The 144,179-nt window shown below is 39.8% G+C and overlaps 1 protein-coding gene across 1 annotated transcript; it reads right to left on the bottom strand.

Moving 5' to 3' along the window:
* Positions 1-33,256: 33,256 nt before the first annotated feature.
* ino80c (INO80 complex subunit C) lies at positions 33,257-83,187 on the bottom strand. The gene is made up of 5 exons (XM_039737097.1): positions 82,793-83,187; positions 68,824-68,934; positions 59,592-59,703; positions 43,690-43,757; positions 33,257-34,492 (listed from the first exon to the last, which is right to left on the bottom strand). Exons 1-5 carry the CDS (start codon positions 83,060-83,062, stop codon positions 34,361-34,363), a joined length of 693 nt encoding a protein of 230 aa, XP_039593031.1. The 5' UTR covers positions 83,063-83,187; the 3' UTR covers positions 33,257-34,360.
* Positions 83,188-144,179: the final 60,992 nt, after the last annotated feature.

The raw sequence follows: 144,179 nt of genomic DNA, 5'->3' as shown, positions 1-144,179 counted from the left end.
CCATCACTGCAGCCCTCCACCAGTCAGGACTTTATGGCAGAGTGGCCTGTCGGAAGCCTCTCCTCAGTGCAAGACACAGGACAGCCCACGTGGAGTTTGCTGAAAGACACCTGAAGGACTCTGAGATGGTGAGAAATAAGATTGTCTGATAGAACTTTTTGGCCTTAATTCTAAGCGGTATGTGTGGAGACAACCAGGCACTGCTCATCACTTGTCCAATACAGTCCCCACAGTGAAGCATGGCGGTGGCAGCATCATGCTGTGGGGGTGTTTTTCAGTTGCAGGGACAGGACGACTGGTTGCAATCGAGGGAAAGATGAATGCGCCAAGTACAGGGATATCCTGGACAAAAACCTTCTCCAGAGTGCTAATGACCTCAGACTGGGCCGAAGGTTTACCTTCCAATAAGACAATGACCCTAAACACAAAGCTAAAATAACGAAGGAGTGGCTTCACAACAACTCTGTGACTGTTCTTGAATGGCCCAGCCAGAGCCCTGACTTAAACCCAACTGAGCTTCTCTGGAGAGACCTAAAAATGGCTGTCCACCAACGTTTACCATCCAACCTGACAGAACTGGAGAGGATCTGCAAGGAGGAATGGCAGAGGATCCCCAAATCCATTTGTGAAAAAATGGTTGCATCTTTCCCAAGAAGACTCATGGCTGTATTAGCTCAAAAGGGTGCTTCTACTAAATACTGAGCAAAGGGTCTGAATACTTAGGACCATGTGATATTTCAGTTTTTCTTTTTTAATAAATCTGCAACAATTTCAAAAATTCTTTTTTGTCTGTCAATATGGGGTGCTGTGTGTACATTAATGAGGAAAAATTAATTTAAATGATTTTAGCAAATGGCTGCAATATAACAAAGAGTGAAAAATTGAAGGGGGTCTGAATACTTTCCGTACCCACTGTATAACCATTGTGGAGACCAGACCAGACACAGACAGGTGGACACATCAATGTCACCCAACACACGTTTATGTAAGTCCATTATTTACAGTGCAGCAACCCCAAAAGTCCCCCAAAGTCCTGACCACAGCACACTGCCTTCCTTTCTTCAGGCCGCCTCTTTGCCTCCTCCTAAGACCTCATCCTCTACACTCCCGACTCCAGCCATCAGGGAAGGCGGCCCCTTTTATAAGTACTGTACCCAGATGTGCTCCAGGTGTGTTTCCGCAATCTCCCACCAACACGCCCCAGTGTGGCAGGTGTTCTTGCTCCTCCAGGGCTCCATAGGCACAGAGGTGCCCCCTGGCAGTGACCACGGGCCCCTACAGGGTAGAGCTTCAAAGCTCTGTACCTGTGATCCCCAAAGGAACCAGGGCAGCCGCCCCCACATGGTCTGGGGAAGGCATAAGCCCTCCTCTGGTCCTCCTGGGTGTCCCAGCCGGGTCGTCACCCCAGCCATCTCCAACACCATATATGCTAATATCCTCCCGGTCAAAAAAGAAATTAAATAGATGCAAGTATACATATAAATTACTGCTCTGTTTCCAACCATGTGTCACAAATGGTGACTGTGAAACCAGCGTGTAGGTGAACTAACCGATTACACTGCCGGTCAAAATTTGCATCACATATTGCATCAAACAGGGAAAACCATAAAGTGGCCTCACGAAGTACAACATTCTCCTAAAAGCAAAAACGGAGCTTCACCGCGTGCTCATGTCAGTGGGGGTGTAGCTTAAGCACAAGCAGGCAGACACAGAAACAGTTCTGAATACAAATAAATGGCAAAAAACTTGTACGAAATGAAAGCGAGAGAGCTGATACAGGGTATTGCTGCCCCCACCACACGACAAACCAACTCAGAATCCCAGATTAGGACCCTAGTGCAGCCATGCAACGGGTGACACCTCAGCACCACACTAGTTCAGATGGAATGGAACAGTGTGACGTTTTTTATAGTGGCCAGAGGGCTGGATGCAGATTAACGTCATAGAGTCGGACAGAGCCGAGCAGAGATTGCAGGTTAAAGGCCTTGCTCAAGAGCCCAACGAAGTAGAGTCACTTTTGGCATTTATGGGATTTAAACCAGCAACTTTCTGATTACCAGTGCAGATCCCTAACCTCAGGGCCACTACTCCGCCCCAAATAAATATTCATAAAAATCCACTGTTTGTGCTTATCTGAATACTGTATTTGGATTTGGCTCCACCCCTACATTACAGAGTAAGGCAAAACATTTAATGTGGACCTAAACCAGATCCAGAATGTCACATAAAACTGAACTAGCTCATGTTCAACTTCTTCACTTGCAAATACGTGAAGGATCTCTTTGCATACCACATTTTGAGTTCGGCCCTCCGGTTGTAATATGTCCAAGCTGTGTGCTGAGCTTACTCTTAAGCATGCAACGTACATTTGGCCATGTGAACAGTAATCTTGTTTTAAATCTCACAGCTTGGATTGCTGCTGTCATAATCGGTTTGAGTTTCATGGTTTGTTTCAATTACGACAGTATTTGCAGGACTGTTTCATCGATAACTTCACATCCAGCTTTTGAGAGTTTAAACATTTCAAAACATCAAAGTGTCCACTACTAAAATCATCACCTGTGAATCTAAGATGTTTAAGAGGCATTGGCGGTTGTCCAAAGGTGTAAAATATTTAGCCATTTCGGTCCACTTGAAAGCGACAACCGAACAATTCAGCGGCAGCCATCAACTCACATGCAGATGCATAGGTGAAGGGCTTAAGCATTTCACTCTTCTAGTGCTCCTGTGTAGTATAATTATCTCCTGTACTGTCATCAGTCCACACCTTGAACCTGTCCCAGTCATTCAATACATAAGACAAAATGTTCCTCCGGATATCAACAGTGAGCCTGATATGGCCGTGCAATATGTAACAAAAGAGAATGGAAAAGGTAGGTGCCATCTCCGGACATGGAAACCACTCGGTAAATGACAGTTGTTTGATCGATGGTGATCACCTCGATAGACATGTTAATGCGGGTACGGTTGGAATGATAAAGGAAATGGGTATCTGAACAATGTACAGTAAGTCTAAAATACCTACACAATAACTATAATCGTAATAAATGAACAATAAAACAGCGGAGAAGCCGTGGATTAAATAAAAAGGCTGTAGTTATCAGCAGGAGATGTGAATCCCGTGGCGAAGCAAGGAAGGGAATGTAGAGACTGGAGTGACGGACGGCCTTATATAGGCAGGCAGCCAACAACGGGAGGCGTTGGGATGGGGACCCAACGCCGCTCACACGGTGACCGAGCTGCAGGCTATGGACGTATATATGTACGTAAGTAGGATTCAATTAGCGTTGGGAACCCGCGTACCAAATTTCTTGAAGATGGGCCCATAAATAACAAAGACTGTTGAAATGTTCAATATGGTGGCCACAGTGGCATCATACCACCGAAATAAGTACCAAATGTCACCCTTCTACCTACATGGGAAGTTGGAGAATTAGTGACGTTGGAAAATTCAATATGGAGGTTGACAGTGGCGTCATACCACTGAAAAAAGTACGTACATTGGTTTCGGTTAGCGCAGGGAAGCGGCCTACCAAATTTCGTGAAGATGGGGCCATGAAAAAGAAAGTTCAACATGGCAGAAGTTGTTGACTGTTATGACCGTTACGCATTGAATTTCGAAATGAAACCTGCTTAACTTTTGTAAGTAAGCTGTAAGGAATAAGCCTGCCAAATTTCAGCCTTCTACCTACACGGGAAGTTGGAGAATTAGTGATCAGTCAGTCAGTCAGTCAGTGAGGGCTTTGCCTTTTATTAGTATAGATTTGTTTTTTATGACATTTATGGTGCATTGAGAAAGCACTCAAGACTTCTGAATAATTTTGGGTTTACTGAATAAAAACAAAAATTTACATTGAGGCGTATTATAGTGATTGTATCTTTTTCTTTTGTCTTTTTTGAAGATTCTTGTTTTAAATTTAAATTGACCCAGTGTGAGTATTTATGTTCATATCCCTCATGGATTGGTTCACATCCTCCACCCATTAGAGCTCCCTGTCATCCTGCACTGAAAATAGAAGTTGCTTATTCACATTTTCCTCCAGGTAATATTAAATTTTGTAGGCAGCATTAAATTGATGCAACCAGAAGCAGTGGTCCAGTTGCTATGAACGCTGATGTGCAGGGCAGGGGACATTTGAGTGAGAAGTGACCACACCAGATCAAAGAACAGGTCTGTTGGTCTTCATTGAACCTGCATGTGGAATATTGTACTACTGCATGAACCCAGCACGGCTGGCACTGCCCACATTCCCTTCACAGGTAGAGTGTATGCAGTGTACTGCAGCTGGCACCCCAGAATGTCTCACGCAAGTTCAATCAGGATTTCAAGCCACTCCTGTAGCGGCACCAGCCGTGTACCACAGAACAGGTGCAGGCCGAGGGAGAGCTCAGCTGATGTCAACAGGACGTGCTCTGCTCGCAGCGCTCAGAAGCAGACTCAAGAAGATGTCTTGTTAGTTCAAGCTGTAAGGAGACCACTTCTGAGCCAATTGTTACAGGTTCACAGCTGACCACCAGCATCGCAATGCAAATGTGCAAACTGGGATGTTTCATGGCATCAGACCACAGCTTTGTGTGGCAATGCTGGCATTCAACTGCTGGTTTTATGTTGATTTTCTTCAGGATTGATTATTTAGTTTTGTTATGTCCATTTGTATTCTGTTGTGTTGTGTGTGTTTTGCGGTTGGTCCCCCAAGAGGCAGGGCCTCCTGCTAATCACCTTCAAGCTACTGCCTTCAGTCCTTTGCGGTTCATTGAATGCATCTGTGTTGTGGTGAGTTTTTATTGTGATTAGTTTTATGCTTTTGTATATTACTGGATTTATGACTTCTGTGCTTGTTTTTTTTTTCAACAATTCTTTGGATTTGTGATTGGGCCTTTTGTGCTTTTCAGGCGTCACTGTTTTACAGAGCCCTTTTTGAGAAACAATATTTTATTTTTAATCCTTAAACTGTCACATGCTTGAGGGGTTAATGCACCCCTGGATGCCAAATGCTTTTTTGCATCACAATTCGCCAAGAAAAAGTGAAATTTTCATGGAACACATATTTTTTTCATGCAAAGAGCATCACAATTACTGCAACACTGATAATTTTACACACTGCCAATGAACTGTAAAACTATTAAAAAAACTACTGCAACAATCATTTATTATATGTACAAAGTCAACTGATGCCATTGATGAAATTCAGTAAATCACCGAGCCAACTGTACTTGAACTGGCCACATGTAAGCACACCGCTTATGCTTGCATGCTGGTCTAGTGCAGCAGCTGAATCCCAGGGACAGTGATGCTGATTCACTAGGGGGCAGCAGTGATCATGAGCTGGCTGCTCAACAAATGTATGGCACTGACTGATCAGCTCTGGCATGCTGGCAAATTGCACTGGAAACCGACTATAGCCGGTTCCTGCATTTGAAGGATTAAAGATTCTACATGGCCCTTTGTGTGATTGGCCAGGTTTTTTAGCAGTTCTTCCCCCTTTAGTGGGCTTTTGAATATTTTCAGGACAGCGATACATTTGGCAACATGGGTGGGTTTTGTAGTGTGGGCAGTGGTGGTGTTGTACAGAAAGGGTGGGTGTTGAGAGAGAGAAGGAGGGCTCCACTGTCACAAGTAAGCACTCCTCTCACAGTCTTCAGACGGGGCATTTGAGTGGCAGAGCCAAGGATCTCTCTGTTCAGCCCACGCCACACTGTAAGAAGACTGCTTCTGAGCCAGATGTTGTGGGTTTGCGGCTGACCACCAGCCATTCACCACAGTTCAAATTTGCAAAGTCAGAAGCTTTGTGGTGTGAGTCCACAGCAGCAAAACACTCTGCGGCAAGGGTGGGATTTGCACTGTGGACAGGTGGAGTGTAGTGGAGTGTTGTGCAGAAAAGGTGAGAGCTCAGCTGACGTCACAAGGAAGTGTCTGCTTGCACTCTTCAGAAGTGCTAATTGTGTGGCCGAGTTGTCCAATTAGCTCACACTGTAAGGAGTCCGCTTCTAAGCCAGATCTTGCAGGTTCACGACTGACCACCAGAAGTTCACCAGAGGGCACATCTGTGAACTGAAATGCTTCATGATGGGAGTCCTTTAGCTTGCAGCTTGCCCCTTAGGCCTGTCCGTCTTATCAGTGTCTGCTGCCATGCCACATTAAAAAGACAGAAATCAGGGAACTTACAGAGGCCCTCAGGTGCTGCACCACGTCTTTGTCTAAACGTCTTCTCTGGTATTAAGCTATTTTTGACTCTTGCTTGCTTTTTCTGCTTTTGGATTTTTTTACTGTGTTTTTGGAAATGTCTCTAATGCCTGCTGGTCTTTTTGCATTTTGGCCTTCTCTGTTTACTGTATTACTGTTTTTGGATTTGAATTTAGATGTTCATTGATTATTACTGGCTTGTCATGACTGTGAAGTCTTCAGTTCAGATGCAAGATGGCGCCCAGGCCTCCACCTTTGTGGTTCTGTTTGATAGCCAAGACTAAGGATGCAGATGTCAGATAGAAACTCCCAGCATGGCTACAGTGTGCTTTTAAACAATGGCACATCACATAAACTTATGTCAGAGGTAACAGGGTCCGCTTGACATCATCACGCAATGACACACTTTATGTTATCCAGATTGGACCATTGTCTGTGATGACCTGTTACACAATCTGACAATCCCCCTCTTTGGTTGTTTCTTGTGTCTTGTGTGGAGTGTTACTGCCTTTCTGCTAGCATCATCCCACTGCTGACACCTGGTCTCAAACAATTCAGCCTTTTTTTCTTTTACGCTGTCACACACGCACAAATAAGGGGCAGCCAATGGGCCCAACAGAGCGTAGAAGTCCACAGGAGGGGACTACTGGATGGCGCACTAAAGCCTTTCTCTCTTTTTCAGCAGGAAAAACGAAGAAACAAAACCCAACAAGATGTAAACATAAAGACTCACCAACAACGCACTTCTGCATCTGTCTACAGTTCCTCCATGATGACTTCCTGTCCGGTACTCCCGTCTGGCTCCCCACACTGACATCACCCCTGCTCCTCAGCCACCCTCATTTCCTCCATGACTGTATTATTTCAGCTTGCACCTCATAAAAACTCCCTCTGGAAACTGTCTCATGGTCTAATCGTGTACTTTGTATGCCAATGACCGGTACCTCAGTGTTACTGCTTGGCCTGAGCTGTACATACTATACGGGGACGGTTTCCCCAACCTTTAATTGTGATCTCTGTGTCTTATCTTAGTTTACAACATGCTGAACCCTCAAGTCACCATCATCCAGCTCTGTGCCTTTATGACGTTTATACTGCAAACCATTTCCATAGCTCGCCTTCAAGTGCAGGCCATGATTGAACCAAATCATTTATACATGTATTTGTTTTAAATCTGATATGCTAGTTTCCATGAAGATTGGATAACTGCTTCTGGATAACAAAGGGTCTGAAAGAACATGTGAGGAACTACAGTTTATGGCAGCATAAAGATGAAAGACACCTCACGCCTGGACAAACTGGTGAGGAAGGCAGGCTCTATTGTAGGAGTAAAGTTGGACAGTTTAACATCTGTGGCAGAGCGACGGGCGCTAAGCAAACTCCTGTCAATCATGAAGAATCCACTGCATCCACTGAACAGGATCACCTCCAGAAAGAGGAGTAGCTTCAGTGACAGGCTTTTGTCACCGTCCTGCTCCACTGACAGACTAAAGAGATCGTTCCTCTCCCACACTATGCGACTCTTCGATTCCACCCGGGGGAGTAAATGCTAACATTAATTTTATTTTTATTTTTTTAATTTTTTCATTTTTATTACTATTTAATTTAATAGTGTTTCTTTGTATCAGTATACTGCTGCTGGATTATGTGAATTTCCCCTTGGGATTAATAAAGTATCTATCTATCTATCTATCTATCTATCTATCTATCTATCTATCTATCTATCTATCTATCTATCTACCTAAGAAACAGCACAAAGCTACAACAGTTGGGGGAACTGGAGAAAGAGACCTCTTTCTTAAACACAAAAGGTACAGTCATTATAAACTATTATTAAAATCCAGTCCAGGGAATCACTGCAGTTAAATTTGGGTCATGTTCTGTCCAAATCCACAATACTGCAAACCAGTAGCTTTCACCTCTGTGCTAATGAAGACCTTTGAACGCCTTATCTCAAGAATGCTACAGAAGTCTTCCTGGACCCATTTCATTCTGCATAAAGAGCCAACCGATCTGTGGACAATGCACTGAAATTAGGTCTGAGCTTTATTTACCAACACCTTGATAAGCCAGGAGCATATGTGGGGACCTTGTTTGTGGACTTTAGCTCTGCTTTTAATAAAATCATCCCAGAGTTCCTAAACAAGAAACTCCCTCAGTTCAATCTGCCATTGGATTACAGACTTTTGGACAGATAGATAACAGTATGAGTATGTGCGCCTGGACACACGTCTAACCCTTAGTACTGGTGCACTACAGTGATGTGTCCTTCTCACTTTATACAAATGACTGGACCTCTGCTAAATTCATCTGTCAAACTTCTTAAATTTGCAGATGATATCTCATTAATAGGCCTCATTTCAAACAATGATGAGTCCATCGTGATGGGCAATGCACATGGGTGGCTATCCTGGATGGGATGGGGCAAGGCTCCATACCTGGATGGGAGGACCAGCCCTTCAATGGCACAAGAAATAGGGCAAAGTTCATCTTGCCCTCAGCTAGAAGACAGGACGAAGATGCCAGAGCGGCAATGGGTACCCTAGCATCCCTGTCAGGTTGGGCCAAGAACAGTACCCGGATGGGAGGCCAGTGTAGGTGAAGGTCAGGAGGAGACAACTTGACAGGATTACAGGCTCCCCTGACACACTGGGTGGCAGCCTCCCTGGGCGATGCTACCTGCAAGGCATGCTGGGAGCTGTAGTCCCATAGGACAGTCTTGTCAGGTTCTGGGGGTGCTGCATGGATTCATCATTCCTACTTTCCAGGATTTCTGATTGACCCAGCAGTGCTTCCATCAGGCTATGCTCGAGCAATGGGATAACTCCTGGGATCAACATAAAAAAAGCTGCACGAGTTGGAAGAGAGTGGAAGAAGGACAAAACTCACCTGGAGGAGTGGAAGGAGAGAGAAAACCAGAAGAAGAGGAATTTCATTGCATTGCATCAGCTTTTCAAAGCCTTTATGTAAGGTATTTTGTATAATATAACATGTATTTGAATCTGGGACTTGTGTCTGAGGTTTGGGGTACTACAATGCCCCCTCTGGCAGTCACACCATATACAGAAAAGAGGTGGAACATCTGACACTGTATCATGTAGCATAATAGTTTGGACCTTAACATTCAAAAAACTGAAGCTGATAGATTTCAGGAAACAGTCATCTGCTCACCTATCACTTGCTGTAAGTGGCTCAGCGGTCGAGATGACAGTCAATTAAGTTTTTGGGCGCTGTGCTGTCACAAAACCTTAAGTGAGACAATAACATCTCATGTATTATTAAGAAAGCCCATCAGAGAATGTTCTTTATGCATCAGCTGAGGAAATTCAGTCTCCCTCAACCAATATCAGTCCTCTTCTGCACAGCCATTATCAAGTCCATTCTGAGCTCATCTGTAACAGTTTGGTTTGGTGCTGCATCTGTTCAGGCTAAGGCCAATCTGCAGAGCATCATCAGAGCCTGTGAAAAGATCACAGACTGTTAAGTTACCTCACATTCAAGTCCTATATGAGTCCAGGATAAGGAAGTGGGCCGCAAAGATCATTGCTGATCCAACTCATTCCTGTGTATCACCTGTTACAAAGACTTCACCCCGGCAAATCTCTTTGTGCAGTGAAAGCTAAAGCAACATGTCGCCTAAACAGTTATTTTCTCCAAATGCAGTTATTATTACTAATCAGGTCTGAGCTTCTACTCAATATATATATATACCTGTACACGAGAATGCCTGGACATTTTAATCCACTATCACTTTATTTTTTGTATTGCCCTAGTATGCTACATCATATTTTAGCTTCTTATATTTATCTTTTATATTCTGCTTTGTCCTTGTATGCTGCCCATTATCATACCTGGCCAGTAAAGTGAACTCTGGTTCTGTTTCTGATTCTGACACAAGACATAACCTCTGAGGACCTTAGTCACGTATGTAAGGCTAATGGCCGTAGTGGGCTGCAGTTCATCACCTGGCGAGTTCTGCAAATCCACTGAAAGAAGTGAGCAATGACTTTGCATGCAAGTACACTGCTGGCACTAAGGTGTCCCTGTCAGTTTCACGTGTGGCATCACGCTCTCATAGTAAATTTAGGGACGGCAGACAACAATGGCACAAGTGTTAGCGAGCATAACACTATTTCACTGCTTCATACAAGAATACCAGGTCGGATGTCAGCAAAAACACATCCTGGACATCTGTCTCCTGTCAGGGAAGCACTGGTTGGTGGGCCAAGGTTCAGGTATCCTTTGGCAGTCCACCACATGACCTGACTGGCTAGTATGAATGCCAGCATTGAGCTGCATGAAAATGTAGTCAGATATCAGGGTACTCCAAACAAATACCACCAAACACCGGGGGCGTAAAGGAAGCTTGGAGAGTCGAAGTAAAAGTGCTTGATTGACTCGGACAGTTTTAAAGGAGCAGGCAACAAAGTTGGTGGAAACTCTAAGGACCGCTTTGAGGATGGAATCTCTGAAAGGAGAAGGTGAATGTGCAGTACGTGGAAGTCCAAATTCTTAGCGCTGACGAGATTAAAGAGCACACTGTGGCTTTGGACGCTAACTTCAATAATAATAATAATCATCTCATAATATAAACGTCTACGCATGGAAGTGAGTGTGTGTGTCTGTCTGTCCAGCTGGAAGTGTGAGGTGGAGTTGGAGTTGGGGTAAGGGCTCCACCTCCGAGGATACAGAAACTAAACGTCTACATGTGGAAGTGTGTGTGTGTGTGTGTGTCTGGCCTGGAAGTGCGAGGCTACTACAGCATGAAGCTCAGTGAGCCGGCAAGGCGGCCCCAATTTAACGAGTCGGAAGAAGAAAGCGACTCTGTTGCCAAAGTAAAGCCGCCGAGAAAAAAGAGAAACTCTTATGCAAGTGAGACAAGCACATCGGCAAAACGAAACCTCTGAAGAAAGACAGTCACTTAGCCGCTAATTCACAAGCATCTCGAACACATCGGCGAAATGAACCCTCCTAGGAGAGAGATGACCAGAGTAGTTCCTTTCAATTACCTGACATCTCTGCATTTCAGTTTTTTTTCAGACGATTTCAATAGTTTATAGGACCCCGAGCCTTTTACAGCACAGGCTTACACAACTAATAATAATATTAAGTTGCATTTATAGAGCGCCTTTCACAAATCCAAAGTCGCTTTACATACAGAGTGAAGAAATAAAAAATCACACAGAAGACAAACGTTTGTGGAAGAGGAAAGTTGCGATTCAGGCATCTACTGCTTCTGTGAAGACTCAGACCCCATTACCTCCTGCACACTTTATTGTGTTGTGGATTTCATTTGAAATGCATACATCTGCCATTTTAGCTTATTGGTCCACGCTCAGTGACAAAGTGAAAACCTGTTTCCAGAAAGGTCTGCAAATTCATTAAAAATCAAAAACAGAAGTCTCTCATTCATAAAAGAATTCGGACCCTTAATTCAGTAGTTCATGGAATCTCCACTGAAGGGAAACATCTGTAAACTGATCTCTTCACAGATGTTCAGTCTGGGCCAATCGAGGACAGTCAGACTCATCATGATGTCACCCCAGCGTTGTCTCAGATGTGCCCTTCAGGTCAACTGGCGTGCTGAAAGGGAAACCATCGCCCCCGTCTCAAGTTGCTTGAACTCTGAAGCAGGTTTCTCTTCATGGACCTCTCTGTATTCGACTGCCTTCATCCTCCTCTTAATTCTGACCAGTCCCCCTGTCCATGCTGTTGAGAAACACCTCCATGATCTGATGCTGCCAACACCAGGCTTCACCACAGGGAGAGTAGTAGGCAGCTGATGAGCCATGCCTGCTCTTCACTAGACGTAACGCTTGAAGGTCTGCTCAAAGAATGTCATTTGTTGTCTCATCAGACCAGAGAACCCTTGTCCTCATGGTCTCAGATTCCCTTATACTCAGAAGTGGAATCCGTCAAGCCACTATACCAGACTTTGCCCACCCCTGCACTATACCATAAACACTTGATGATGGAGGGCTCCGTCCGACAGGTTCTCCCATCTCAGCAAAGGACTCCTAAAAAAGACTTCTGTTAGAGTGACCATCGAGTTTTTGGTCATCTCCCTGACCAAAGCCCTTCTTCCCTTTCTACTCAGTTTGGTTGGCCAGCCAACTCTAGAAAGAGTCCAAACATCTTCCATTTCCAAACTCTTAAGGCCACTGTGCTCCTCCAAGCTTTAGAAATGCTTGTATCCCCCTTTCACTGCTCTACTCCTCACCACAGTTTGATTGTGGAGATCTACACAGAGCTCCTTGGACTTCATGGCTTGGTTTTTGTCCTGATGTGCCGTATAAATCGTTTGACTTTCGTCACACACATGCACACTGGGGGACAGTTTACAGCAGGGGTCTTAAACTCAAGTCCTGGAGGGCTGCAGTGGCTGCAGGTTTTCATTCTAACCCTTTTCTTACTTAGTGACCTGTTTTTGCTGCTAATTAACTTCTTTTGAGTTATTTTTAATTGGTTTAATAAAACCATTTTATTTTCGACTTTTGACAGTTTATGCATAGTTGTGTCCTGGTGGTTCCAGCGTACCCCACACAAGTCTGCCGGAGGTCCCATTTTAACACCCAGCCCGCACTCTCTAACAAAACCGCCAAAGTGCAGTTTCCAAAACTTTGCTGGCTCTTTGACTCCAGTGGCAGTAAGCGGACCCAATGTTAGTGGGCCGGCGGTGGACGATGCATGTCCTGGATGGCCCTTTTGAGAAGAGATACCCACAAGGCTATCGTCCACCCCGCTCCAGGAGAAAAGCGTGTCATTTGTTGATCTGGATTTCAAAAGCAATGTCTGACTTTCTAAAAGTAGAAAGCTAGCAGGGCACTGTTACATTTTGCAAGACTCTAACGGGTAAACCTTTTATTCCCACCATATACGTGTGTACAGGGGGAAGCTAGAGCATCGACTGATTCCCTCAGAGTCACAAAACACATGAGCAGTAGAGACAAAGACGTCATTCCTGTGATGTGCCAGAGGCCAGCAGGACACGTCCAGGGTTAGCTGGCAGCTTCACAAGTGAGGCCTGATCAAAGACGAGCGATGTCAGGCTGCCACCAAGAAAGGAATGGCCTGGTGTTTTGACAAACTATCTCAGTTTTCCTGTTAACAAAACAATAAGAATTTCTGGAAACAGCTGCACAGGGTTTGACGAAATTTCAAGAGAACTTTTAGCAACTTTACGAGGGCGGAGAACACCCATATGAGAGTGAGTCACGCGGCCCACCCTGTGCTGCATGTGCTAAACTTTAGCATGGCTGACATTTAGGCATATGCTGGACATTTGTGCTTTTATGTGCATTTTTGTTATTTGCACATTAATGCTTTGCACTGTACTGTCTGTTCAGTACTACATAAAGTTTTTGGATGCCACCTTTGCACTTTCTCATTGCTGTGCCAGATGGCACACGATGATTAGGGCAGGAGCCTACTGGTAGATAAATGTTGCCAGAACCAAAGAGCAGTAAAGGTGGGTTGATGGCTGTTGGCACAGAAAGCAGGATATCACACTTGGCACATTACCAGCTGAACGTGCTTTAAACAGAAACATCACATAACGGCAGATGGCGAGGGGCACAGTGGACTTCTGGAGCCCCTCTAACACTCTGTAAGGGCTCGTTTCCTCACTGTGACTTTAATGATCCACTTCTATCGTTCTGCACTTTGGAAAGGTGCTACATGTATATAATTAAAAGGATTATTATTATTATTAGTATGACAACACACTCACTACCATTCCACGTGATTCCCCGTAAACCACAAAGACTGCCAGTTCTGTCTCTGCCGCCATCTTGCTCTGTGAGGCCCAATCAAGTCGCACCACCTGCCTGTGGTTGAGTTGTGAAAAACGGATGGAATTAGTTGTACTAAAGTTCAGGGCTTGTACAGTTAGGGTGAGGTTAACCACTTAAAGGAGCTATATAAAAAGACCCCATGACTAAGAACTGAATACATTGTCAGAAAAAAGACTGAACGTGTATAGAAAGTATTCAGACCCCCTCATTTTCACCACACTTTACTGTATTGTAAATTTAAATTGAAAAATTTGCCATTTTTGTCCATCATTCTATACTCAACAACCGATAATGAAAGCAAGTTTTCAGGAAGGGTTACTAATTTATTAAAAATCCAAAAATGAAATCTCTCATATATGTAAGTATTTGGCCCCTTTGCTGCGGCTTGGGTGTCCTGTTTTGCTTTTATTCCCCTTAAGAGGTTTCTAGAACTTGACTGGAGCCCACCTGCGGTAAACCGAGTTGCCTGGACATCACCTCCAAAGGGACCTGTGGATAGGAGCTCCCACAATTCACACTGCCGTGAGGTCCAATGAGCTCCCAGAATTCCTCTGTGTAGATGGGAGAGCCTGTCAGGAGGATGACCATCTCAACAGCTTTCCATCAATCAAGCATTTTTGGTAGAATGGCTGATGGAAGACACTCTTGAGAAAAAGGCACAAGACACGAGAGCATCAGAAAAAGATTCTCTGGTCAGATGAGACAAAATGTAAGTTTCTGGGCAGAACATCAAGCACTATGTCTGGTGAAGCCCAGGCACTGTGCATCATCTTCCGGTGAAGCCTGGTGGTGACAGCATCATGTGTTTGGGGCATTTTTCGGTACCCAGGACAGAGAGACTGACCAGAACTGAACTCTGTCAAATTCAGAAAGATCCTTGAAGACAACCTACACTCCAGAGTGCATGCAACCTCAGACTGGGGCGATGGTCTACCTTTCAGCATGACAATGACCCAAAGCATACGGCCAAGACAACAATGGATTGGCTTCAGGACACGTCTCCTACTGCGCTTGAGTAACCAGTCAAAGTCCACGCTTAAAACACACAGAACTTCTGTGGAGAGACCTGAAGATGGCAGATTTCAGACGCTTTCTATTAAGTCTAGTGGAGCTTGTGAAGATCTGCCAGGAAGAATGGGATAAACTACCCAAATCCAGGTGTGCAAACCTTGTAGGGACTTAACGGACAAAGACTGGAAGCTGTAATTGCTGCAAAAAGGGGCTTCCACGAAGTAATGAAAGAAGGTTTGGATTATGTCTATGAATGACATTTCATTGTTTGTAAACCTTTCTGAAAACATGCTTTCCCTTTGCCATTAGGGGTTGTTGAGTGTCAACTGATGGGCAGAAACGACAATTGTTTTAATCCATTTAAACATAAAGCTACAACTCAGTAAAGTGCGCAGAGAGTGATGGGGTCTGAATGCTTTCTGAGTTTGTTGTATCTTACTGCTCACCTGTGCTGGTTCTGTAGCCAGGAATGACTCGATACGTGTCACTGACAAGTCGCCTGACCTTTCTGTGTCTCAGTTGTAGACACCTTGTAACGTGAACACTACTAAAAGGCACTATATGCTGTAACCGTTCAGTGGCACACACAACAGGCTTTACCAAGACTACTTCCACACACACAGCGGGCAGACGGCATTCTGGTACGAAGGTGTAAGGCTGCTGTGTGGAGACTCTGCGTGTTCTCCCCTCGTCTCCGGGTACTCCAGCCATCAAAGACCAACACGTTTGATTAACTGGCAGTTCTAAGTTTTAGAGTGTGTGTGTGTGTGTAGGAGTGTTTAATAAAACAGATTTTGAACTACACTGAAAAAAATTTCAAGTTTTCCATCCATTATCCAACTTACTATATCCAAACTGCAGGGTCACGGGGGTCTGCTGGAGCCAACACAGGGAACGAGGTAGGAAACAAACCCCGGGCAGGGCGCTAGCCCACTGCAGATTTGAAATTTGAAATTATATAATATTTAGTGAATAGCTGAAACAGATACAGTTTCCTGTAGGTATTATTTCTTTTTTAATAAACCCCAAAGAAGCAGGATAAAAATTAAAAGATTAAAATTCAGCAACTGCAAATGAGACTGATTCTTTTTTTTAATATGCAATCATGGACTACTTAATCAAATCATTTTCTCATTTCCAAGATGTGCCATATTGAACCAGCTTACTCCTCTTCATGGTTTAGTTTATTTATTTTTTATTATCCTCCACATGAACATCTGTTTGTATAAATGTCATATTTATTGAGGAACTTGCACTGCCTTACTTGCTCACTGTTTCTATTGTGAAAATGAAAGCAACATTGCACTTCGTACCTGTCCTTGCTGTTGTGTGTCCTCACTGTCCTGGACCATCTCAGTAACTGACTACTGGTCCTCGGGTCAAGCGTGGTAAGGATGCTGGAGCCAACCCAGACCATCACTATTTTCAAAAGGTTTGGTACATTCAAAAATCTTCCAATAGTACAGTAAATAATACATTTAGTTCATCAAACAGATAAAAAAAGAACAAGGATAAGATCAGAGTCTCAATCAGCTCTTCACATCACATTCCCAGTGCTTCTCTCTCTTCTCCCCTACTCAGTAAGGATGACAGACAGACGAAGACCGTCCTCAATCTGACTCTCGGCCCAGACACACACACACACACACACACAGAGCCGGGCTCCAACACTGATCCACCCCAGAAAGCTATTCCCTTCACTCCACCCCACCGTGTGCCATCCCAGACTGCTTTGCCTCCTTTCGCCCGCACTGACTCGATTGTCTGACTCTGCTATCTCTCCTGCTCCTTTCATTGATTTATTTTCTTCCTCCCTTTTTCTTCTAATACTCAAGCCTTTTATACTCTTCCGAGTAGAGGTGCTCTAATGAGGGATGGCTGTGCCAATCACACTTGTTCCAGTGAATAATTACCAGTCTCTTCCCCCATTAAGCTTCTTCTGCACACACCTACAGTAACGGAATCTGAGCCGCACTACACAAGTTTATCAAAGTCCTTGTCCCGTTTTGTTGAGTGAATGGGGTACGGCGGGTCTGCGGCTCAAAAAGAATGGCCAGTTTTGAAATAAATAATCGGCACACTCACGGCCCATGGGGGTGGCGTGGTAGTGTGACCGGAGTGGTTCTCGGATGCGATGTGCTGCAGGCATTTCCTCCTCTATGTGCACAGGTGAGGAATCATCCACATCCATAATTAATGCCAGGAGCTGCTAATTGCCACACCTGTGCCACGTCCCCGTTATAAATAGGAGAAGTGTGAGTGCAGAAGGGAGAGAAAGGAAACAGAGAATGGAGGGCAAGAGTGGGAGAAGAAGGCAGGAGAAGGAAGAGCAGACTCGCGTATCAATGCAGGCACCTGGGAAGACAGCCCCAGAGGAGGAGTGTTAGGCCGACATGCGGTCGCTCCAGCTGAGCGATTATAGGAGCTGGAGTGACCTAGGAGAAGATTGGCTCGCCGCGGGAGTCAGGGAGGCTTGGGAGAGTGAGCTCCAGCGTGAAAGCCCTGGTCGCTGGGGAATCGGAGTCTTGGTCCGGCGTGACAGACGACTATCAGACCAGCAGAAGGAGAGTCTGCTGTAACTGCAGGTAGGGCGACTCCACTGTTGTCCACTGGGGAGCCGCCAGTTAAAAGAAGAAAGCGCTGGGTTTTTAAAGAAGAGTCTGCTTCCCGTCAGTGTTTTTAACCTCATTTTAAAGAAATTATTTATTTGAATTTTAACCTCCACTTTTTACAACGGTTTTATGGATTATTTAGTTATTGAAACATTTGTGGAACCCTGCACGGTACTTTTCTATTATCGTGATGCAAATCATATTATGAAATTTGAAATCGATATTAGATCCAAGTTTTAAATCTTATTAAAGACGGAAAAAGGCGGCCCACTGCACTTTGAAGATTGTTTGATTTGTTTTTTTCGCACTTTACACCTTCCCCTTTGCTTTGTTTAGTGTCCTCATTGTCCAGCTCACCCTTTCACATTATCAACGGTGTTGGGTTTAAGGCCTTGTTCACACGGGTGTTAAGTTTTTGGATAACGAACTTGCTCTGAACGTCCTAGACGTTTATGTTGCATTTTGTGGTGGCGATCGATTGACTTCTACAGCGGCGTTCGTTTGTCTCTGTCTAACGCCAGCCTGCAGCCCAAATTGTAGTTTGTGTGTTAACCTGTGGAGGCAGTGTCGGGAACCGGATATGAAAGCCCTTGTCGTTTTATTTGAGGTGCCTCCTTTCAATATGGACCATTTTGCTATGTTAGATATTAATCTTCTTGTTTTAAAAATACTCGTAATCTGCGCGTAGGGAGAGAAAAAAATCGCCGCCGCTACTGGGTTCATCCTCTGACTGCACAACGTCGGGTTAAAGGAAGTTTTTTTTTTGTGCTTTATGAAGAAATGCGAAAATTTCCGTGCAAGTTTTTTAATTACTGTCGGATGTCGGTTTCCACTTTTGATTGTCTGCAGCTGGTGCAATGCCACATTGCACGTCGATCAACCAATATGCGACTTGGCGTTAGCCCCGAAGAGAGACTACTTGTCACTTTGAGGTAAGGAAACAGTAGTCGAGTGTGCGCTTACACCGGTATTATGCACTGAAATGCCCAGCGCCATGGATTGCCCCCCCTACATAATCGTTATCAAATATTATATTAGAACATAAATTAATAGGTTCTTGGTTTACAAATTACATGAGACAATAAAATAAAATAAGCGATATGAAAATATATATGTTGTATATGAAAACATAAAAATATCCGGTCCTCCGAAGCGTAAAATAAACGCGCAGAAAAGCGAACTAGAAGCGGTTTCCTTGCGTTCGTTGGGTTTTGAACGCCAAGAAAAGCTGCATGCAACGTTTTTGATGCCGTATAAGCGCTGCGGACAAACGCGTCACCAAAGCCCGAGTAAACACTCTCATTGACTCCTACGTAGAAAACACTCGGCGCTTGATCCGCTCACCGGACGCTCTGACGCAAAAACGCTCGATTTTAACGCCTGTGTGACAAGGCCTAAGAGCTCCCAAAAAGGAAGTGGGAGCCATGGAGCAGAATCCACATCGTCGCAGTGAGCCTCTCCCCACAATTGTTATAGAAATGTTTTAACAGGACTTGAGATTCTATTCAATGAAAGGAAAAAAAATGCAAGTCTGTTACTCCAAGTTCAGCTGTGCTTATGCACCGTCAGAATTTCTTAAAGCAGTTATCGTTTTAGATTCACCAAATGACTGACTGCACAGTTTATTGCAGTGCCAAAGCGAGGAGACGTGTTGCTGGTTCGTCAGACATACAAGTAAGAGTTTCATTGTAGCCGGCGTGTGTGACACAACTGCTACAGCTGCCGCCACTGGTCCGTTTGTTTTGGAGGGTTTCGTATTACACATCACCCCAGTTTTGATGTCACTACACTGGTTACCTGTGCAGTTTAGAATTGACTTTAAAATACTGCTCATGATTTACAAAGCATTAAATAATCTCACTCCATCTTATATTTCAGAATGCCTCTCACCTTACACTCCATATTGTACCCTTAGATATTCAAATGAGTGTCTGATTAGAATTCCAAGAGCTAAACTTAAAAGAAGTGGTGAGGCGGCCTTCTGCTGTTATGCACCTAAAATCTGGATAGCTGACCAATAGAAATTCACCAAGCTAATACAGTAGAGCACTTCAAAAAACTGCTGAAAACCCATTATTTTAACATGGCTTTCGCATAACTTCATTTTAGTGTAATCCTGATATTCTGTATATGCATTTAATTATCATTTTTATAATATCTCCACAATCCATACTAACCCCTGCTTTCTCTGCTGCTCTTTTTCCAGTTTTCTGTGGTGGTGATCTGCGCCACCACCACCTAATCAAAGCACCATGCAGTCCCTGCATTGGTGGACTGAAGGCCAGAGGTCCACATGACCATCATCGTCAAATTCTTCCACATGAAGCCCTGAAAACCAAGAGGACTGATTGAGATCATTGATGTTAGGTAGAATGCCTAGTGGGGGCTCTGTGGTCTTGTGGCCTTGGAACCCCTGCAGATTTTGTTTTTTCTTTCTTTATTCTTTGTTACTTAGTATTGCCTAATCTTATTTTAATATTTTTCTTTTTTCTTTCTTCATCTTGTAAAGTACTTTGAGCTACAGCATTTGTATGAAAGTGTGCTATAGAAACAGATGTTGTTGTTGATTTACTTGACTCCACCCTAACTTTAACAATTCTCCTTTTTCTAACCCTAATCTTAATAAATCTCCTTTTCCTAACCCTAACCTTAATAAATTTCCCTTTTCGAACCCTGATCCAAATAGCTCTCTTCTTGCTAACCCTGAATTTAACAGCTCTTTGCTGGAGGTAACTTCTCATTTGAATGTGAATGATTCTCATGGAGTGCAGTTTGATTGGAGCTCTAATTCTATTCCTAACCCGAATTTTGATAAATTCTTGCAAATTCAGTTTAATCTGAATTCCAGTTTTCTAAACGGGTCAGTGGCATCTGACCCTAGTCAGAACTTTAATAATTCCATTTCTCCAAATTTAATTTCACTTATTGGATCATCAACCTTAGAAACACAACAGTAGAAATTTCCAATAGTTTGCACATATTCGGATATGGCACAAAAAACAGTTATAATATTACAGCAAAATTTTAGAAATTATCAGCTAAATTTTCCACCTTTACAAGACTACAGATTACTTATAGCATACAGGAGGAACTCAAACTTAAAAGATCTTTTGGGACATGCCTCCTGTAATAATAAAAAGAAAAAACTAAACAAAAGGGCTTGGGTGGTTCCCTTTAAACAGAAAAAACATATTAAAAACAAATTTACCAGAACAGAATTGCCGATTTTTCAGACCTTTCAATTAACAACTAAAAACTGTATTTACGCTATTCAATGTGGAAACTGTGGGATGACACAGTATACATCAGGCAGACCAAAAATACAGTTAGGGAAAGATTTGTGCAACACTTGAGGTTCATTCAAAATCAAAACAAACAGACAGTACTTCACCAACATTTTTCAAATAATATACATTCACCAATTATGTTTGGTCTAGAAGAAAATGCAGATTGGAATCTGAACAGACGTCTTAGGAGGGAGAACGAGTGGATCAACACTCTGGGAACATATCACCCGGATGGACTTAATGAGAGAGAGTCCAATTAGGGGACTGATATATTTAATTAGGGGTTATTTAGGGAGATAATAGATTTTTAGAGTAAGGGATTTTATTTTACTGGGACTATTATTTATTTTTTAAGATAACATTATTGTTTGGTTATTTATTCCAGATAATTGCTTGCGAAACTAAAAGGAATTATCGTTTAACGAGGAGAGTAGTGAGCCAGTGCATGCTGGAATCCCCTACCCTAAACCTAACCACAGGTAAAAATAGTTTTATACACACGGGAAGGGTATCCGTCCATCCGTGCCTCCGCGGGGGCACACCAATCTCTACAAACCCTACCCTAACCACAGTGTAACCGGCGTATCACTGGTGTACAATGTAAAGTGACATCCTCCTCAGGGGCGTGGAGCTCTGGAGGTCTGCACAATCAGAATCTCGAGTCTACTGAATCACAACATCCCACTGCCTGCCAATAACATTAGCTCTTAAACTTACAAATATTGTAATACAGAAGAGCACTCTTAGTTCTGTAGTACTTCTCATATACCCAATTAACTGACAGCACTGTTACTGACGCCTTACAAATGGTCACAGGCGAAGCCGAGTAACACAGCTAGCAAATCAATAAATCTTAATATAGGGAAAATACAATTTAATGGTTTGATTAAAGGAAAAAATGTCCTTACTTGGATTGCATTTTTGGCAGTGAGAGAGCAGTTGCTCAAGAAAGCCACGTGTGATGGACGGCCAGCAGCTCAACCCGCCTGGGACGCAGAGTTATTTTTTCTCCAGCCGCTGGAGTTTTTTTTTTTTTGTTCTCCTGGCCATCAGACTTTACTTTATTCTTTGTTACTTAGTGTTGCCTAATCTTATTTTTCCTTTTTCTTCTGTAAAGCTACATCATTTGTATCAAAGTCAGTCAGTCAGTCATTCTCCTACCCGCTATATCCTAACACAGGGTCACGGGGGTCTGCTGGAGCCAATCCCAGCCAACACAGTGTGCAAGGCAGGAACAAACCCCGGGCAGGGCGCCAGCCCACCGCAGGGCACACACACACACACACACACACACACACACACCAAGCACACACTGAGGACAATTTAGGATCGTCAGTGCACCTAACATTCATGTCTTTGGACTGTGGGAGGAAACCCACGCAGACACGGGGAGAACATGCAAACTCCACGCAGGGAGGACCCGGGAAGCGAACCCTGGTCTCCTAACTTTGAGGCAGCAGCGCTACCCACTGTGCCACCGTGATGTATGAAAGTGTGCCATTGAAATCAATGTTGTTGTTGTTGTACACCTTTTCTTTGTTTGAGTCACTTGAGATTTTCTGACGAGTGTCACTCTGTATTTCTCTATGGCGCCCCCTATGTGCAGCTCTTGCCTCAAGTCTGTACAGGAAGCTCCTCTGAGTATCCCATTCCACCTTTTGAATGTTCCGGTTATCTGGAGTTTGCCATTTTCCAGGGTTGTATAAGACACCCAACAGCCATACTATGAATGTGCTAATCTCACAAATCCAGCCTCCCAGAGCTTGAAAGAAGCAGGGCAAGTTACTATGCCACCATGCCAGTTCTGCTCAAGCTTAAATTTAACATATGTAGCCACCTTAAAGTTAACCCCTGGAAAAATGAATCAAAAATGCTGAATTTTTTTTTCAACAAGTAAAACGGTTATATTGAACAGAAACATGCAGGTACCAAAACATCAACATTAATACAGCGGGAAAGGCCTGACTAGTGTCACTGCTGTACTGCTGCAGATCAAGTATACGTCCTTTGTGTGCCAAGTTTTAAATTGGTCCCCAACACACAGCCCAACGTGCATCAGTATAGGGTGGGCCAGATCCAATTATGGAATGTTCATTACGCTATAACTTATTAAGTTTATTACATAGAAAATCACCCGAAAAATCCCAGACTACCGAGAAGTGTGCGAACTGACGGCATGAAGAATCGTCTTCACACCGAAATGGAATCGCCTCCGCATAAATCAAAGTCATCCAGACGATCTGGATCTGCATAATGAGATCTGGACCACCCTATAGAAGGGTCTTTCTTTGCATGTTTCTCTTGTCTGAGCATGAGAGGATAGAATGCCAGTGCTGGATTGGCATGAGCAATGGCACCCCGGGTGTTACTGTAGGCTGCCACATTTCCCCTGACAGCTGCAGCACTGTGAACCATTTTAGGGGGCTAACGTCTTTCTTGTTCAGTCATTTTGCCTTTTTTAAATGCATCCCTCAGGTATAATCGTGGCAGTCCAGCTGTACCGTGCCATGTGCGTCAGTGTCACCCTCTTGACTTGATGTCGGAGGACCAGTTCACATCGTCATCACTATTGCTTGCTTCAACTAACGGTTCAGTTTCAATCTGTTCAAAAACTGGCTCTTTATAAAAGAATTACTATTTATAAATAACAATTTTACTATCTGAATGTGTACCTCTTACCAAATTGTATATAACACCCTTTATAGTGTTATTGCAAATACATTTTATGCAGTCTTTTTTTTATTATAATAAATCAGTTTATTTTAAAACTGTGTAGAACCTTTTCTAGTAACTGAAATCAAATGTCATAAAGCACAAATCAATGAAAGAATCAGTTTATCCTCACTTCTTACTAACTTTTATTTTACAAAAAAATGTTACGGTGAGTGCTATTTAGTGTTTTATAAAAGCCTCTGTCTTTGTTTTGCATGGCCTCCTTCCTCATTGTATTATCACACCCATTCAATCCAGTCTCCTATCCCAGCAGTCCTTGGTGCAAGGCAGAAACCAAACACGCCTCCCACATAAAAAGATTTTAATGAAATATTCTGGTAATGGATCAATGTTTATTTAATATAGCATGCTGACAGGAAGAAAAACACTGTGGATTTCTTTTCAGTTGGCCCTTTTAAAATCTAATGCAGGTACTTAAAATGCCAATCAGTCCAGTTTAACTTTAGAAATTACTTTATATATTTCATGATGTCCATCCATCCATCCATTTTCTAACCCGCTGAATCCAAATACAGGGTCACGGGGGTCTGCTGGAGCCAATCCCAGCCAACACAGGGCACAAGGCAGGAACCAGTCCTGAGCAGGGTGCCAACCCACCGCAGGACACACACACAAACACACACTAGGGCCAATTGAGAATCGCCAATCCACCTAACCTGCATGTCTTTGGATTGTGGGAGGAAACCGGAGCGCAGACACGGGGAGAACATGCAAACTCCACGCAGGAAGGACCCGGGAAGCGTCACCTAACTGCGAGGCAGCAGCGCTACCCTCGCGCCACCGTGCCGCCCATTTCATGATGTTTTTAAAAAAAATAATAATATTAAAATTAAATATTGTTATCAAATGGTATAACCCAGAACTGGCTTGAGCAGGTTAAGAAATGCATGTAGGATGTTCACTAGAACCTGAACTGTGTTTATGAAAGACTCCATTTCTGTTTTAAATAGCCTGTCATAGAGGGTCTGTTGCAGTGTACCTGATTCTTTAAGGCAAAAGTGAAAATAGATCTCTGCAAAGTGGTCTACACAAAGTACGGTACGAATATAAAATCTCTATATATAATCTTCATTTGGATCTTGATCTTTGTTTGTCCGCGAATGAATTAGAAGAAGAAGGACTAGATGGCAGTAGAGAGACAGCTAAAACATAGGCATTGCATTAAGAATCTCCTCCAGGCTTATACTACTGAAGACTGTAGTACGCCAGTCACACCTCAAAACACAGACATTCAAACTAAACAAATTGTTGTGCTTTAAATTAACTGAAGACATCTTCATTTAGATCTTGATCTTTTTTTGTCTGCGAATTCCACGCATGCGTAGACCACCTTCCAGTTTAGTACATTGTTGTTACTCACGGATGTCAACAATGTGCCGGAATAACGAAAGGGGTGGTGGACAGTGTTACGCTGGTTAGCTCCTGAGGCCTGGTTAGAGAATGAGATTGCCGAAGATAAAAGGTACGTGCCTACATAACATATGAAAGAAAGAAAAAAAGAAAGACAATGGGTAAAATGAATGACAACGTAACAGCACATTCTGTAAATTATTATTGTTACGTTGTAGCCGGCGAGTACTGCGCGTCTCACAGTTGTACCGTGGCTTGCTCACATGTCAGTGAAGTGATCCCTATTTATGCTGTAAAGAGCCTGGATACCTATGTGTCCCCTTTTATAACCACTGCTCCGTGTATATTGCCTTACTCTTTGGATTGCCACAAAGCAACCTGCGAGATTGGAGAAAGGTTGAGAAGACGTCGTGAGAGGAAACGACAGCGTTGTGAAAACGAGACGGACTGTGAACGGACAGAAGCAGAAATGCTCTTACACCACCAAATAATTACTATTCGGACAGTGATTCTGAGTAAGCCGTTCCTATCGAATCAATATCCAAGGGTTTTCTTTTTTAATTTTGTTTCCCTTATAAAAAATCATAATACTGTGTGACGAAGGGCCCAGTTCACGACTGGCAGCTGCGTTTAAACAGGGAGCCCTTCACAGACAACTTTAACACGCGCAACGTAGGTAGGCGCACATGGCTAGTACAAAATAATTCTTTAATCCGGCAGTTCTAAACCTGTGGGGCGTGCAAAAGGGGGCACGAAGATGTGAAAAAAATAAAACAAGAATCGAAAATATGAAAAATACATCTATAGAAACCAAAACAAATTAACTTAAACTACATTCTGATACTAGAAAAATAAATCTAGACTTAGATAAATGTTGATAAAAGTTAAGTAGGTATAATAAAACTTGTAGCGGTGTATCGGCAGCAAAAAATATAGGAATACATTTTATTAGGTTTTCAATTAAAACTATTATGAAAACTCGGGTCGCAAATACTTAAAGGTTGAGAAGCGCTGCATTAATCAGGTCAGTGTTTAGTAGAAGCAGCCATGACAGTTTCGAGTCCATGTGCACAGCTCTCTCTCTATCTGCTCTGTACATCTGGATTCTGCCATTTTTTCCCAGTTCTTCTACTTTGCAAAAGTGCTCGGGTTTTGCTGGGCTACATGTTGATTGCGAGTAAACAGCCTTCATCAAGTCCAGTCACAAATTCTCAATTGGCCTGAGATCTGGTCTCTGACTCGGCCATTCCAGGACGTTAACATTGCTGTTTTGAAGCCAGTCCTCTGTGGCTCCTGCTTTACCTGTAAACCCCCATCCAAGAATGGGAATCACTTTCTGTTCCCTCCGATCTTTGGAGGGATGAAAAATCATGGAGGGTGGGAGCATCCTGGGAAAGTTTTCATTTAATTAAATAAACATATTTGTACTAAAATAACCAATTTATTAAAACTAAAATTGAAAATTGTTATATTGTTTTTGTATTTCCGATCATTGAGCTCTTTCTTTTTGGAGCCGTGACTCCTTTGTTTCTGATGTTTCAGAAGCGCGTTGTAGGCGCCTTCGTTCATTGTTTTTATCCATGCGGGCTCATTTTTGTTTTTCTGTGGCTGTGTCGTTAGCCAGAAGTCATTTTCTGTTAGGAATCATAATTGAACTTACTGTACTTTTAACACTGAATTACCCTAATGTGATTCAAATAAGCCACACTGAAAGCTGCCACACTGACTGCTGGCACAGTGGATTAGAGAACACTGACTGTTGGCACTGTGGAGTAGCTGCTGTCACTGTGGAGTGGAGAACACTGACTGCTGGCACTGTGGAGTGGAGTGGAGAACACTGACTGCTGGCACTGTGGAGTGGAGAACACTGATTTCTGGCACTGTGGAGTGGAGAACACTGACTGCTGGCACTGTCAGTAGTCACTACTACCTCAAGTTTAAATATGTCGTTGCCATGCATGCTTTCCCTCAAGTTTACTTTACAGGTTGTGTTGTGTTGTTTGGGTACCACCTACTGACACTGGGAAGCCGCTAGGTTTGACTCTGGGGCATTGAGGCGCTGTGCGCGTGTGCTTTCGACGCCACCTAGTTCCCTGATGGTGATGGCGGCGGATTCGCGTGCTTAATTGACCATGGCGGCAGATCCCAGCTTGGAGACCTACATTAGTAAACAAAGGTTGTATATGCGGTGGTGTGCGCGCTCGCGTTCGGGCGGCGGTTGTATTGTGCACAGCTTGTTTCTGGCCTCTGGTATCTGTGCATATACAGTACAGGCCAAAAGTGTGGACACACCTCCTCATTCAATGTGTTTTCTTTATTTTCATGACCATTTACATTGGTAGATTCTCACTGAAGGCATCAAAACTATGAATGAACACATGTGGAGTTATGTACTTAACAAAAAAAGGTGAAATAACTGAAAACATGTTTTATATTCTAGTTTCTTCAAAATAGCCACCCTTTGCACGGATTACTGCTTTGCACACTCTTGGCATTCTCTCGATGAGCTTCAACAGGTAGTCACCTGAAATAAAACCATTTTGTTTGTACTGTATACAACCTTCGTTTAGTAATGTAGATATTTGAGGTCGTTGTCTTTACGGAAAACAAATCTTCTTTCATGGCACTTGTTTCTTGCAGATTTTCCTCCAGGATTCTCTGTATTTTGCTACATTAATTTTTCCCTCTAAGCACTTTGATGAAAAGAAAGGTGCTATATAAATAAACTGTATTATTAACCTCACAAGCTTTTTAGGGCCTGCTGCAGAGAAACACCCCCAGAGCCTGAGGCTGACACAACCACAGTGGCTTACACCAAACATGGCATCTAGCCTGATGGCCAGAAATCTCAATTTGTGTTCTCATCAGACCATGGAACCTTCTTCATGGTGACTTCAGACTCTTCCAAGTGCCTTCTGCAAACTCCGGATGTGTTTCTTTCGCAGTGACTTTCTCTTTGCCAATCTCCCATAAAGCTGCAATTTGTGAAGCACCCAGGCACTGCTGTCATCTCCAGTCTCGGTCACTGTAGGCTGTAACTGCTTCAGAGTTATCATCGGTTACCTCCCTCAATCGCCGTCTTCTTCTTGTACGATCATTTGGTCTTTGTGGGTTTACTGCCGTGCCATAATCTTCCATTTCTTCATGGCTGATTTAACCGGATATTCACTGAATTATATATTTTCTTGTCTCCATCCCCTGACTTGTGCTTTTCAATCACCTTTTAACCAAGTTGGTTGAAGTGTTCTTTTCTCTTTATTGTGTATGTTAGGCCACCATACTGACCCACCATAAAGTTTGACTTGCCAGATAAGGTGCATTTACTCAACAATCAACAGAAATGCCAGACAGGTTGTCACCCATGCTAATTAGTTCAATGGTGACATCGAAGACCAACTGGCTGCTCCACTAATGATTTGTGTGCCACATTAATGGGGGTGCAATCAATTACTGTGTGTTTTATATTTGTTATTAACTTAAACCACTTTGCATACATGTTTTCACTTTGACATTAAAAAAAAGTCTTTTTCTGCTGATCAGAGACAAAAAAGCAAAATTAAATCCACTCTTGTCCAATGTTGTATAACAATAAAATGTGAAAACTTCCAAAGGGGTAAATACTTTTTTATGGGTCCTGGAAATGCTCAGCAACAGGTAGACTGACTGCAGTAACTGGTGACAAGAACACACATTAAGAGACCAGGGGCCTCATGTATAAACAGTGTGTACACACAGAAATGTTGCGTAAGAACTTTTCCACGTTCAAATCGCGATGTATAAAACCTACACTTGGCATAAAGCCACGCACTTTTCCACAGTAACTCATACCTTATCGTGCGCAAGTTCTCCGCTCGGTTTTGCAGACTGGCGGCACCCAGCGTCAAAGCAATGCTACTGTTCCTGTGTGGTTACACCTTATTGTCTGACGCGCTTTATAAATACACTGAAACTAACCGCATATTGTTTATTAGTGTAACGCATCTGATTGTAATTAACTTGTAATAATATAATGGTCCAGGGAATAACCAAAGTATTCCAAATACCATAACTGCTTTAGCGTTGTTACTCTCACTTCTCCTCCTTCTTTCAGCTCCTCCCGTTAGGAGTTGCCACAGCGGATCATCTTTTTCCATATTTCTCTCACTGCACCACTCGGAGTATTTATATCACTGTATCTGAGTGTGAATCACAGCAGCAGCTCATCGGAAAGAGAATTATCGGTATACAGCTTCAAGGACACGCTGTCTCAGCCACTGCAAAACGTTTTAAAGCCTTTCCTGTACGGACCTCGCGGTTCAGAAACAGTTTAATCCCAAGAACTATAAACGCACTCAATCAATTGCACCTTGTTGAACTGTTTGTACTTATAAGTACAATCACCCCACTCACTGTAAACTTACACTACAGTTATAATATCGCACAACCTGAGCCATATGTATTTTAAGGTGAAATGCAGCAAAATATGTTGATTAAATTATACAGATAAAACTTTAACTTCATTTAAATAATCGATATTATGAAACTCATGTTTAATAACGTGCTTTAACTCCTATCATCATAAAAATTATATCACGTATACATCTCAGTATTTTAGTTATTCAGAGAGCTGTAATATCACGAATGTAATGGATTCTGTGTCTAGTCGGAGGAAGAGAGCCGGTTTAAGAAGCAAGAAGTGATTCACACACAGAGTACATAGAAGATCAAATACAAAACAAAGCATTTAACGTGCTACTTTAATTACGATGTGATTTGAGAAACTGGTTAATTAAACGATTTTAAGATGAAGTTAATGATGTTCTACTTTAATGACAAAATAAATTACGTGATTAAAGTGGAAATGTCGAGATTGAAGTTGACATTTCGTGCTTTTCCCCACTGTGTGCCTTTTTTTCTCTGTACCTTAATAAGCTTTCCTAGGACACTCAGACAGTGGGCTACAACTCGCCTTTTCACGGTGACTTTGATATGTGACTTCTTTTTTTATTTCCGGCACTGTGTGATTTTGTGAACGTGAGCTTTCAAATTTCTCCAACACGCTATGTCACTCGGTCAACTTCCTTTTGTTGATTATACCACGGTTTATTTGAACAAATAGTATGTTTTTCCTTTGCCTCCACTTGATATTCGCTGAAATTCTTATATTTTCCCCTGTGCTTTCCCCATTGTCTTTTCACAGAAGGCTGAGCTAAAGGGCGATTTATATTAATTTGCATATTCAAAGAGGCGTAATTCTGGGAGGAGTTGGGGTGTTACATAACGCTTGTGCACGAGCGTTACTTTTCACGCTGATCAGGATTTATGTAGCGGAAGAACGTGGAAGTTGGAGTACGCATAGATTCCTGCATCTAGATTTTTCTGTGCGTAAGCACATTTCGGCTTTTGTGCTTACGCCATGTTATAGTGCGAGTTCTACGCACGGCGTTATACATGAGGCCCCAGGTGTGAATAAATCACAATAGTCACAAATAACTGGGACCTCGTGTATAAACAGTGCGTACACACAAAAATGTTGCGTACTCCCATTTCCACGCTCAGATTGTGATGTAACCTAAACTTGGCATAAAGCCATGCACATTTTCACGCCAGCTAAATGCTTAGTGTACACAAGTTCTCTGCTTGGTTTTGCAAACTGGCGGCACCCAGCGTCAAAGCAGTGCTACTGTTCCTGTGTGGTTACCCTTTCTTTTTTAGATTTACATCCCTGACGCGGCTTTACCGTACACACTGAAATTAACCACATATTGTTTATTAGTTTAATGCATCTGATTGTAATTAACCTGTAACAATATATGAAATATCCAAACTGTTCCAAATACCATAATTGCTTTAGCGTTGTTCCTCTCAATGCACCACTCAGAATACTTATTCCACTGTATCTGAGTGTGGAATCACAGCGCTACAGCAGCTGATCGGAAAGAAAATTATCAGTATACAGCATCAAGCACAGGCTGTCTATTGAACTGCTCTCATATGACAAACGCTTCAGAGCCTTTCCTGTACTGACCTTGTAGTTCAGAAACGGTTTCTATAAACTATAACTATAAACTATAGAGCTATAAACGCACTCAATCAAGTGCTCCTTGTAGAACTGTACCTCACTGTAAACTTGCAATACAGTTATAATATTGCACAACCTGAGCGACTTTATAAAGCACATATTTACATATGATGACGATATCATTTTAAGATGAAATGCAGAAAAATATGTTTATTACATTATACAGATAAAATTAACATCATTTAAATAATCTTTATTGTTAATAATTAAACGTGAAGACACAGTGTTGCAACACTAATTAGTTCAGGGATTGTTCCTGCCTTGCGCTGTAATTCTTGCTTGGACTGGTGCAACACTGGAAGGACTGATGGATGGAATAATTAAACATGTACTACGAAGATATTTCAATGTTCCTTAAAATTTTTGAAGAATCAGCGTTCTAAGCTTACAGACGGCTTAACGTCTATTACAGAGCTGATTGTGTGGCGATTGGTTACTTGGAGAAAGAAAAGGAATTGGGGGTTAGTACGTTTGAAAGAGACTGCACTGCTACAATACATTATTTCATTGAAGGTCATGCACGGCGCAGCAAGCATCTTGCAGGAGGCAGGAACAATCTCTGGATGATGTGCCAGCTCGTCACTATCACTGTGCCACCGTTTTACCATGTTTAATAACGTGCTTTAACTCCTGTCATCATGCAAATTATATCAAGTATACATCTCAGTATTTGAGTTATTCAGAGAGCTGTAATGTCACGAATGTAATGGATTCTGTGTCCTGTCAGAGGAAGAGAAAGCCTGTTTATGGAGCACATAGAAGAACACATGCGATACAAAGCATTTAACATGCTAATTTAGTTACGATGGGATTTGAGAAACTAGTTAATTAAACGGAAAGTCTACGATGTTCTACTTTAATGACAAAAACTACATAATTAAAGTGGAAATCTCGAGATTAAAGTTGATATTTCGTGCTTTTTTTCCCCCCACGGTGTGCCTTTTTTCTTTTCTCTGTACCCTAATAAGCTTTCATATGACTCTCAGACGGTGGGCTACGACTCGCCTATGCACAGCGACTTTGATATCTGACTTTTTATTTCGGGCACTGTACAAATTTGTGAACTTGAGTTTTCGAGTTTCTCCGACATTCTATGTCAACTTCCTTTTGTTGTTTATACCACTGTTTAAACCAACAAATGGTATGTTTTTCCTTGCCTCCACTTGGTATTCACTGAAATTCTTCTATTTTCCCCCATGCTTTTGCCATTGCCTTTTCACAGAACACTGAGCTTAAGGGCTGTTTATATGGATTTGCATATTCAAAGAGGCGTAATTCTGGAAGGAGTTTGGGAGTAGCAGCAGGCGCGTGCTGGTGTGTCACTTTTCACGCTGGCCGGGATTTATGGAGAGGAAGAACGTGAAAGTTGGCATTTGCACAGATTAAGGCCTCTGGATTTTTTTTGTGTGTGTGCACATTTCCGCTTTTGTCTGTAAGCCATGTTTTAGTGTGAATTCTACGCACAGCGTTATGCATGAGGCCCATGAACTCTCTAGGCTTCAACAGCATGCATCTGCTCAAGAAAAAATGAGTCCTACAATGAATAAAGGTAAAATTCCAACATTTCAGCTGTTATACCTTCATCAGTGTTGTACTGGGGGGGAAAAAAAAATATGTAGAGAAGATATGTAAGTGTTGGAGAGGGGGATAGAGGAAATGAAAAGAGCAAATGCAAAGGTTTACAGTGAGAAGATTAAGGCTAACAGTAAAGGACGAGTTAGTCCTCCAAGTTCAAGAATGTGGTTTTCTTTTCTGTCTTTCTTCTGTATGACAACAAATGAACACACTGGCACTTCTTTGCTTTCACATTAGTATAAAATCCAGCTTATAATGTACAAGCTACAAACAGCAGGTTTAAAAACTGGTTGCCCAGGTGGTATTTGCACCAGTGCTGTGGTGTGGTGTGCTGCTGTTGCCAGTGGTCGGTTTCAGAGGAAATTTTGTAGAAATTACCACAAAAGTGAATTCACAGAATACAAACAGAAATTCTGTAAATAGGGTAAAGAGACAGACACAAACTAATGAATCCATTTTCTGCATCAGCTTCTCCCAGTCAGGACAGTAGAATATCACCCCTCAGCGTAATTAATTTCCCATAAAGGTTAACTGGCTATTATTCACCTACAGAATAAGAACTTGAAACAAGGTGACAAAGCAGACAGATGAAGTAAAGGCTGAGAATGTCAGAAGTAAAACCATCAAGCTCGGCAGTTTTCAAGCTAGAATATGGTAACTTATTTCTTACGATTTTTATTGACTTATTTAACTGTGCTCATTAATGCCTTGGGATACATTTATGCTGTTAAAGCAATTAAATATAATATAAGCTTATGAGACATAAATTAAAACTGTTTTACTGTACTAAGCAATGATAACAAAGACTGCATTTAATCAAAAGGCGCCACTGAAATTAAATAATTCACTGTTGGCTTAATTAGCATAACATTAATCCTTACAAATCAAATCTAAAGAGAAATATGAATTATTTTCAATACAAGAGACTGTACTAGTCAAATACTAAGGTTTATGATAACAGTACATAAACAGTATCAAATTGAATATATTTCTAGTTTTATTGGCCTTTAAATAAAAAAAAAACACAAATAAAATTAAAAACCTCAACATTTTAATACACGTATAACATAAATAAGAAATGTATATACAAATTAACAGATAACTGATTCACTGTAAAAGACACAAGTGAACACATTTTTGACTGCCTCAGTCCCCAGTGTGCCCAGACCCTGCAAAGAGGATCATAACAGCATGGACGCCTCACCACAGTGGGTTAAGATTATGTTGTCACACATCTATTTGTCTTCTGCATTTAAAACAGCAGGGAGACGTTTTGTCAGCAGTTTCTGGAAGCCGTTTCAAATCCATTAAGATAAAGCTTGACTGTAATTAGTGCTTGGGAATGCCAATAACCCTAAATTACCAGGTCATTCATAATAACATTTTCTGTCACAAAGAATGGAAGCTAGAATCGCACTCCCTCACACCTCATGCCTTTTCTCCCTCACCATGTACAAATTACACATATACTCATTTACATACTTCATTTCTGCTGTCTCGCTGGTACCTATTAAAGTGCCAATCATACTTAAGCAATAGGAAGATTATGTAAGAGAGAGAGGATTAGCAAATCAACCCAGCTGCCCTGCAAAGATAAGCACTGCCTGCTATCAGGGCACCATGACTTGAGTTATAACTTCCTAATAGGTTTTCACTTTATAACAAATATTATCAGCTTTTTCTTTTTTTTCATTCCATCTTTTTTATCAGTGTGGAAACTCATAGTAGACTGTGCACTGTCAAGATTTGCAGAATCATGGAACAATGCATGTTGCTTTGCGTAAGGCGAGGTATCCCGTCACCACATCCACTGGGAGCATCCTTATATAAGAGAACTCCTCAGAACTGCTAAACCGTAGCTTAGTCTGAGGGTCTGTGTAATTTGCCTACAAAAAGAAGAAAAACAACTTGTTATTAATTCTTTGAAAGCAAAAGAAAACAGAGACTAGGAAAGTACATCATTCTAAACACTGTAGTATAAAATATTTTGTGATACATTACAATGGAACTCTTGACAAACTATAACTCAAATACAGGGTGAGTCAAAATTATGCTAACACTAATGGTACTGCTATGTATATACTTATATACACTTTATGTGGATAATTTATGTGCTACATATGGTGCATGTGTTGAACATGATGGCGAACAGGTCGAGATATTCCTGTAAATCATCTTGCATATATGAAGTATGTTTTGGGAATAAATTGTTTCCGCCATTCAAATGTTAACATCATTTTGACTCACCCTGTATATGTGTGTGTGTCAGGGTGAAGAAACTGCATTGGCTAGCAGATCCATAATGGACCCATTTTCTCGCAGCATCAGTATACTGTAGTACCTGCAAAAGGCCAGTTTGTTTTTTTTTTTTTTCTTCATGGATGGCCCAGTAAGCCCAACAAGGTGTGTTCAAATATAAACTTACCAGAGTGCTTAAAAAAAACAAAAAAAAAAAAACACTATACACCACCAACAATTTGTCACTACCGGCTGACCCACTTTTTCTCAGTGGTAAGTAAGATGAATGAACCCAATAATTCCTTTGTTGTGCAGAGATCTATTGTAAATTTTTTATTCAATGGAAATGTGAAGCCTGGTGAAATTGAAGAGACTCAAAGCATGACTCAGTAATTAAATGCTCGATAGCAGAATGAACCACATATGCAGAGTATTACCCAAAGCAATTTGATCACAATATAATACAATTTTTTTTCTTCCAAAAGATGGTGATAAGCAATCTGAACTGTTCACCTCCTCCAAGGTGATGACCTGAATGTACAGAGACAACACTTCCAATAGTACTGCCTCATTCACTCACTAAACTAACAAAGTGTCAAATTAGAGGGTTGTTCAGTGCTTCCAAACCCAAGAAGAAAAAGATTACCAATGATGATGATGAAGTTGAAATTTATAACAATTACAGTTAAATGAGCAGCCAAATCTCTTTTGATAAAGTCTAATGAAGTTACAGATAGACAGCGATAGTATATATGGGGTAAACAACAAAAATCTCAGCAAAACTTTCAACTTTGTTTTGTAAGAAAATCTGGCTTATATTTGAAAATAATGCACTTGTTCTGGTAAAGTGACAAGGGGCAATTCCTCTTCGTCTGTTTGCTAAAATTAAATTTGTAGAAATTACAGGATATGCAAATAGCTTCTTATCAGCTGGAAATGGCAGTGTTATAAACAGGCTTCTCAATGTCAGCTGTCACCACACTTCAGCCGTCTTGTGCTAGGAATGTGACAAGAAAACCTTTATAAGGAAAATAGAAAGCATATCCAGCAGAAGTCAGTCTTAAATAATGACATTCAAATTTGGGTTGCTTTTGAAGGCAGCCATACTGAGACAGGCAGACTGCTCATCTATGTGAAGATGATGGACTAGCTAAGAAGAAGAACTGAGTTTAAATGCAAGTTTATGTGCCACCTAAAGCTTCATATCTACCACTATCAGGTTACATTTTAAACCAACATTCACATTGGAATTCCAATTCTTTATATTTTGTGCTTGTTATTTATAATATGTAATAAATGTGTAGCTTAACTCTTGCCTGTTGTTAACACTAATTGCCTGGTGTTATAAAAGGGAAGTGGGGAGGAAGTATGGTAATTGCATGGGATTTAAGACATTCTGGAAAAGCCTACATAACAGAGTATAAAGGGGAAAATCAGGACTCTGCCATCTTTGGTGTGTGGGACAACACACACACACACACACACACACACACACACACACACGCGTGATTCATGCAGAAACGAGCAGAATGTGAAACTCCACACTCATTGTCATGGAGGTGAGCGGCACTACCCACGGTGCACCCATAACAGCACATAGCAACTGCCATAAAAAAAAAGTGTTGGCAGACTAAAGGGTACTTAAAATCACCCCAAATTTATTTTCCCTGCAAGTAAGTATGGTGTTTCTATTTCAAAGCAACTCAAAGGCCATATTTCATAAACTGTAGTTTTTTGGGTTTTTTTTTTAAAACAAACAAAAAAAAAAAAACAACACCATAAACTGTGTATAAGAACAGAGCTAGCAATTTTACACTGTGAGCAATGTGAATATTTTTATTCAAAATAATGATTTCAGTATACCACATTAAAACAAAAACACAAAGGGTGCTACATATTTGATTATTATTAACATGCCTGAATGATACAAGTAAAAATCATCATTCTCATATGATAATTAATGTATGCAGTACTGGACTAGCCTTGTCTAGAAATGAATTCTAACATGTAACTGATTAGCAAAGTGCTGCAATATTTAAAACTGAACAGATCTAACAAAAAATAGAAAGTCCAAAAGCTTACTGCAACCTCTTCAGTTCTGTGACAGGCAATTAAGAGTAAGAGGCATAAATAGCTTTTTGAAAAAACAGATGCCACAGAATTAAGCTATTAAGTTATTAAATATGAAAAGAACTTTATCTGCTACTAGAATTAAAACAAGAGATAAAACTTAAACAGGGTGACTTCAAAAGGACAGTTAAATAGCATCCAATAACCAATAAGAAATACATGTGTGAGGTCATAAAATAAGAATAAAAGGCAAAAGGATAAGGCGGCAAGACTAGAATCAGAAAACAATGACTGTAAAGCAAAAAAACCAGTCAAATATAGCTTCATGCTATTTTCTGGTAACAATTATACTGTCTTCAATTAAGATTTTAACATAATCCAGAACATAGCAGTGTGAAATAACAGTGGAACAGGGCTGAGCATTATGGGCTTAAATTGATATTGCAACTATTTTGAACAAAAATGTGATACTTGATATATCTCAATATGTTCTCAAAATGCCTTAAAGATTGAAGATAGGCACCATATATAACATAAACCATATATATTTTCACACATCAGTTGTATAAAATACTAGCCGAAGTACTTGCCGTTGCCCAGATATACAGATTGGTATCGAAAAGAACCCCCCAAAATATTCACTTTTTTTTGCTTTAAAATCTTAAATAAAAACACACACAAAAAATATTTCTTCCTAGCTTAACTTACTCAATGCAACCTATAACATCCAAGTGAAAGATATCACAGCTACAGTTCAGAAAAAGTATAAAAAAATCAAAAACAAGACCTACTGAGATTAATAAAGGATCACCCCCACATGTCAGTATTTTGTTGAACCACCTTTTGCTTTATTGGCAGCCTTGAGTCTGTTGGGATACTTCTCTATCAGCTTTGCACATCTAGATTGTGTAACATTTGCCCCCCACTCTTCTTTACAGAACTGTTCAAGTTCGGTCAGATTGAATGGTGAGCGTTGGTGGACTGCTATCTTCAAATCTTTCCACAGATTTTCAGAGGGATTTAGGTCTGGGCTCTGACTGGGCCACACGAGGACATTCACTTTTTTCTCCTTCTGCCACTGTGTAGTCAATTTTGCTGTGTGCTTCGGGTCGTTGTCGTGTTACAAGGTGAACATTCTGCCCATCTTCAACTTTCTGGCAGAGGGTAGCAGGTTTTCCTCAAGAATTTGACGTTATTTTGCCCCATACGTTTTTCCTTCTACCCTAATAAGAGCCTCAGGCCCTGCGACAGAGAAACGCCCCCACAACAGGATGCTGCCACCTCCATGCTTTACTGTAGGTATGGTGTGTTGTGGATGGCCGAAAAGGAAGAAAGGACCTTTTTCCACTTGGCATCAGAATCTTCAAAGTGTATTCTGGCAAAGCTCAAACGAGCCTTAATGTGGCCTTTCTTGAGAAATGGATTTTTCCTTGCGACCCTCCCGAACAAGCCACAATTGTGGAGCGCTCGTGAAATTGTTGTCACATGTACACAATGACCACTCTTTGCCATAAACTTCTGTAACTCCTTCAAAGAGGGGATTCGCATCTTGGTAGCCTCTCTTACCAGTTTCCTCCTTGCTCTTCCATCCAGTTTGGAGGGACGGCCGGATCCAGGGAGGTTCCTAATAGTACCAAACACTTGCTACTTCTTTATGATGGACTTTACTGTGCTGCTTGGGAGTGATAAAGCCTTCGAGATGTTTTTGTATCCATCTCCTGCCTCATGTCTGTTCACAACTCTATCCCTGAGACCTTTTGAAAGTGGCTTGCCACTCATACTCAGTTGTTTGCTGTCAGTTGCACTACCAAGCAAGGGAATGAATGGTCCAGTAACTGCTTCGCTAATCACACTGATTACATCTGATCACAGGTGGAAGGAAGCCAGTAACCATGGTCTGCAATGGAAATGGTGGGCACTTACACCTGATTGAGTTTAGGAGGGAGATCATCCTTAATTCATCTCAGTATTTCTTGTTTTTGATTTTTCAAAATTCTTCTGAACTGTAGCTGTGATATCTTTCACTTGGATGTCATAAATTGCATTGAGTAAGTAAAGCTTGAAAAAAATATTGCTTTGTGTGTTTTCATTTAAGGCTGTAAAGCAAAAAAATTGGGAATATTCCAAAGGGAGGTTCTTTTCTGTACCCACTGTATACTGCCCAAACAAATTAAAGAAGAACTTTGTAATCAGAGTATAGCATCAAGTCAATGAAACTTCTGGGATACTGATCTGGTCAGTTAAGTAGCATAGGGGATTGTTAATCAGTTTCAGTTGCTTTGGTGTTCGTGATATTAACAACAGGTGTACTAGAGGGACAACAATGAGATGACCCCAAAAACAGGAATGGTTTAACAGGAGGCGGCCACTGACATTTTTCCCTGCTCATCTTTTCTGACTGTTTATTCACTAGTTTTGCATTTGGCTATGGTCAGTGTCACTACTGGTAGCATGAGGCGATACCTGGACCCTACAGAGGTTGCACAGGTAGTCCAAATTCTCCAGGATGTACCATTAATATGTGCCATTGCCAGAAGGTTTGCTGTGTCTCCCAGCACAGACTCAAGGGCATGAAGGAGATTCCAGGAGACAGGCAGTTACTCTAAGGGAGCTGGACAGGGCCGTGGAAGGTCCTTAACCCATCAGCAGGAACAGTATCCGCTCCTTTGAGCAAGGAGGAACAGAATGACTTCCAGCAGGCCACTGGGGTGAATAACTCTGACCAAAGAATCAGAAACAGACTTCATGAGGGTGGCCTGAGGGCCCAATGCTCACTGCCTGGCACAGAGGAGCTCGATTGGTATTTTCCATAGAACACCAGAATTGCCAGGTCCATTGCTGGCGCCCTGTGCTTTTCACAGATGGAAGCAGGTTCACCCTGAGAACATGTGACATACATGAAAGGTCTGGAGAAGCCATGGAGAACGTTATGCTGCCTGTAACATCGTTCCGTTCAGCATGAGTGGTTTGGTGGTGGGTCAGTGATTATCTGGGGAGACATATCCATGGAGGGACGCACAGACCTCTACAGGCCAGACAACGGCACCTTGACTGCCATTAGGTATCGGGATGAAATCCTTGGACCCATTGTCAGACCCTATGCTGGTGCAGTGGGACATGGATTCCTCTTGGTGCATGACAATGCCTGGCCTCATGTGGCAAGAGTATGAAGGCAGTTCCTGGAGGATGAAGAAATTGATACCATTGACTGGCCCCTACCCTATGCTCGCCTGACCTAAATCCAATAGAACACCTCTGGGACATTATGTTTCGGTCCAGACCTAGTTGCACCTCAGACTGTCCAGGAACTCAGTGATGCTCTGGTCCAGATCTGGGACACCATCTGTCATCTCATTTGGAGCATGAACCCCAATGCTGTCAGGCATGTATACAATAATTTCAGTAACTCTTGCTGCATTGTAACCAGGAACACAGTAATGTCTGATTCTCTTAGTTGAAGGTGGAAGTGTTTAAACTATGAAGAAAAGCCGAAAAAGCAGAGGTTAATGATTCTCCTTTGTGTTACACCAAACTTCCAGTCTCACTCAACACCCCCTCCAAAAGCACTCAATAATTATTTTTATATTGCAGCAGATGTAGGCAGTATGTGGCATTGTCCAAGTAACTAATGTTAAACTCTAGTCATTTTGTCCGCTACTCTGGCTTCAGTCGGTTTCAATGTTTCACTTGCTCTGAGCCAACAGGTGGCACTGATGAGCAAACTGTAGCACACGCGAGTTTGGAAAAACTGGGACCCTGAGGGTCAAAATGTTGGGTTTCAAAGTAGTTTGTCAATCAGTAAACAGTGCTGTTTCTCACTCTCCATCTGAATGTTTTATATAAGGAAAGACAAAACTCTTAATTCATTACCCCTCAAACCCCAGATTGTAATACTAAACTAAACTCAATATGAAAATACAATCACCTGTAATTCAGTTTACTCCATAACAGATTAAAAAAAAAACTTGACAAAAGAAAAAAAAACTAAGAAAACTGCTGTTTTTATTTCTGCTTGTAACATTTTAGCAGTGTAGAATGCATGAAATGAAGGCTCACACAATGCACAGACTTCTCACCTCTTGTGAGATGTGAATTACTGGCTAGTGTAGTTATTTAACACTGACAAAGTTTTCTGAGTACAAGTATGCAAAAGTGTGTTTTGCAATATGGTAGTCACTGCAGTTCTTACCCACTACGCTTTTTACACTCAAACACTATGGAACAGAACAGCACACATTTTATGGAACTGCTTAGCAAGGACCCATTTTGCCAGGGAAGCAGAAGAGCACATTGCAGGCACTGTATGTGCCAGGATGACCTTTTCATAAGCAGTAACATGTTTTGTCTTCAGATGCTGTAAATTTTGAACGATCATCCTGAAAAAAATCAAACAATTTCCAAATAGTGGTGCTAACCCTGCCTTTTCTAAATGCTTTTTCTGATCCTCGCTCCATTTTTTTCACACTTAACACCACCAGGCTACATGAGCGGGGTGAATGGTAGACACATTTAGAAAGAACAATAGAGATTGTGTGAATTATACTTAATGATAAGAAAAAGTTGCAAAAAATTAAAACAAAAGTGCAACACAACAATATTGACTTTTGCATACTAATTTTAATTAAATAATAAATTAAAAATACAGTACTGCACAGCCCTACAGTGGAGGCAGTTTTATTGTACATTAATAATGTATGGAAATTTAATTAAGCTCAAGTTCAGGGAACAATACTAACTTTTAAAAGTGTTTGCCAGACTTGGCAAGCTGGCATCGGCTGGTTGGTTGCCAAACATGATATGGCCGCCACTTTTAACAGCCTATACAATGGAACGTCGGTTCACGAACGTCTTGGTTCACGACCAAAACGGTCGCCAAACTTTTGCCTCGGTTCACGACCACACACTCGGTATACGAACAAGCCAGTTTCCCTTTCGGTTTGTGCGTGCCGATGATTTCCGCTCATGTTGCATTGTTCTCGGTCAGATGTGCCTGCCTGCTGCTGAGAGAGAGGGGGAGGGGGAGGGTGCTGCACGTGCGGATTTTTCAAAAGTTCATTTTTCAGTTCATAGCGTGATTTGTTGCAATGTTACTTTTCTATTTTTTCAAATGTTCCTTTTTTTTCCCCGCTGTGCTTAAAACTCATTTTAAAAAAAGTGTAAGGCTAATAGCGTGATCTCCTGCACTGTTACTTTTTTGGTTGCTTGTGGTTGGTTTTTAAATTAAAGTTCGGATTTGTTCAAATGTTCCCCTCTGTTCAGAGAGAGAGAGCGAGCGTGTGCTGCTAAAAGAGGGGGAGGGTGTGTGCTACAGAGAGAGAGAGCGAGCGCGAGCGAGCCTGCTCATGTAGCTGAGCAGGGAGTCTGGGTGTTTTGTGTCAGTGTTATTCAATGTTTTTACATTAGTTTACTATTACACTGTGCATTCTATCATGTAATTAACTATATTTGTGCTTAAACTTTACATATATTTACATATTTACATATATATTTACATACAGTTCGTATGGTCTGGAACAGATTAATTGTATTTACATACAATCCTAAGGGGGAAATTGCTTCAGTTCACGACCAACTCGGTTTACGACCAGAGTTTTGGAATGAATTATGGTCCTGAACCGAGGTTCCACTGTATTTAGAGCAATTAAAGTGCTATAAAATATGTCAGCTTAATAAGTAAAACCATAGCATAAAAGTATGTTTAGTTCCTTTATTATATAAATTATTTTACTCGTTACTTAACACTTCATACTGAAATGTTGTAATCACTTAACATGTCAGGAATAAATAAATCTACAGTATACATGATATATAATATGTCACACTGTCAGCCCATGATACCAAATACCACTGGCAGAGCAGTTATTATCACTGCTTGTTTGCTCATCCATTCTCTCTCTTTCAAATTCTGGTTTCTTGCTCAATATTGTTATTTTTAAAATCACAAGCTACTGCGCATTTCATTTACTTAAAGTACATTGAATATGATTCAAATATGATTCCATTACATTATATAATTTTGCTTTAATTAATACTGTGCACCAGCAAATTAAAATAAAATTTTTAATCAAGCCTAACAATTACCAGTGTTGGCCTCAGTAAACTGTTCTTGAACCCAACAAAATGAAAAGATTTTCCTACTTTTGAGAGTATTGCCGTTATTTAAAGGTTTTTTTTTTCTCATTGATTAAAAGAAAAGCTACACTGAACAATCTTATTACTTTCTACAAACTTCCATGGGGCACAAACATTTGGAGTAAACATCTCTTATTGGTTTATATACATACAGGGATTGTTTACTTCTGGACACAACCAGCTCGTAAACACCTGCATGGTGGCCAGTCATTACACTATTTATTTTTTATTTTGCTTTACCAGTATAAATGAAAGCCTGAAAGTGCTGTAGACATGTGTGCAGCTTACATTTTTCTTTTAACCACAAAATTGACTAGCAATTGACAAGTTATTCACCAATCAGCCAATAACACACATTAAGCAAAACCAGCCAGGTCTGTTCCACTGCAGAGAAACCAGTGCATCATGCTGCCGTTGACACTGTTGGCAACTAAAGGCCAAGAACTGGTTGCCAATAGTCTCAACCTGGTTTCAAATGGCAACTGTTATGTCTAGCCCTGGAAAGGAGTATTTCCTCAAAGGCAAGAATCATTTATATATATAAAAAAAAAAAAAAACTTTTCTAAGCTAGAATTGCATTATCGACAGAGTAAATCAACCTTTAGCATCAAAATATAATATACAGAAACAAAACTTAACTCACCAGAAGTCCAGAAATGTCAGAGTACTTCTTAGTTGGTTTAAATGAGGGTGGAGCATCAATATTATAATCTGCAAGTTTAAAAGATATAATAGGTGAAAGGAGAACTATTTACATTTAAAAACATAATCTACATAGTTGTTTAAAACAATGAATTATCAACAAATATAAACAAAAATCACAGTGAATTATAACTACAATACAACCTAAGGAGGAAAATGTAAAACAAACATCAATTCGCCCATTTCTAAACTATGTTAAATTTCATATAGAGACAGGGCTTGTTAGGTAATAGATTTCAATATATGTTTATTTCAAGTAATATTAGATCATATTTTGTATTCCTTTCTCATTCCTCTCCGTATTTCACAAATATTGCTACATACTATAGACCAAGTGGCAAGAAAATCTACAGTATATCTACCTGCTTTTCAGCACTGGCAATCTCAAATACTGAAAAGAATTTAGGTACAGTAAGAACACTAATTGATAATGGCCTACAGATAAACTACACGATTCTATTTCACCATTCACCTTGAAATGTGAAGCAAGTCAATATGTCTAAGAAACTAATGGATTTTTCACTGTAATATGTAGTGGGGTCACTTCTAAAATTACTGACCGATTTTCTAGCTTTAATTCTAAAATTAAACTGCCAATAACACGGATCACGATCTAGACCTGAATAAAAACAGGTATTGACATTCATTTTACTTAACATCTGTTAGTAAACTGGTTGTGCTGCTGGCGGCACCGTACCTTTATTAAACATGATGCCATTTTGGTTTGAATCAAGCTTCAAATTTTGTTTATCATTTTCTTTCTTCCTGTGAAAATTTCCATTAATTTTGCATGGAAAAAAAATTAAATCATAGTTCGCATTTAACAGCTAACATTTACAGGCATTATTATTTTTCAAGTTACCATTACTACTTGGTTCACTCTGGACAAAAAATATTTTGCTTCCTGATCACTTTTGGGCATATCTTATAGATGTAGTCCTGCTGATTACAAAAAACACCTTTAAATGATCCTATCAAGTACAGGTTTATTGCAATCATCTACTGTATTTTTGTGGTTTTATGTCATATTAATAATAATACATTTTACTTATTTGTAGGCACCTTTCTAAACACTCAAGGACACCGAACAATAGATAAAACACAGATTATAAACAAAAGTAAAATATAAAAGTTAAAATCAGTCAGAGCAATTGTAATCAAAGAGAAAAACAAGTCTTAAACAAATGAGTTTTAAGTTTATTTTTGAAAAGTGAAAATGATTCAATATTTCTAAGCTCAGGTGGTTGAGAGTTCCAAAGCTTTGCTCCCCATAGCAGTAAGACGGATGAAGGGGACAGTCAAGTGGATGGAAATAGAGGACCCAAGGGTACGGGAGGGAATGGCAACATGGAGGAGGTCAGACAGATATGGAGGGGCAAGGTTGTGGATAGCCTTAAATGTTAGTAGGAGAATTCTGAATTGAATTCGGAACTGAACTGGAAGCCAATGAAGCTGCTGCAAAATGGGAGTGATATGGTGAATAGAAGGGGTTCTAGTAATGATGGGGGCAGCTGAATTCTGGACCAGTTGAAGCTTATAAAGAGATTTGCGAGAAAAACCAAAGAAGAGGGAATTGCAATAATCCAGACAAGGTGACAAGGTTATGAACAAGGACAGCAGTGGTGTGGGGAGTGAGGGAGGGGTAAATACGATTAATGTTACGCAAGTGGAAATATGCAGACCGGGAGATGTTATTGATGTGGGGCTGAAAGGATAAAGTACTGTCAAAGATGACACCCAGACTCTTAACCTGTGGGGAAGGGAAGACAGAAGACAGATAGATGTATATAACAACAACAAAAGTAACCTTTTGGGTGATCTAAAAGTAGTGGCTCTGCGACTAGGATTGCAGTTTGGATATCCCAAGTGTGGTTGTTTAATTAGCAAATGGACTGCAGTGCTCAAGAGTTTCATAATATTAAAAAGAACTGGCTCCTTTGTAAATATTTGGTTCCAGGGCAGAAAGTCATGGATATCTGTCAATCTGACAATGACACGGTCTGTCCATTTTTCCATCTCCATCACTCTCACTCCTGTGTGTATGCTGGAGAGAGAGCAGACCAATTCGAAAAAGGCACACACAAGCAGGCACGATGGGCAAGGGAATTGCCCCCCAGGCACAGTGGGTTGGTTTCAATGGGGATGTCTTGCCATTCTCTTCTCTGATTGCTGAAGGGTCCATTGCTGTTCAAAGTGATGAACTCCATTTATTAACCGTCACCAAAGCATGTAGTCAGGCTGCATATGTGGAATGGAGCAGGCCTTGAGAGAACTCTTCAAGTAGCCCTTCCAGCATTTCTTTGGTCCAAACTGAGGTTGGGATCCTTCAGCAAGTTCGCCATACAGGACCATCCAGGGGAAGTGGAGACTCAACCATGTTGATAACATGCCTGTTCCAACAAAGGACACAGCTGAGCAGTATGCCGTCAATGCTAGTTGATTAGCAGCATTCAAGAATTTTAGTGTGTTGAACTCTGTAATCCCAAGTGATACCCAAGATCATCTGAAGGCAGCAGATATGGAATGCTTCTAGTGTGCAGATTTGCTTATGGTAGGAAGTCCAGGACTCGTATCCACAAAGGAGTGTTGATATATGTACCGAATGTTGATATATGTACCGAATGATATACCACAACCTTGGTTGCCAAATGGTGATTTTGGTTACGAAAGACATGCTTGCATAGGCAGCCAAACGCAGAGGAAGCTAGTCGGAGGCAGTTCGCAATCTCCTCAGTTACAGGAACATCATTAGATATTATGCTTCCAAGGTAGGGGGAAGGATTGTGTGTTCTCCTGTCTTGACATCCACTGGAGGATCTGTGTGCTAGAAGGCAGTCTGAAGGGTCAGTGTCCTGGAGGTACTGATTTTCTGGCCCATCCAGGAATAGGATGAATGTAAAGACTCAAAGGTCCTCTGAGGACTTTCTGGGTGAACAGCTATGCCGGCAACATCATCAGCATAATGGAGCTCTTTGATGACTGTCAAGGAGGTTTACAAGTGGACCGACAATCTTCGGAGGTTGATCACAATGCCATCCAGTCTGTAATGGATCCGCACTCCATCAGTGGCATCCAACGCATTTCTGGAGAGAAGAGTGACAGAGACAAAGTAAATGATGAAAAGCACCGGAAGCCAGGATACAACCTTGCTTGACAGCAACAGTGATTTCAAAGGGAGCCAATGTTTCCCCGCCAACAAGGATCCACAGCCTTATTTCATCATGGAAGAGATGGAACATAGTGAGGAATTTCAGGGGACATCCAAATTTACAGAGTACTTCCCAAAGCATTCTCATGGTTGATGGTGTTGAATACTTTCAGCAGGTTGATGAAGGCAAAGCAAGCTCCAAGTCTTCTCTAGGAGTTGGCAGATGATGAAGATCATATCTGTAGTGCTGTGTTTGGGACAAAAGCCAGCTTGTGACTCCTGAAGTACTGTGAGGAAGTAGCCGGAGAAGCATCACATGGCCAAGGCCTTTCCTAGTAATATCCTGCAGTGAAATACCAAGGCTATTGCCATGATTTTGTTGTACTAAGATTCTGTTGGTAATATGTGACTAAAAATAAAGTTGTGGGGCACCCTTAAAAGAATTAATTTAATTCAATTAAAATGCATAGATTCTTTAAAGAGAAACTTCTAATCAGCTTAGCTATAGAAAGAAAATAACACATCATATAAAAGCTGATTCAAGTATGCAGGTGTGCAGTGTGTATATATATATATATATATATATATATATATATATATATATATATATATGTTTTTTTAAATCTGTAATGGTGTTATTAGTTTTACAGCCTGTGACTGCCTCATGCTGTTTTATTTTCAGATATGGACTATCACTGACGAGCACTACAAATTACAATCAGCTGGATAGAATTGTTCTACCACTATTCATTTCTTAGTGAAAAATGTACATAACTGTACAGTAGTTTTCTATACATAAAATAAAAATGTATATAAAAAGAAATTTGTGCGTACAAGATATATATATTTTTTTTAACCATTCACCATTACTTAATGTACATTATAAAATATTACCAAGTAATTTTGTCCCCTGCTTGTCCCGTTTCAAAAGAAAGATCTAATCTGGAAAGTGCCCTTTTACCTTTACACAATTAAAGGACAGATCAGCATCTTTAAATCAGTTGAAATTTGCAAAACTATTACTTCCGTCAATGTACTAGATTATTTTTAATAAATGATTGTGCCCTTTTTTAAAAAATTACTAAACATTTTAAGATACATCTCCCAATAAAAAATAATCTATACTAATGACATTAAATGTTAATTTTAATAAATTTACAACAATGTCACACAGAAAGATAGATAGAAATTCATAAAAGTAAACATGTAATTCTCTTCATTTTCTTCATCAGGTATCTATTGATCCTTTTTTTCCTGAAATCACATTATCCTGTATAGTGAAGCAACAACCTGTGGCCTACCCCAGCAGCAAGAAAGCGCATCTGGCAGATATTGAAAGGAAATTGACACTGGTGCTCCAGATGCCCCCTGGTGTTTATCTTATGCATGCATAACCATTTCAGACTTAATAACTACATCCAAACTCCAACACTGTAGACCTACAGTAGATATTAACTTTATAAGAAGGTATATTTAACATAAAAACAAGTGTGAAAATTTAAATAATTTAAAACATGCAAGTAACTCTTAATTTTGCCGCCATGCAACATGGTTACTAGTAATTTTCCTTGGAGTTGCATGCCACTTCTATTTTTTTTCTTTCACATATCAAGAATGTATTGTGTATACGAGGGAAAACTCTGTGACAGAGATAAAATATCAACTGAATGCATTCACTAATTTTAGGCTTCACTGGATGTGATTAGAACACTTTCATAGTATTGTCCATCTCTGTGTGTAAAGATTTAAAACAGTGTACATGAAAGCTCAAAAACATATTCCTTATTCTGCACGAAACTTCACATAATTATTAGCATTGCAAAATGCTAGAAGTCAATTGATTTTGTAAAAAATCACTCCAGATAATTTTGCACTACAGCAATAACTACAAGGTGCGCACAAAGTCCGTATACCCCTATCTTTTGGAGAATTGTGAAAACACGTTTCAATTGCGGGAGCTGTGACAATCGCACACTCGTCACAGAACATAACCTTTTCCTTCTCAGCATTTGTTGGAAATTGGTGCAGCATCAGATCACAAGCTTCCTGACATCTGTCCAAGTCGGCATCTAATAACTCATTAACGTGCAATGGACGGCAACATTTCATTTGCAAGTCCTGTTTGATGTGTTTTCGCATTGTCGATTCGGCTATTCCCAACTTAGCAGCACGTTTATGAGTGAATTTCATTGGGGAATGCTGGACAAACTCTGCCACATCTGCACACGTTTCATGCCTTGTGGATGGTCTTCCACTTCGCGGCGCATCTCGGACACTTCCCGTTGCAATAGCCTTCTTCTCCCACTGCAACAACTTCCTCTTTGTCGGCGATGCTTTCCCAAAACGAACAACAAAGTCATCCATGACGTTTTAGATCTATTTCCCAGTAACAGGCATCTCATGAACTCACACAGTGGCCACCAAATGCTCCTGGATCGTGAAAACGCTTGTGTCACCCATCGCTTCGTCTTGGAACGACCGCCACGTTATTGCGATTTCTTGAATGGCAGCACCAGACAGGATGTCGGAAACACACCTCGAAATACCGGGAAGACTTGGTACACATACATACATATATACACACACACACACACACATACAGTGGGTACGGAAAGTATTCAGACCCCCTTCAATTTTTCACTCTGTTATATTGCAGCCATTTGCTAAAATCATTTAAATTATTTTTTTTCCTCATTAATGTACACACAGCACCGAATATTAACAGACAAAAAGAAAAAGAATTTTTTAAAGTTTTGCAGATTTATTAAAAAAGAAAAACTGAAATATCACAAGGTCCTAAGTATTCAGACCCTTTGCTATGACACTCATATATTTAACTCAGGTGCTTTCCATTTCCTCTGATCATCCTTCAGATCACTTTCATTTGAGTCCAGCTGTGTTTGATTATACTGATTGGACTTGATTAGGAAAGCCACACACCTGTCTATATAAGACCTTACAGCTTACAATGCATGTCAGAGCAAATGAAAATCATGAGGTCAAAGGAACTGCCTGAAAAGCTCAGAGACAGAATTGTGGCAAGGCACAGATCTGGCCAAGGTTACAAAAAATTTCTGCTGCAATTAAGGTTCCCAAAAGCACAGTAGCCTCCATAATCCTTAAATGGAAGACGTTTGGGACGACCAGAACCCTTCCTAGAGCTGGCCGTCCGGCCAAGCTGAGCTACCGGGGGAGAAGAGCCTTGGTGAAAGAGGTAAAGAAGAACCCAAAGATCACTTTGGCTGAGCTCCAGAGATGCAGTCAGGAGATGGGAGAAAGTTGTAGAAAGTCAACCATCACTGCAGCCCTCCACCAGTCAGGACTTTATGGCAGAGTGGCCTGTCGGAAGCCTCTCCTCAGTGCAAGACACAGGACAGCCCACGTGGAGTTTGCTGAAAGACACCTGAAGGACTCTGAGATGGTGAGAAATAAGATTCTCTGGTCTGATGAGACCAAGATAGAACTTTTTGGCCTTAATTCTAAGCGGTATGTGTGGAGACAACCAGACACTGCTCATCACTTGAGGTCCTCTGTGGAGAGAGGAGAACCTTCCAGTAGGACAACCATCTCTGCCGCAATCCACCAATCAGGCCTGTATGGTAGAATGGTAGAGTGGCCAGAGAGAAGCCACTCCTTAGTAAAAGGCACATGGCAGCCCACCTGGAGTTTGCCAAAAGGCACCTGAAGAATTCTCAGACCATGAGAAACAAAATTCTCTGGTCTGATCAGACAAAGATTGGACTCTTTGGTGTTAATGCCAGGTGTCACGTTTGGAGGAAACCAGGCATCGCTCATCACCAGGCCAATACCATCCCTACAGTGAAGCATGGTGGTGGCAACATCATACTGTGGGGACGTTTTTCATCGGCAGGAACTGGGAGACTAGTCAGGATAAAGGGAAAGATGACTGCAGCAATGTACAGAGACATCCTGGATGAAAACCTGCTCCAGAGCGCTCTTGACCTCAGATTGGGGTGACGGTCCATCTTTCAGCAGGACAACGACCCTAAGCACACAGCCAAGATATCAAAGGAGTGGCTTCAGGACAACTCTGTCAATGTCCTTGAGTGGCCCAGCCAGAGCCCCGACTTGAATCCGATTGAACATCTCTCCCGACTTGAATCCGATTGAACATCTCTGGAGAGATCTTAAAATGGCTGTGCACCAACGCTTCCCATCCAACCTGATGGAGCTTGAGAGATGCTGCAAAGAGGAATGGGGAAACTGGCCAAGGATAGGTGTGCCAAGCTTGTGGCATTATATTCAAAAAGACTTGAGTCTGTAATTGCTGCCAAAGGTGCATTGGCAAAGTATTGAGCAAATGCTGTGAATACTTATGTACATGTGATTTCTCAGTTTTTTTTTTTTATCTATCTATATCGATATATACCTATATCTCTCTATCCGTGCAAGAAATGAGTATTGAAACTACCTTGGAAAACATGCAATCAACGAGGCCATTAAACGGATCTCAAGAGAGGTCTTCTAGGTTGGAAAAAAAGCGCTTGGCTGCCAAAACCAGGCCATTAAACGAATCTCAACAAGAAACGACTTCTTTTTTTTTTATTATTATATTTTTATTAATTTTATTGCAATCCGTACAAATCAATCAAGTTTTTACAAAAAGAAAAAATTGAGATAAGGAACGATTTCTACGTTAGAAAAAAACGATTCGCTGCCAAAATCAGGTGGTTAAACGAATCTAAAGAAGACAGGATTTCTAGATTGGGAAAAGGACAATTGGCTGCCGAAACCAGGTGGTTAAAAGAATCTGAAAAAGACAGAACGTCTAGATTGGAAAAACCACGATCCGCTGCCGAAACTAGCCGGTTAGTTTTTAATAAATTTGCAAAAACCTCAAGTAAACTTTTTTCACGTTGTCATTAGGGGGTGTTGTGTGTAGAATTCTGAGGAAAAAAATTAATTTAATCCATTTTGGAATAAGGCTGCAACATAACAAAATGTGGAAAACGTGATGCGCTGTGAATACTTCCCAGATGCACTGTGTATATATTATTATATATAGTGTACATCATAAATAACAACAAAACATTTTATTTATATTGTACCTTTCCCATGCGAAAAGCACTATTAATGTATTTAACCACAGCATATGAAGCTATCTTAACAATATTTGTAAAATAAGTAAATTATGAAACACTACCTAAATAAAGGGCAAAAACTGCATAATATTCTAGTACTTAACATGTTGTCCATCATTATTTTATAGTACTACACTGATCCTTCTTAGCACAGAACGTACAAGTTCACTGCATTCTATCACATCTATCCTGTTCCACTCCTGCAGGATGACCTTCTCGAGTGCCACGAAGTTTGAATGGGAGCGGTACACATCAGGTCATGAAAAAAAAACAACATAGATTTTCAATAGTGTTGAGGTCAAATGACACACTCTGGCAGTTTGTTCTTCCTTAATACTGAAGCAGTGGCCTTGGAAGAAAATTTGGGGATCATTGTCATATTGAAAAATTGCTGACAACACAGAGTGTGAAGAGAATGTACAATGTTTTCTTTACATATTTTTCAGTACATCTGAGAATTCACAATGCTGTTGATGAAGTACAGCTCTCCTACATTTTCAGCACTCATACATATACATATCTGCTTCCCTGTGGAAACCACGCATTTCTCACTGTACTCTTAACCCCTGGCAATGCCACAAATTTTAGGCACAAATAGATCCAAAGAAGGTTGTTTCTTGCTTCATTAGTCCAGAAAATATACAACAAAAAGTCTTCACCTTTGTTAATATTAGGGCTGGGTATTGGCACTGATATCCCAATTTGATTCAATTCTGATTCACAATGCCCCAATTCGATTCGATATTATTTTTATCTTGACTGAATAGCATATACTGATATATTTGTAGGGGTTCCTTTTTAGAGATTAGTTAACCATGCATAAATAATATATGATGTGACAAATTTTAGTAACACTTTATTTAAAGGGTGTCTGCATAGTGATTTCATGACATATGCATAAGCACAGAATGACATTTAAGATGAAATACTTGACTAGTAATGAACAGCTAACATCAGCATTTGGAAGATGTGGAACAAAATATCATTACTCTTTAAAAAAGAAAAAAAACCACTATCTCAGCACTGCACTCATTCAAAATTCACCATAATTTAACAAACGTGTATCGCCACGTCAGAGTCCACACACATTATGGGGGGCTCCTTGTTTTAATACAATGCAATGGCATCTACTTTGTAAAACAATTTAATCAGCTTGTGAATTATGTTATTATAAAATAATCAAATATTACTTCTTAAATAATAAATCTTACTCAATAACCTATTCATGTGTTATGAATCTCCATTTAGACACACTTCAACTAAACTGTTAGCCACATTTATTCCCCTATTGTATATTTAAAATAATCTTGAATTAGTCAAAATTAAACATACAGTAGGACGATTCCTGTGTTTCTATAATTCTTCAAGTTGCGCAAGTGTAGCAGTGTCGTTAATCAGTCTCAAAAATGTGTCCTCACAGTTCCTAAGACAAAAAGTAAGTGTTTTAAAATGTGGCTCTAGTGCTGATGCTTCTTGACAGCAGCATTTAATGAGTGGAAAAAGAACCAGCCATCGTGACCGACAACTCTGCTAATACGATAAGCTGTACTGCACATTAGATACTTCACAACGGCTGCACTTTTGTATTGCAGGTTGCTCTGAAAATTGGAAAAAATGCCCGCTTCCTTGGCCAGATGAGGCACGTTGCAAACTTTTTGCAACACTGCAGTACAGTTAGCCACGTGCTTAAAGAGAAGCAATGTTTATTGGACCTGCCAACATACAAACTTGTGATTGATGCGGTCACATGATTGATCACTGCATTGGAAATGCTAGACAGGGTTTTGCAACAAAAGTCAGCCGGCCATCTCTGCAACTTTGCATACTGCATAGGCAGCAGTATTGCTCCCAGTGTGACTGGCATGCAGCGAGCTTGTCTGGAACACGTGCTCCACAGTTGCCCCATCATTTCTAATGTAAGAGCATACGATTTGTCAAGTAGGAATCTGCTGACCTGGATGTTGAGCTGTCACAAGTTATGGCAACTCTCGTCAATGACCTGAGAGACGGCGCAATGCTTTGCTTAAGATCTTCATAAAGCCTAGGTATAATAACTTCACTCATTTGCTTTCTGGTTGGTACAGTATATCGCAGTTTGAAAACATGTATCATTTCTTGAAAGCCCAGAGTAGGTTTTCATATCTTTACAGATAAAAAGTGCAGAATTTAGTTATATTTTGGGCACAAGGTGATTTAAATTGAAGTCTGGAGCTACCCGAAGTCTCCAGTGTAGATTATTTAGGCTCTACTCATTTGGATGTCAACTGAGATTATGTTTAAGGGTGACGTCTGAATACAGTAAACCCTCGTTTATCGTGATTAATCCATTCCAGACTCTACCGGGATATATGAATTTCCAAAAAAGTAGGATTCTTTATTTATAAATCGAATATTTTCGCAGTTTGAGCATAGAAAACCTGTTTACGACCATCTAAATACATTTTTTAACATTATTAGAGCCCACTAGACATGAAATAACACCCTTTAGTCAAAATTTTAAACTGTGCTCCTTGATAAGACAGAGATGACAGTTCTGTCTCACAATTAAAACAATGCAAACGTATCTTCCTCTTCAAAGGAGTGCACGTCAGGAGCAGAGAATGTCAGAGAGAGAGAGAGAGAGAGAGAGAGGGAAAAGCAAACAATCAAAAATCAATAGGGCTGTTTGGGCTTTTAAGTATGTGAAGCACCGCCGGACAAAGCAGCTACAACGGAGGGAGCAATGTGAAGGTAGTCTTTCAGCATTTTTTAGAGGAGCGTCCGTATCCTCTAGGCCTCTGTACAAACAGCCACTCTGCTCATACCCCCTCCGTCAGGAGCAGAGAATGTCAGAGAGAGTGAGAGAGACAGAGAAAAACAAACAATTAAAAATCACTATGTGCTGTTCAGGCTTTCAAGTATGCGAAGCACCGCTCAGGAAGCAAATCATATATCATTGAGGAGTTTTATTTAATACGTGCTCCGATTGGGTAGCTTCTCAGCCATCTGCCAATAGTGTCCCTTGTATGAAATCAACTGGGCAAACCAACTGAGGAAGCATGTACCATAAATTAAAAGACCCACTGTCCGCAGAAATCCGAGAACCAGCGAAAAATCCATGATATATATATATAGAGATATATATATATATATAGAGATATATATATATATATATATATATATATATATACAGATATATATATATATACATAGATAGATAGATAGATAGATAGATAGATAGATAGATAGATAGATAGATAGATAGATAGATAGATAGATAGATAGATAGATAGATAGATAGATAGATAGATAGATAGATAGATAGATAGATAGATAGATAGATAGATAGATAGATATGCTTACATTTAAAATCCGCGATGGAGTGAAGCCGCGAAAGTCAAAGCATGATATAGCGAGGGATCACTGTAAATGATTTCTCAAATTTGTTGTGTTACAACAATACTTCACCGACACATTGTTTGAATCTGTAAAAGTCCACACAACTGCTTTCAGTGTCTAAGACGCCGATTACAGTGGAGGAAGACACTATTGTATGCTGTCCTAACTGCAGTCAGACCCTTCTCATTCTATGCAAAGTAGTAAAGTGCTTTTTCCATAGAAAGCCTTACCAGGTGCACTAGCGACATCTAAAGGATTGGAGGCCACAAACGAAGACAAGCAAAAATCTCCATATGGTAATTGAACAGAAAAGAGATTAACAAGATTGACCTTGAGACTTTAAGAATCGACATTGAATTGTTTAAACAAAAAAATAACGACTAATCAGAAAATGGATATTTTTACCCAGATCTACCTAATATGAAGACTAAACTTGTCTTCTTGTGTTCAGGCTGCAGCTGTGGATGATAACTAGGCATACCAACAGGAAGCATCATACTGTACAAGATGAAACAGTCACTCCAGCTTGGTATTCCACAGCTCTTGTCAACTCTGAGGGACTTACTTTACAATTTTTCCAGGACTTTTCTCAAAAAAAAAAAAAAAGTTCATCATGGGGTGACAGCTTACATGAATACATCTGCCTCGGATGGTTGGTCACATTCATGTTGAATGAAGACTTGGTGAGCTGGCGCTTCCATTGTGCAACACACTGGGCATCCTAAAGTTGGGTACTGTTAGCTACAATGCTCATCTCTGGTGACCAATGTACCTTTTCCTGGGACATCATCCTGCTGGTATTGATCCCAATTCCTCTGAGAAATGAGAGATGCCTTGCTGAAAAAACAGAACCCCTGAATGTGTTCTTCCCATGCAACTCAACATGCTCTAGATACTATTCATCAATACCGATGCCCAGAATGTGCACTAGACCTATCCCTGTTGAACATTTATAGGACTGGATCTGATAGCGTGCATCCTGTGGCTATCCAGTTGACATTAAACCCCAAATGGTTGTGTTTCCAGTTTGAGATGGAATGGAGAATCTTTCTCATCTACAAAACTGTTTGCATGCCAGAGTCCATTGCAGAACAAGCCAATTACACCTGCTACTAATGACAATATCCAATAACATGTAAAACTATGTACAGAGTAAACCACATTCTACCACATCATTTGTGTGACAATGTTCTTAATACATTCAAATGAGCCTCCTACTTGAATCTTAGTTATGTGTTTCTCACTTTCCACCAATGTGTATGTAAGAAAAGTATTGGGATAAAGAAAGTTTCAAAATCATAGTTTTATGCAGGACATACCAGATTTTATATTATTTAAAGTTTACAGGGTCTAAATGGATGCTTAAACAATTTGAAAGACCAATAACCAATGCTAAGGATTTGATCTATTATGTTTTGTTGAAGGCAACCATTTTTCACTAACAAATTTCACTGATGCACAAAACAAACAAAAATTGCATCTCAAGGGAGATGATACAATCTATACAAGTATAATTGTAAGCCATTCCGGTGTGTTTTTGTTTGTTACTCACACAAAAATGGCTAAAGCAATTTTCACAAAATCTGCATGTGCCTTGGGTCAGATTAAAACATTGGCTATATATGTCATATTGGGGAGAGGGGTTGGGCAACCAAAAACTAGCACCAGTGTAGGGACTTCAATTCCCATCAGGCAGCAAGAGTACACTATGACTGAAGGAGGATATTAGCGTGCAAAGTTTTCTACTGGTCAAGGCATGATCTTAAAGACCATATGTAAGAACGCAATTTTCTACTCAACCAATCTGGATAATAGTTTAACCGTCTTGTTGGATTACATCTTCTATCTAAGAGGATGTCTTTTGTCTCATTGTGGGTTATGTTTAGCGATACTGAATTTTCAAAAAGAAAGTTTTTCCTACATTTTTCACTCAGCAATGCCAGGTACTTCAGCCAGTAATAATGTCTGAAGAAATCAGTAATGACCATGGGTAATACAGAGCAAAACCAATTAACAGTCATAAATGACTACAGTTTTGGCAAAAATAAACTGCTCTGCTCGAAAACTTTAAATGAATACATGTTAGTAAAAGCACATGCCACATGTTCAGATTGTTCCATTTAAATTATGGTATCAACAATGCAATTAACACAACTGTCACATTAATGTAGAATCATTTTTCTGGTTAGAACCATTTTACCAAAATAACCCAAAAGGTACATAGCAGTTACTGAAAACGAATAAAATGATCCGTAAACGTGAACGCCATTTTTGTTTGTCTGCATGAAACAACTCAAGCCACATGTACAAATTTTGTTCAACTGTGGCATACTTATTCTACAAGCAAATTTTTCAAGTCAGTTAAATGTTCGTTGAGATATCCTGAACAGATCACAATGTACAATGTTTTCAAATTTCAAAATCTACTATTTTAAAATATTGTTGAATCTGTAAACTTGTCCATCTTAAAATGGAAAAACATTCAGCATAACTTCAATTACGTATTACTTTACAGCAGTTACATCAACCTGTTTATTTTATATTTTCCTCTTTTTCATCTCTGATAGCAGCTACTGCCAGCAAACAGAACACCAATACAAGTTAAAGAAACACCAGTAGACTTGCAGGCACTGTCACAAGCTGTTTCTGTGCAAGCAGGCGGGTGGGAATTCCTGCAGCTGCAAGTCCAACTGTGTGCTCAGCAGTACACATTTGCAAATTGTTTCTAGATATTTAGTTTTCTTAGCAGATTGGGGACAAAATGAAGTGAACCAGTGAATCACCATTTCACTTTTTCTGATTGTTTAAGTCTCCCAAACCATGCAAGTATAAAATGCAAGCAAGAAAAACAAAACAAAAAACAAAACGTTATCTAGATTTACCCTGTGGCATTATGCACAAAGTAAATAAACATTTACTCAGTATTAACCTTGCACTAAACCAAACTCACAGCTGCATTATCTGCAGTTTATAATGATTCACTATTTAGACAACACTATAATTTACTGGGGTTACTGAAGAATATCAAAATGTCCTAGTTTTAACAGGCAGATAATAAAACTTGGCAGTGCTTTAGATTTAGAACAGCACACATGAAACTACAAGGGGGACCACTGCTTGATTAACTACTGCTAAATTTAAACAGCATCATGAGGAGGAACAATATATATGTGTGTATATACAGTATGGTGTGTAAATAAATATATACATATATTTATTTAAATTGTCACTGTTTATGAATATGGGGTTTGTGGGTGAGAGTGGTTACTGTGATGGACTAGAGTCCTATCTAGGCCTGTTTTCAGTCTTTTGCCCAGTCCTTTGGCCTGTGCAACTCTGAAATGGATTACAGAGGTTATAGAACTGACCTAATGAACTCAGTCTATAGAGAGCAATTGTGCGGGCATAGCCCATGAACACTCCTGAAATTATGCCATGTGAACATTTTCCACTTCTCTAAGACAAACCAGTAAATCAGGTGTGATTTACTATTGTCAAGTATTTTTTCCTCTCAGGAATAACTAAAAAATCAGTACTACAAAATGCAGAGTTTAAGTTTTAGTGACCTCAGACCTGGTCATGTTAACTAATTCACTCACTATAACACCCTGTTACTGTCCTGGTAATTTTTGATACAGTATCTGTAACATGCAACAACAAAAAATAGGATTAAGACTTCCAGGTCGTGGCCTTTGAGGCTCAAGTACAACTCAGCTACACTACTTAACAGCATGGGGGGGATTATGGATGAGCAAGATGATAAAAAAATTACTATTTTACTTTACTTGTTTAACCTTTACTCCTTATATGTGTTGCTGAAATAGCATTAATAAAATATGTTGCTGCCAAACTGCATTATAATTACCCAGCTCATGACTGCATTATTAATCTTGGTGAGAGGCCTATGGCAATGTTCTTCTCTATTAAATCATCTTCATTCAGAAGTAAAACAGGCATATTTATTCAAATTGTCTCTTAAAAGTTTTTTTTTTTTTTTGGACAAAAGAAGGCCAGAGTAGCGCCATAAATCTCCTAAGAGAGACTGTATCATATAGCCACATATTCTAATTTTAGAAAGAGTGATGGGAAGTAAGATGGTTCTGTTCAGTCAGTCAAAAGACTACATGCCAAGATCAATTATCTGATAATTAATTTATCTAAAGATGAGTGGATTTAGGCCATTCTATATCGGGAAAAATGCTTTAAGCAGCTTACAGTTTGGATCATTCAGTTGCCATGGCAATGTCTTCTCAGCAGCAAGAATCTGCTTCAGGTTCTTCCAGGTTCTGTTTTTTTTCCCAGCTGCTGCACCGCCGATCCCAGAGTGCTGCAAGATTTATTAGCAAAAATGAGAAACAGTTTTAGACAGGTCTTCAAAAAACTGCTACTTTTCAACAGCTTAACTCAAAATACGAGTTTATCTACTCTGATGTAAAAACCTATTTAATTAAATGCCTTTTGCCAAACATATTTAGAAAATCCTGGCCAAATAATCAATGAACAATCCAATATATAAAGGATGTTAAGCGATCAAAAACATACAAACCTCTAACATCTTTCTGAAATGCTTTGTATAATCTTCCTGAGAAAAGGATGAGTAAAGCATTGTAACACATTTTGTATGCTTCTGAAAAAGTCAGCTGCACAAAGTTTTCATATACTTACTGAAACTTTATTTATACAACTTATCTTTTATGATAGAAAAAATGAAAGGAAGGGACTGGGGAGTAACATGGCACTAAGAAGCAATGTTTCATTTTTTCTATGCACCATAGCTAGAATTGGAAAAAGGACAAAATGTATTCTTCCATTTAATTTTCAACACAGACTTTGTCTTAGTCATTCAGAATGTGCACAAATATGGCACTCTCAGCAGAAAATGTGCCCCAGAGTGCACACCATTTCATCATAGCAAGGGCAATGGTTACTTCCTCATAACATTTTCCCATACTCCTGTTTATCTTTTAAATTGTATTAATCTCCGATTACTGTCCCTGAACAGTTTATTTTATGAGCATAATGCTCTGGTTGGTGCTGCTCCTTTACTGTATCAGAACACACTATTGTGACTCCCAGCACAATCACTGCCTGTGTGGGTTTTTCTTTCACATCATATTTATTTTGATATGTGTTCACCTACAGAGCCCTCTGATGTACTCTCACACTACCACCACCAGCAGTTTGTTCCTGTTTTTCAATGAATACTACCACACTGGAGTCTTTGCAAATCAATTATATTAGTTAAATATTTACCCATCCTTTACCAAACCCAATCACCTTGTCCAGCAAAATTGGCTGTAAGGCAGTAACTAACCCAAACTGGGTGACAGAATCACTAAGGGGATTACGGACACACATGCTGAAAATTATGACATTGAAATATAGTTTCATCTAACTGCCTATAAAGGTGCAATACAATTGCTGAATTTCTCGGACCATCTCTTGACTGGTAACCAGTTCACTGCAGTGTACCCTCACTCGTGCTTATTCAAATTATTATTAATTAATCTATTAATAATGTATTTGTGATTATGGAGGAAAACCTTGAAAAAACAGGTATAGTCACAGACAGTACATGCACACTCCACACTAACAGTGACTGGCCCAGGACATTCCTAATATTAATCTTAACTAATAACAAAACAAAGGGCTGATCAGAGAAAGATTGAAGAAAGAACAACAATGAAGTATAGACACTAAAACAAGAGGTATATAATTAAGAAAAGGCAAACTGGGAACTTGACAGCCATTGTCTACAACTGATAGGCCGAAACTGTCATGTAACAGACGGTTATGCTTTGAATTGTGTTGTAACACAGTTAAAAACACATACAAATACACACACATTAACTACTGCATCAACATCTTATGATTATCTTTGCAATACTGTATTTATGCTGATGCTCAGGGTTCTTTATAGCTGTGCTAATTGGTCATTTGCCAAGGTATTATTGAACGGTAGGTGGCTCTACTAATTGTTTGTAAAGGTCATGATGTTAATCCCATTTCATTTTATCATTCTTCAATAAAACTAATCTCACTTCCCACAATACACAGAAAGTTCTACTTTTTGTATCCTAATTTCCTTTGATGACCCAGCTTCTCTATCAACAGGGTCTAACTGGAAAGGACATGACAGGCGTACTGCAGTCATCCATAACATATGTTTAACTTCTATGTGTACAACACATCACAATAAATTATCCACATTTTTCTGGTATGACTTAAGAGGAGAGTGTACAGCTAACCCATTAAAATGTTTATTTTTAATGAACAGTATATATTTGTAATGTTTATCTTTTATGATTTCTGATTGCATGTACATTGATTTTTTTTAATTACTGTGATGGTGTAGATTTTGTTAGCTGCAAAACTATCCAAATTGAACAGACAAAAAAGCACATAAAATGTACTTGACAAGAATGACTGCAGGGCATCTGAAAACAGCATGACAACACTCATATACATCAAATGTACAGTACATTAAAAAAAATTAACAACAGATTGCATTCCCAGTGCTGAGGAACATCTTATAATCTGTCAGAAATTATAATTTAAATACCGAAGAAAAAGCAACGCTTTCATTACCTTCTAACACTTGGACCCTGTTTAAGGTCTGAGCTGTAGAACAGAATTTGATTTTACATTATGCACATTTCTCTATTAACACCAGTAACATTATGCTTTATAAATTGCCAAAACTCAGTTGTACCAGTTAAGAGTGAGGATGTCTACATGAAAATGCCCTGTAAAAGATAAGACAAAAATCCCAACTAATATTAGTTTATGTCTTGTACCTAATGCTGTTACAACAGGTTTCAGCTCCCTTACTCTCTATACAGTACATGACAAAGTGGATTCAAAGAAATGGATGAATCTGAACATTTAATGCACCTTTGGCAGTGATAGAGACACTGTATAAACACTTCACTGCCCACTCTTTAACAATTATTCCATCCAAGCCTTCAAATTTGAACAGACAGTTTAATTTAAGAAAAAAATGTCACATGGAACCATTTGATTTGAGGAGCTGAAGAAAATATCTCTGCAAGAAACAAAAGTACACTAGTATTAAGATATACATTATATCATTTCTGTAAACTGCTACAGGGTGAGCCAAAATGAAATACCACATTTCTCAAGGTCATTGCGCGAGGTAGAGGCAGCCAAGTGAGTTGGGGTCCTTTGACAGGCGATCCCTTGCAGTTTTCAGTCAGCAACATGCCTTGGTCCAGTGCGCACTGTGCTTTCGCTGTCGAAGCATTCATCAAAAACAACAAATCCATCATCACTATACAACACACCTTCCGATTACACTTCAGCATTCCACCTAACGGTGACGTCCCAAATCAGAAAACAATTCTTCACTGGGTGGCTAAATTAAGACAGACAGCTACAACACTGAACAGAAAATCTCCAGGCCATCCTCGGACTATACAAAGGCCTGAAAACATCCAAGCTGTAATGGCATTAATTTTACAGCCTGGTTTCAACAGGATGGCGCAACAGCTTATACAGTGCGAAGATCCACGCACATTTTGCAGGCGATGTTTCCAGGGAAGCTGATCTCCCTGCTTGGGTATCCTTCACATTAGCCTGATCTCGCTCCGTATGATTTCTTCTTGTGGGGCTATCTCAAGTCGAAGGTATACGCACACTGACCTCAAAACCTTGAAGCCCTCAAGGACGCTGTTCGCCACAAAATCACCACTATTCTCCTTGAAATGGCCAAACAAGTCATGCAAGTGTTCAGAAATTGTCTCGAAGAGTGTATCGCTAATGATGGCCGCCATCCTGAAAACATAATTTTTAAAACACAGTTCAAACAATCTATTTTGTATACCATTTCTTGTGTCGTAATAAAATTTATTTTATCTTGTGGCATTTTTATAGAATACATTTTTGAAATGTGGTACTTCTTTTAGGCTAACCCTGTTTATCTATAATATTTGTATAGAATACAAACGAATGAATATAAACAGTACAGTTATTCAATTGGCCAGCAGACCATAAGAACAACTTCAAGGCAGATAACTAGTGTAGCAAATTGAATGAGAGCAATCAGTTTTTAGAAAATGTAACACAACTGGGTTCTCAGCCCAAATTGGACTATTGAGATGGAATGTACAGTCTGAGACATTTGTACTTGAGAATTATTACTTATTAGCCCGTACTTTGCATCTGAACTTAAAAAAAGTGGTGAGGCAGCCTTCTGCTGTTATGCACCTAAAATCTGGAATAGCTTGCCAACAGGAATTCGCCAGGCTAATACAGTGGAACACTTTAAAACACTTCTGAAAACACATTACTTTAACATGGCTTTTTCATAGCTTTATCTTAATTAATTGAATGTACAGAGCATCAGGATTAAACTATCATTATTATTCATCGCGGCTCCAAAATCCTTACTAACCCCTACTCTATCTTTTGTTCTTTTTCTGGTTTTCTGTGGTGGCGACCTGTGCCACCACCACCTGATCAAAGCACCATGATGTCCCTACATTGATGGATTAAAGGCCAGAACTCCACATGAGCATCATCATCAAATTCTTCCATGAGAACCCTGAATACAATGAGGACTGATCATTTATGTTAGGTAGAATGCCTAGAGTAAATAATGGTATTTACATAATTCACACTGTAGTTCACCAATTAGTTATAAGTCTTTAACTTTAAAAAATACAGGTAGTAACATTATTACCTTTTGGTTCCTATGTCAAGGGAAGGGCATACAAATTTTACAAGTTTTTGATATGTCCATTTCTGTTATATATGTTATAATGAAGGTCTAAATTGCTTTTTAACTCATTTAATTCCAAAACCAGTTAGTAATAGTTTCATCAATACTGTTTGCTTGAGGCTGAGAAAAGTTTTTATAGTGGCAAAACAAATGCTGACAGGCCTGTTATGAATAATGGATCTGTACTTCATGCAGAGATACAAACATTCTGTTACTGAAAGGCTATGGACTCAAATAAAATAGGGAACACAGAATCCTAGATAACTGTGTGAATCTGCTCAGTAAAATATTAAGCTAAAAGTGAACTCATCAAGCTTTTTCATTTTACAAACTCATCATATATCATTTTTTCTAAATCATCTGCAGCACTGATAGGTTTATAACAGAGGAACTCGTGTTACACTTCCCAAGCCCTTAACACCCTTGTAAACATGCACAGGGCTTTAGATTTGTCATTTTACTGTGAACTCCAAAGTTGTTTAAATGGACTCTGATGTGGAGGTTACAATATTTCTCAAAAGATCCCCAGTTTTGTCTCAAGGAGAAGATTAGGCAATCAGGAATGTCTTAGCATTACTTCAAGTTTACTTATCTTACTTTGACTACTACATTAAACCGCAATTCTAAAACAGCACAAACATGGCATTATTGATGTCAAAACAATTTATCTTGTTTTCTAGTGCTTGCGTCACACATTCCCTATATTTTATATTAGTCTATCATTTTTTTTTTCTGCACATGCTGCTTTATCAGTCATTGGTGGCAGATCGCCAATTTATTGGGTAGCACAATAAAGCAGTGTGAAAAGCTGAATGGCTATGCACATGTAGCCAAAATAAGCTGACATATTTCACATTTCAAATTCAACTCTTGTGCATGAAAAGGTAAGTGTTTTATACTATGACAGGTATGAAAATCATAATTTCATAATATTTGGTAAAATGATCCAAAACAGTCTGAAGTGAAACTTCCATCAGATTCTTTTCACATTTAATGGATTCAAACCTGAACTCACTCAGTCTGACAACTATGACCATATGACTACAGAAAACATTTTAAAAAGGTATAATTGCTAAAATCTAGGAGGTTTTAATTTTAAACCCCCTTCATTTTTCTCCTGACATACCATGCACAAAATCTAAAAAAGCATATTGTGTATTCCTATGTCTCTACTCTTCTTGGACTTTGTCATTTTTCTTTATGTAGGTTTAAAATTATCATAAACACTCAGACTGTTACAACACAAACATATCTTTCTGATGCATTTTTTTCTTCATATGTGAAGTTATACTTAATAGCTTTAATTAAGTGAAGATGGAATTAAGGTCTTTAAAACTCACAGGCATGCCATTTATTTAGATTCTGCACTTCACAAAAATTGCATCTTCTACAGCTTTAAGCTATGTGGTACAGCATTTATACTTTAGTACACTGCAGAATTCCTGTTCTTTTCAAGTATTACAAATTGCAGTATTCAATTCACATTTCTCAATGTGTTAAATATCATTTTAAATTTTGACATCAATAAATCAATAAAGCAAGACTCTTTGTTATTAAACTGAGTCCTGGGAGATAACAGGCTAGTGCTGGTGTTTAATAAATGCATTTTCAGAGGCCAGTTTCTGCTTTTAAGTAGATTATTTTAAACAGCTAGTATCTACTGACAATCTATTTGATGAAGGCCATATAATAGTAAGTCGTGTTGATAACCAATTTTGTATTTTTTTCTGCCCAAAAATAACTATTTTTGCCTTTTGCAGATGTATACTAGTGCCGATTCAGAAATCCCCAAATTACTTTTGTAGAAAATGTATAGTTACTACCACTTCTTGCTCACCAGTCTTATGCCTTAAGAGGGTTCTGGCATTATTGCATCTAAATTACTTACCCAAAAATGAACGGATATTATTCTGCTTATGTGATAAGGCTTTATATGAACAGTGGTGAGCATAACACTTCAAATTTTTAAAGGAAAATATTTATATGAATAAAAACCTTTGTTTCACACCAATAGCAACAAAATAAAACACAAACAAATTAAGTGTTTTAGGAGATTCTCTCCAGAAAACTGGACTTTATAGTGCATAACCAAGGCATTTTATGCACAACACTGGAATCAAATTTCTTTTGTGCCCCAATCTGTCAGCTATCATTTTAACAAGTTTAGATTGCATATTCTGTGGCACTGTAAAGTATATACTGTTTGATACAAGGTGTCCCACCTTTTGGAAATATTTAGTCTCTTGCACCTAAACAAACTCTCCAAACAAGTAGCGGAGAAGCGGAGAAGCTTAGATGCATGTGCGCTCCATAACGCGTTCAAAAAATAATGCATTTAATCACACTTTGATTAGGGGAACTTCTGTCAATGCATGACTTCCTGGTACCCCGATTACATTGATCAGCGCTTCCCGATTCATTTTACCCTCGCACCCCCTTGGTTTGAGAAGAAGTATGAAAAAATATGAGGTTAACACAGAAAAACAGGTCACCAATTGAAGCTTTATGAATAATCGATTCGCCATCAATAATTGTTTTGGTAAAGCCATACTCAGTGTAATCCTCCTTCCATTTTATAAATTTTCCGCCACTAGCCATGATTAAATGAACGGCAAAAAAGCAAGAGCGAAGCGAGGGTGACTTATTCAGGCAGGCAGGCGACAGCTCAATAGCTCGAATTTGTAAAGAAAAAGTTATGCAATGATGACTAAATTTAACTATATAAAGTCAAAACTTGTATATATAAAGTCATTCCCGAATATATAAAGTCAAAACTTGATTACATAAAGTCACTGTTGGAATAAATAAAGTCAAAACTTGAATATATAAAGTCAGCGTCAATATATATATATATATATATATATATATATATATATATATATAAAGTCAAAACTTGAATATATAAAGTCACTCCCAAATATATAAAGTCAGAACCGGAGTATATAAAGACGGCGTTGGAATATTTCGGAATATATAAAGTAAGCGCTGGAATATATAAAGTCAAAACTTCAATATATAAAGTCAGCATTGGAATATACAAAGTCAGCGCTGGAATATCCATCCATTTCCCAACCCGTTGAATCCGACCACAGGGTCACGGGGGTCTGCTGGAGCCAATCCCAGCCAACACTGGGCGCAAGGCAGGATCAACCCTGGGCAGGGCACATGCATCATTTTCAAAACATTAACCGTACAGTGTTTTTATAATTTATTTTTCTGAATACGTTTTTGTATCGTTTCAATCAATATATTTTGACTTTGACTTTATATAATCAGGATTGACTTTATAAATTCCGAAGCTGACTTTATATATTCAGGTTTTGACTTTATATATTCCAGTGCTGACTTTATATATTCCGACGCTGACTTTATATATTCAGGTTTTGACTTTATATATTCCAGCGATGACTTTATATATTCATAAAATCAATGTATTTGTATATATACAATACTGTTCTCACCGTGATAATATCTCACACTGCCACCTAAGGGATTCCTCCAGATTTACATAAAATACGCACACAAGTATAAACAGTAAAACGCTTGCGTAACAGGAGCATCTGCTGGAGCATGCGTCACGTCGCGTGAAGTATAAACCCGGCCTTAGAGTTGTCTTAAAAGAAATTATCCTGGAATTTTTGGTTATGAATTACAGAAAGGAAAAAAAAAACCTTATATACAGTATTTATAGCATTTGCCCTGAGAATACAGGGCACTATAAGAGCTGCAGAACTAGGCCAGCTGAAATGTAAACATCCATAGAGAATGCTTTGAAATACTATATCAACATTTTTATATTATATTAATATTTTAGGCAATGTGAGAAAAGACTGGAAGGCAGACAAACTGTATATAGAATTCTCTGACTTACTTGTCAAATACTGTAAATGATATCTCTATATTAAAAAAAAAAAAATCCTGGGATGAGACAAGATTTTTAGCCTGGGATGAGACATGACTTTTTTAGAGAGATACTTTCAAGTCCTGCGAGACGAGACTTTGTCCCAAGAGATTTAACCATGCCCAGGGTAGGAAATAAAAGACAAAAAGTAGATGACAAAGAACGTTGTAAAGAATTCAAAAATGTTGGCATGATACACATGCAGAGCAGGTTAGAGATTATGAAAGTACGAAAATTTGAAAGTCTCAGAAAAATGATAGTAAAGATCGCATTAGTGCAAACAAACGAAAATTATTACTCTATGAAATAACGGAACAGAGAAAAGACATCAAATATATTGTTCGGATTTAAACTTTAAGTCAGAGATTTGTAGATCGTCTAATTCGTGTTGCCATCAGGGAAATGTAGTGTTTCTTCCCAATGAAGAGGTGTATCTGTGAGAAGTAAAAGATTTGTTGTTTGGTGAAAGTGAAATCCGCATACGCGAGTGGCAGAGATGCGAAGAGGCTGGCGTGTGGCGCAGGCTTTGGGTTGGTGAGCGAAGAAAGCAGGGGACAAAGCCCCCTAGTTCATACACTTTATTTATCATTTCACTAGAGTGGTGACATATTGCATGGTGGTTTGACATGAAAGCATTCCATTATACTATTACGTACATGCAACAGAACTACTACTACTACTACTACTGCAACATTCGGCACAACTTTACAAAACAGACTAGAAAAAAAAAGTTGCTTGCTGTACCATACACAATCTGAAACATCAGTCAGCTAAATAGACATATATGCCTCGATTATAATACCTACCACAAAGCTTGGGTCTTTGAAAGGCACAGGTTTTACAGATGCCTCTGGCAGTGTTACGCTAGTGTCCACAACCAAGGTTTTGTTCTCAGCAGATGATTCAGGAGCCAGAACCTGTACAAAGAAAAGAAAGCAATGGAAGAAGATGGTAGAACATCTTTGAGAAAATTCAGCAGTTATTCGCTATCATTGATTACGTCATCAGATATCACTAATACTTTACAGCTCGCATAACAATGACCACTTGCTTTAGGTATTGTTTAACCCAAGTGATTTTTCTACCATCTGAAAATAAAGCAATACAAGTATTCTATAAACAACTGGAAACCAAAATCTTAAGATATTTAATTGCTAGAGGAAAACAGAGAAACCAGTAAACATCAGAAAATTCTTCCAAGTTTAGACAACTGCGAGAAAGCAAATTCAAGGGCAGCTGTCATACACTGCTATCAGCATGATGATATGCACAATTTAACAAGTGAAAGGGAACTTTTTAGTCTCACTGATGTTACTTTTTTTAAAAGTATAAACCCATTTTGCATCAAGTCTTTTTTTTTTTAGATTATAAAATAAACACATTTTTAAGTTTTCATTTTTGAATGTTCTCTATCTGTATTAGCGTAATTGTTACGATAATTCAAAGACCTTAAATTTTACAGCCTGTTTTCTTATACCATACAAAATACCCTCACAGTGTTCACTTGGCCAAATGTTCGTGGAATGTGTGTTTCATGCATTCCTTTTTTTAGACTGACCTACGGATGCAATTGTTGATTAAGGGAAAAAAAGGACAAAAAAAACAATCAATTTGATTTCCACATAAATGCCTTCAAATCCACAGGCAACCCACTGTTTTGTTTTTTTGTAATTTATTTTTAAAATAAATTTAATAAGTTGTAGCAACCTGAAAATATTCCTAATGACATAATTATGAACTGTATCAGACACACTTTTGTCAGTATAGTAAAGACCACTCCAAAGTGCTTGTAACACACAGTACAAATATTGTCCATCTTTAAAAGACTAACCACAGACAGCATAAGCTAAAACACTTTGAATAAAATGAACATAAAACATGTGGTCTGCAGCCTAATTCCTGGTCTGCTACCTAGTCAACCAAATGTGGCACTGACCTCCACTGCTCACTAATAGAGAGGACATCATTTTATAATATTCAGCCTAAACTGTACTTATTACAGGTAAGTCAAACTAACTCATTAATTCTGACAAAACTCTGAATAATTTAAAGCTAAAAAAAAAAGAAATAAAGTTAATAAATCATCATGCATTCACTTGAGACAGAAGGTAAACAGTTTTCTAGTGGGAAATTTTGCTTAAAGATGTTTGGAGGAGACACAGCTCAGTGGAACAATTCATACAAAATAGTGATGCCCAAATTAGCCAAATTGTGATGTTACACTCACCTCTTAACTTCCTTTATAATAGAAGAAGACAACAACAAGGCTGGTCAGAAATACTATTTTTGCAATCACATTATTTTTAAAGTATGTGATGCACACTAAATGTGCTTACTTTATTTATATTCACAAAGAAAATAAAAAAAAATTAACTACTTGTAGTGCAGATGCTTTAGCAAATCTAATGGAAACTAATTTTTTTCTGAAAACACAGACTGGAAGTTAAGATCAACACAATGAACTAGTATGAATATGACAGGAGACAACTGGTTTCCCCTAAAACTTTCACAACACATGACATAATATAAACTAATTATGTTGGCAGCACTCACACTTTTCAAATATAAAGTATTATTATCATCACTTGTTTGTGAAAATCACTTTAGGTTGAAGTTCATTGGAAAATGTGTAATATATATACAGTATATACTAGCAAAATACCCGCGCTTCGCAGCGGAGAAGTAGTGTGTTAAAAAAGCAATGAAAAGAAAAGGAAACATTTTGAAAATAACGTAACCTGATTGTCAATGTAATTGTTTTGTCACTGTTGTGAGTGATGAGTGTTGTTGTTATATATATATATATATATATTTATTTACACACACACATAAACATATATATATATATATATATATATATACACATATCTATACATATACACATATATACATACATATACAGTCATGTGAAAACATTAGGACACCCTTTGAAAGCATGTGGTTTTTTGTAACATTTTTAATAAATGGTTATTTCATCTCCGTTTCAACAATACAGAGAGATTAAAGTAATCCAACTAAACAAAGAAAACTGAAGAAAAGTCTTTTCAAGATCTTCTGTAAATGTCATTCTACAAAATGCCTATTCTAACTGAGGAAAAGATAGGACACCCTCACATGTATTCCCTCTTAAATTGGCTCAGATCTCACACAGGTATATCACACCAGGTGCACATAATTAGTAGATCGTTACTCTGCATGTTGAATGAGGCTTGCCCTATTTAAACCTCAGACATTTAGTTTGGTGTGCTCCTGACTGTTGAAGTGAGAGTGAGCACCATGGTGAGAACAAAAGAGCTGTCAGAGGACTTCAGAAAAAAGATTGTAGCAGCCTATGAGTCTGGGAAGGGATTTAAAAGATCTCAAAAGATTTTGAAATCAGCCATTCCACTGTCCGGAAGATAGTCTACAAGTGGAGGGCTTTCAAAACAACTGCCAACATGCCCAGGACTGGTCGCCCCAGCAAGTTCACCCCAAGAGCAGACCGCAAGATGCTAAAAGAGGTCTCCAAAACCCTAAAGTGTCATCTCGAGAACTACAGCAGGCTCTGGCTACTGTTGATGTAGAAGTACATGCCTCTACAATCAGAAAGAGACTGTACAAGTTTAACTTGCATGGGAGGTGTGCAAGGAGGAAACCTTTGCTTTCCAAGAGAAACATCGAGGCCAGACTGACATTTGCCAGAGATAAAGTTGACAAAGACCAGGACTTCTGGAATAATGTTCTTTGGACAGATGAGTCCAAAATTGAATTATTTGGACACAACAGCAGAGGACATGTTTGGCGTAAACCAAACACAGCATTCCAAGAAAAGAACCTCATACCAACTGTGAAGCATGGAGGTGGAAGTGTCATGGTTTGGGGCTGCTTTGCTGCAGCAGGACCTGGTCAGCTCACCATCATAGAATCCACGATGAATTCTACTGTGTATCAGAAGGTGCTTGAAGAACATGTGAGACCATCAGTTAGAAAATTAAAGCTGAAGCGGAACTGGACCATGCAACATGACAATGACCCAAAACATACTAGTAAATCAACCAAAGATTGGCTGAAAAAGAAGAAATGGAGAGTCCTGGAATGGCCAAGTCAAAGTCCAGATTTGAATCCCATTGAGATGCTGTGGGGTGACTTGAAAAGGGCTGTACGTGCAAGAAACCCCTCAAACATCTCACAGCTGAAAAAGTTCTGCATTGAGGAGTGGGGTAAAATTTCCTCAGACCGATGTCGAAGACTGGTAGATGGCTACAAGAACCGTCTCACTGCAGTTATTTCAGCCAAAGGAGGTAACACTCGCTATTAGGGGCAAGGGTGTCCTATCTTTTCCTCAGTTAGAATAGGCATTTTTGTAGAATGACATTTACAGAAGATCTTGAAAAGACTTTTCCTCAGTTTTCTTTGTTTAGTTGGATTACTTTAATCTCTCTGTATTGTTGAAACGGAGATGAAATAACCATTTATTAAAAATGTTACAAAAAACCACATGCTTTCAAAGGGTGTCCTAATGTTTTCACATGACTGTATATCTACATATATACACACATATACATACATACACACACATATATATAAACATATATATACATATACATATACATACATATCTACATATATACACACACAGCTATTTCGTATCAGTGCAATACGCTGTTTGTTAAAACGGTTGACTCCCGCTCTTATGTGCAATAACAAATCAAATCATTCAGTTGTCTTTGCTCATATGTCATTTTAGAGCTGGACGCCTGGCATCTTTTTTTGGCCACAAGTTCGTTTCTGTTTGGTGTGAGGTTCTGTGTTGTGTAGATTCTCAGGATGGATTGCAGGTGCTCATCAGTGAGGCGACTCCTGTGTGCTGTTTTGTTAGTCTTTATCACTGAGAAGAGCTTCTCACACAGATATGTGCTACCAAACATGCACAAGGTTCGAGCCGCATGTAGACGGACTTTTTTTGTTCTTCAAAGTCACCAAAGCGCCGTGCAAACTCAGTGCGCAATAACTTGCAGCATCATAAGGTAGATTTGATTAACGCGGTAAGTGTTCGGCAAGGCAGCTGAAGCGCTGCATTATGGGATCTGTAGTTTATTGTGTTACCAGCGCTTCATATACCCGGGCTTTAATAACAATAATACAGTATATAAAATGATCTCGGGCGGATATAATTACGCCGGGCGGATGTGGCCCGCCCTTGAGTTTGACACATATGGACTAAATAGAACTTGAAAAGATATATTTTTCAAATGTGATCGCGCAATTCAGATAGAGTTGACACGCACTACAGCCTGCATGCCTCAATGAGTCATCCTCCCCTCGCTCTTACTTTTTTACCGTTCATCTAATGAATACACTGAGTATGGCTTTACCAAAACAATCATTGATGGCGAATAAAGTATCCATTATTCGAGTATGTAGAGCGGGATATATATATACATATATATATACCCGCGTATCGCAGCGGAGAAGTAGTGTGTTAAAAAGATAGAAAAAGAAAAGGGAACATTTTAAAAATAACGTAACATGACTGTCAATATACAGTATTTGTTTTGTGAGTGTTACTGAGTGTTGCTGTCATCAAGGATTTGATTATCATTATTTCTTTCAATCAGGTTCGTATTTGTAGGATGTGTTGTGTTCAAGTTACATTCCGTGTTTGTCAATCGTTGTAAAGATGACAGGTTTCATTCATCGATTCGTTTCTTACTGCATCAATAAACAGCTCGTCTTCTTCTTTATCTGAGACCTGACACACTGCATGCACGGGTTTTTTTTACACTGTCTTCCTTTAGCGGGACATTGACTTTTTCCACCGTGTGCTTTGTTTCCACAGTAGCTGCATTTATGAATATGCTTATCAGACGCTTCATATTTTTTGCTGCCTTTTCAACTGTGTAATTCGGTTTTTATTCAGCGCTCTTTGGAACTGTTGCTTTTTATCTGTGCACTGCGTCAGTTCACGTGAGCCACTCGGTGTACTTGCATCGAAGGTTCCCAGCTGTGCTGGTGCCATCTCGTGCTATGTCCATAGCTTTATTTAATGTTACCTTAGTCCTGGCACTTAAAACTTTCTCTCGCAGTTTCGCTGAGTTTGTGTCAAACACCACCCTGACCATCTCATCTTCTTCTCCATAAGCACAGTCCTTCACCCGTGAATATTTATTTTGGCAGTTTGCTATTGGATTGCCGCTGACGGACGGCCTTATATGGGCAGGCACTAAATTACAAACGCCAGCGGCAGCCTGTCTATGAACTTAATTTAAAGTGTAGGTTTACATCGTGCTTTGTTTCCGAAGTAGCAGAACTCATGAATATGGTTGTATATGTCACTCACTCGCTTCTTATTGTTTCGCTGCCTTCTCAATTATATAATGCATGTTTTCTTGAGCGCTTTTTTGAGGTCTTCCTGGTTTTCTATGTACTGCGTGATTACGTGGGAGGCGTGATGATGTCACACGAAACTCCGCTCCCACGGCGTTGAAGCTCATCTCCATTACAGTAAATGGAGAAAAACTGCTTCCAGTTATGACCATTACGCGTAGAATTTCGATATAAAACCTGTCCAACTTTTGTAAGGAAGCTGTAAGGAATGAACCTGCCAAATTTCAGCCTTCCACCCACACGGGAAGTTGGAGAATTAGTGATGAGTGAGTGAGTGAGTGAGTCAGTGAGTGAGTGAGTGAGGGCTTTGCCTTTTATTAGTATAGATTTTAACATATTTTCATGATTCACACACACATATTAAGCTGTTGTCAATGCAATTATAAACATTATAACAATTTTATGTTTAAAAGATCTTCAGAGAGGGCTCCACTCTGTCCCACTCCAGTGTCTTGGATTTTAATTCTGGCTTGGTAACTATGTGTCTAGGCACATTCTCTCCGTGATTACATGGATTTTTTTCTTCTCCAAGTATTTTGGCTTTAAGCAAACATCCCAATAACATGTGTTTTAAGTTAAGCTCTAAAGAAGTGTTTCTGTGTGTGTGTGTGTACCTGACAATGCACCCGAACCTCACCCAGGACTGCTTTCTGGAATGGTGACCAGTGCACCCAGAGTGGGCTCCAGCTCCCTCTCCCTACCATATTGAGGCAAATAAATAAATATGTTAAAGGCCTTCAGAGTGTTGGTAACAGAGACCATGAAGATAAACACAAAGCTTAAAAAATATGAAATGCTGAGTAGGAACCTCTACAACCCTTAACTGGATAAAGCAGATTTGAGAATATTATGTTACACAGAATGATCAAGTCCAAATAAATACACGTTAATTTCAAACTAAAGAAAAAAAAAAACATTTTCAATAAGTACTTCATTATTGCTGTTCTTTTCAAATTATAGACTGCAGTAGGCAGTAACACAGACTTAATGGCAGCAGGTTTTTATTCCAACCAGTTTCTTAGTTTATTAGATCGTTTTCTCTAGCAGTCTGGCTGCAGTCTAACAATCATGAGTGTGCATCTTGCTTCTCCACATACTTAATTTGAAATAATAGAACAATTTTAATACACACAAGACATTTATCCCAATAAAGCTTGTTAATCCTATTATCTAAATTCTCCAAAAATGCAAGCAGAGTTCTGAAAGTTCCCTTAGGCTTACTGCTCTCAAATCATTTACTGCCAACACTCAACATTATTTTGTGTTTAGTTTTAGATAACTTACTTGTTCAAATTTTGAAAGCTTATTTCTTAACCAGAATATACAATACAGTGAGGCACAATATAGCCAGCTTTAGAGCAAGCTTCTCTGGATGTTTTTATCATTAAGGGCTGCATGGGAGGGAAATCAGGAAAATAAATATTAGTATTACTTATTTCGAAATTTGAAAATCTTTTTTTGCCTATACTATAAACAGATACAGTAAACTATAAACTGATATTTCTGACACTGGTGAAGGTGATGGGAAATTCCATCTAACTAAATCATACTAACCATCAAGAAGTGTCCTGAATAAAATACCTATAGATACTGTGGCTCTTCAAAGCCTTACAAAAACCGTTATATTGAAAGAAAATCTAAAAGCTTAAGAATTGTGTTTAAGTGTACTGTATATCAGTGAAATACAGTATTACAAAAGAATATGGTCAACGGGTGCAAAAGCATCATCACAGAGTAAAAAGTGATTGCTTATTCGTAAAATATCTTGTTGCTTTTTTTAACATGCTGGGGAATTGGGAGGTTAAACTGACAATTCTGCCTATAAAAACTACAAGCTCTTTATTTATAGTTTTTACAGTGTGTTAAACACTAAGCCTCATATTGTTAACCATGTTGCCCATATATGGTGCAGAGGGGATTTGGGGGGCATTGGGCCCCCTCAAAATTCAACATATGTCAATAAAACATGTTATACATATGCAGTCTTTATCTACAGTGCATCCGGAAAGTATTCACAGCGCATCACTTTTTCCACATTTTGTAATGTTACAGCCTTATTCCAAAAAGGATTAAATTCATTTTTTCCTCAGAACTCTACACACAACACCCCATAATGACAACATGAAAAAAGTTTACTTGAGGTGTTTGCAAATTTATTAAAAATAAAAAAATTGAGAAAGCACATGTACATAAGTATTCACAGCCTTTGCTCAATACTTTGTCGATGCACCTTTGGCAGCAATTACAGCCTCAAGTCTATTTGAATAGGGATTACTGCGAGTATTACTGTACATATATATTACGTGACGTCTACTATCCGTTTTCGGGGTGATGACTGACCTCCAAGGTTATCCCTCTTTTTATTTTATTTTATTTTATTGTAGAATCAACTCTCAGCAGCAGCCAGCCATGCAGCGCAGGTGTATGGACGCCGTTCTCATTTCTTACCACCTTCGCCCTCACTTCCCCTACCTCTTCATAGCTTAAATCATTCTTGAGGCAGATTGAAGACTTAAGAGTCAGCTTAAGTGAAAAATTAAAGAAAACATACTAAGTAATTGCAACACAAACACTGACTTAATCAGTTTTAACATGAAAAGATGTCGATGAAAGAAGAGAAGAAGTGGGCCGCTAGGGTGGAGAAAAGTAGAGCTGCTTAGGAAGCAGCAAGCGCATTAACCTCTGAAGAAACGAATACTAAACATACAGAGAAAGGGTATAAAAACTAGGAATGCTCAAGTCAAGTGTATAACGTGCAGTGCGCCGTTAATGTTATCATAATAATGATAAATTTTGTTTTCTATAATGCTGTGTTTTCAAAACATCTGTTGTCATATAAACACAACATATCATACTATGTTCCTGTTTGGTGTTACTGTACATCAGAAGGACTCAAGTGATAGGTTTTAGACAAGAAACACTTGCAACCATTTCCAAAACTTTATTCAGTCTCTCTCTCTAGTCCTCTACTGGTAAATCAGCATCTAACATTCAATTAACTACAATATAAACTTAACCTAAACCAACATTACCATCCAATGTAACCACATAGTTTATGTTTCTGCACAAATAGCTGCAATCATTGGCACTCAAAGTCAGTCAGTAATATTAAGGGGGCCATGAAAGACAGACAGCCAACACAGACCTACACACGAGAGTGCTCCTTCTGACCGTATTCCTGTTGAATGCTGAACTTTCTGACACTAACAATAAGGCTCCTTTGCACTGTACTGAGTAGGGATGCTCTGATCAATTGGCAGCCAATAAAAAAACAGCTGATTTTCAGTAAAAGTGACTCAACCAGTGATCAGTAAATTGGCCAATCACAAAAGCTGATCGTTTCAGCCCTTGCTTTTCTAAGCTTTATGGTAATTTTAGTTTCAGTGATCCTTTACACAAGGTATTACGGTACCTGAGCCAGCACCATCTTTTTTTTTGCTGCAAACTTCCTGCAGCTTTAAAAAAAAATAAAAAAAGAAAAGTCAAGGCTTCTTTTAACAGTACAGTCTCTTCTGTATAGCAGAGTGAGAGGTGATTGACATATTAGCTTTTACGTTAAAGAAAGTAGAGTAATAAACTGAGAGAAAGGAATCGGATGAGTGGTCCTGTGCAGTTAAACAACCAGCAAGAAAAGCTACTTTAATGAATTCAGTCGTTTTTATTTTGCCCTTAAAACTAAAATGGACACAATTGGAAAAAGAAAAGATAAAGAAGAATTTGAAATTGCTGCTTAGTAAATAATAGACTTGTTAGCTTAACAGCAAAATACATCTTTTACTTATAAACTTGTTAGTTTTGTATCTTCCTGATAAACAACTTATGAAAATTGTTACATTTGCAGCCTTTTTAAAGATTTGTACTGTGTTTACTATTTTGTTTGCTGTGTTTCATATAGCATAAGTGTGGCAAGAAACGAGTACTGTACTCCATAATTAAATGGTAATTCATATTTACAATAACACCTCAAGAACTACGAATGTTTATCTGGCACACTAAAAAACACCTGTATAAATATTTTAAATTTATATTTTAAGAACAAAAAATGGTACTGTGCAATTAAGTACAATGATTAAAATCTATGAGTGCATGTATATTTTTAGTAGCTTTTCTGTCATTTGTCTAACTGCACAGAACACATTTCTTTTTCTCAGTTTATTACTGTACTCTCTTTAATGTAAAAGACTAGGGGGCTTTATTTGCCAATCCCCGTTTTGTTTTTCCGGATACACACTTTTAAGATTTTTTTTTTTTCTTTCAACTGTTACTATTTCATTAGTTTCACTTTTATTTCAGAACTTAAGTAAAAACAATATTTGGAATCTTTCGAGTCCCAATGTGCTGAATCTTTTCAATGAGGTCAGTGAGACGTGTTTAATAACGTTGTACCATAATTCAGGATAGGTTTCTGTGTTTGGAATTTCAGCACAGACAAAACGATCAACGTCATCAGCAGTTACTAATTTTTTTTGCAAAGTAACCAATAAATGTATGTGAGGTAAACCACATTTTAGAAATTCTCTTGACTTCAACTTCAAAGCCTTACAATATTTACATACTTCTGACATATCACCTATGTCCATATATTCGATCTCTATTCGCCTTTTTGTTATTTCTCCGAGTAATAATTTCTCTTTCTTTGCGCTAATGTGATCTTTACTTTCTTTGTTTTGACACTGTCGCTTTTTTCTGCTTTCATATTCTGTATCTTGCTCTGCATGTGTTTCTACAAGTCTTTTGAATTCCAGTTTTCATTTTCTCTAACCTGCTCTGCACGTGTTTGGCCCCCTTGTTTTTTAACCTCTTTATGACGTTTTACTTTGTTTTCTACTCTGTCTTTTATTTCTGACCTCGCTTTATCCTGCTTTTGTTTCAATGACACCTGGTCCGTGGTGATTACTTTCCCTTTTTTTGAGTAATAATTTCCATTTGTTTGCACTACTGATCTTTATTTTCTTTTTTTATACTTTCTAATTTTACTACTTTCATATTCTTTAACTTTCTCCACATGAGCATCGTGCCAACTTTTTTTTTTTTTTGAGCCTTTCAAATTCCACTGCTTTCATAATCTGTAACCTGCTCTGCCTGTGTATAGCACCTATGTCCGGATTGGACATGCTTATTTTCAGTTCCACTTGTTCCGGGCTGATAATTACTTTCCTTATTCTCAGAATTTGCACCTAGATTATTCTTTTTCTTTTTTGTCTCTCCAACGCTTTTGAGTCTCTTTTCACCGTGCTGCTTTCTTCTTCACTTAGTCGTCTACGTTTCATTTATAACGTATTGTCCTTATATGCTTTATATGCGCTGAGAGCCCTGGATCTGTGTGTGCTCAAATCCTTACACTCACACGACTGAGTCTGTTCCTCCCCGTGCTGTTATTTGGTTGTAAGTAGGGCGTGTCTTGCAAGAATCTCATGTTCTACGTCATCGTGTGACTGTCCTGGGTCAATCTCTTGGCACAAAGTCTCATGTTTAAGGTCCCCGCGAGACGCTCTGTGGCCAATCTTTTTAGTCTTGCGGGTCTTTTAAGTGTCTTTCGTGATCTTATAAGATCACATCTCGTCGCCCTACAGTTTCTCTCCAGGATGTTTTTTTTTTTTATAATAAAGAGATAATATTACAATTTTCTCTGTCTCTGGATAAAAAAAACAAAGGAGCCCTACAACTAAATTACCATAAAGATTAGAAGAGCAGGAGCGGAAAAAATTATTTTGTGATTGGCCAAGCTGCCAGTCACTAATTGAGTCTTCTGTAGATCGGAAGATCGATCAGAGGAGCATCACTAGAAACAGTGAGTCATTCTTCACTAAAGTAAGCCTTAGCCGCCTTCTTTGTTGAAATATGGATTTGGCTGTGGTGTTAAGCTATTATTGCACATTCCCTTTTGGATGACCAATAGTTTGGAGTTGCGTTATGCCCTTTGCCACCCAACCCCATTATAAAGTGAAAATATGTCTGTACTATTGCCTTAATTCATTTCTCTGAATGTAAACTAGAATCTGCCCACCCAACTAGGCAGCTCATCTCACTGTTCTTCAAGGACTGTGCCCCGTCATCCATGATTTACTCGTTAGTCCAGTTATCACGCTAGATATTTTATTGTGCTTTTCAATTGTTTTGATTTGAATCTTTGAGCTACAGAAAAGTCATAATCAAATAAAAATGCACTATTCATCATATTGTATACAGCAGCCATTGAAACCACTGCTACATTTTAAAGATAGTTAAGTGTCTGGCAGAGCAGTGCACCTCATGGCAGGGGTGACTATGGAAAGAACGACATGAAACACAGCTTAACAGTACCATGATATTCTAAAACCCTGTCACACACGTGTGCATGGGAAGCAGCTGAAGGGCTTAGACAATACTGTTTATACATCTGCCCGGGGGGGGGCGGGGTACGCTGACGCTCTTTCTGAGTTCTCTGCAGGTCTTACCCGGGAAATCCCACCAGGAGCCGCCATTTCCAGGAAGGACACATCACCTCCGGTTCCGGCCCCAAGAATGAGGTCACTTCCGGTTCCGGCCCCAAGGATGATGTCACTTCCAGTTCCGGCCCAGAGGACGACATCATTTCCGCCCTCTGTGCTATAAAGCTCACTGCCTTTGCTTAGGCAGGCAGTTCTGTTTGGACTCTGTTGTGTAAACAACTGTTTGAAAATGCCTCAAAGACTTTTGCAGCCGGGAAACCGCATTAAACGGGTGGCTGCCCCAATCCAGTTCTTACACCCATATTTAGTCGGATTCACGCTCAGGGCCGGAGCTTGTGGTGGCTGCATCTGGAACCAACCCTGAAAGGGGTGTCAGGCCACGGGCCTTTCTCATTTGTATTGCCTGTTTTACTAATTTTTCTTCCTGCTACTTCAAACATTTTAATGTCCATTAAGAAAAGTGCAATAGAAGGTATAATGGTCTAAAATTTTCTCTTACTTATATAATATTTACCAAGTAAGAAAAGCACATTTACTATATTTTTTATCACTCTATTTTCAGATTCATAAATTGAAGCAGAGCTACATATACACAGATTTGGCTAGATTTTTGGTCATTCTAGAAATTAAAAACAAAAAAGTCTGAATTAGTCTAAGCCATCCTAATTTAGGATGTTCTTAAGAAATGTAATGATTCACTTAATGAGGTAGAAGTACATAGTCAGATATTTGAAAAGTTAAAATGTGTGCTTCAAATTAAACATTTAAACTCTAAATATTCTCAATTGTAATAGAAATGTGTCATTTTTCACCCTCTGATAGAAGTGCATAGACAGGATCACAAATACTGTAGTGTTATATTTATAACCACTGACCTATAAAGATACTCATGATTATGTTTGAAGTTTGTTATTTTTAACCATTTGGGAGTGGTGCTTAGAAATATACCTCAAATTAATGATCAGCAACCTCAACACAATGACAATCCACGTGTCTATATTACTAATCCCCCTTTTTTCAAAGTTTTGCAAAAATGAGTGCATTTGGCCCTTCATATTCTATTAGTTGGAGTATCTCGGGTTCGATTGATGTGGCATGCAAGACTCCTCAAGTCCTTCTGATCATTTTTGCTACAGACACCTATTGGTTTACTCTTTACCTTAAGGGTGTAATTTCCTGCACAAACTATGGTCCAAAAATGAGGGATTATCCAGTCTACAAGGGCAAAAATAGAGGAGAACCCCCAAAAAGCATGTCTTCTTGTATAAACAGAAATCAAAACGAGTTTATACTCTTACAAATGCAAAATATCTCTTTCCAAAATATTTTAAAACAGGTGCAGACATAAAAAAAGGTTTGGGAAAGATTTACCTTCTTTTATACAAAAACTACACATTGGGACATTCATATTATACTTGTGATTGATCAGTTGGATAAAATCTATTTTATTTTAAAGTGGACATCTTATTCTTTACCCTTATTTGGAACAGAAAAAAATTATGGTGCAAACCTGGCTGTATTCCAGTTTATGTACCCCATAGTGGAACTCCATCTAACGAGGGCATAAAAGATGAAGTTAACAAATGCGAAAACGGGATTCCCGATGTGAAAGTTGTTACATTTGCAGTCTAAAAATGGGATCTCGTTTATTGAAAGAGTTGCAACCTTTTCCTCAATCTGAGAATATTAGATGTGTGATTTTTAAGTACAAAAATTACTGTGAATTGCAATGGAATAGAATGGAAGCAATCTGCAAGTTTACCTACAATATTATGCTGGTCTATACATGCATGGTAAAGAGTATAAAACATTACTAAGAAGGTCAGACACAAACCATATGTCATTATCATACCATTCTTGTCTGACAAGTCAATTACTGTATTATGTGTCATCGCCCTCCCAATATACACCGTAATGTTTCTATCCCTGTGTTTATTCTGTCGCTTTACTGATACAGCGCGAACTCGGAGATCATCACCTGCTGCTGCACCGGTACTGGCGGCGGTGCAGAGGGGACATTCAGGCCGCCGGGAATGACCAGCTTCTTCTTCTTCTTTGCGCTGCTGCCGAGGCAGACGACAACACCGCCTGGGACCGGACCGCCGCTGTGTCCCGGACTTGCAGGACGCTTCTTTCCTCTGGCTTGTGACGCGAAGATACCTGGAGACTTGCTCGTAGGACTGGACGAAAAAGAAACGGTAAATATCTCTCCGGTAACAGGTACCGACGATGAAAGGTCGTCTGTCATTTAATCGGTTCCGCCCAGAAAACAACACTCCAGAAAATAACAATGGAAAGGGAGACGAGGAAAAGAAACTTACCGCCGTAAGTTTGCTTGATTTTGGGAAACCGGAAATATACAACAGGAAATGACGACAACGTCTTGTGCCACTGAGCTCACGCTTGTGTACCTAGATTGGCTAAAAAAAGACACGGTATAATATCGGCCATGCTGCTTCAGTATGATCTGGTATGGTATAGTATAGTACAGTACAGTACAGTACAGTACAGTACAGTATAGTATAGTATAGTATAGTATAGTATAGTATAGTATAGAATGTTTATGGATGTGGCGAGAGAGGACATGAAGGTGGTAGGTGTAACAGAACAAGATGCAGAGGACGAGAAGATATGGAAAAAGATGATCCGCTGTGGCAGCCCCTAATGGAAACAGCAGAAAGAAGAAGTACAGTATAGTGTAGTATAATAACTAGTAATCCACAAAGGGAGAAAGTGAATCACATTATCTTAAAATAGCTTTTTATTCCTAAGCTTTTGACAACCTACCAGGTGTCATCAACAGAGGAAAATACTTAGTAAGACAGGAGCCAAAGGCGATATATAGCAAATGAGGGGGTGGATCAATAAGGTGGGGCTCGGAGGGTGTTGGTCATAAAGTTTTTTTATTATTTAGGTGTTCTTCTTTTTAAGCCTGCATATGCTGGGTTTATGTCCAAATGTCTGTTAATGGTATTTTCATTTGATAGCCACAATTCAGCCAGCTCTCTGAAGTAAAGTATGGTGTAGTATAGTATATAGAAATATAGTAATAGTGTATGGTATGGTAAAGAGATGAAGGGTGCAGTACATTGGAAAAAGAATGTTTATGATGGAACCACCAGGTAAGAAAAAAAGAGGAAGACCAAAGATGAGATTTATGGATGTGGAGAGGGAGGACATGAATGCATTCGGTGTGGCAGAAAAGTATGGATGGATAGATGGATGGATAAAGTATGGACAAATTTATATAACTAGGCAAATGGCATTCCTGTCTGAAAATGGGTTTCTAGTAAGGCTTGCATAGGAGTGAGAGGTGAATTCATGATGAGGTGGGAAAGGAATCACATTTTTATCATTTCTGCTCTGAGAAGCAAGGAATTAAATTAGTCACTTTACATAAGACTGGTGGTATGTGGGCCTAAAAAGGACTGTTGGCTTCTTCAGCAGCCCCTTCCATTACACCACTCAGATCATTAGTGCCAGCTTGTGCTCACAGCTGCTTCAAACATTTTTCTGTTCATACACGTCTCCCTGCTCCCCCTTCACTCCACTCATTTGGGGTTCAGCTACTCTTTCTCTCAGCACTGTGAGCTGACCTAAAGCCAGGGACTGCGTCTTGGACTCACCAACAACTCACATCAGGGCCAATGGACTGTAGCAGTTGGGAGACACATCTGTGCTCTTTAAGTGCTGTGCCTACACGTCCCCCCCACCGGGTTACTATGGAGCGGCTTTTACAGGTAGTCATGCCACCTGAGGAGCATGTGACTCTCAGGTGTGGACTGAGTGGTGCTACAGTACATTTATAACTAATGAACAAGCAATTTTAGGTCTTTGCTATCCCACAAATGATACTATTCTAATTTAATTATACTATACAAATTTAACTATAATTTGAAATGTTTAGTTGGTTATCCAATCATAAATCAATAAAGCTTGTGTAAGCTTTGACCCACTACTTGCTAAATATATCCCTTTGTTTTATAACCGTCTTATTCACTTTTCAGTCTCAGCACTTTGGTTCTTCAAGGAGGAAACCAATCGGCCATTTCACAGTAGAGCACACTCATTCATAATTACTTATACCAGCCCAGTTTAGAGTCATTTAGCCTAACAATAAAGTGCAAAATAACTTCACTGGAAAGGGGAGGGGCAAATGATGTGGTGTCACAAGCCCCACCCCTTCACTGTATATATGAATAGGGTGTGGTTCTAATCTGTCATAAGCTTGTGAACGAGGTTAGGGTCTGTGGTTAGGGAAATCCATGCTTGAAACAGATGTACATATGGCGTGCCTATATAGTCAGACCACATATGGCTTTGCTTTGCATATGTGGCGGGTTCCTCTCACTACTTCTGGGCTGCTCCCTGCTTACTCATATCACTCTGTGGCCTCCATGGCAGGTGAACTATGTGCGTGATGTAAACGACATGAACTGGCAACAGGTGCTGCATGGAGAGTGGATGATAGCCTTGTGAGTATTTTGAATGACTTGGTCGAAGGGGAAGAGGATGGTTTGATTCTACAGAAAGCATTTAGATTCTGTCTCCAGGGCTGTTTTATGTTTTTAGAATATCACTAAGCAACAATGAACATTTCATAGATATTTTTCCAGAGTTTTATCTGAGCAAGTTGAGATAATTTATTTTTACCAGTGAGGGTATTTTGAATATTGGCTTGTTTATAATGTCTGTGCTGAGAACTGCAACTTGCACCTTGTTTCTAGTAATCCAAAGGTTTAAAATGCAGTGTTTAATGGTTGGTATCGAGGAATCTTCACAGTAAACTAATATGTTGAGAAGCAGTTCTTTCATAACAAGATAATGTATCTATTCTGTATCCATAACCTCTCAGATTAATGTTTTCATCCCCTTCTTTTCATATTTTCATTGAATTTGTTCAAATTTTAAAAAGTTGTTACAAAGAAGCTACCAGACAGTAGTAGCAGAGAACAGAAGAACTACAGCCATGAAGAGTCTGCCATGCTGTTTCTGATTTGTTATTAAATTTTTCTGACAGCTGTGACCCGAGGTTCTATGGGTGGTTATACTTCAAAAATGAATGGCATATGTTTGCAGAATATGCAGAGCGGCTGAATGTGAATGTTTCCTGGGTGGATATGATGCGTGATCCAGGTAGGCAGTGTGTACATATGCTTACATTTACTTATTGCTTATCTGCTTCTAGCTTTTATTTATATATATGTGTGTGTGTGCACTATATGGCCAAAAGTCTGTGAACAATTGACCATCATTCCTGTATAAGCTTGTTGAACATCCCATTCCAAAGCCATGAGCATTATTATAATGGAGTTGACTCCCCTCCGCCCCAGTCCCCCTAACCTTGTGGCTATAGCAGTCTCCACAATTCTGGGAAGACATTCCGGAGTGGAGTGTGTCTGTGGGAATTTGTGCCCATTCAGCCAAAAGAGCAGTTGTGAGGCCAGGCACTGATGATGCTAGACAGGAAGACCTGACTTGCAATCAGTGTCTTCAAATTCCCTCAAAGGGTTACAAAAGGCCTTACCAAACCTTTAACACAAACCTGCAAGAACCCAATTGTCTAAAATGTCTTTGTGTGCTGTAGCATTCATAGTACCCTTCACTAGAATCCAAGGGCTTAGCACAAACCCAGAAATACAGCCCCAGACCATAATCCATCCTTAACAAAACTTTAAAGTAAGCAACTATGCAGTACAGAGGGTAGTGTTCTCCTGGCCCCTGCCTGCCAAACCCACATTCATCCATCAGGCTGCCAGATCACTCCGGAGAACACATTTCCACTGCTCCATAGCCTGATGACAGCGTGCTTTACACTGCTCCAGCTGACACTTAGCATTGTGCATAGTGATCTTGGGCTTGAGTGTAACTGTTCGGCCATAGAAATACCCCTTTCATGAAGCTGCCATTGCACAATTCTTGGGCTGATATTACTGCCAGAGACAGTTTAAAACTCTGTTGTGAATGATGTAGCAAAAGATAGGCAATTTGTATGCTTTATACTCAGTGGTCCTGCTCTGTGAGTTTATGTGGTCTACCACTTCATGGCTTAGCTGTTGTTGTTCCTAAATGCTTCCACTTTACAATGATAGCATGTACAATTGACCAGGGAAGATCTAGCAGAGCTGAAATTTCATGCACTGACTTCTGACAAAGGTGGACTTCTATGGCAGTTGGACATTTAAAGTCACTAAGCTCTTCAGTACAACCCATTCTACTGCCAGTGTATGTCAATGGAGATTTTATGGCTATGTGCTTAATTTTATGTACCTGAAACACCTGAACTCAATAATCTGGGGAGGAGCTTGCATGCTTCTTGCCATATAGTCTTTACTAGCTGTCCCCATGGCTCCGCCCACATAGTAGTAAAAAGGACAGTGCGGGGGGCCCCGCCCATTTCTCTACTCCTGACATCACGCTTCCTTCTCCCTTCAGCCCGCAGCCTCTGTCTCGGATTAACGTAAATATATCGCTCCAGCAAACGAACTATGATTCTTAGCTCGATGAGAGAAGCCGAATAATCAACCAAAACGTTCAAGCAAATTATAGAAAAAAACCCGATCTAAATCCGTTAAGTAGTTCTTTCATTCGTAAGTTTAGAGGAGGTAAGGCACATGCCCATTGGCTGGTGCATGAGTGAGGAGGTCTCCGCCCCACCCCTCGGCCAGCTGTGTATCTCTAGGATTCGCGAAAATAAATCGATAACTATGATATTTAACGCAATGAGAGAAGTCACAAAATCAACTGGAATGTTCAAGCAAATTATAGAAAAACACCTGATCTATATCTGTTAAGTAGTTCTCTCGTGAAAACCGGACAGACATACAGACAGGCAGATTTTATATAGAGAGATATGTGTGTATAAACTGTACTCTAGTATTCAAAAGTTTGGAATCACCTAGAAATTTTCATGTTGTCATAGAAATTGATACATTCTTTTATCATGGTACCATTAAATTGAATTAAGAATATAGCCAAGACATTACCAGTGCTACAAATTGCTATTACTGCCTGATATAACTGATTTTTAATTGATTATTCATATATAACTGCAAAGCCCCAGTTTTAGTAGCCATTCCTTCAGTGACTTCCCTTAGCTCGCCCTTAAATAATCATGTTTAGGTGTTATTTTATATTAGAGAAACCATTGTAATTGTGTTTGCACTGTTGCAATCTGTTATTCTGTATAAATACACAATTTTTTATCCTTGGGTTGCAAATTACTGGCATTCCTAAAGTTCTAGATATAAAAATGGGCAAAATGAGAACATCTTCCTCAGGAAACATGTCACTCTATTGTTGTTTTGCAACAGATTGCCAAGAAATGGAAGATTTCATGTAAATTTATCGGCTGCTGTCTTAAAAGAAGATGGCAAACCTCGTGTGCATTTGTGTATCTGGACCTTCTGCTGCTTTTTCTATCCTGGTTGTATCCAGTTTATGTGGGAAGAGGAATGTGCTAAAGATTGTTTTCTATTTTTGTTATTAACATTTGTCATATTTTATCAGCATTATGAAATGTGTTTGTGAGCTTTTTCGAAGCACCACAACTACTTTTGACTTTGGGTACGTAAATATCAAATTGTGAGAACTGATTTATCTTGGAAGAGGTGTTTCAAAATCAATAAGTGCTGTCAAGATTATGGGACTTGAAAGGACCCACAGTTTTCCAGACGCCCCTTACCACATAGCCTCTGGCTGTGCTTCCAACTGTTTCCCTCTAAAATCTAAGATGGTTGTTCTTTTACTGCACCTCCAGGCCTGATGCAGATACAGTATCATTTGATTTATTGTCTACAGAAGCTGCTATTGTGACCAGTAAGAAGATATTTCCATGAAAAGGGCAAACCATTGGTATAATGGTGGCAGAGATTTACTTCATGATTACTTCATGAACCGAAAACTGTTGCCTTAAGAGAATATGGGTCAGTCATTTGAGCAAAATTTGATAATAGGGCTTAACCCCAAATTCATAGTCGAGAGTTCTTAACTATTAACCTGAAATTCTTAACACAACAGCATTTTTAATTATTGTTTGTAAGTGAGATTTCAGTTTTAAGTGCAGGGATTTACTGCAGCCTCTCACCCTTAAACTAGCTGGCATCTGACATGTCATCAATTGCTACAGATGCAGTGAGTCAGAATACAATGGGAAGATGTCCCTGGATACAAAACACAACATGAATCACAGGATAATGTCATCAGCTAGTCAACAAAAAGAACAAAACCAATACTTAAAATTAATTTTGAAGGAAAAATGTGAAAAAGTTGCCCAAAAAGTATTAGAATTTATTTGACCCGCACAAGATCCTGACAGCAAGTTTCTTTAGGACTAACCTAATTAACTAGGCTTCCCAGCGGAACATATGTTTAGATTTTAACAGCTTAGTGTTACTCTTGTTGGCTCAGGATTGTTAGAAGCTCAAGAACGAAGCAGAATTATATGACATTTGTTCTTTTTCCATCTTCTATTTTAAAGGAAACCTGTTATAATACACCAGATATTTTAAGTGCAAGAAGCAAATTAAAGTCTATTTTTGATTCCCCTGATGAAATTGCCATGTGCCTGTCTGCTGATTGTTTAGCCAACTCTGTGTGTGTGTTGCTTCACCTCAGATGGGTCATTCACTGGAGGGTGAAATCAAAGTATAAATTCAGATGATTGAAATACTTGAAGTGTTGGAATCTGAGTGCCGTTCTGCTTCATTCAGATTGAGTCCAAGTTTCTTCATAGTCACCTCCTGTATAGCAACTGAAAAGCAGAACCCAGGGATGCAGAGTAGGAGTTGAAGTTAAGAGTCGAAGTTGGAATCAGGCAGTTAGCTATTTTGTGTTGGAAGTTTGTGTCAGAAAAGTCTTATGCAACTCCATCTCCCACACCCATCCATCCATCCATCCATCCTCTTTCGCTTGTCCGAGGTCGGGTCGCGGGGGTAGCAGCTTAAGCAGAGAGGCCCAGACTTCCCTCTCCCCAGCCACTTCTTCCAGCTCTTCCGGGAGAATCCCAAGGCGTTCCCAGGCCAGCCGGGAGACATAGTCCCTCCAGCGTGTCCTGGGTCTTCCCCGGGACCTACTCCCGGTTGGACGTGCCCAGAACACCTCACCAGGGAGGCGTCCAGGAGGCATCCTGATCAGATGCCCGAGCCACCTCATCTGACTCTTCTCGATTCTCAGTTTCTGTAGCCGAGGATCAGACCGCCAAGGTCCCGCCTTCGGCCACCACCCAACTCACACTGCACCCAACCTCCTTGGCCCCTCCCATAGGTGGTGAGCCCATGGGGAGGAGGACCCACGTTACCTCTTCGGGCTGTGCCCGGCCGAGCCCATGGGTGCAGGCCCGCCACCAGGCGCTCGCCATCGAGCCCCACCTCCAGGCCTGGCTCCAGAGGGGGGCCCCGGTGACCCGCGTCCGGGCAAGGGAAAACGTCGTCCAAAGGTTTCGCTCATCATTGGAGGTTTGTTGAACCGCTCTTTGTCTCATCCCTCACCTAGGACCAGTTTGCCTTGGGTGGCTCCCAGGGCATAAAGCCCCAGACAACATAGCTCCTAGGATCATTGGGACACGCAAACCCCTCCACCACGATAAGGTGACAGTTCAAGGAGGAGATCTCCTACACTTGAGTCTCCAATGCTTTATTAAGTAGGACTCCAACCTTGACATCTGTTCTGTAGTAGCTAACATATAAAAAAAACACAGATACACCAACTACAAATGTAAGTTGGTTTAAACTTAATTCAGCAGTGTTTACACCCACACTAAGCAGGGCTAATACTTCATGACTTAAGCTATGCAGCAGAAGCAAGACATGAAAATAAGGTTGTAGAGCCACCTTTAGTAGCAGTGCAGATCCAGAAGGTACCTGTTGTTAAATGAAGAACAGAAACAGATAAAGAGTGGGGGTTATCCATTCAATATTCAATAAAGAAATAAATGCAGAATGTAGCAAAAAAATACTCATACACTTTGATAGTGACGTATACGCTCCTCACAGCCTCTTTCTTAAATAAGGCTTTCTGCCATTCAGAGGACTGGTCCAGTGTGACATTGGACTTCCTGTCACAACTGAACTTGTAGTGCTGGAAACAGAAGATCTAGGGCTGAGAAATCAATACAGGAAGTGAAGATTTGTTTCAAACCTATTTTTGTAAAGCTTGAGTTATTTGTATGGAATGTTTTTTGACTTTAATAAAATCAAAAACAAAATACAGGAAGTGAAGTCAGTAGTTTTCCAGAGAGTTTAAATAGAGTCTAGTTGCAGAACCCTGGCTCTCCACTTTTTAAAGGCTCCAATCGAATTGCATATATCTTATGATGTTTAGCATCCTTTGCATTATATGTTGCTAGTGTTATATGATACGCCTGGTCACTTGCATCTATTTGAACACTCCGTTTTTACCTTACACTTCATTCTCATAAAATATCCTTACACTATGATTAAGATTAGAGGTGAAGGCAGGGTTTTCAGACTCATAATGACAACTGCCGAATAGGTGTGTCATGTAGTATGACTGAAAGCCACTCAAGTAGAGACACTGCTGCAGGCTTCTCAGATTTTCTGCTATACGGTATAAACCATGTGACATAAAGGTGCAATGTGACTGGCTGTTCAGGGGGGCTGCTGAATCATGGAGTTCCAGAGGTCTCAGCTTGACCCCTCTTGAGAGTTCTGCTCCATTCAAGGGCAAATGGAAACCGTGTCACACCCAGCTCCTTACAATGTACCCAGATATTAGGTGCACATTGAAGCTGATGCTGGACTGCTTCGCAATCCAATTTGCACAGATACTCTGACTGTTCCCATCTGCTGCACAGTTTTCTAATGGACTTGGTCAAATCCCACCATATAAATAAAAAATAAAAGTAACTTACAATCTGTTAACAGAGGAGTTTTATTGTACTGAAAAGGACAAGGATGTGTCTGCTGCTTTGGGTTCATGAAGGACTGTTGGTTCTAAGCTGCTGTAGACCGCTTTCTTGGAAAACAGCAAAGAGTGTGGCTTTCTGGTACATGGAGACACACTGGCCATTTAGACTTTACTTTTGGTAAATGATTGCATAAATTAAGGGCGTTAATACAGGTTTGATATGAAAACATGTTTTTATTTACTGAAAGTGCTTGTTTGTATCGAGACGCCAAGTCCTACTTCTGTTTAATGATGGAAACTACATCTCCAGCAGCTACACTATTTTCATGATGGATGTACATGTATCAGAGATATACCAGAATGTCCATTGTATGGTAACATGTACATTTTGGAGCTGTTGGAATTTAAGTGAGAAAAACAAAATGTGCCTGATTATATGTTGGTGGGTACTAAGTTTAGAAACATTATTTACGCACAACTATAGAGTGAGCTGCACAAAGATGCTACCGGCTACATAATCATAGGGGTCAATGTCTTCTCGTAAGTTAGACACAATTCACTATTTTTTCTTGCTTATGGAGCAAGTTTTTGTTTCTTTCTAAAACATAATTTGCTTTGGCCGATGAGCTTTAAACATAGCTCACATAGTTCAGTTTTTTTACATCTGAATCAAAAACCGATGAAAAGCCGCTCCAAGTGTTTGACTTTCTCATGTGCAAACGACAATCAAGATTTTCCCTCACTCGCCACTCCTGTATTCATGTTATTCAGTAGCACCCTAACCCTTAGAGATTGCTACCACATTCACAGAGTTATTATGCTTTGATGCTACCCCCCCTGTCAGGTCAGGTTGGGAGGCATACACTGGTACAGCACATTGCTGCACCCACCATACGATTAAAGAGCTCGGTATCCTGGTTGGCAACCCCCAAAGCAGACACGTGGCCCAGTCCCACCCTCCGGAAATGGCCAGGTGTTACATGGGCATCCCCTTGGCCTGGTCCAGCCACTCAGGTTTTCAACAATGAGGGTCCCACGAGCCAGATTACTCTTGGAGAATTGCGCCACATGACCGTAGTGCCGTAGCTGATGTTCCCTCACAATGCAGGTAAAGTGCCTCTTTTGGAACTCCAGGAGCAAGCTGCTCGTACAACACAAAGTCAAACCAGCAGATTCTCTGAAGAGACACAGTACTGAAGGAGTCCAGTCTTCGTCTCAGGTCACTGGATAGTGTCCATGTCTCGCACCCCTATACCAAAACAGGAAGCACCAGAAATCTAAAGACTTGGACCTCTGTCCTTTTGCAAAGATGTCAGGAGTCACAGATTTAACCCAGTCCCATTAATTGCCCGATGTCTGCACTGTGCTCTCAGTGCTCTCCTGTCGGGTGGGAATTTCAGCCTTCACAGTCGGCTGTGCTCTGAGATTTTTCTCAGTATCTTATTGTTTGTGAAGTATCAGTTCCCTCTATTTCAGGACTAGGCTGAGTGACTTCATCTTTTGTAGTTGTATCATTCTCAGATGTTATATTGCTTGCAGGTAGTTCTGTGTTACTCGCTCTTTCGGTGAAAATGTCTGCAGACACAGAGCCCATCTCTAGTCCAAAATAAGCCCTCTGACTATGACTGCGTATCGCAACTACTAACCTGGAGTTAGAATGGAAACTGACTACTTATAATGACCCAACAAGAAAAGAGAAAAGAACGTGACACGTCAGACTGCCAGGAAGACGTTTTGGCAGTCTCATGAAGGAAATACTGTATTAACTTGACTTCAGACACAGGTATCCGGTCTGAGCACCCTTCTTACCTGACTGCTGCCAACACCCGACACAATGTTTTTGTCTTTTCAGCTGACTTTTGCGTTTCCACACGTGTTAAATGTGGCTATTGCTGATGGAAATAATTCAGGGCTGAAAGCAAAAGCACAGTAGCTTCTGTAATTAAAAATGTTGCAGTAACTAATTCTGGTTTAAAAAAATTCTTTTGATATTTTTTACTTTCAGAAATCATTGACAAGAAAGCACAGTAGCATCTGTAATTAAAATGTTTACAGTAACTAATTCTGGATTTTTATTTTCAGAAATAATTTAGCATATTACCCTGTAGTTAGGATCTAGCGGGTTGGATAATGGATGGACGTTTAATTTGACAGTAATACTTAAGTCTAGTGAGCAGCTTTCGTTGTCAAAAATATGCACAGCAACAAGTTCTATACTTTAGCAATTACTGGTAATTATTTTTCCCTAAAATGGCTACTTGATGTATGTTATGATTAAGAAATTCAGGCAATAGTAAAAAAAAAAAAAACTTGTTTAATAAAAACATATAGACTGTTTCTGAAATAGCCTATTAATTGTCGTATTATGCTTTAAAAAGCATAGGTAGAGTAGCACTAGTAGCAATTATCCATCCATCCATTATCCAACCCACTATATCCAAACTACAGGGTCACGGGGGTCTGCTGGAGCCAATCCAAGCCAACACAGGGCACAAGACAGGAAACAAACCCCGGGCAGGGTGCCAGCCCACCACAGTAGTAGCAATTATGCTTTTCTTAATAAATGAAACCTCAAAGACAAGCACCTTTGTCAAACTGCATCAAAAGTACAAGAGGATAGATATAATGGCTTGTGTAAAGGGTCCTCCACTTAAAAATAATAAAGTTTGAGTAACAATGGTAGATTAATGTATGGGGGACATAAGTAGTCACCTAGGATGGTACCTTGCTGGGGATGGCATAGGGCCTCCACACCAAAAACTTTGTAATGGCGATTACAGGCTGAGCTGGTCAATCCATTAGGGGCACCATTTATGAAAGTTAAGAGGTATGCACTCCATGGACGCCATCTTCTGTACACAGAGGGGTGCCAGTTATGTAACTGAAGGGGGAACCCTCGCCCCCCGTCCCAGTCGTTGATGTCTAGTACTACTGTTTGTGCAGATCCAATCCTGTTACTACTGCATGTCTTTACTGTTGCTAAGGGGCATGTGCTCCATAAATTTACGTACATTGAAGGGCACAGTTTATATTACTAAAGAGGTGGACGCTTTGGACATAGAAGGGCACCAGCTTCCCCCAACCAGTCAACCTCCAGCCAAGGGCTGTAAATGGGCTTAGACTGGCACTGTCTTAAATAAAATGACATGTTTTAAATCCAGAGATTTGCAACCTAGCAGAATCGTGGTGATTTCTGACTTAATCTGCCCATATCTCTTAATTTCTTGCAAAAAGACATAATTTTTCAAAAACTGAGGTAATGAAATGATGATGAGTTGCAAGGGATAGTGCAGTAACCAAGATGACATTTATTACCATCCTATTCTGTACTGGAGTGTGTGCCAATGCCTCATTAATTCCAAAAAATAACCACCATTTTATTCATTCTACGGGCTGATGAAATATTCTTACATCCTAATAATTTACCAACCACAACCACACAGGTTTCTTCAGAAATCATGGAGTCTACAATAACATTTAATCAAGAGAAATTCTCAAAGTCTGTAACCACAGTGGCAGCACCACTCAAGGAACAACCTTTGTGGCAAAGCCGCAATCACAGTGATATAAACACAAAAAAACAATAATTTCAACAGATGAAAATGAAAGAATACTCACAGCTACAAACCACCACCCAAGCAGCAACAGAACATGCCCACCACAGCAATGAATAGAGCGATCGAGAGATAGAGACCACAAAACAAAGTAGATGGATGGAGAGTACTTTATTTGTCCCAAGGGAGAAATTAAGTTCTTTTCAGAAGCTCAATTACAGTTATAACAAACAACAATAACACACAAGAATTAACAAAACAGAAAAAAAGAACTCTGACTCGGCTAATGATAAGAGAGCACTCGGCTCACTCAGGCATACTGACAGGCAGGTATGAAGGAGACCACACACAGGGGACACGCAGCTTTCTTCCTAATGGCCGTCACTGTTGTCCTGGAAATCATGTTAAAGGCTGTGTGCCGCTCAGCTCCTTGCAATGCACCCAAATATTAGGCGCACATTAAAGCTGGTGCTGGACTGCTTCTCTGCTGCTTCTCATCTGCTGCACAGTATTCTAATAGACTTGGTCAATCCAACCATATAAATAAAACATAAAAGTAATTTAAAATTTGTTAACATAGGACTTTTATTTTACTGAAAAGGACAGGGATGTGTCTGCTGCTTTGGCTTCATTAAGGACTGTCGGTTCTAAGCTGTGACATTTTGGTACATGGAGACACACCGGCCATTTAGACTTTTGGTAAATGATTGCATAAATTAAGAGTGGTAATACAGGCTTGATATGAAAACATGTTTTTATTTACTGAAAGTGCTTGTTTGTCTTGAGACGCCAAGTCCTACTTCTGTTTAATGATGGTGTGGAAGCTGGCCCGGACACAGACAGGCGGACACCGATGGTTCAAGCACCAACACACATTTATTATACCTAATTATTTACAAAGTGCACACAACCCAGTGCCCCAGCACCAATCATCCTTCAGTCCAAGCCTCTATCACAATGCCTTTCTCTCTTCCTGACTGCCTCCACTCCTCTCCTCCAGGCTTCGTCCTCTTCCACCCGACTCCAGTTATCGAATGGAGGGAGCTGGCCACTTTTATCCTCACCCAGACTTGCTCCAGGTGCCTCCTAATGAGCTTCTGCCGGCACTACCTGGTGTGGCGGAAGTGCCAGCCATGCACCCGGAAGCACTCCACGTGTCCCTGGTCTTTGTCCCCCCAGCACTTCTGGGTGTGGCGGAAGTGCTGAGGACCAGGGCTCCATGCATCTGGGCGCCCCCTGGCGGTGACCACGAGCCCCTATAGGGTTGAGCTTCCATGCTCCTTTCCTGTGGTCCCCATAGCCACCAGGGCAGTCGCCCCCTTGTGGCCCAGAGGAGGTGTAATCCCTCCTTCGGTCCTTCTGGGTGTCCCAGCTGGGTGCCGCCCCCAGCCTCTCGCCACAATGGAAACTACATCTCCAGCAGCTAGATGAATGTACATGTAACAAAGATGTACCACAATGTCCATTAAATGATAACATGTACATTTTGGAGCTGTTAGGATTTAAGTGAGAAAAAAAAACTAAAATGTGCCTAATTATATGTTGGTGGGTACTAAGTTTAGAAACATTATTCACGCGCAACTATAGAGTGAGCTGCACAAAGCTGCTACCGGCTACATAATCACAGGGGTCAATGTCTTCATGTAAGTTAGACACAATTCACTCTTTTGTCTTGCTTATGGAGCAAGATTTTGTTTCTTTCAAAAACAAAATTTGGTTTGGCCAGAGACCTTTAAACCCAGCTCAGACAGTTCAGTTTCTTGACATCTGAATCAAAAACCGGTGAAAAGCTGCATAAAATGTTTGACTTTCTCATGTGCAAAGATGTGCAAACAAAATTTTCCATCACTCGCCACTCCTGTATTCATGTTATTCAGTAGCACCCTGACCCTTAGAGATTGCTACCACATTCACAGAGTTATTATGCTTTGACGCTACCCCCCTCTCACTGGGTCTTTCTTTCCTTTTCCTAGTCACAGATTTAACTAGTCAGGTCAGGTTGGGGAGCATACACTGGTACATCACATTGCTGCACCCACCTTACGATTAAAGAGCTTGGGATCCTGGCTGGCAACCCCCAAAGCAGACATGCGGTCCAGTCTCACCCTCTAGAAATGGCCATCTATCTGCTGCAGCCAGGTGTTACATGGGCGTCCCCTTGGCTTCATTCCTTCCTCTGCTTCTTCCTCCAATTCCACCCGGGGGGGCGTAAACATTAACGTTATACAAAGTTATTGTCTATTTTACCTGCATTGCTATCACTCTTTAATTGAATATGAATTGAGTATGTAAATTTCCCCTTGGGATTAATAAAGTATCTATCTATCTATCTATCTATCTATCTATCTATCTATCTATCTATCTATCAGGTCCAAAGTGCTTCCAATAACTAAGCCTGCCTTCTCAATCACTTTGTGGATTTGGTGGGCCTCTCTGGAAGAGATGTTATCAGCCCAGAAGAGTACAATGTACTAAATGTGTATTAACACTTTCTCTTATTAACAGGAAGTGCATGAACACTTCACCTTCTTGAGATCTTTTACTGGCCAAGTGAATCACAGCATTTTATCATTCAAGAAATAACCAATTTTTATATGTGTATGTACTAATCAATGTAATTTTCTTCTGTGTGAGATTTTCTTTGAATTGTGGTTATCTACTTGTTAATGTAAATTGTTTCATACGATAAAATGCAGCTGCGATAGCGTGTAAACTGAAATAATTATGTCATTTGCAGAGGATGCAGCATTTTGAACAAGCTTCTAAGAGCCTTCAGTTGTTTTTATTTTACAATAATCCTGTTATGCTCTCTAGTAACCAATGCATTATTCAAATATTTAAAGGGTTATTAAATCTGATAGCTTCTAAAAGTAACTATTTATTTTATCCATCCCCTATCAACCCTCGTTCATATGGTTCAGGTTTGTGGGAACTGCAACTGATAATGGAAGGGTTACCAGTGTAAATGCAGCTAAAAACACTTTAATGAACCTATTAGGGAACATGCAAGTGTTGCAAATGAAGACTTATATGAGGTGAAATGTTTCACACCCGCACAAAGAAACATAGGCACATGGAATAAATTACCAAGTAGTGTCGCAGAAAATGGGATTTGGGGGACATTCAAAGCTCAACCTGATGCTTATTTTGGACAAATCAGGTGAATAGGGTGGACAAGCATGTAGGGCTGAATGGCCTGTGCTCATTACGATGGTTTTAAGGTAAGAAAATGGCAGTTTTTGGTAATTAAGATAAATAGGGATGGCACAACATACCCTTCACTAAAGTGTGTATTTCCACAAAGAACAGTATCTTGGAATGTTTCAGATTGGGAAAAAAATACGCAGTAAGTTGCCTGCTGTTAAGTAGCCAGAAGGGATATTTCACTAGCATAGCACAATGTCAAGGTGAACTGTTTTAGGCTGAGCCTTCCTGTAAACTTTTCCCTGTTCAGGATCACATTCAGTGAGCGTTTATCCTGGCTGTAACAGATTCAAGGCAGATGCAGTCCATCTTATTTATATCATCCATCTTTTCATCTGAACCTTCTTATCTAGTACAGGATCTTGGGGAGCATGCGCAAATACCTGTAGCAAAGGCATAAGCTAACTTCGGAATTAGACAGGATAGATTTTGTCCTGTGGAGGATAATATATTTTTGCATTTTATATTAATCTTCATACAGTTTGGTTAAATACAAAGCAATTCATTTCTTGCTTGTTGTATTCTGTTGGCATCCGAATATGTGCAGTCTTTTTAAGATGATGTGCTGTCTTTAATTAAAATATAGCCATGTGTGAAACCCAGATCTTAATGCAGTCCTTAGGACAACATTGGATATCTTTGGTGACCTGAAGCACTAAACTGATCTCCTTAAATATTTTGGTTATTATGACGTGTGTGGAAGTCGACATTAATGCTTGACAGCTTTGGCTAAAGATATTTAGGGCTGTGGTCTCTGCCAGCCAACTTGCTGCATAGTTCCTACAGTCCTACAACAAGAAGCAGAGCTCATCCCTTACTAACTTGCATATACTTTGCACTTGACCTTTAAAGTAAACTGAAGCACGCATTCTAAATAGACAAAGTCAACAGCCTAGAAGCATCAAACACTTACTTATCTCTCTTTCTGTCTAGGGGTGAGCGACAGATTTTTGGTCTTCAATAGTCCAGCAATCATACAGTAAGTGCATGTCTTGCAAATTTTGACGAAACCTCAATTCAGATCTCAGAGTAATAAGTTTCTGTCTCCTGACACTCTTGACCGTTTTTGATATATACTTACATGACTTTAGATGGATCGTTCTTGAGCCTGAGCAGCCACGCAGCTGATCTGGCTGTATGCCTGGAGGCTTGACGTTGTAACTCACTCTTACTAAAAAAATGTCAACTGCACAGCTGATTATTTTTTTCTCTTAGCTGTACTTTTTAACCAAAGCTATACTTCTGTTTTTGGAGCAAGCCCAATTCAAAAATTTTGGTTTGTTTTGCTCACATCTGTTGTTAATGTATTGACATTGCTTGCAGGTGTTTCCATGTGTTATTGATTTGTATTTTTAATTGTTTGTATTTTTATTGTTATTTTGATGATGTCATTGCATTGCTATTTTGTGAGATTGTTTTTCATCTGCAACACCATTTTAGTCAAGGACACATCTGTTATGATTTAGCCTCAAAGACTGAGGAAAGTGTAGAAATCAGTGAAAAAACCTGGGCATACAAACAAGATGTGATTAAAAATAATATATACTTGCTCAACAAAATGCCCATTTAATAAAACAGGAGCAATGGTAAATCCATCTATTTCAATCACAACGTGTATTTAGGAACCTCTGTCCACCGGATATGCTAGCCCTTGCATTCCCCCTTCTTTGTACATCTTGTTGTCTTTGATCATTGGACATTCTAGGCCTTACATTCCTTTTTCTGAATTTAGTCATTTTTCATCAGATACTGCAGCACATTTGTGGTTGTCGGACAGCATTACACCTGAAAACGGATGCCAGATCCCAGACATTTTGCCATTTTATATATAGTTTGCTTACTTGACAGGGTGTAGATTGGAGTATTACATGCAAAGGTCTGATAACAATCTGATATTTGACTTGATATCTGATATGATCTGCTTCTCACAACTGAGAGGGAGTGGCGGAAGTCAGCCAACTGGCTGACCATTCACAAGCGTTACCTTGTAGTTGACCACCCAAATATCAGATTGTGATTGGACATATGCAATATATGTATATTTTATATATATATATATATATATATATATATATATATATATATATATATATATATATATATACTCACCTAAAGGATTATTAGGAACACCTGTTCAATTTTTCATTAATGCAATTATCTAATCAACCAATCACATGGCAGTTGCTTCAATGCATTTAGGGGTGTGGTCCTGGTCAAGACAATCTCCTGAACTTCAAACTGAATGTCAGAATGGGAAAGAAAGGTGATTTAAGCAATTTTGAGCGTGACAAGGTTGTTGGTACCAGACGGGCCGGTCTGAGTATTTCGCAATCTGCTCAGTTACTGGGATTTTCACGCACAACCATTTCTAGGGTTTACAAAGAATGGTGTGAAAAGGGAAGAACATCCAGTATGCGGCAGTCCTGTGGGCGAAAATGCCTTGTTGATGCTAGAGGTCAGAGGAGAATGGGCCGACTGATTCAAGCTGATAGAAGAGCAACTTTGACTTGATAGAACCGAGGTTTTGCAGCAAAGCATTTGTGAAGCCACAACACGCACAACCTTGAGGCGGATGGGCTACAACAGCAGAAGACCCCACCGGGTACCACTCATCTCCACTACAAATAGGAAAAAGAGGCTACAATTTGCACGAGCTCACCAAAATTGGACAGTTGAAGACTGGAAAAATGTTGCCTGGTCTGATGAGTCTCGATTTCTGTTGAGACATTCAAATGGTAGAGTCAGAATTTGGCGTAAACAGAATGAGAATATGGATCCATCATGCCTTGTTACCACTGTGCAGGCTGGTGGTGGTGGTGTAATGGTGTGGGGGATGTTTTCTTGGCACACTTTAGGCCCCTTAGTGCCAATTGGGCATCATTTAAATGCCACGGGCTACCTGAGCATTGTTTCTGACCATGTCCATCCCTTCATGACCACTATGTACCCATCCTCTGATGGCTACTTCCAGCAGGATAATGCACCATGTCACAAAGCTCGAATCATTTCAAATTGGTTTCTTGAACATGACAATGAGTTCACTGTACTAAAATGGCCCCCACAGTCACCAATAAAGCATCTTTGGGATGTGGTGGAATGGGAGCTTCATGACCTGGATGTGCATCCCACAAATCTCCATCAACTGCAAGATGATATCCTATCAATATGGGCCAACATTTCTAAAGAATGCGTTCAGCACCTTGTTGAATCAATGCCACATAGAATTAAGGCAGTTCTGAAGGCGAAAGGGGGTCAAACACCGTATTAGTATGGTGTTCCTAATAATCATTTAGGTGAGTATATATATATATATATATATATATATATATATATATATATATATATCTTGTGGGCCTACCACCTGCAAGAGAGGCTATAGGGGTCGGGTGCCGAAACTGGCCTTTGGGACATGGAATGTTACCTCTCTGGTGGGAAAGGAGCCTGAACTGGTGCGAGAAGTTGAGAGGTACCGGCTAGATATAGTTGGGCTCACCTCTACGCATGGTCTGGGCTCTGGAACCATTCCTCTTGAGAGAGGCTGGACTTTGTTCCACTCTGAAGTTGCTGTGGGTGAGAGGCATCGGCCAGGGGTGGGCTTGCTTATGGCCCCCCGGCTCGAGGCCTGTACGTTGGGGTTCCTCCTGTTGGACAAGAGAGTTGTTTCCCTACGACTTCGAGTTGGGGGAAGGACTCTGACTGTTGTTTGCGCTTATGCACTGAACAGCAGTTCAGAGTACCCAGCCTTTTTGGAGTCCCTGGAAGAGGCACTGCGAGGTGCAGCTCCTGGGGAATGCTATCATCCTGCTGGGAGACTTAAACGCTCACGTCAGCAATGACAGTGAAACCTGGAGAGGTATGATTGGGAGGAACGGCCTCCCTGATCTAAACTCAAGTGGTGTTCAGTTGTTGGACTTCTGTGCTGGTCATGAATTGTCCATAACGAACACCATGTTCGAGCATAAGGGTGTCCATAAGTGCACTTGGTGCCAGGATGCCCAAGGTCGCAGCTCGATGATTGACTTTGTAATCGTGTCATCAGATCTGTGACCTTATGTCTTGGACACTCAGTTATGGAGAGGGGCTGAGTTGTCAACTGATCACCACCTGATGGTAAGTTGGATCAGATGGCGGGAGAGACTGCTGGACAGACCAGGCAGACCCAAACGAATAATGAGGGTCTGCTGGGAACGTCTGGCGGAGGACAGAAAAAAAACACATCCAATCAGGCTCAGAATTAAAAGACAGAGTAAAAGACAAAGTAGAACTTCATAAAGACATTCACAAACGTTGGCGCTATACACATGCAGAGCAGGTTAGAGATTGTGAAAGCAGTGGAATTCGAAAGGCTCAAAAAAAAATGTTGGCATGATACACATGTGAAGAAAGTTAAAGAATATGAAAGTAGGAAAATTAGAAAATATAAAAAAAAAGAAAGTAAAGATCGCAGTAGCACAAACAGAAATTATTACTCGAGAAAGGGAAAATAACCACCACAGACCAGGGGCCTCATGTATAACGCTGTGCGTAGAACTCGCACTTTAACATGGCGTAAGCACAAAAACCGAAATGTGCTTACGCACAGAAAAATCCAGATGCAGGAATCTGTGCGTACTCCAACTTCCACGTTTTTCCGCTACATAAATCCCGATCAGCGTGAAAAGTTACGATCGTGCACGCGCTTTATGTAACGCCCCAACTCCTCCCAGAATTACGGCGCTTTGAATATGCAAATGAATATAAATCGCCCTTAAGCTCAGCCTTCTGTGAAAAGACAATGGGGAAAGCACTGGAGAAAATATAAGAATTTCAGCAAATACCAAATGGAGGCAAAGGAAAAACATACTATTTGTTCAAATAAACTGTGGTATAATCAACAAAAGGAAGTTGATCGAGTGACATAGCGTGTTGGAGAAATTTGAAAGCTCACATTCACAAATCGCACAGTGGCGGAAATAAAAAAGAAGTCACATATCAAAGTCACCGTGAAAAGGCGAGTTGTAAGCCCACTGTCTGAGTGTCATATGAAAGTTTATTAGGGTACAGAGAAAAAAAGGCACACAGTGAGGAAAAAGCACGAAATGTCAACTTCAATCTCGACATTTCCACTTTAATCACGTAGTTTATTTTGTCATTAAAGTAGAACATCATAAACTTCATCTTAAAATCGTTTAATTAACCAGTTTCTCAAATCACATCGTAATTAAAGTAGCACGTTAAATGCTTTGTTTTGTATTTGATCTTCTATGTGCTCTATGTGTGTGAATCACTACTTGCTTTTTAAACCGGCTCTCTTCCTCCAACTGGACACAGAATCCATTACATTCGTGATATTACAGCTCTCTGAATAACTAAAATACTGAGATGTATACGTGATATTTTTATGATGATAGGAGTTAAAGTAGGTTATTAAACATGTGTTTCACTTCGATGAAATAATTTATTGCAGCAGTACTCAGGGGCGGCTCTAGGCTTGTGGTGGCACTGGGCAGAGGAAGAATCTGTGGCTCCTTCGCCCGCCAATGTCAGTAAGGTAGCTTATGCACGGTGGATGGCCACGTCCGTTGCAGACACTGCATAGCAGCCTCGTGCTCATGACACAAGCATTTAACTTTTGCCGAAATTTGTCTCTGTGCTGTTATTTTCTCTTTCTGTTTTATATTCAATATATATTGACGTAGCCGCCACTGCAGTCCTTGTTTGTCTTTCCCAAAGTAACCGATCGCCACACAATCAGCTCTGTAATAGAAGTTAAGCCATCTGTAAGCTTAGCGCCGAATCTTCAAAACGTTTAAGGAACATTGAAATATCTTCGTAGTACATGTTTAATTATTCTATCCTTCACGACACTCCCAGTGAAGAATATAGATTATTTAAATGAAGTTAAAGTTTAATCTGTATAATTTAATAAACATATTTTGCTGCATTTCACCTTAAAAATGATATCGTCATCATATGTAAATACGCGCTTTATAAAGTGGCTCAGGTTGTGCGATATTATAACTATAGTGCAAGTTTACAGTGGGGTGATTGTACTTATAAGTACCAACAGGTTAACAGGGTGCAATTGATTGAGTGCATTTAAAGTTCTTGGGATGAAACTGTTTCTGAACCGCGAGGTCCGTACAGGAAAGGCTTTAAAACATTTTGCAGTGGCTGAGACAGCGTGTCCTTGAAGCTGTATACCGATAATTCTCTTTCCGATCAGCTGCTGCTGTGATTACCTACTCAGATACAGTGATATAAATACTCCGAGTGGTGCAGTGAGAGTAATATGGGAAAAGATGATCCGCTGTGGCAACTCCTAACGGGTGGAGCTGAAAGAAGAAGAAGAAGAAGAAGGAGAAGTGAGAGTAACAACGCTAAAGCAGTTATGGTATTTGGAATACTATGGCTGTTCCCTGTATTGTTATAAATTAATTACAATCAGATGCGTGACAATAATAAACAATATGCGGTTAGTTTCAATGTATTTATAAAGCTGCGTCAGGAAAATAAGGTGTAACCACACAGGAACAGTAGCACTGCTTTGACGCTGGGTGCCGCCAGTCTGCAAAACCGAGCGGTGAACTTGCATACAACAAGGTATGAGATACCATGGAAAAGTGCGTGGCTTTACGCCAAGTGTAGTTTTTATACATCGCGATTTGAATGTGGAAAAGTTCTTACGCAGCATTTCTGTGCGTACGCACCTTTTATACATGAGGCCCCAGGTGTCATTGGAAAAAAAAGCAGGACAAAGCGAGGTCAGAAATAAAAGACAAGAGTAGAAAACAAAGTAAAACATCATAAAGAGGTTAAAAGACAAGGGGGCCAAACACATACAGAGCAGGTTAGAGATAATGAAAACTGGAATTCAAAAAACTCAAAAAAAAAATATAGGCACAAAACACATGCAGAGCAAGATGCAGAATATCAAAGCAGAAAAAAACTACAGTGTCAAAACAAAGAAAGTAAAGATCGCATTAGCGCAAAGAAAGAGAAATTATTACTTGGAGAAATAACGAAAAGGCGAATAGAGATCGAATATATGGACATTGGTGATATGTCAGAAGTATGTAAATATTGCAAGGCTTTGAAGTTTAAGTCAGAGAATTTCAAAAACGGATGTTTTACTTCACATACATTTATTGGTTACTTTGCAAAAAAATGTTTAACTGCTGATGATGAAGATCATTTTGTCTGTGCTGAAATTCCAAACAGAGAAACCTACCCTGAATTATGGTACAAATTCATTAAACATATGTCTCACTGACCTCATTTAAAAGATTCAGTACATTGGGACTCGGAAGATTCCAAATATTGTTTTTACAGAAGTTCTGAAATAAAAGTGAAACTAATAAAATAGCAACAATTCAAAGGAAAAGAAAATCTTAAAAGTGTGGATCCGGAAAAACAAAATCGGGGGTTGGTGAGTGAAGCGAGCAGGGGGCAAAGCCCCCTGGTATTTTAAAGAAATAACACCCGAGCTCCCTTCAGTAATAAACAATATTTCTTTCTTTCTTTCTTTCTTTCTTTCTTTCTTTCTTTCTTTCTTTCTTTCTTTCTTTCTTTTTCCTTCTACTCCACTCTGCCCCGACAAACGTTCTCTTTCTCCTTTCCTGTTTTGCCTGGGTGAGCTGGAGGAATCTTTTAACTTGGACCTGGGAACACTACATCCCTTTAGTGAGAAATCACCTCTGAGTCAGGATGAATCTTCATCTGACAGGGGAGCCTCCTCCCAACAGAACCCTCTAGCAGCAGCCAAGGACCCCACCAGTACTGCCCTCCAGAAGTACAACCCCCATGCAGCTATTTAGATTTCCAAATGGGAGCTATGCCTGGGGGGATGTTGCCACCCACTAGACATGGGAACACAGAGCCACCTCCTGTTCTTCCATTATATTTTCTCAACTAGGAAAGGGGACAAAAATCATCCTGGCCTGGACACCAATCCACAGACATTTTGCATTCACTAAGAGGGCCCTTCAACCAGGTAACAAATTATCCATCACAGCCAGGACACCAGCCCATGCTAAGAAGTTTAATAAGGAAAAGTGAAACTTAGTTCTAATTTCTACTAAATAATCTAAGAAAAATCCCATGAATTGAGGAGTAGGAGAAAGACAAAAATAGAGAATGTTCTTAACTGAGACATCAGGCAGATCTTTCATCAAGCCAAAACAAACTATAGTTAAGTCAGGGTTGTCACCATTGGTTCAAATGTATTTTTTTAGTTAAATGTTCTTGTTATCTTTTAAATATTATTTTGTATGTTGTATTATGCATTTTAAGTTGTTCTTTCTATGATTTATTTATCTAATACTGTGTTGTCTATTATATTTTTCTACTTTGCATTACGTTAATACTATATGTATTAGTTTTCTGCCCTATGTGGAGCATAATGGGGCAGGATCACCTGACAACAAAGCAACTTGGAGGCTTTAATACAGAAGGTGCGGTTCCCACTGCAGTTCCAGCTTTGCTTATCTGTTCCGATTCCTGTCCTTTGATTTGCATTTTTGTTATATTTGGATTTCCTAGCTTTGTGCCATTTCATTTAAAATGTACTGTCTTTGGTTTGAATGTAATCGGACTTCTTTTGTCTTCACTTATCTTTCTTTTGCTCTTTTTTTTAGAACTTATTGAATTTAAATATTAAGGAACTTTGTTTTTCGTGGCAATCCTCTCCTCCATCTCTGAACTTTTTTGTATTTTCCTCTTTGAAAGCCATTGCCTCATTTTTGGGCCTATGCAGTACTAAAGCCTGCCTGTTCAGTTTGGGCTTAGGCTGTCAAGGGCGAGGCCCACTTAGTGAATTCAGAACTGTGAGATGGGATAAAAAGCAAAGAAAAACCTGACCCCAGGGCAATAACTAGCATAACAGTAACATTGCAGATATGCAATCAAGGAAAAGTTTTTGGATCTTGTTATAACAGGAATTTTTCTAGCATTTTTGTGGATTTTTAGTTAAGAATTAAAGTATACTCATCCTTTGGAAACATTTCTTTTGCTCCAAAAATGTTTCTTAGAAGTATTTTAGCACAACTCCATTTTGTTTATTATTTGGATACTGTAATTTTCCGTAGCTTGGCATCACTTGTTGTCATTACAATTATTTCCAGAATCTAATGGGAAAGTGCAACCAGTGATGCCATTAACACAGAAATAGCCCGCTGCGTACATTCTCAATTGATTTGAGATTAGGATACTGTGAGTGATTGTGAGCAAATCATGATTTTGTTTGAAACCACAGCTGATTGATCTTTCCTTATCTTCTTCAGTACTTTGATTTTTGATAAGCATTTTTGACTCTGATGATCAATAGTTTGATTTTCTGATACAGACCCGTCACATTCATGTTCCCTTTGAGCAGTTACTACTGATCTAACATCCTGAGTACTGACGGCCCGTGTCTCTGACCGCTCTTCAGAGTTTGACCTCAACGTGTATCTCAACCGATCTCCGCCACTCACACCAAATTCTCTGAAATTGTCACAGTTTCATGGCTTAGCAGAAGCTCCCTGTCTGACTTTAATTTGACTTATTATTGTTTATTTATTTTACACTTGTACATTTTTAAAATTAGTTTTTGTTAATTCATTTACTTTAGTGTTTCATTATTTTTTCAGTATTATTCTTTTTTTTGTTAATTTTTTTGTAATTTTCATTTATTGGTATTTTAGTTTTTCATTGTTTTACTTGTCTTTTCCTTGTAATGATGAACCAAAAGGGACATGGCCTCCAAGTGCCACAAGTGCACCGGTAATGAGTCTTTCACCTTAGCATCACTCATTGCCATGACAATCATTCCCAGAATTCAATGTGAATTTGCATCCCATGCAAGCCCCAAACTAACTACTTTACATTCATTCCTGAGATTAGGCAGTGCTTTGAATTTAGTCATTTCGTAATCCTTGACTTTTTGTAATTTATTATTTTGCAATTGTTGCTCTTTTGAAAATTGTGCCTTTCATATTTCTTTGTCTTTATGATATTTTGACTTGTGTAACTCTTGGCCTTTTTCCTGTTTTGCATTTGAATTATTTCATTTTTTTTCTTTGATGTATTTTTTAAATACTGTAATTGGCATTTTCTTCTTTCTTATCTGTATGAATTGCTTCACGTTCTTTATTATATTTATCAATTACCGTGGTATAGTGGGTCCACAGTTCTTAAAAAGGTGGCCAATTTTTAAAAATTATATAAATAATTGAATAACTGGCTCAATCTCTGAGGGTTTGCATGCTCACACAACTGCAGGAGGTTGGTGAGGTAACTGGGGCGAGACGCACCAGCATGTGATTGTGTGGTCTTTCTTGATTGCTTCACCGGCTTTCTGTGCTGCCATGGAGGCATATGAGGGAGAGTCGGCACAAGAAAAAGGGGTAAAAAGGACAACGAGGAAAGAAAGGGAGGTTAAAGGAAAGGACTGAAAGGAGGCCAGGAACGAGCAAGAGAGAGCCGGTGCAAGATGGGAAGAAAGAGGTGGAAAGGATTGAAGCCCCAGGGATGGAGCAAGTGGCTGGTGTTTAAGAGGGGGCTGAAGGTTGCTCCTTCTGAGTTTGGGAGCAGGAGCAATCAGAGTACTCTAGAGGGACTCCCCCGCAGAGCCTGAGATGGCAAAGGGAGTCAGAGGGAGTGGAGGCTTGAAGGTTGTCCGCACCTGTTGGCTGACATCTGTTTGTTCTGTGAGGTCCGAATAGGATGAGCGGAGAGATTTCTGTTTTAAGGAGTTGCACCTGGGCTTGAGCGATTTTTTAGAAGACTGTTTCTTGCTTGTTTTAACCTTGTTTTAGAGGAATATTTATTTGGCTAATTTTAACCTCCACTGAATACCTTCTTTTATTGGATTATTTATTTTTTCAAATGTCTTTGCACTGCACTATTTATTCAGACACTTGATTTGTTTTGATTGATTATTTTTAATAAAAGCACTGGGGCACTTTTGCACCTACCTCTTGCTATAGTTGTGTGTTGTGTCCTCATTCGCTGGCTCATTCCTGGGCTACATTATCAGTGGTGGCGGGTTCAAGAGGCGCCCAAGATACAACTGGTAGTGTGGCACCAACCCACACTGTCAGAATTATTTTGTCTTTACTTCTTTGTTGTATTTTGAATTTCTTTGCCTATTCTTTGTATTATATTTTTAATTACTTGGGCTTTTCATAATTTTGTGTTGAAATTAACCAATTATACTTTTCTTAAGATAATCAGTGAATATCACCATCATCATCATCTTTACTGCTTTAATGTTTATTTTCCAAGTTTGCCCAAGTTAATCGGTTACCTCCTACATCTCACTAACCTCCATGGTCCTGGGCATACTCTGGAATGTGGCATATTCATTTCATATGTTCTGACAATACCCCCAACCAAGTCTTCTCTAGTCTCCATTGAGCCTCATCCACTCCATCTTGGTGAACCTCTTCATCCAGTCATCCTCTGCCTTTCCCTCTACAGGCCTAAACCACCTTAGTTTGTTTCTCCTCAGCACAACCTTTCTTTCTTTTCAATCTGCATTCGTCTTCCCCTCACTCCATGACATTCCATACATCCATGTGATCTTCCACATTCCTATTTCTTTTCAGCTTTGCTTCATGTTTCACTCTCTTAGGGCATATTATTTCCCACACAGCTTTCATACTCTTTACTCATCCATGCCAGAAAGACCATTTTAAAAGTCAGAATGGGGGAAAGCTCCTGGAAGTTACTCCATGCACCTCTCACCCTGACTTTTAGGATGTCACCTAAGTAGCAGAACTTTCTCACTTTCTCCAAAAAATCACTATTGCTGTTATCTAAATTTACACTCATCCCATCAGTGTTATGCTCTCCAGTCACACACTTTCGACAAAGGTCACACTTCCTGCCCACTTTATCCTTCTTACCATACTGCATCGTTTGTGTACCTACTTCCAACAACCTGTGCATTAAATTGAATTTCTTTCAATGACTATGTACCGACCTCTTGAATGTCTTCTGTCTCTTTATCTCCATCCATCGTCTTGGACTTTCCTTCATTTACCTTGAGGCATTTTGCTTCCAACCTGGCTTTCTATTTCCATATCTTCTTCAATTCCACTCCGGTCTTTCCCATTAGAATGAGATCAGCAGCATTTAAGAGCTCCCATGGCAGCCATTCACACATTTTTCTGGTTTCCGCCTCCATCCCAATCATGAAAACTAGTGGACTCCGGACAGACCTCTGGTGGCGGATGTCCAATTCTCTCCTGATTGTATCCAGATACTGATCATTGGTGACTAGCTGTACAGCCAAGCTGTAAATGACACTAAATGCTAAAGGGACAAATGTGAATACAGCTAAAGGAGAAAACTGCACACAAAAAGGTGAATTAAAAAGAAGACGATACTTGAAAGTTAACCATTTAATGCTATGACATAAAAATGTCCATTTCTGAATTTCTCTCTATTATAAAAAAAAAAATCCTGGAGTGAAACAGTAGGGTGATGAGATGTGATCTTCACGTTAAGATCACGGAAGACACTTAAAAGACCCACAAGACTAAAGATATTGACCCAGGACCGTCACACGATGACATAGAACATGAGATTCTTGCAAGACACGCCACACCTACAACCAAATAACAGCACGGGCAGGAACAGACTCAGTCGTGTGAGTGTAAGGATTTGAGCACACACAGATCCAGGGCTCTCTGTGCATATAAAGCATATAAGGACAATACTTTATAAGTGAAACGTAGACGACAAAGAGAAAAAGAAAGCAGGGTGGAGAAAAGAGACTCAAAAGCATTGGAGAGACAAAAAAGAAAAAAAATAATCTGGGTGCAAATTCAGAAAATAAGGAAAGTAATTATCAGCCCGGAACAAGTGGAATTGAAAAAAAACATGTCTAATTGGGACGTTGGTGCTATACGCATGCAGAGCAGGTTAGAGATTATGAAAGCAGTGGAATTCGAAAGGCTCAAAAAAAAAAAACATGGCCACAATACACATGTGGAGAAAGTTAAAGAATATCAAAGTAGGAAAATTAGAAAGTATAGAAAAAAGAAAGTAAAGATCGCAGTAGCGCAAACAGACGGAAATTATTATTCGAAAAAGGGAAAATAACCACCACAGACCAGGTGTCATTAAAAAAAAAGCAGGATAAAGCGAGGTCAGAAATAAAAGACAGAGTAGAAAACAAAGTAAAACATCATAAAGAGGTTGAAAAGCAAGGGCGCCAAACACATACAGAGCAAGATACAGAATATGAAACCAGAAAAAAATGACAGTGTTAGAACAAAGAAGGTAAAAATCACATTAGCGCAAAGAAAGAGAAATTATTACTTAGAGAAATAACAAAAAGGCGAATAGAGATTGAATATATGGACATAGGTGATATGTCAGAAGTATGTAAATATTGTAAGGCTTTGAAGTCAAGAGAATTTCAAAAACAGAGTTTACCTCACATGCATTTATTGGTTACTTTACAAAAAAAAGATGAATTGCTGATTATGTCAATCGTTTTGTCTGTGCTGAAATTCCAAACAGAAAACTATCCTGAATTATGGTACAAAGTCATTAAACACGTCTCACTGACCTCATTGAAAAGATTCACCACGCTGGGACTCGAAAGACTGTAAATATTGTCTTTTAAAGAAGTTCTGAAATAAAAGTGAAACTAATGAAATAGCAACAATTGAAAGAAAAAAAATCTTAAAAGTGTGTATCCGGAAAAACAAAAACAGGGGTTGGTGAGCGAAGCGAGCAGGTGACAAAACCCCCTAGTCTTTTATATGTAAATATCATAATAGCATATGAATGCAAAATAAAAAATAACACCAGTTAGTTAAACAACTAAATAATAAAGCGGACTCATTAACTGGTTGGAATGAAAGTCAGCAGCCATGGTGGTACCCTGGGCTGAATGACAGGACCTCTGCTCTAAGTGATTTTCAGCTCAGCCTTACATGCAGTACAATTATCTGTTTTGCTCACATTAAAAAATGCTTAACCATTTGCATTCTCCTGTTCTCTTTTAAAAAATGTAATGTTTTTTTAAATGTAATGCAATATAGTTCTAAATATATCTCAAGTAATTCTAGTGAATCAGTTAGTGTAAGAGTAATGAGCATTGCAACTCAGCAAGCAGTGGCCTCAGATATGGGCAATAGCATCAAAGCGTTTACAGTCGAACTGGAGACTGTTTCTCTATGATTCTCTTTCCACAGCTGCTAAATACAGTGTGAAATTCTGAATTGTACTTTTCTTTGCATGCAGCTGTAAAGAGAGCACCTGCAGGAGATATCAGGGAAGGCTGAGAGTGAATGATATTATAGACTATATTGAGAACAAATGGAGAGACTTAGACCCTTGGCCATCCTGGTTGCAGCCTTCCTCATTATGGTGAGTATTTCAGTGTGTGGGCTTTGGTGAATGGGTCAAGCCACTTAGCTGTATGTGACAGAGGATTTATAAAACAATTAGTAGAACTGTATATTACACTATATACTACTAGCCGTCCACATAGTAGTGAAACAGGACAGTGAGGAGGGCCCCGCTCGGCTCCCCACTCCTGACGTCACGCTTCTCCCTCCTTCTCCTTTCGCAGCCCCTATCTCAGATTAGTTCAAATATTTTGCATCTGCAAGCAAATTATGAATGTTAGCGTGATGAGAAAAGTCACAAAATCAACCAGAATGTTCAAGCAAATTGTAGAAAAAAGCCCAATCTAAATCCGTTAAGTAGTTCTCTCGTGAAAAGCAGACAGACAGACAGACATTGGGGGGCTTTTTCCCCTGCTCGCTTTGCTTGCCCACTCTCCCCACTACGTGCCTACCACTTGATGTCTCTGCCGCTTGCATTGTGAAGAGGGGGGCTGAATGTACCCCAAGGAGACGCGTGTTCCCTCAATACCCCCTCTTAAACAGTGATACGATGGGAAACACATACTGTTTTTCTTTACCTCCTCTTTGCTCAATCAGCTGCTGGCTTGCTGCTGCTGAAGTGCCGTGTGATCTGCATTTCACATGGCGCACTTCTGTCATATCACCTATGTCCATATATTCAATCTCTTTTCGCTTTTACCTTTTCATCAATATCGCATTGGATTTTGATTCCGTGTGTGGAATTACATTGTGACAACGCCCGTGAGTGAATATCGTTTCTTTCTCTCTACAAGTAATGTGTGTGACATAACCATGCAGGACTTTGCCAAATCTCTTTGCATAAGCTCTTGTCTCGCAGGGCTTCTGGCCCCGGACGTGGTTACATTACTTGGCAGAAAGACTCGTCTTGTGGGACGTGAAAGTGTCTCTGAGACATTCATGTCTCATCTCCTTCCAACAGAGACACAGAGATGTAGTGAATTTTTATATATTATACATTATCTATTACATTAATATGTATGAGAAATGGAGCCAATGGAGAATCACCTGTAAGGCCATGAGTGAAGTTTAAAGATAATGATGTGGTGGCTTAGGAGTTTTATTTGAATCTAGTATGTTGCTGGTTCAGTTTTGCGAACATAAGTAAAAAATCTGCTCAAATCACCAAATGATTGGCCTTTGTATTCCAAAATACATAAGCATGGGCTGCCGCCTTTCAAGGGTGTGGGAAAAATGACTCCCCCAGACCTAAAAAATGCTCCTGTTTGCATAAAACATAAGGTCCAAAAAATTTTAACTTGCTTCAAAAATCAGCCATTGTAGTTCACCTCAGTAAAAATTCTTGTGAAAATAAAATAAAACAGCAGATTCAGTTAATTTTATTGAAATGCTTTTACATTTTTGCTATAAATAAACACCATACGACTAAAGATTTTTTTTCTTAGGCATCACTTAAAAATACATGAAGTAAGCAACATAAAAAATCATTTCTGGATGGAGTATTCCTTTAAAGTTGCAACCAGGATAAGCACGCAGCTGGTTACTGGAATGTCAGACAAGTTAGAAAATGGCGTAACATTCAGGTCCATTAAGTTAAATGATACCGAAGATGGAGCCTTCTACATTCTTTTGTCTACTTCATCCATGCGTCAGTTGTCACATTTCTGTATATTAAATATTTTTGCAACAATGAGTCCTATTCAAAAATGACAGTCTATGTGTTAGTAGGCTACATTAATAGACTGCATGTTTTAGTAGAATACATTAAATGCACAATTTTTAACAGTACTTTACAATGTTAAACACGTAGCCTAAAATAGGCTTTTGGTGGCTCAATAGTTTTCAAAGAGATCAGATTCAAATTCAAGTCAAATAAAAATGGAATTGATTAATGTGTGTTAGTAGTGGAGGGGATGTAATTAACTGTTGTTCAATTTACTTAAACATAACATTTTTCACAGTATACCCAGTAGACCAGTAGCCAATAATTAGTCCAAAGAAAAAACTATTTAATACAAAATGACAACTACTAACAGAAAATCACTATCAATATCACCCTAAGAAAGGACAAAAGCAACTGAAGTGGCCCATCTAGCTATTAACATTAGTTAAAACCCAGTAGTTCATTAAAATATCTAAACAACTAAGAGCTTGAAAGGAACTGATTCATTGTATGATGGGAATACCAAAGGTGACACTTATCTTAAGAGTTTAATTCCATTCTGAAAATACACATAAGCAAAATTGACATTTTGGATGCAGATACAGTAACCCCCACTCAGTTAGTTGTACATAACGTATACCGCTAAGTAACTCTTTCATCACGTGCTAACTGTAATCCTGCCCTGTCCTTGCTATTTGTGGCACAATCAGCTTCTTCCTGCACCGTAAAAACAGAACATCCAGCAGAAGATCAAATGTAGCCCACCTTCTAAACCCTTCTTGTGTTTGTATGTATCACTTAGCGGAGCTTCACCTTTCCTGTGAAATTAATCAGTTCAAATGTCCTTAAGCTGTAGGTTGATAATGTCATTGTTTAACAATAATGATCTGCAGATAATATATGATGTACTTTAATGATGTAATTTTATGGTTACCTTCCCTAAAGCAGCAACAGAAGGTTGCTGTCACATGAGCAGCTTGTGCTCGCCCTCCCCAACATTTCACTCACTTGCACTGGACAACTGAGTGACTGTCAGATTAGTAAAAGTGGAAAATACACACAATACAAGTTGGTCTAACTCCTCTCTAGGTAAAACAGAAAACCAATTCACAGTTGAAGTCATGCCGAATGTTGCTCTGTTTTAACATAACTGAGTTTGCAGAGCTGTCAACACTTTTTATGAGGAGATTTCAAAACTTTGTACAGTGTGATCAGTTGCAGATAACTCCATGAAAATTGAACTGTTGTGACAGACTTCTAAGATGAATAAGTGTGCCAAATTTCAACAAAATTAGTCCATGGGGGCACCAAGTTGTGTTATGTAGACAGACCTGGCTATTGCAGTAGGTGCTCCTTGCATTATATGTGAATACATCTAAAAAAAAAACAGCTAAGGTTTTATGGTCAAAGTACAGCATTGAACTATTGCTGTGTAAACACTCGGATATTTTCAAAATTAATGCTGGACATACCCTTTTGAAATGGACTTTCCTTCAAGCAGGGGCCTATGAATGAGAATCAAAGAGACCTCACGTACAATTCAAAATTTTACAAGCTTGTACCAGTGGCTGTTACTTAGCCCATTTAAAATGCCACTTCAGAAAGACATTTTTCTGTGAGGAGACAGATAAGGAACTGGTTCTGTTCTACAACATCAGAGAAGAGATTCTCAGTCTTTTCAACTCTTTATGTTGAATTGGACTTGACAGCAAAGCTTGTGCCAGAGTATATCATTAAAGTGTGCACAAATATAAAAAAGAGATGGCTGGTTCCACATTGAAAATGGTTAGAACAATTTGTTAATGTATTTAGTCTAGTCTCTAAATAGATTTATGGTCTTAGAAAATACATAGTTGATTATAATCGGTTCAGTATTTGGTGTGTACCAGAAGGTTCAAAAGGCCTCAGATTGAAGCCTAATGCAATTTTCAGTAGGTTGCTTGTTTTTGTACGTGAGGCTCCTTAAATTCTGATGCTAAAAAGTAACATGAGGTCAAAAGGTAGAATATGAGGTAGGAGAAAGGGTTAATATGTCTGGACGAGAATGTGTTATTAGTTGTGTATGATTGTGTATACAGTGATCCCTCGCTATATCTCGCTTCGACTTTCGCGGCTTCACTCCATCGCAGATTTTAAATGTAAGCATATCTAAAAATATATCACGGATTTTTCGCTGGTTCGCGGATTTCTGCGGACAATGGGTCTTTAATTTATGGTACATGCTTCCTCAGTTTGTTTGCCCAGTTGATTTCATACAAGGGATGCTATTGGCGGATGGCTGAGAAGCTACCCAATCAGAGCACGTATTACATATTAAATAAAACTCCTCAATGATATACGATATGCTCCCCGCGCGGTGCTTCGCACACTTCAAAGCTCTAACAGCCCGTATTGATTTTTGATTGTTTGCTTTTCTCTGTCTCTCTCACTCTCTCTGACATTATCTGCTACTGATGGAGGGGGTGTGAGCAGGGGGGGCTGTTTGCATAGTGGCTGTTTGCTTAGAAGATACGGACGCTCCGCTAAAAAATACTGAAAGACTACCTTCACATTGATCCCTTCATTGCGGCAGCTTTATCTCGGTGCTTCGTTTACTTAAAAGCCCAACAGCCCTATTGATTTTTGATTGTTTAATTTTCTTTCTCTCTCTGACATTCTCTGCTCCTGATGGCACTCCTTTGAAGAGGAAGATATGTTTGCATTCTTTTAATTGTGAGAAAGAACTGTCATCTCTGTCTTGTCATGGAGCACAGTTTAAACGTTTGACTAAAGGGTGTTATTTCATGTCTAGAGGGCTCTAATAATGTTAAAAAAACGTATTTAGAAGGTCGTAAACAGGTTTTCTATGCTCTAACTGCGAAAATATTAGATTTATAAATAAAGAATCCTACTTTGTGGAAATTCATTTATCTGTCTGGAGCGGATTAACCACGATAAACGAGGGTTTACTGTATAACTGTGCGGAGAATATTTATAAACAGTGTGGGAGGGTTTCTAAGGGTTTAAAATATATAAAAATAACCATACAAACATATGGTTTCTACTTAGCGGATTTTCACCTATCGCGGGGGATTCTGGAACGCAACCCCCGCGATCGAGGAGGGATTACTGTGTTTTTAACCATATTTTGTTAACATCATCCTGTCACCACTTTCTATGCTTGTTTTTCATGGGCCCTGCTATTTTGTTTAAATATTCTGATGGGTGCAACAATTTTGATACTTCACACATTGCATGTGCTTTTTGTGTGACATGTGATGATAAGACACTGTAAAACATGGCTGCACTCAGTAAGCAGCATCCAAAATATTAGGTATTTATAGGGACAACCTCACAACAGGCTTACACTCAAGCAAATAAATAAATATTTAGAGAAAAGAACCTGGTTTTGAGTTTTTGTTTCTCTTACTCTTCAGTATTGGTTTTGCTCATTAAATTTTGATGAACCATCGAATGACTTGGAAATTTAACCTTAGCAAAATGAAAAGCCCTTCAAGGAAAAACCTCTTTTCACTTCTGCCACTCGTAAATAACAATCTGCTTGATAAGACGTATCATATGTCCTATTCAAACATGACACTGAGGTCGGAGGATGAGTTTGCAATGTCCTGAAATCAAGTTGGAATTCAAAACAGGGAAGGGAATGTTTAACAACTGAAAGTAAGAACTAATGGGTGCCATTGCAAAAGTCAGTATCAGTATGAAAAAAATTCATTGCTACTAAATTTCATAAGACAGCCCCAGAAAAGTCAATGTCTGCCACAAAGGTAAGCAAGACTCACATTTTCCCTTTTATTTTTCATTCACACGTGGGAGATTTGTAACTAGCAGATCACAAGCACAATTTCATTGCCAATGATATCTGTATAAAATGCTTTGCCACAGCTACTGCATCAAAGCACCTTCTAATTCTCACTTCTTTCCAACCTCAAGGTCAACGAGCAAACTATGAGTCCTGGCATTCATGTGGATGTTACTTTGACACATAAGAATCCAGCAGGAGGCATTAGCTCCCTTGTTGGAATGAGTTGTTTTGTAATTGCGGCATGTTACCTAACCCTAAACTATATAGATATAATATTAAAAGGTGATACCCCTCCCTGCGGTAGGAAATCACAAAGGAGAAATAACTTAGTTCTCTTTAATGACAGTTTACGCGGCATAACAGACGAGGAAGCTATGACAAGACCATTACCAAAGTGGGAGCTCGATGTATACAGTCTGCCATTTTTGTCGCTGCACTGGAACAATTTTCAGGATCGGATGACACTATCTCCCATCCATCTGTCGGCTTCAAAGGTGTGCCGGGCAATGTTCCAAGGCTTTATACTCTTTCTCCATGTGCAGGCCCCACTTAGGTAAATCATGCCATTCCAAACAAGGAAAAGAAGATCCAATGTCATGCTGAGTTTGACACACAGAAATAGTACAATGCCCATTTCGCAGTTGTCCCTTTCTTGTCTTCTAATGCTTTCCCAGCAGTTCTAAATGATGAGCTCCTGTGTGCTAAATTTGGCCTTGCGTTTGCTGTACATGTGAGTGGATTTATAAAATATTTCTTTGTACAGAGCACAGTGACATATTGATCTTATATACTTATTACAACATACCACCTACATAAAGATTGTTGTACACCCCTTCATGACAACCGTATTCCCTAAGGACAGTGACCTTTTCCAGAAGGATAGTGTGCCCTGCCACACTGCAAAAATCATTCAGCAGTGGTTTGAGGAACATAAAGAGTTTGAGGTTTTGGCCTGGCCACCAAATACCCCAAATCTCAATCCATTTGAGCATCCATGGGAGGTGCAGGAAAGACAAGTCCAATCCATGAAGGTCCCATCTTGCAACTTCCAGGACTTAAAGGATCTGCTGCTAGCGTCTTCATGCCAGATACCACAGGTCACCTTCTGTAGTTTATCACTTGACGGGTCAGAGCTATTTTGGTGGTCTACACAGTATCAGGCAGGTGGTCTTAAAGTTGTGGCAGATCAGTGTGTGTGAAATATGATCTGCAGTAAGTGAAGATCAGCCAGGTATGAATCAGAGGAAGGAAAAGCACACACTAAAGTCATGATGAAGCTTAAATATTTCAATAACTGTAGGAGAAAAGAAAAATTGCTAGGGAAGGTTTCAGGGGATTGGAAAAGTCAAAAATTAAAAATACGAGGGGAAAATCCCTGAACACAGAATGAACACCAAGGAGGCAAAAGTTATATTTTTCTTTTAAGCAATAAGCAAGCAAATAGAAAGAAAACATACATTCTATCTATTCTGTTTTGTTCAAGGTACAAAACAGTTATATTTTTCTTTTAAAAAGATGGCAAGTAAAGACATTTAGTAACTGAAAATATTCCAGCTATTCTGTGGTGTTAAATTACTCCTTGCCACCAGTTGCCCTGAACCTGCGTCTGACCACTTCAGTTGTCATTTCTGAGGTTCACTCATTTATGAGTGCTACTGCCCTCTGGTGGAGACCCATCCACTCTCCAGGCACTTTTTTATTAGAACTTTATAGGGTCTTTCTCTGTCATGCAGCGTTTATGACAGATACTGAACTGCAGCTCCAAAGACTGAGGGAGATATACTGTCTACCATAAAGTCACTAAAAATTAGTAAAGCTTAAATGTGTAATATTCGAGTGACGGGTCCATGGCAGTTTCCCTCCATTCTTGTTACTCAACTTAGTCATTTCAATGTTACTCGGAATGGTTTCATTCACTTGCTTTCCTTTAAGATATCTATTTTTGATATATTGTTTTTTTTCCCATTGATTTTGTGACTTTTTCTCACATATTTCTTATTACACTTCTATAGCTTATATTCTGGAGTTGTGGTGATCTGCCATATTTCACAGCTTTAGATGACTCCTTGCCTCTCTACTTATTTCTAATTCATAATCTTTTGTAGGATGGACTTGTTATCAGATGTCTTCAGGATGTCAAGGTTCTGGAGGGTAAGCATTTGTGTATTGTATTTATTTATTTATTTTATTTTTTGTGTAATGTTAATATTCACAATAGGTTATTGTTTTTTTATGTCATTCTTTGTGTGTGATAACAGCTCATTGACAGAAATATGACATGTGAAAGCACAAATATAATGATTTTAGGTAAATGTATGCCAAAATCAAGTCAATTATACCCAGTTTAGGAATTTTGTAGGACTGATGTGACACAATTTCCTAACTCAAGCATTGTTGATGGTGGAGTCACAGGTGTCATTATAGGATTTCCTATAAATATTAGATGGGGTTCATGCAGTGACTGAGAAAACCGTGTGTCAGGCTTAGCACATTTCATGCAGTTTTTTCTTTTTCCTTTTAAATAATTTATTATCTTTATTTTTTAATTTATTGTTTACTGTGTTTTTTTAGGCAATACTCCGTAACCTAAAGATTGAGGATCAGACAATAACATTGATGTTCATTACCATGGCCTCCATATTTGTATGCTTGTTGGGAATAGTCATCGGATGGGTAAGTAGACTAGTAATGAAAACAAATGAAGGTGATAGATGCAGACAGCTTTAAACAGGTTCTGTGTAGCTTGAAAAGTGGGGAATTATTTGTTGTTATTATTATTATTGTTAAGTTACTACTAATCACTCAAAATATGGAACCTATGTAGAAAGACATTGCTCTCTGATTACAGGATAACTTTGCCTTTGAGCCTTCCCTCAACTATATGACATTTATCATAAGTCTTGGAAGACATTGGGTATCTCAACCATCAGAGATCTTTATATTGATAACTAGCTGTGCCCCATGGCTCCGCCCACGTAGCAGTGAAATAAGATACTGAGGAACATCTCACCCAGCCTCCCCACTCCTGACGTCACGCTTCCCTCTCCACTCGGCCCACAGCCTCTGTCTCGGATTAGTGCGAATATATTGCTTCAGCAAGCGAACTACTGTATGATACTTAGCGTGATGATAGAACACACAAAATCAACTGGAATGTTCAAGCAAATTATAGGAAAAAATCCATTCTAAATCCGTTAAGTAGTTATCTTGTTCACTAGCTAAGCGGAGGTAAGGTACACACCCCGTGGCTGGTGCATGAGTGAAGAGGTTACCACCCCCCTTCCCTAGGCCCGCTGCATGTCTCTCAGATTCACGCAAATAAATCGGTACTGCAAGCGAACTATGATACATAGTGCGATGAGAGAAGTTGCAAAATCAACTGTAATGTTCAAGCAAATTCTAGAAAAAACCTGATCTAAATCCGTTAAGTAGTTCACTCGTGAAAAGCGGACAGACCTACAGACAGACAGACAGACTTTGAATTTTGTATATATAGAAATTGTTGTTTATCATGGCACCATAGGCAGGTAGGCAGGTATGAACAGCATAACATAGCAGCCATGGCACAGACATAAACACAACAGAAGTCATTGCCAGATAACCAGTCTGAAACTGAAACGCTAGCCAAAAACTGAAGTCGTAAAAACAAGTAAAAAGGTCAAATACCAGAATATATTAAGAGAATCACACACAAGCTAGAAAGTTTTTCTTTGCGTTATCCGCAGTCTCAGATAACCAGGAAGTACACAACACTAACATTACGTGTCACAGATTTCTGGTCATTCAAGCCTAGCAGTGCTGTTGAAACACCTAAGTACATAGTGATTGAATAATGAAAATGATAGATAGCATCCCGTAAGATGTGAAAATATTTTAAAGGATTGTACAACTGCTTGTAGAACCAAAATATTATTAGTGTTTCTCTGTATTAAAAAATCATGAATAGACCAGAAATGTGTCAACATAGTTCTAAAGGGAGATAACAAAAATCAAACAAAAACATAATCATAAAAGCAAGGTAGTGACATGCTGTATGTTGGCCTGATGTGCATGTGTTAATGTCACTGTACCCATGACAATGCTAATGGTACTACTGTACTGCTTGAGTGCATATTATATACTAATGTAGTCATTTATGTCTTGGTGTTATGTTAACTACAAGCTTAATATTATTAAAAATCACTAAAATTGGCAATATTATTAAATAAACATCAGTAACACTACTGCGTCATCCTACTGTCTCCTTATTTTTCACTCCATTTTTTATTTTCACTGCATATCTAGTTATCAGACTACTAATTTTAAGACTAGTTCATTTAAGTTTGTCTTCAAGTCTGAAGTGCTCATTATGTGTGTGTATGTGTTACATAAATAATTTGTGTTTCCCTCTATGAAGAATTTGATGTGTGCTAGATAGAAAGGCCCTACTGGGTTCTGTTTTTTCAGTTGTTCCTTAATGACATTTAAAAGTATCTATCTATCTATCTATCTATCTATCTATCTATCTATCTATCTATCTATAGACGCAATTTTCTTTGTAATTTCCCTACTGTATTCCAGAAAGATTTGTGTCTACTTACCTTCACACCTTCTTTTGCGCCTAGCAAATAATTTTGTCACTGTCCTGAAGTTAAACCAACCTGACAGTTGTTGGTCTGGGCTTAGCTCCTGGTTGTATTGGTGAACAATGGCTTCTATCAGTCTCTGGATTTTCATTCTTGCTGCCTTCCAGTATCTTGGTGAAGAATGAGATGCTGGAGAAAGTGTGGTGTTTTTTTCTGAGCAGTTACAAATTCTAAAATATAGCAGGTTATTCATTCTTGAGCTGTTTTCAAGGTCAGTAATTTTGTTAAATTAGTTCCTGCCTTAGTCAGGTGTCCACAGATTTGACTGAAGATACCACCATGGAAAAAGTTTAGTTCAGTTCATCTGAAGGCTCCTGTGTTAGTGGAGTTTGGTGAGGCTATGGAGGATGATTTTTAAGTGGCCTAAAAGAGGTTCTGGCAAACCTTTCAACAACTGTTACGGGTAAGTGGGACGTTTTCTTGACTGTTCTCAGAAAGTGTGGACAGATGTTGACTTCACTTGGGGATTTAGATGAGGGGTGGAAAAAGCACTTAGAGGAACTTTTAGACCCAGTGGATGCGCTGTTACAGGAGGATGCAATGTAGTAGCATGGGGTGGAATTCGGCCTGCAGCTTTGATTTCAAATTTCTATATGCTGGCAAGACTACAGTCTAGCTGAGATACAACTGGAGATGCTGAAAGCAGTAAGTGCTGTTGGGATGTCTGGCTATTTTGTCTTTTCAATGTTGAAAGGTAGGTTACGATAGTGCCTTAGAAACAGTAAACTGGAGCGATGGCGGAAAATGGGGGTGTTTTCCAGTTTCTGAGGGATCACACTCCTCATTGATCTCTGGAAATCCTAGGCTGGGGTATTGGAATGTAGTCTTCATCCGAAAGGTAGCCTTAAATTCAGGAGGAGCAACGTTAAACCTGTCCTGATCATAGAGCAGAGGGCCAACACTTTACATTTGCACAGAAATTTAAGAACCCATGGGAATCTACCAATTATTTGTACATGTGATTTGTGGACTTAGAACAAAATTCTCCATTACTATATTTTGAGATATATTGCAAGATAATGAGGTCCATGTGCCACTGATGTGTGCCAATAGGCCCCTGTACTTACAAAGGAAGAGTTGTGTCTGCATAGTCTTTATTAAGCCAAGACCATTCAACATGGGCGTTAACTCTAGTAACAACAAAAAAGGTGCATCTCATTTCCTCTCCTGTCTATGGTATTCGTAAAGCTGGGGCAGCAGTTTTAGAAATGTTTTAGCCATCTATTGTATTGATCTGAAGGCTAAGTCCATGGCAGTTTACTATTTGGGCTACGTACATCCCCATCTTGGTCTATGGCCATGAGCTCTCAGCAGAGACTGAAAGAATAAAGTTACAAGTACCAGCAAAGAAAAAGAGGTTCCTGGCCAGAGTTGCTGGGCTCACTCTCTATGGCAGGGTGTGGACCTCAGCAATTCAGAAAGATCTTAAGAGTAGAACTGCTGCTTCCCCAGATTGAGAGGAGCCAGATAAGGATGTTTGGGCAGGTAGTTGAGATAACACCTGGATGCCTCCCACGAGAGGTGCACAAGGTTTGATTGACTAAGTAGGAGATGACCAAGCAGCAGACAAAGAGCACACAGGAAGACAATATTCCTCTTCTGTCTTGGGAGCATCTGGTTATTCCTCAAGAAGTCCTGGAGGCCACTGCTAGGGGCATCAGCTCAGCATGTTGCTACTGCGACCTTCAGGAAATGCTGAATGAAAATGTTGATGATAATGATGGGTTAACGTAAGGGACGGCAGGTTAGTGACTATGCGTTCAAGCACTTCGATACATGGCATTGTCATCTCCTTTGTTTATTTATCTTCCTTTTTCAGCTTTGCCATTTTATTAATATTTCCTAATCCTCTTATTATTCTATTTTGAGTTGTTTGCTTATTACAATTGTGTTACTAGCAATTTTACACGCTATTTATAGTGACTCTCCAGTTGTCCCTTGATGCACCTTTTAGTCGGGTTACCTGCAGTTCTCTAAGGTGAATGAGCACTTGATCAAGATGGCTGGCTTTCATTGACTGTGTAGTTGAGTCATCAACGGGGTCAGTCATAGCTTGGCTTGTATGTTACGCTTCATCTCTCTGCTCTTCTGGATCCGCATCAATGAATGTGGAGTTTTTCTTTGTCTGTTCTTTCATATCATCCCTCCATGTTCTCCTGAGATCCATCAGCAGTAATTTTTCCTTTTTAGTCTTCACTTTCAGTGCGTTATGCCAAGACATAATGCTCAGAAATTATAGGTGATCCCCGCCAGTGCTTCCTCCCACAAAAATATGCAATTAAAATGTTTAAATTATTGACGATTCAAAGATGTCGGGAAGAGAGACTGCTATGTACATTTAGACACAATTTAAGGACACAACCTTTTTACTAAGTATGTAATAATTTGAATTCTATTCTGCTCACTAATGCTGTTTTTCCACTAATACCAGGGACAATAAGTAAAGCTAAAGGCCCAATTATTGCTAATTTTCTATTAAAGGTGAGAATGTAAAAGGAGACATTACATTTTTATGATTATGTGGAAGACAGATATTTCAGTACTTACCCACAGATATGGCAGAAATAAGACTGGTGCTAATGTGTGTACTTTTTTATATTGTGCGTAGAGCCTGTTTCTTCTGGCGTCCTTGATATTCACAAGTCTCGCTGTAGTCTGTCATTAGCCCAGACGGGAATAAATACCTGCTCTTTTATATTCATCTGGTAGATTTCTAATTCAAATTTGAATAAAGCAAAACCAATCCCAACAGCTACAATTTCTTTTTAAAAGCTGCTGCCTAAGTGAAAGTGCATAAAGTACAGTTTTACACGTGTTTAAGGACAAAAGCTGAAACCAGTCAGTAAAAGTGACATCACCAGAGCCTCTTTGGCAGCATTCCCATTGGAGAGGCCATAAATGAACTTAACAGGCCATAAAAGTTTATGTGGTACCTGTCAAAAAATATTGTGGCAATTAAACAGGAATTTTAGTCTGGTTCCTTCTGATTCCTGGAGCTAGTGGCAGCCTAACCAATGCTTCATCTGTGTTGCGGCATTTTTCTTTCTTTTTATTTCATTTCTTTACTTATAACGTACAGTTTCTTCTCAACTGTCTACTCCTAGTGCAGTGTTTTTGTTCTATTTTATTTAATTTCCCTTGGGATCAATTATCTATCTATCTCTCTATTGTGGACTTGACAGACAGGCGGACATGTTGTTTGTCACCACCACACGTGTTATTATTTACAATATTTACAGATATGGTCACTCAGACCCAGTCCAAAATCAGTGCACAAACCCCAACACAGTCCTGGCCACAAATGCCACTTCTTCGGGCCGCCTCCACACTCTCTTCTGCCTCGTCCTGCTTCCACCCGACTCCAGCCCTGAATGAAGGGAGGCGGCCCCTTTTATAACAGCCCCGGATGAGCTCCAGGTGTTCCGAACTCCCCGTTGGCCACGCCCCAGCGTGGCGGAAGTGCCGGCTGTTCTCCCGGCAGCTCTCTGGGTGTCCTCTTAATTCTTCCCCCCAGCACTTCCTGGTGTGGCGGAAGTGCTGAGGTAACAGGTCCCCATGGCATTGGGGCGCCTCCTGGCGGTGACCATGGGCCCCTACAGGGTGGGGCTTCCATGCCCTCAACCCGTGGCCCCCAAAGCAACCAGGAAGGCGGCCCCCACGTGATCCAGGGTGGGCGCAGACCCACATCCGGTCCTTCATGGCATCCCGGCCGGGTCGTGGCCCCTGGCATCCCTGACACTATCTATCTATCTATCTATCTATCTATCTATCTATCTATCTATCTTTCATGTATAACTAGGGGGCTCTGCCCCCTGCTCACTTTGCTCGCCAACCCCCATGGCCTGCACTATGCGCCAGCCAGTTGAAGATGGGCAGAATGTTCACCTTGTAACACGACAATGACCCGAAGCACACAGCAAAATTGACCACAGAATGGCTGAAGGAGAAAAAAGTGCATGTCCTCGTGTGGCCCAGTCAGAGCCCAGACCTAACTAAATCCCTCTGAAAATCTGTGGAAAGATTTGAAGATAGCAGTCCACCAACGCTCACCATTCAATCTGACCGAACTTGAACAGTTCTGTAAAGAAGAGTGGGGGGCAAATGTTACACAATCTAGATGTGCAAAGCTGATAGAGAAGTATCCCAACAGACCCAAGGCTGCCAATAAAGCAAAAGGTGGTTCAACAAAATACTGACATGTGGGGTTGATCCTTTATTAATCTCAGTAGGTCTTGTCTTTGATTTTTTTATACTTTTTCTGAACTGTAGCTGTGATATCTTTCACTTGAATGTTAGAGGTTGCATTGAGTAAGTAAAGCTGGAAAAAATATTGGTTTGTGTGTGTTTTCATTTAAGGCTGTAAAGCAAAGAAAAATGGGAATATTTCAAAGTTGGGGATTCTTTTCTATACCCATGTTCTCGGGGAAAACTTATTCCAAATATTGCAAATGAGTTATAAAGTTCTATTCAAAAGTCTGAAAACCCTCAGCCAAATGAATTATATTTTTGGCATTTGAATGAAAAAATAGTGAATACAACTTCAACAGAAACCAACCTAAACAATGGCGTTTTTCTGAAAATGTTAATGTATACTTATTTCATGAGCTGAAAGAATGTAAAAAATAAAAGAGTAATGGGACATTTAGTCTGGGCCTCCTTTTTAGTTGTAAAGTCTCAAAACTCACTAAGTGCTCATCTGGTCAAAAGCTGTTGTTGGGAATTCTCAGCTGATGACAATTCCAGAGCCTAATATATTCTTTGACTCTTCAGACATTGAGCAACACTCAACAGCCCCGGGCTCTTCTGGGAATCTGAAAATTTAAACAAATTTATGCCCACAAAGCAGCGGAAGACCATTAAAAATATCAAAGGAGATCCATTTTACCATTTCTACAGTGTGAAATGTCATTAAGAAATGGTAGCTAAGGGGAACTGAGAATGTCAAGACACGATCTGGAAGACCAAGAGAACTGACCACTTGAACGGTTTGTATACTGTGCAGTAAGGCAAAGCAAATCATCTGTACGACTACATCGGACCTGCAGGTTGGGTTTAGCTGACAAAGGAGTGCTGGTGGACTTCCCTGCTATGCAGGTTACTTACACAAGTGTGGCCTTCATGGAAAACCCTTCCAAAGGAGACCTCACCTGCAATCTCATCACAAAAAAACAACGTCTTAAGGACGCAAAACAACATCTATATACGACATTGGCATTTTGGAACCAAGTGCTGTGAACAGATGAAGCTAAAACCAAACTCTTTGGACAAAACCACCAAAGGAGGAGTATTTGAAGAAAAGAGCACCTTGGTAACTGTTAAGTATGGATGTGGATCTGTTATGCTTTAAGGTTGTGAGGCACCTAATCCACATGAAACATGGTGCAGGTACTGTTAACAGAAATGATTCCACTAAATATCAACAAACCCCCGAAGGAAATGTCATTCATTCAGTCAAGAAGCTGAAACAGAAAAAAAAATGGCATCTACAATAAGACAATGATCCAAAACAGATTATAAATCTACTATGAAGTGCCCCATGAAACACAGAGTGAAGGTTTTAGAAAGACCCTCGCAGCACACAGACCTAAACGCCATTGAAAGTCTGCAGGTAGATCTGAGAAATACTGTGCATAAGAGACAACCCAAGAATATCTCACAGCTGGAAGTGATCTGCAAAATAAGAATTCAAAGACACCTACCTAACTACAAAAAGCGTCTGCAAGCTGTGATTTTTGCCAAAGGGAGTGTTAGTAAGCACTGACTTGGTAGAATGCCCAAACATTTACATTTTTTTCAGTTCATCAAATAAATGATAACTGTACATGAACATTTTCACAAAAATATCACTGTTTTAGTTGTTTGCTTTCGACATATTTAAATAAATATGTTAATGAACAGGTTAAATATGTAATTCGATGTCCACATTTTTACACGGAAACATTTATTGGTGATCTTGTCATGCTATGGGTGGAGTGGTGGTTCTGAGGCTAGGGATCTGCACTGGCAATCGGAAGGTTACCGGTTAGAATCCCAGAAACGCCAAAAGGCACTCTGCTCTGTTGTGCCCCTGAGCAAGGTCCTTAACCTGCAATTGCTCTGTCCTGGGTATGACGTTGATCTGCATCCTGCCCTGCATGTAGGCCCTCCAACCTTCAGGAAAAACCTGGGGGTTGGTGGCAAACTTGGTACTCCAGCCACCATAAAAAACCTCACACTGTTCCACTCCATCTGAATTAGTGTGGTGCTGAGGTGTCATTCATTGCATGGCTGCACTCGGGTCCTACTCTGGGATTCTGAGTTGGTTTGTCGTGTGGTGGGTTCAGCAATGCGCTGTATCAGTGTGTGCGCCTAACCTCGCTCGCTCTCTCTTCATGCTATACCCCTGTATTACAGTCGCTATACAGGGGGATGTTCTCTGTGTAGAGATGGCGCCAAGGAAGAATTGCTAGGTCACTTTTCCTTGCTGAAAATAACTTAACTGTCTTGACAAATGTCTTTGATGCATAAGTGTGCTAAATTTCAAAATATTGCTCCACCAGATGTGAGTTGTTTCATGCGGACAGACAGACAGACACGGGCATCACAGTTGATGTTTCTTGCACCTAAAAAACAATAACATGGCATTGATTTAAAACATTAAGAAAACATCAACTACACTAAAATGTAATCACAAAAAGAGAAAATACACGCTGTAACGTTATGCAGTTTGATAATATGCAGGCAAATATCTTCTCACATTTTCTGAAACCACTTTTCCGGTGAGGTTTGCTGTTCATACAAATTTAGTTGTGTTAATTAATAGTAAAAGATTAAACTGTTACACTTTTATTTATGTAGCAAGTGGGTGAATTGTAGTGAGAACCACATTTCCCAGAATTCAAAGGAAAAAAAGATAGTAGTACAGCAACTGTTGCAAGGTTTGTTTCATAACGTAGTTAAGTGAACTCGTTGATTGTTGCGCGTTATTGAAGTTCCATTTAGCAACACCACTTCTTAACTGCTCCTGATTCCGATTCTGTTTTATTTTTTTGGTTTTGGAAGGACTATGGATGTATTAGGCTGATAAAAAACAGTAAAAAACGTGGCACATCTGTGTGAGGTACAACAAGGAGATGCCAGACAATGGCAACATGTGCCATGTTGATTAGCTCATGAAAGTAATAATTTCACTGGACATCATATAAGTGACGATAAATGGTCCTATAAAGTGCTGTTCAACAAATTCATCTCCTGCCCCACTCCAGAGTCCCCACTACCAAAGGCACACACATTAAAAATAGTAAATAACAATAAACAGTTTTGCGCTTGCGGCATGAGCTGATGACTTACTATTATATAGTACGCTCGTATATAACCTGCTTGATTTCTCCTCTGCCTTTGGCATAGTCAACCACCAGATCCTCTTAGCCATCCTCCCTGACCTTGGCATCATTGGGACTGCCCTAAGGTAGTTTGATTCCTACCTCTTGGGAAGATGTGTCCTGGAGAGGAGAGATGTCAAGGGCACTCTCAGCAAGCATGGGGGGTGTCCTAAGGATCAGTTCTGGGCCCCCTCATCTTCTCTCCATACATTTCCTTACTGGGCCCTATAATCATGCCCCTTGGTTTCTCTTATCACTGCTATGCCAGCTGTACCTGTCATTCCCTCCAGAGGAGCACACACTATCAGCTCTAACTACTTCAAGTCTCACTGATATTGCAACCTGGATGAAGGCACACCATCTCCAGCTAAACCTGGCCAAGATGGACCTTTCAAGCTCATTCAAGCTTAGCCCATTATCGCTAACACACATGATGTTGGTACACAACATTGGGGCGATGATCAACCAGCTGTCCTTCAGTCTTGCAGTTTCACTCCCATATCCACAAGATCAGACTGTATGTGGTGGAGTATGCAGCACAATTTCTGGTCCAGGCTTTGGTCTTGTCACGTCTGGACTACTGCAATTATCTGCTGGCAGGATTACTAGTAAATATCACCAAGCCGCTGCAGATGATTCAAAATACAGCAGTATATCTGGTCTTCGACCAGCTGAAGTGGGCACATGTCACTACTCATTTTGGATCACCACATTGGCTCCCTAGAGCAGCACAAATCAAGTTCAAATCCTTAATGCTTGCCCACAGAGGAGCAGTGTATCTAAAAAATGACAACCACTTGTTGTCACACCCCATCCACCAGGAAGAGTACCAACACCTTTACCCTTGTTTTCACTCTAAACTCTAGGGTGATACCAGGGCTGGGGAGACACCAGACTAGTAAGGCCACCGATGTCTCTAACCCTGTCTGGTTTAAAAGGTCAGAGTGTCCACAGTGGCTCATTAGCCGCCTTAAAGAGACAATCATCTGGGACTACGTGCCATTTAGGAACTTTGAGGTTCTCTGGCCATGTTCTAAAGCCAGGTTATCCTAACTACGAAATTTTGTCAGCTTCCTCTCAGTGCGCCATTTAGTATTTTCTTTTCTGGTGACAGAAGATATTTACCTATTGTACCACAGGCATAACAAGAACTGCCACTTCCCAGTCCTGGTATACTGCCATGTCTCAGCCTCTCTTTATCACTAGGGAGCCAGCTTTTCCAGCACTTGCTCAGCCGCCTGTCCTTTAGCATCCTTTGTTCTCACACAGCGTGTCATGCTTTGCTTGTAGTGCCTCTTCAATATTAATTTCTTGGGTCCATGCATGGCAAAGTCTTCCTCCCCCAGCAACACCTGCCCCCACATTGGCGTATGTTCTCCTGCACATGGCATCAGGAGTGTCACTTGAGAACACCCACAGAGGTGTCAGTTTGCACAATGCAGTCTCTTGACGCAGGCTTTCTGATGGGTAAAGCTATGCCACAGGACTATAATGTGTTGTGCCACCCTGTAGAGTGCAGCTGGCAGTGCAAAGCCAGGTTAATATGCAGATCTAAGCCAACATATTGTACAAGGAGCATGTCAAAAGGGTAAGTAGGCAAGAAAGGCAAATAGGATCAGGCTGTGGAGAAATTGCAAGGATCAGAATAGAAAAAGAAACAGAACTAACCAACTGGCAAAAGCAGAAACACTAAAGTGGAATCATGTTCAGAAAAAAAGGTTCTAACACCAGCTTGAAACTAATGACAATAACCAAGAGTGGCGTTTAGGGGTGTTAAGTGGGGTGACCTCCCCAGACCCTGCACCTAAGGGAGCCCCACTTCTGAGGTCCACGTGTCCTGTTTGAGTGGATTTTTCAAGTTATATTCTCCAGTATATATATATATATCTGAGATGCTTCTAAAGAGGAACCCTTTTAAAATCCTTCTTCAAGATCAAATTCTGTACATGTATGTCTTTGAAAACATTCCATAGTCCAAATATTAATGCACAATAGTCCAAATATTAATGCACAAAAACATGTATCGCTTATGATAACCGGCTGACATGACATCAGCGTGAGTTACGACTATGACATCCTGCATATTGAGACTCAGAGTATACTTGCAATTTGTGTACTTTTCTAGAAGAGGCCCTGCTAATTTTTGCATGACACCGCATCACATTTCGCACTGTTGTGGTATTATCATGAATTATGAATTGCACTTTTTTAATAGATTATATCGTTATACTAGGTTGATCGCCCCCTGTTCGCTTCCTTCGCCAACCCCCACCCAGCCTGCGCTACGTGCCAGTCACTTCACGTCTCTGCTGCTCGCGTTGTGAAGAGGGGGCTGAACGCACCCCAAGGAGACGCAGTCGCTCCTCCTAAATACCCCCTTAAACGGTATTGCAATGGGAAATAAATACCAATTTTTTTTTTACCTCCTCTTTGCTCGATCAGATGCTGGCTTTCTGCTGCTGCCATGCCATGTGATCTGCATCTCATGCAGCGCTTTCAACATTTAAAAGCCTGTACAGCAGCTGTCCTACTCTATGTCTTTTATTTCTGGTCCCGAGTGTGGTTAAATCTCTTGGCACAAAGTCTCGTCTTGCGGGACATGAGTTCTTGATATTTTTTAGTTTAGAATTTAAAAACGGAATAAGAACCTTAAAATCTAACAACATCACATTAAAGTTCGATTAATTCTGAAAAGAATGATACCAAACATATATATTGTGATATATAGCCGGCAATTTATCCCGGCCAATACCTCCAAGCCGCCAGGTGGACCTTGGAGTTTCCTTTCACAGCCCTGCCGGATAATGAGGGCTACCAGAGGACGCTGCAGGGAGGCTCAAGGACTCGTATGTTCAGTTTAGCCCGGAAGTACGTCACAGTCACAAGGATGGAAGAAATAAAGTAATTCCGGGCTGAAGAAAAAGAGGAATTTTCACCTGACCCGGAAGTGCTAGGTAATCACATGGACTGAGGGATCAGAAGCACTTCCGGGTCAAGGACTTTAAAAGGACGATGGGAAACCCCAGCAGGATGAGCTGCATTGGGAGGAAGGGTGACAACGCGTCTGGGAGTAGAGGATTGTGATTATAGTGTATTATTAATTGGTTTGAGTATTGTGGAGTGGAGGGTGCTTTGTGCACTTTATTATGCAAATAAATGTATTATTTGGACTTTTATCTGGTGTCTGGCATCTGGTATGAGGGTTCAAGGGGACGACAGCACCCCCTATCTGTCACAATATGTAGGTTTTAAAATAAGCCCCATTTAAAGGTGACCAAAAACGTGACATAAAATCGTTGCACTTTTAGGCTTAGGATTTTATATATAGAGAATGGATTTTGATAAAATCCGCGTGTTATCTTGGAAAAAATATAGCTGAATACTGTAATGAGATAATCCGGTGTATGTTAGCATTATTTTTATTACATTTGTGTACAAGTTTATACAGTCCACACATACCGGTAACAGTGCTTGACGTAACCAGCCCCACGTGGGTTTGGTCAGCCCTAAGGCCCTGCACTCCCCTAAGGCTGCCTCTGCCAATAAATACCACTACATGTAGTGGTTCCCTCACATTGCAAGACTTTTCCTGCCATTTTCAGTTGTAGACCTTATTCACATAGTCTTAGCAAGTCAGAAGTCCCTGTCATGACCATAAATCAAACAGTCTGACATACCCAGCGACTCAATCCAAGCAGTCTGCGACTTGCCCTGACAAAATAAAACAGATTTAATAATGGCTTAAGTGGGCTTTGTGTGTATGAGAGTTGACAACCAATGAGCGCTCACCCAGAAATTCAATGCATATAATGAGGATTCAAAGAATGGGGAATGCAGGTGTTTTGGACCACATAAACACAAAAGAGACTCATCTGTCTGATGCCTCGGGTTTTCCATACCAAGAAAGAAAGGAAAAAAAGGAAAGGTCTGAGATTGCATCTGAACTCGCCATACCTGAAAACCCTTCACATGGCCATCAGTTCAGGCAGAAGACAGCATGTTATTAGCTGCAGTGTTGTGTGCATGAACTGGTTCAAAAGAGCGCGTTCATTGAACAGGCTAATTTTTCTAAGAACGGTGAACTTAACTTAACATATTTGCAAGTGAAGAACTTGAACGTGAGCTAATTCAGTTTTAAGTCGCATTCTGGATCTGTTTAGCCATTTATTTGTATTTGGAAAAAATAACGTAAAATCAAATAGGCCTTGTCTGTGTCTGCCTGCTTGTGCTTAAGCTGCACTCCCGCTGACACGAGCACGTGGTGATGCTTCATTTTAGCTTTTAGGAAAACGTGAATACTTTGCCACTTTATATTTTTCCCCATTGGACATACAATATGTGACGCGACTTTTGACCGGCAGAGTAGCAGGTTAGTTCACCTACACGCTGGTTCCACGGTCACCATTTGTGTCACATGGTTGGAAATAGAGCTGTAACTTATATGTATACTTGCATCTATTTGATTTCTTTTTTGACTGGGAGGATAAGCAAATATGGTTATACATGTTTGTTGAACTCAATAAAGTGTATTTAAATAAAAAGTCTTCATAATTATTGTGTTTTATTCAAGAACACTGTAATAGCCTAATATAAGACATGCAAAGTTGAAAAAGTAAACTCATGGCTCATTTATTCTCACTAATTAAAAAATACAAAATGAACTGAACATTAAATTATGAATGTGAATTTATTCACTTTAATCTGTGTGAACTAAACTTTGAGCAAGTTCTTGTGAGGTGTGAAGTTGCACAGCACTGATTAGCTGTCAGATAAAGCTTTTTAAAGGGTACCGTAAACTTGTCATAGGGTCACGTAATCTGATATCTCCAGAAATTTCTAGTCATGCACTCAGGTGACGAGATCATCAGGTCTGACGTCCCCCTCCAACTAAAAAGGGGTGCAATGGAACATAGGCTTAACATTTGTTTTTATTTGCAAACATAAAAAATTATGGATGCTAGAAGCCGTATGCCATCATCTTAGTTAGTTGAGACTTGATAACATAAGCCGTTATGTGACCCAGATATCACGTGGTATTGGCAACAGGCATACCAAGTATGCAAAAGTGGTTAGAGAATGGAGGCAGCCATTCAAAAAACAAAACACAAAATGGCATCACTACGGAAAAATATGAACAATCACAAATGATGCTGTAAACAGTCCAAAATGAGAAAAATGTCAGAGAACCAATGTACTGCAAAAAAACGTAATCAATTAGAAAAAAAGGCGCTGTTAGAAAGCTAAGCTAACTTAGTGCTGTCCATTAGATCTTCTTCTTTTTCACCACCTACTCAAAGCATCATGATGCTCCAACATTGATGGACTGAAAGCCAGAAGTCTACGTGACCATCATCATCAAGTCCTTCCATGAGAACCCTAAATACAAAGAGGACTGTTTCACTTATGTTAGGTAGATTGGCCAGAGGGGTCTGGGCGGTCTCTTGGTCTGGAATCCCTACAGATTTTATTTTTTTTCTCCAGCCGTCTGGAGTTTTTTTTTTTGTTTTTTCTATCCACCCTGGCCATCGGACCTTACTTATTCTATGTTAATTAATGTTGACTTATTTTTATTTTTTTTGTGTCTTCTATTTTCCCATTCTTCATTTTGTAAAGCACTTTAAGCTACATTTTTTTTTTTTATGAAACTATGCTATATAAATAAATGTTGTTGTTGTTGTTAAGGTCTCTAGCACCCCATTATGTGTATTCCACCTACTAAGCATTGCATGGTGACTGGCACCGATAGGAGGGGCAGGGCAAATGGCAGACGAGAGCTAGGTATCTGACAGTGGGGTCCCAGTCTGTCCCTGATACTTAGGAGGTTTTCTGCACTCCTTTGCCACGCTCTGTGCCATACTAGCAATGCTGACTTTGCCAGTGGCAGTCTTTTGAAAACCAGGTATACTTAGTTTGAAGAACAAACCTCCAGGTGGGAGTCTGCACATCGTTTCAAGGAGACACTTCAGTACTGCAGTAGCAATCTCGGCGCACCTTTTCAAAATCTATAATTTGAAGGGAATAAAGGTTTCTACTGTAAAAATAATCTTTTCTTATTCGTATTTCTTTATATTTTTTAGGTTCTGGATCTTCTCCTGTCCTGCATAGCATTATGTCTATTAAACAGTGAACACTGTATTTCTGCTTTATGGGAAAACGGAAAGAATTTTAAGTTTTCAAGGTAAAGAAACTTCACTCTCTGATTTCACCGTCCTCTGTTCTGGTACTGAAGAAACCATCCAACCAGAAACCAGAAAAGAATCCCTCCATTGTTAAACGTCTTTGCCGTGTCCCACAGGCACAACACAGTCCCAAAAGACACACCAAACAAAACACCACCACAAAAACACTCTTCTATTCCTTCAACCCTCTTGGCAGCTTCGTCTCTTTCCTCCCGACTTCGGCTCCTTGAGTTGTGGCTGTAGGCTCCTCTTATAGCCCACCCAGAAGTGCTCCAGGTGGTAATTAGCTTAATTAGGCTGCACTTCCGGGTGTGGCTACATCACTGCCCAGATGAGCTCGTTAGGTCGTTCAGCTCCCCCTGGCGGAGGCCACATAGCCCAAAAGGCATGAGCTCCGGTGTTCCACAATTGTGGCCCCAATACTGCCCAGGGTGGCTGCCACCAAGTGTTCCGGGGAACATAATGAGCCTCCCATGGCAGCTTCCCCGGATTCAGTGTCAAAGGGGCGTCCTGGCCGTCACACTGTTTAAGCCACCGCCCCTACTTTGTGCTCCGCCTCCATGAGAAATCGGATTGGTTTAGAAATGTGATGCTCAGTGAAGGTTCTCAAGGTTGCCTGGCCCCATTCTCTGGAAACAGAGCTGAAAGTTTGTGCAATGATTGGGGTATTGCTATGCACCTGAGAACACGGCCATCTTTGCAATGATAGCTTGGTTGCTAAGTGCAGTATGGCAAACACGTATGGCAGTGGATGCATTGGAACTATGATCACACTTACAATATTTTCAAATATTATAATAGGTTAATTTGTTCTTGGGCAGCATTTGATATGTTAGCATGATGAAGTTAATGTTGTATCTGACATGATGCTTAATGTTTTAGTATGTGGTCATGGTCTGTAAACTGGGTGGCACAGTGATAGTGATGCTGCTTTGCAACAAGCAGACCGGGGTTCAAGTCCTGTGTGCACCATGCATGGAGTTTACATGTTCTCCCCTTGTCTGTATGTTTCCCCTCAAAGACAGGCAGGTTAGGTGGACTGGTGATGCTACATGCATACATCCTATGATGAGCAGGTGCCCTGTCCAGGAATTGTTCCTGCATTGCACCTAACGCTTGCTAGGACATCCCTGTGACTCTGTTCTGGATAAGCAAGTGGACTAAAATGGATGGATGGGAGGTTTATAAACTCAATCGGATTTCTGAAATAGAGATGTTTGTTTGGCCACTGCTGAAACAGTGCTAGAGCAGTTCTACAAAATGAACAAACAAACTGTTAAAGGTACTCTGTTAAAAGGAAAAAGGTCATACTTTACTTTAACTTCTAAATTATGTTAAGAGATGCTAAAGAATCAGAATATGGAGCCAATGTAGGAAGCATTTTAAGATAGAGAATCTTTTATCGGTGACACCTCTGCACAAGAAGCACCTTTTTTAACCCTCGCAAGCATACAAAAACTTTTGGAATTAAATCACTTAGAGATCTGTATATAGACAACGTCTTTGAAAACTACAAACAGTAACATTCTAAATTTAACTTTCCAGCAACACATTTCTTTCACTATCTTCAAATTAGAAACTTTGTTAAAGAGAACCTGCCCGATTTTCCTCTCTTCCCACCAACTTCTATGCTGGAAAAAATATTGCTCAGTCTCGAGGACTCAGACAGCATTTCTGTAATATATAAAACTATTTTACAGTCCCTCCCTCTCAAAGATCCCAGAGTACAGTGGGAAAAGGATCTCTCACTCAACATCTCAGAAAAGGAGTGGAAGGTAGCAAGGCAGAGAATTTACTCAAGCTCCATATGCGCAAAGCATACAATTATTCAACTCAAAATTACATATCGAGCACATCTGTCTCGCTTAAAATTGTTCAAAATATTTCCAGGGCAAGATTCTACCTGTGAACACTGCAATCAAGTTCCAGCTTAACTGGGCCACATGTTTCAGGCCTGAACCAAATTAACATCATAACCTTGGTGTCACAATCCTTCCTAACCTATTAACAGCTGTGTTTGGTGTACTCCCAGATGGGCTTAAGGTGGAGAAGGACAAACAAACTGTGATTGCCTTTACTACACTGTTGGCACATAGACTTATTTTGCTCAACTGGAAGAATCCTAACTCTGCTATTCTAAGTCAGTGGGTAACTGATGTTATATACAGTGGAACCTCGGTTCACGAATATATCTGAACACGTACAAATCGGGATATGATCAAAAAGTTTGCCAAACTTTTTCATCTGTTCACGACCTCACATTTGGTATACAAACAGGCCAGTTTCCCACACACACGAGGGAGAGAGACACACACACAGACACACACATGAGAGAGAAAGAGACACACAGACATGAGAGAGAGAGAAGACACACAGACACGAGAGAGAGAGAGAGACGGATGGACCCATAAGGCTGAGAAGGCAGTTAAAGAATACACCAGGCTTGTTTTTAAAGAGACAAATTCCAGCATTGTTTTAATCTCGTATTTAATGAAGACTTTTTTCTATTGGATTTTAACCTCCACTTCACTTCTGTTTACAGCGATTAGTTTGTAGCGTGCATTCTTGCAATGTTACTTTTCTTGGTTTTCTTGATTTTTCAAATGTTCATTTTTTCCCTGTGCTTAAAACTCATTAAAAAAAGTGTTTTTAGCAAGCAGTTCATAGCGCTATAGAGCGAACTCTTGCAGTGTTCGTTTTCTCTGTTGTTCAAGGTTTTCTCAGTGTTATTCAATGTTTTTACAATTAGTTTACTATTACGTTGTGCATTCTATGGTATAATTAACTATATTTGTGCTTAAAAATTTTTAAAGAAAATATATTTACATACAGTTTGTACGGTCTGGAACGGATTAATTGTATTTACATACAATCCTATGGGGGAAATTACTTCGGCTTACAACCAAATCGGGTTACGATCAGAGTTTTGGAACGAATTACGGTCGTGACCCATGGTTCCACTGTACTATTTGAAACGGGAAAAAATCAAATTCGCACTTAGAGGATCTGTACAGAACTTTTTCAAAACCTGGCAGGATCTAATCAACAACATTTTAGAATAAGTTTTAAAATTGAGGATGCAGATTCTCTCCCCTCTTTTACTCCATTTATCTTTATTCATTTATTTTATCTATTCATTTGTCTTTACTAGCTTAAAGTTTTACTCTGCTGGGGGTTGATTTGTTTCAAATCTATTTTTGTAAAAATTTATTTATTTGTATGGAATGTTATTTGATTTTAATAAAATCTAAAAAAAAGAGATGCTAAAAAAAACAACATAAAAATACAATGTCCTGGAAGAACAACAGTGGCTGCCAACATGTAAAGCAAAAGTCAATTAAACTGAAATAAAGAAGACGCCCTTTTCACAAGAGCACGTCGTCTCATTTTGTATTGCGTTGCTTTTCTTCATCGCACTTCGTCCTGCTCTCTGCTTTCATCATGAGCTCCAGGGCTTCTGCTTCAGTCTAAAGAGAATATTTTTCTGCAAAATCACGAAAACATTTGAAACTTTAGAGCTCTTTTCAGATGGAGCTCACTCATATTAGCAATTGCACTGACTTATTGTGGGTAAAGTATGTGAGAAGTAAATATTATTAATAATGAGTATGATGATAAACTAGTGTAGCGTTAATATCCATATGCATTTCTTTCTGTCTTCTGTCATCTTGCAGACATTATGACAACAGGATAAGAATAATTATAAAAATGGCTCTTTGAAATTACTTCTTTCAAAAACAGGCTAGGGAATGATGAGGGTCTGCTGGTGTCTTCTGAGGAAATGGATGAGTAGCATGCTGGAGTGGTCACCAAGAGATTTGGAAGACGTTGACACCATGATCAGAGCTTTGGGTGGACGGGACTGAGTGTCACCATATGACTGGGAAACTATGGACAAGGCTCCATGTCAAGCACATGTGCTGCGGCCAGAAAGGTAAATGTATACTGTACTGTGGGTTCAGAAAGTATTGAGACCCCCATCACTTTCTGCACACTTTGTTGTGTTGTAGGTGTAATTATAAATAAACTAGCCATGTGCGCCCAACTACGTTGCGCGTGTTAAAGTTGTCTGTGAAGGGCTCCCTGTTTGAACGTGGCTGCCAGTCATGAACTGGGCCCTTCGTCGCACAGCATTATGATTTTTATAAAGGAAACAAAATTACAAAAGAAAACCCTTAGATATTGATTCGATAGGAACGGCCTACTCGGAATCACTGATCGTAATTATGTGGTGGTGTAGGAGCATTTCTGCTTCTGTCCGTTCACAGTCCGTCTCGTTTTCACGACGCTGTTGTTTCCTCTCACGATGTCTTCTCAACCTTTCTCCAATCTCGCAGGTTGCTTTGTGGCAATCCAAAGAGTAAGGCAATATACACGGAGTAATGGTTAAAAAAGGGGGACACATAGGTATCCAGGCTCTTTACAGCATAAATAGGGATCACATGTGAGCAAGCCACGGTACAACTGTGAGACACGCAGCACTCAATGGCTACAACATAACAATAATAATTTCCGGAACGTGCTGCTACGTTGTCATTCATTTTACCCACTGTCTTTCTTTCATGCATATGTTACGTAGGCACGTACCTTTTATCTTTGGCAATCTCCTTCTCTAACCAGGCCTCAGGAGCTAACCAGCGTAACACTGTCCATCTCCCCTTTCATTATTCCGGCACATTGTTGACATCTGTGAGTAACAACAACACACTAAACTTGAAGGTGGTCTATGCATGCGTGGAATTCGCAGACAAACAAAGATCAAGATCTAAATGAAGATTTCTTCAGTTAATTTAAAGCACAACAATTTGTTTAGTTTGAATGTCTGTGTTTTGAGGTGTGACTGGCGTACTACAGTCTTCAGTAGTATAAGCCTGGAGGAGATTCTTAATGCAATGCCTATGTTTTAGCTGTCTCTCTACTGCCATCTAGTGCTTCTTCTTCTAATTCATTCGCAGACAAACAAAGATCACGATCCAAATGAAGATTATATATAGAGATACATCTGACATTTTTGCCCATCAGTCTACACTCAGTGCTGTGCTGTAGACAGAGTTACTCTGTGTATGTGTGCAGTTGCACATGTGCTGTGGTGTTAATGAAGGAGTTATGACCTGACAGGTGTCACTTTCAGTACACACAGGTACACGTGAGCCCCTCTAAATTGTCTAATCCAGGGATCTCAAACTCCGTTCCTGGAGGGCTGGAGTGGCTGCAGGGTTTCATTCTAACCCTTTTCTTAATTGGTGACCTCTTTTTGCTGCTAATTAACTTCTTTTGAATTAATTTGAATTGATTTGTTTTCTAAGATATGTTTCCTAGAATGTCTTCATGGTTCCTCCTTAAACTGAAAAGAAATGTGAAGTGAGTGAGCCAACAGAAGACCAACTAAGTCAGACCCTCAGACTCCCATCTATTTCACTCCAAGCAGTTGCTTAATTAGGCGCCGAATATCATTGTTCATTAAACCCGCTCTTTAACTCCATGGCTTGTTGCTGCTCTCATTGTGCAATAGCAGACATTTCTGAAATTGTTGATTTTCTCTTTTCTAAGAGCACTGTTCAAATGTTTTGAGGGCCTGAGCAGAGCAACATTCCTGAGACCTTCACCCTTTTCATTTTCAGATATTGTATGATGGACGCAGTTTGCTGGTCATGTTTTGGTTCATTTTGTTTCTCACTATTATTTGGCAGGTAATTAAAGAAAAAGAATCAATTAAGGCAGGGGTGTCAAACTCTGGGCCTGGAGGGCCGCAGTGGCTGCAGGTTTTCATTCTGACCCGTTTCCTAATCAATGACCCGTTTTCACTGCTAATGAACTCCTTTTTCATTTTAGTTGCCTTGTTTTTAAGGATTCAGTCCTATGAATTTATTCATTTCTTCATGAAATGGCAGCCAAACAGAAATGAAACGTGAAACGAGTCAACAGGTGACCAGCTAAACTGGGATTTTAAACTCCAACCAATTTCACTCCAACCAGTCTCTTAATGGGAAGCCAATTCTTGCTGTTAATTAAGCCCGTTATTGAATTCCATGGCCTGTTGTTGCTCTCATTCTGCCACAGCAGACATTTCCAAAACTGTTGATTTTTCTGTTTTTTTCTAAGACTGTTTTGATGAACTGAGAGATTAGCGTTATGGAGACCATCGCCTTTCTTTATTTTCAGGTTAGAATGTTCATGTGGCGACTCGTTTTGTGTCTCATTATTGTTTGGCTGATAATTAAGGAAAAAGAGACCTGAGTCAAGTTAATTAAAACTAAAGTAAAAGAAGTTAATTAGCAGACAAAACTGGTCTCTAATGAAGAAGATGGTTAGAATGAAAACCCACAGCCAGAGTTCGACACCCATGAATTAAGGGGTCTGAGTCTTCAAGAGCAAGTCAATTAAAATGAATTCAAAGGAAGTTAAAGAGCAGCAAAAACAGGACACTAACAAACTCTTTTAGGGCTGATTTGTTTTTCCTTTTCTCCCAGGGCTGAATATTTTTTCCAAAAACCTCATATTTTCTGAAAAGTATACGAAGCAATAGTTTTTCACATAAATCAATGTAAACTGTCCTGTTGCTGTATGCAGTGCCTTACTTCAGCATGTTCGCCATCTCTGGCTGCCGCGACAGTGTCAGCAGCTGCTTGGGGGTGGCGTCGGCAGATCAGCTGGGGACCGATAAGCACAACTGATGCCTGTACCTCACTTTAGTTTTAGATCTCGATCTCCAGATCACCTGCGCCAAGACTGGAGTCCGACAAGTCAGTCCAATTCAAAATAATAAAAAATACATAAAACGTTTTCCACTGAGTATTTTGCTTTGTGCATTCGCTTTGCTTTCTTGCCAGATGTTGATGCCATTGTGCTACTCACGCACATGCAGGGATTCAATGTTCCTCCTAGGAAGGATGGCCTACCTATAAAGTCATGGTGAGTGTTGTCAACGTTTTCAGCTGATTATCACCCACTACCCATGGATGTCGACTTTAGTCATCATCTGCCCTCAACCCTGGTGTCGACAAAAGTTAAGGAAAGGGTTAGAATGAAAACCTGCAACCACTGCGGCCCTCCAGGAACGGAGTTTGAGATCCCTGGTCTAATCAGTTCAGTTTGTTGCTGGTGGACTCCATTCAAGTTCAGGCCTGGAGGGCCTCAGCGGAAACAGGTTTTCATTCTAACCCTTTTCCTAATTAGTGACCTGTTTTCACTGCTAATTCACATTTTAATAGCCCTGTCAGAATGATTCAGTCCTCTCAATTGATTCGTTTCCTCATTAAAATGCAGCCAAACAGAAATGAGATGTGAAACAAGGCAACAGATGACCAGCTAAACTGGGGCTTGAAACTCCAACCAGGAGCCAATTCTTGCTTTTAATTAAACTCATTATTTAATTCCACGGCTTGTTGTTGCTCTCGTTCTGCCACAGCAGACATTTCCAAAACTGTTGATTTTCTGTTTTTCATAAGAACATCGTCAGTGTTTTGGTGAGTTGAGAGATCAACCTTACTGAGACCTTCACCTTTCTTTATTTTCAGATATTGTGTGATGTGGCGACTTGTTTTGTGTCTCATTATTGTTTGGCTGCTAATTAAGGAAAAAGAAACAACTAAAGGGCCTGAGTCAAGTTAATTAAAAGAAGTAATTAGCAGCAAAAACTGGTCACTAATTAAGAAGATGGTTAGAATGAAAACCTGCAGCCACTGCGGGCCTCCAGGAAAGGAGTTTGAGATCCCTGGTCTAATCAGTTCAGTTTGTTGCTGGTGGACTCCATTCAAGTTCTGACACATCTCAAGTAGAAT

The sequence above is a fragment of the Polypterus senegalus genome, chromosome 15 (genome assembly GCF_016835505.1).
Source record: "Polypterus senegalus isolate Bchr_013 chromosome 15, ASM1683550v1, whole genome shotgun sequence".
In the NCBI taxonomy this organism is placed as follows: Eukaryota; Metazoa; Chordata; class Cladistia; order Polypteriformes; family Polypteridae; genus Polypterus; species Polypterus senegalus.
The sequence above is the reverse complement of the archived record's forward strand: the minus strand, read 5'-3'. Positions and strand labels throughout refer to the sequence as shown.

Bases quoted from the DNA above. Each gene is read 5' to 3' on its own strand.
- ino80c (XM_039737097.1), bottom strand. From the start codon at position 83,062: ATGACAGACGACCTTTCATCGTCGGTACCTGTTACCGGAGAGATATTT. The intron at 68,935-82,792 runs GTGATGATCTCC...TTCTTTGTACAG, and splicing joins CAGTACCGGTGCAGCAGCAG to GTTCTGGCTCCTGAATCATC. The intron at 43,758-59,591 runs GTAAGCTGCTTA...TTAAACTTGCAG, and splicing joins GCAACTGAATGATCCAAACT to ATTATAATATTGATGCTCCA.